This window comes from Aotus nancymaae, unplaced genomic scaffold, assembly GCF_030222135.1.
Source record: "Aotus nancymaae isolate 86718 unplaced genomic scaffold, 86718_ANA_hifiasm-v0.15.2.pri h1tg000002l, whole genome shotgun sequence".
In the NCBI taxonomy this organism is placed as follows: domain Eukaryota; kingdom Metazoa; phylum Chordata; class Mammalia; order Primates; family Aotidae; genus Aotus; species Aotus nancymaae.
The window spans coordinates 1807506-1940356 of record NW_026988413.1 but is presented as its reverse complement, the minus strand read 5'-3'; the positions used below and the strand labels follow the sequence as shown (position 1 = coordinate 1940356).

The 132851-nt window shown below is 51.7% G+C and overlaps 1 protein-coding gene across 3 annotated transcripts; it reads left to right on the top strand.

Moving 5' to 3' along the window:
- Positions 1 to 44213: 44213 nt before the first annotated feature.
- On the top strand, positions 44214 to 117255 carry DNAJB6 (DnaJ heat shock protein family (Hsp40) member B6). Of its 3 annotated transcripts, XM_021666253.2 has the most exons (10): positions 50382 to 50530; positions 67946 to 68036; positions 71214 to 71323; positions 74422 to 74481; positions 75338 to 75448; positions 84642 to 84773; positions 86628 to 86769; positions 87320 to 87390; positions 111705 to 111911; positions 115776 to 117255. In XM_021666253.2, the coding sequence occupies exons 2-10, from the start codon at positions 67972 to 67974 to the stop codon at positions 115856 to 115858; spliced, it is 981 nt and encodes a 326-aa protein (XP_021521928.1). In that variant the 5' UTR covers positions 50382 to 50530; positions 67946 to 67971; the 3' UTR covers positions 115859 to 117255. The 3 variants fall into 3 exon arrangements, with proteins under 3 accessions (XP_064223391.1, XP_021521928.1, XP_021521927.1); XM_064367321.1 differs by lacking the exons at positions 50382 to 50530; positions 115776 to 117255 and adding an exon at positions 44214 to 44356 and having other exon boundaries at positions 111705 to 112018; XM_021666252.2 differs by lacking the exon at positions 115776 to 117255 and having other exon boundaries at positions 111705 to 112018.
- Positions 117256 to 132851: the final 15596 nt, after the last annotated feature.

Genomic DNA, 132851 nt, shown 5'->3' with positions numbered 1-132851 from the left:
TTCCAGGAACTTCCTGAGGAGGTGAGTGGTGAACCTGGAGTAACAATATGTGAACTTTTTCTCATACTATAGCGAAAAATAAACAGCCAGAGGCATGTGATAACTCGAATCGCAATTCAGGGCACGCTCAGCGCTTTCAGATTCACTGCTCCGGGTCAGCAAGCGGCACAGCCAGCGGAGTAGGACAGGAAGTGATGCTGCCTCCCTGTGCGTCCCTCAGAACAGCAGGTTCACCTGGAGTTTTTTCTAGCGAGAAATGACCTAGACTTCCCAGACACAGCCTGAATGCTGCAGTGCTGCGCTTTGGCATGCCGGGATCAACCCAGGGGCTTTTCCTGGTGCTTGGATGGTGCCAAAGTTGGTGACCTGAAGGGACTGCTGACCAGCATGTCCAGGTGGGAAAATGCACTGACCGCACGAAGGTCTCTGCTTCCAGAAAATTCTGAGGGTAAGTGCTTTGCGCCTGAGCTGATTTATCTGAAACAGGGACAGTCTAGATGCTTAGGTTTCACAGGAACATTCTGGAGATGCGATGAGAATTATAGACAGGCTTTTGACTTGAACGTACTGTAAACACAATAGAACCATATTTTAATCTGTCTACTTAGGTGGTTGGTATCATAGGTTGCAAACCTCACATTCTCAAGAGTCTACGCTAACAACCTGCAAAGTTACAGTAGTTTTGGCCAAGGTCTTAATCATCAAAATGCTGTTGTATAGAGACAACGTTACTACTGCTTTTTCTTCTGCAGAGGTAGGCAGAAAACAGTAATATCTTTACAGTACCATTCGCTTTTTATGTGCTTTTTTTTTTTTTTTTTTTTTTTTTTTGAGACAGAGTCTTGTTCTGTCTCCCAGGCTGGAGTCCAGTAGTGCCATCTGGGCTGTCTGCAACCTCTGCCTCCTGAGTTGAAGCCATTCTCCAAACAAGTAGGCTGTCCCTAGGCACCTGTTCTCCCAGATAGCTGGGATTACAGGTGCACACCACCACACCGAACTAATTTTCCGTGGGTTTCACCACGTTGGCCAAGCCAGTCTCCAACTCCTGACCTCAAGTGATCTGCCTGCCTCAGCCTCCCAAAGTGTTAGGATCACAGGTGTGACCTGCCACACCCGGCCCCACCTTTGTTTTAAGACGATGGTTCACGTTACGGTTACCAAGATGGACTGCTGCAGTTGGGATTCATCGATTGCCCTCTTCTAAATCTTGACAGGAGGCAGTGTCTGTCATTAGCTTATAACTGTAATAAGCAGAGGGTCTTCACGTTCAAAATAGTGAGCTGAAGATCTCTTGACTTCACACCAATTTTGGGGTTCAGATAGGAGCTGCCACCACCAGCTTTGTCTTTCCTGACCCCCGAATGGACAGAAGCAAAGTAGAGCCTCCAAGGTGTTCCAGCAGGAACCACAGCCAGCAGCTCGTGCTGCCTCAGCATTCATCGGGCCTTTCTTTCTGCACAATCCAGAATAAAGACAAAAGACTTACTGTTGGCCAGGCGCAGTGGCTCACGCCTGTAATCCCAGCACTTTGGAAGGCCGAGGCGGGTGGATCACAAGGTCAAGAGATCGAGACCATCCTGGTCAACATGGTGAAACCCCGTCTCTACTAAAAATACAAAAAATTAGCTGGGCGTGGTGGCGCGTGCCTGTAATCCCAGTTACTCAGGAGGCTGAGGCAGGAGAATTGCCTGAACCCAGGAGGCGGAGGTTGCGGTGAGCCGAGATCGCGCCATTGCACTCCAGCCTGGGTAAGAAGAGCGAAACTCCGTCTCCAAAAAAAAAAAAAAGACTTACCTGTTATGCTCATTAAGGCAATTTTATGTCAAGGGAAACAGCCTATTTGCAGTCTTGAATTTGTCATGGAGGGCGTTCACATACTGAGTCACCCAAAGAATTCACTTGCTGGGAATGTTTCTTAGGTTTGTGGATAGCACAGGGTCCAGTCATCTGGAACTGCCAGGATTTCAGACAGAAGTCCACCTCCATCACGGGAGCTCCACGCCTTCACAGCTCAGGACCCGTGTGTGAACTGGCCGGCGCCACTCCACGTGTGCACCGTGCTAGGTAGTTTGGCGCTGATGGCTGATGAGTGTGAGGCGATGACTGAATGGCTGTCGGTGCTCAAACCCACAGCACCAGGGCTGGTGGAGCTCGTTCAGGTGTTGCGGGGGGCTTTCTTCAGTGGTCTTGTGTTCTTGGTCAGCAGCTCCCTGTGTTGGCCTAAAGCAGCAGCGTTTATCTTCCAGCGGGACCTGGAGGCCTCGCAGCCTCAGGGAGGGCCTTGTCTCCTCCAGCTTCTGGCATCTGGTGTCTTTCCCGTCTCCAGTGTCTCGCCTTTTTCCTATAAGGACACTCCAGTAATCCAGGATGACCTCATCTCAGGGTCCTCAATTACATCTGCAAATACTTTTTCCAAATAGGGCCACGTACATGTGTTCTGGGGGTCGGGACGTGGGCCTGTTCTGGGCAGCAGCATTCAGCTGGTTATGTTTATTATTTGAGTGGGGCAGGTAGACCCTTGGGGACTTGGAAATGTGCTTCCAGTTGGACTTGGCTGCTGCCCACGCAGACTTGAACAGGCTTTTCCTTTGACTCAGTAAATGAGGGATGTTCCAGATGAGTGTTCCCAAACCTTCCTGAAGGTGGGTGTGTCTCTGGGGGTGGGGCTTAGCAGTCTATTTCGTAAAGCGCCCTAGATAATCCTTCCCACGTGATTGCTGGAAAACAGACCTTCTCAAAAAATCCTTTTCAGTGTTAAGAACTGGGTGGGGGTTGCAAGGCATTCCAGCTGATTTGCGTGGAGTTTGTTTCTGGTACCTCAGGGAATCCTGATGCCGGCAGTGCCTGGACCAGCCACCTCCGGTTATACGTGACATCCAGGCTCCATGGAGGATGGGCCGTGGCACAACTGCCGACCGCACGGCTGTGGCCTGGCCCGGGCGTCTAGGTGTGGGTTCTAGAGGCTAATGGCAGCCCAGAGCCAGACCTGAGACTCTGGCCTGGACTGCGCGTCCTGCGTTCCAGACAAGTGGGCTGTCCCTAGGCACCTGGCCCTCCTCGGGTTAGACTGGCCCCTGCTACTGCATCACAGACCCTCCTAGCAACACCTGAGGCCGTCAAGCCGCGTTCTCTGCCCCGCCCTGTCCCACTGCCAAAGTGACACTGATCTCAAGTCTATGGCACTCCTCTGGGAAGACCTTCCAGTGTCCCCACCTTAGGGAGAGCTGAGACCCTGTGATTCACCCCTGGTGCCGTCGGAACACGCTCCTCCCAGCTTGGGGCCCTGGGGTGTGTGTGCTGCCGTGGGGCATGGCTGATCTCGTGTTCTGTGGCAGTTCATTGCCCAGTGCCACCTCCCCCACCACCCTGTTTAAAACAGCAGCCCCCGCCCGACCCCAGCACATCCATCCTCCCTTGCCCGTGTCCTTGACTAGAGTGCTGATTTCGGTCTAAAATCACATACTTCACTCGTCTGTTACTTCCTTTTTCCCCCACCATGTAAGTTTCATGGAGGGTGGGAGTTTAGTAAATTGAGCACCTTGCACACAGTAGGCGCTCAGTAAATACTTGTTGAATGCATGGATGTGCTGCATCTATGGAGAACGGTCTTGCTAACCAAGGTAAATTTTAAGTTAGACCTGGACAGTTCCCGCCCTGTCCTTGGGCCCCGATTTTTCTCACAAGAGCTTCCCTACGGCTGCCAGCTGGCCCCAGCTCAGGGCAGAGGTCGCCCGGGCACCGCCCCTCTGGTGGTCCCTCTGTGGTCCGCTGCCCTCATATCCGGCAGGTGCCTGCCTTGCCTGCTCCTGACCCGGGGGTGGGGGGCTGCGTGGTCCTGGGCAGCGCACGGGCTCCGTCTGGTGGTCAGGAGCGGGCACTGCATGTGCAAGGGCCCCCAGCTATCTGGAAGGTGGTCTTCCCCCGGTCCCCGCACCCGCAGCCAGGGTCAGCAGGCTTGCACTACTTGTATCTCCTCATCAGGAGGTGGCTGTTAAAACAGCAATATAAAGCTAACCTTTTCAGTGAGATGTTAAAGTTTTTGAAATGGAGTTTTGCTCATCGCCCAGGCTGGAGTGCAGTGGCGTGATCTCAGCTCACTGCAACCTCTACCTCCTGGGTTCAAGCGATCTCCTGCCTCAGTCTCCCACGTAGCTGGGACTACTGGCACGTGCTCCCACACCACACTCGGCTAATTTTTGTATTTTTAGTAGAGACAGAGTTTTGCCATGTTGGCCACGCTGGTCTCGAACTCCTAACCTCAGGTGATCCGCCCTCCTTGGCCTCCCAAAATGCTGTGATTACAGGTGTGAGCCACTACACCCAGCAGAAATGTTAAAGTTTAAATCCCATTGTCTTAATTCCTCAAATGTTAGAGTTAGCAGCAAGCCAGCGGTTTCTCTCCTAGGTTTATACCAAAGAGAAGGGAAACCCGGCCAGGCACCAGGGTGAGCCCTGCACTTTGGGAGGCCAAGGCAGGTGGATCGCTTGAGGCCAGGAGTTTGAGACCAGCTTGGGCAACATGGCAAAATCCCCGTCTCTACAAAAAATAAAAAGATTAGCAGGGCATGGTGGTGCATGCCTGTGGTCCCAGCTACTCTGGAGGCAGAGGGAGGAGGATTGCTTCAACCCAGGAGGTCGAGGCTGCAGTGAGGTATGAATGGCACCACTGCACTCCAGCTGGCAACAGTGTGAAACCCTGTCTCAAAAGTGAAAGCCTGTGCCCACACAGACGTGTGCACAAATGTTCAGCTGGTGAGGAGTAAACATGCGGCCCTCCGTGCAGTGGAATAGGACTTGGTTGTAAAAGGAGGCGTGACAGCACACTGCAGCATGGGTGCGCCTGGGGGCGCTACACCACAAACAGGCACATCCGTGGGCGGGACGCAGACTGGTGGTGGTTAGGGCTTAGGGGGAAAGAGGGACTGGCAGCTGATGGGTACGGGGCTTCTTTGGGAACTGATGAAAATGTTCTGGAATTCGTGGTTGGCTGCACAATCTTGTGAATATGCTAAGAAATGGGACGCTGTATACAGTTGACCCTTGAGTGACACGGGTTTGAGCTGTGCAGGTCCGCTGAAGTGTGGGGTGTTTTCCAGAAAAGTTGCCTTCTGGGCCAGGTGCAGACACACGCCTGTAATCCCAACACTGGAAGGCCGAGGCGGGCGGATCACCTGAGGTCAGGAGTTCGAGACCAGCCTGACCAACATGGAGAAACCCCGTCTCTACTACAAATACAAAATTAGCCAGGCATGGTGGTGCATGCCTGTAATCCCAGCTACTGGAGAGGCTGAGGCAGGAGAATCACTTGAACCCGGGAGGCGGAGGTTGCAGTGAGCCGAGATCACAACATTGCACTCCAGCCTGGGCAACAAGAGTGAAACTCTGTCAAAAACAAAAAAAAAGTTGCCTTCTGTTGAGAGTGCAGCCTCTCACCGCCCCTTCCGCCTGCTCCTCTGGCCCACTTTTCTGTAAGAATACAGCATATGACACACAACATAGAAACCACGTGCTGACCACTGTCGATGCCACCAGTTAGCTAGGCTTCTGGCCACCGCAGGCTTACTTACAGTTTTGGGCAACACTGCCTAGTTCAGAGGAAAGACAAGTTGGAAATTCCGTCAAACCCATTTGAAGAAGCTTGGAATTTTCTAATTTGGGGGCATATTTATCTTACATGCTTCTTATCTTTGCTGAGGCTTCCAGTTGAGAAGGAATGGGCCTGGAGCGGCCTTTGTCCCCCGGACCCCCTCGTTGAAGGATCCCTCCTTCATTGCAGCACCCTCTCCCCCTCCCCTACTCAGGGGCCCTAGGGACACCCTGGTGGGCCTGTGCTGGCACCAGTGCCCCTCTCCTCTCTGCTCCTGTCCTCGGGGGTGACTGCTGTGGTGGGAACGGCCTTGCCAGGGTCTGCAGATGTGGGGGGCAGTTTCCTGTCCTGCAGCAGAAGTCGCCCTGGCACAGACTCGTGCCGCACTGGCGCGCGTGTGAGCACCGGCCCTGTTCCACTGCGGGGCAGGCACGGGGAGCCGGCTCTCCACCCGCCAGCCAGGTGTTTGCTGACCCCCCGCATCTGGGCTGTCCCCTGCAGCTCAGACTGTGGTGGCTGCGGCCAGGCAAGGTTCACACAGTGTGTTCACATCCAGACCCCACAGATGTCCCGTGCCATATAAGGGATGAGCAACAGGCTCAGGTCCAGGGCCTCCTGCCCCTCTCTACTGCCCCAGCCTGGCCTCACTGAGGCTCCCAAACGGGGTGACGAGGGCAAGGCCAGGACTCCCAGCGGCCCTAACCACCCTGTGCCCTGAAGCCCAGCCTGCCCCTCAGAACTAAGACCCACCCAACGCCTCGGACTGTCATTCAAGGAGGAAAGGCACCTTGGTCCATCCTCAGCGCCCTGATGTTAAAGCCACGGAAGGAAGGCTGGAGATGACAGGGACTGATGAGGCAGGAAGTGCCTGAGAAACTCACAGAATGTGGTCATTGCTTCCCGGATACGATGAAGTCAACACTGAACCCTCAAGGAGAAAAGTCCCCTGGAGAATGCCTCCGCTGTCTGCCGGTGGGTCCCCCTGTCTACTGGGGGGACTATTTCAGTGAGTGTGGGCCCATCCACTCCCTACTGCGGGGCTCATCCCCTGACTACTGGGGGATCACCACCAACTGCATCTGGGGGACTCCTAGCCTCTGGGCCAAGCAGGGGAGAACCGGGCAGAGTCTGTTGACTTTGGATGGTCCTAATGGCCTCCATTTCTGATCGACTCCTTTCTGCGTCTCCCCCACTGGCGCCCGTGGTCCTCCAGTAGGTCACCGGTGTGTCCCCAGAGTGCCTGTCCTTCCCCTGGGGTGGGCTCCTTCACGGGTGCCGCTGGCTCTGGGCTCTGGATCCCCAGGAGGCACATAGGTTGAGGAAGCGGCTGTGTGTTCGTCCTCTCCCCTCCCCTGCCGCGATGCTGGGGCAGTCCTCAGCCTGGTGCCCTTGCGTGCCATCGTCTGCGCAGAATGGAAAGTGAGCATCTGTCGTGCTCCGTAATTCCACGTCTGTCAAATTCAGTATCAGGATCTGGTATCAGGATCACGAGGTCAGGAGTTCAAGACCAGCCTGGCCAATATGGTGAAACCCCATCTCTACTAAAAATATAAAAAATTAGCTGGCTGTGGTGCTGTGCACCTGTAGTCCCAGCAACTCTGGAGGCTATGGCAGGAGAATCGCTTGAACCCAGGAGGCAGAGGTTGCAGTGAGCCCAGGTGCCACTGTACACCAGCCTGGGCGACAGAGCGAGACTCGAAAAACAAAAACAAAAATTAGCCTAGGAACTCGAGACCAGCATGACCAACATGGGGAAACCCCTTCTCTACTAAAAATACAAAAAATTAGCCAGGTGTGGTGGCGCATGCCTGTAATCCCAGCTTCTCGGGAGGCTGATGCAGGAGAATTGCTCAAACCCCCGGGAGGCGGAGGTTGCGGTGAGCCCACGAGCCATTGCACTCAAGCCTGGGCAACAAGAGCCAAACTCCGTCGCAAAAAAAAAAAAAAATTAGCCGCTGTGGCGGTGGGTCGTGCAGCCTCACCCGGCCTCTGTGGAACTGCAGAGACGGAGGGCAGGCGGGAGACGTGCGGGCCGGGGTCGGCTCACCTGCCAGCGGCTCCAGGCCCAGCCTCCCTGGCAGCCTCTGCCTCGCCTGCTCATGCAGCCCTCAGGGGCCCGGGCTGTGGGCACCAATGGGTCCTCCCTGCTTCTCGGGCGGCAGAGGCCTCCGGGTCCTGAGTGTGACAGGGCTGAGATCCTCTGTGCGCCGGGGAATCTGCGGGAGGCAGAGGACAGGAAGGGATGGAAACCGCTCCCTGCACCTACTCCCGCCTAATGGCACTGTCTCTAGTATTTTCTGCAGCTTCTGCAGAAAATGGTACTGCATAGACTCGGCCCACAGGGAGGCAGCCTGGCTACGCAGAGGCTGTTTGTGGAACTATGCCAGGCGCACCCTACCCCAGGCGCACCCTGCCCCAGGCGCACCTTCCCCCAGGCGCACCCTGCCCCAGGCGCACCTTCCCCCAGGCGCACCCTGCCCCAGGCGCACCTTCCCCCAGGCGCACCCTCCCCCAGGCGCACCCTCCCCCAGGCGCACCCTGCCCCAGGCGCACCTTCCCCCAGGCGCACCCTGCCCCAGGCGCACCCTGCCCCAGGCGCACCCTCCCCCAGGCGCACCCTGCCCCAGGCGCACCCTGCCCCAGGCGCACCCTGCCCCAGGCTAGAGTCTCCGCTCTGGCCTCATCCCTGCCCCACCCCTTGCTCAGGGAACACCCTCCCCATCTTTAAGGCTGGTTTTCTCGGTGCGTCCCCAGGCTACCCAGGCCACACTGGATAACCCACCTGACCCTGTCCACACAGCTATCAGTATCCACCTGTCACATCGACCTGTCCACCTGTGACCCCCCACCTGCGTGTCCTTTTGGAAGGCAGGGCCGGAGTCTCGCTCACTCTGCAAGCCAGGGCCTCACCCAGCAGCAGAGTTCGTTGAGTAATAAACCTTTGCTGAGTGAAAAAGAAGCCTGATAAAGCTGGGATGGGCCGGGCGGGTGATCAGCAGGAAACAATGACCAGCCTCGGAAGGAGCTGGGGTTGCTCACGGCAGGCGGGAGGGGGCGCTGCAGTCACCTCGGACCCTCCCGGCTCCACCCTCAGGACTGCAGAAGGAGAAATCAGAATTCCAGGGACTTGTCAGAAATTCCCAAAATCGTAAGTTAGTCCATATTCTTCCTATAACATGTTCTTTTCGTGTTTAAGTAATATTGACTGACCAGAATAAGAGCAAATCATTTTTTGAAAGCAGATCTGGAGGCTGGGCATGGTGGCTCAGAGTTCGAGACCAGCCTGGCCAACATGGTGAAACCCCGTCTCTACTGAAAATACAGAAGTTAGCCGGGCGTAGTGGCATGCGTCTGTAGTCCCAGTTACTCGGGAGGCTGAGTCAGGAGACTCTCTTGAACCCAGGAGGTGGAGGTTGCAGTGAGCCAAGATCATGCCGCTGCACTCCAGCCTGGGCAACAGAGTGAGACTCCGTCTCAAAAAAACAAACAAACAAAAAACAATACCAAAAACGGCCGGGCACGGCAGCTCATGCTCGTAATCCCGGCACTTGGGGAGGCCAAGGCTGGTGGATCACTTTAAGCCAGGAGATTGAGACCAGCATGGCCAATATGGCAAAACCCCGTCTGTACTAAAAATACAAAAAAAAAAAAGCCAGGCTTGGTGGCGGGCACCTGTAGTCCCAGCTACTCGGGAGGCTGAGGCAGGAGAATCACTTGAACCCGGGAGGCAGCGATTGCAATGAGCAGAGATTGAGCCATTGCACTCCAGCTGGGTGACAAGAGCGAAACTCTGCTCAAAAAAAGAGAAAACCATCAAAACAAAAGCAGATCTGTACATGTGCAGGGTTCTTCTAGGTAATAAAAGTGAAATAAAAATCATAACGTAGATCTGGCCGGGAGCCGCTGGATCGCCCTTATCTTTCTTAAAATACTCCCAACGTTTATCAAGCTCTTTATTCATCACTAAGGAGATCTAAGACGTTTTGCTTAATAAGGACGTTCAGTTCTATCAGCATTTCCAAGGATAGGTAGCTTGTAGCAAACACTCGAGCGTTAGAACGGGCTCGGGGTAAGGTGCGCTACCGTGGCACTCACCCCTGCAGGCAAGGCTGGCATCAGGGGCTGGAAGCGCCCCCCCCCCCGAGGGCTCCGAGCTGGCGTGCGGGCTCCCTGGTGGCAATGGCAGTTGGTCTCATCGTTAGCACCAGACACAGGACAGCCCGACACCAGCCTGCAGCCGGGCTGACCAACTGCCGCAGCGTCTCTTCCCATCCCCAAAATGTTGACTGACTTGCCTCATTGCCTGCTCCAGCTTTTGACTGGACACCCTGGGGTACCCCAGGAGCAATGTATTTTGTGCTGGTTGTTATAGGGATTTTTTTCCTTTGAGTCAGGGTCTCACTCTGTCACCCAGGCTGGACTGCAGTGGTGCATTCACAGATCCTTGCAGCCTCGACCTCGGCGGCTCAAGGCATCCTCCCACCTCAGCCTCCTGAGCCGCTGGCACTACAGGCAGGCTGCAGCCACCCTGCCATGCCTGGCTAATCTCTAAAATCTTTGTAGAGACGGGTCTTGCTGTGTTGCCAGGGCTGGTCTTGAACCCCGGGGCTGAAATGGTCCTCCCACCTCAGCCTCTCCCAGTGCTGGGATTACAGGTGTGAGCCACTGGCCGGCAGCTGTTAGGTTCTAATTCTTGCACAATTATACTCCATTTTCCTGTTTTACCAATTTCTCAACTGATTTTTCTCGGCTCAGAAAATTATATCTACTTCCTGGGAAAGGCTGGGAAGGAAGTTCTGCCAGAAAGCATCTTGGAGAGCAGCTGGGCTGGTGAGGTGGGCAGGCCTGGGTAATGAGCAGACTGTGGGGTCACCCACGTGTGCCTGCATTCACACAAACAGCAGAGACCAGACACGCTGAGTGCCCGGTTCCTCCTAGCCCAGAGACCTCTTTAATCAATATTTACTGTATGGCCTGACCGCAGTATAGATTTGTATATAAATTTGGGTTTTTATTAGCACATTAATTCCCAATTTGGGGACAATACTTTCTTTTTTTTTTTTTTTGAGACGGAGTTTCGCTCTTGTTACCCAGGCTGGAGTGCAATGGCGCGATCTCGGCTCACCGCAACCTCCGCCTCCTGGGTTCAGGCAATTCTCCTGCCTCAGCCTCCTGAGTAGCTGGGATTACAGGCACGCGCCACCGTGCCCAGCAAATTTTTTGTATATTTAGTAGAGACGGAGTTTCACCATGTTGACCAGGATGGTCTCGATCTCTTGACCTCGTGATCCACCCGCCTCAGCCTCCCAAAGTGCTGGGATTACAGGCTTGAGCCACCGCGCCCGGCCTGGGGGCAATACTTTCTGCTGACATTTTGGAGTCACTGTGCTTAGTAAGCGCCTTGCCATGGCCGAGATTTTGCACACATGGTGTGTAAGCAAGCATTGTTATTAAGTTGCTATTAAAAGGGGTGTCTGGGCCGGGTGCAGTGGCTCATACCTTTAATCACAGCACTTTTGAAGGCTGAGGTGGGCAGATCACCTGCGGTCAGGAGTCCAAGACCAGCCTGGCCCACATGGCAAAACCTCATCTCCACTAAAAATACAAAAATTAGCCAAGCGTGGTGGCGGGCACCTGTAGTCCCAGCTACTTGGGAGGCTGAGGCAGAAGAGTCGCTTGAACCCAGAGGGTGGAGGTTGCAGTGAGCTGAGATCGAGCCATTGCACTCTAGCCTGGGTGAAAGAGCAAAACTCCATCTCAAAAAATAATAATAATAAAGAAATCAGCCTGGCCAACATGGTGAAACCTCATCTCTATTAAAAACACACAACACCGGCCGGGCGCGGTGGCTCACGGCTGTAATCCCAACACTTTGGGAGACTGAGGCAGGCAGATCACGAGGTCAAGAGATCAAGACCATCCTGGCCAATATGGTGAAACCTTGTCTCTAATAAAAACAAAAATTAGCCGGGTGTGGTGGCGGGTGCCTATAATCCCAGCCACTCAGGAGGTTGAGGCAGGAGAATCACTTGAACCCAGGAGGTGGAAGTTGCAGTGAGCCAAGATTATGCCACTGCACTCCAGCCCGGGCAACAAGTGGAAACTCCGTCTCAAATAAGTAAATAAATAAATAAATAAATGGGGGTGTCTGCTGCAAAACGCCTGGAGACTGCCGGTCTGCAGCTCTGCAGCTGGTGTCTCTGGGTTCTCTGTAGGTCCCACCAAGGCAGGGCTGGAGGGCTGGGCTGATGAGAGGGAAGAACATTTCTTCTCCAAAGAGGCAGCTGTGGGCCCAGTGCAGCGGCTCATGCCTGTGATCCCAGCACTTTCGGAGGCTGAGGTGGGAGGATTGCTTGAGGCCAGGAGTTTGAGAACAGCCAGGGCAACATAGTGAGACCCTCGTCTCTACTAAAAATTATAAAAGTTAGCTTGGCTTGGGGAGCCGCGGTGGCTCCGGCCAGTTGTCCTGGCGCTTGAGGAGGCGAGGCTATACATTCAAGGCCAACCTGGGCAATATGAGAACCTCTCATTCATTAAAAAAATAATAATAATAAATAAATAAAATTAAATTAAAAAATAAAAAGTTAGCTTGGCTTGGTGGCATGTGCCCGTGGTCCCAGCTAACTCGGAAGCTGAGGTGGGAGGATTGCTTGAGGCCAGGAGTTTGAGACCAGCCTGGGCAACATAGTGAGACCCCCATTGCTACTAAAAATTATAAAAGTTAGCTTGGCTTAGTGGCATGTGCCCGTGGTCCCAGCTAACTCGGAAGCTGAGGTGGGAAGATTGCTTGAGCGCAGGAGTTCGAGGCTGCAGTGTGCTCTGATCGCACCACTGCATTCCAGCCTGGGCCACACAGCAAGACCCTGTCTCAAAACCAGTCAACCGGCCAGACAAAGGAAGCAAAGACGTATCTGTCCACACAGGAAGCTATATGAGGTGGCTTTATGTTTTACTGAGACGCTTTGCTTGCCAGGTGTTGCAGGAACAGCTCACCTGCCCAGCAGGCCGGGCAGAGCTCTTTCCAGGCCTGCTGGGAAGACAAAGAGTTCCCTGAACACGCTGGGTGTTCCCTTTCGGGTGATCAGCAGGAAACAGTGCCGACCAGCCTCGGAAGGAGCTGGGGTTGCTCACGGCAGGCGGGAGGGGGTGCTGCAGTCAGCTCGGATCCTCTGGGCTCCACCCTCGGGACTGCGGAAGGAGGTCAGAACTCCAGGGAATTGTCAGAACTCCCAAAATCCTAAATTAGTTCGTATTCTTCCTATAACATGCTCTTTTCATGTTTTAAGTAATATTGACTGACCAGAAGTGATAGGAGCAAGTCACTTTCTGTGATAGAATCATACTAAACATTTCGGGACTTTTCTGTTTAAAAACAATTTAATAATAAATGTGTGGTTCAATTTATTTAAAACAAATCTGTACATGTACCAGTTTCTTCTCGGTAATAAAAATAAAATAATAGAAATGCAGAATTTCAAACCTTATCCTAAAAATAAATAAAATAAAATAAGGCCGGGCGCCGGTGGCTCACGCCTGTAATCCCAGCACTTTGGGAAGCCAAGGAGGGCGGACCACGAGGTCAAGTGATCGAGACCATCCTGGCTGAAATGGTGAAACCCTGTCTCTACTAAAAATGCAAAAAATTAGCTGGGTGTGGTGGCACATGCCTGTAATCCCAGCTACTCAGGAGGCTGAGGCAGGAGAATCGCTTCAACAAGGGAGTTGGAGATTGCAGTGAGCTGAGATCACGCCACTGCACTCCAGCCTGGGTGACAGAGTGAGACTCCGTCTCAAAATAAATATAAACAATGAAATAAAATAATAAAAAATAATAAACCATGTGTAAAACAGATCAGGCCATGAGCCGGTAGATTGCCTTTATCTTTCTTAAAATACTTCTCTTTATTCATCATTATGGAGATCTAAGAAGTTTTGCTTGCCGGGCGCGGTGGCTCACGCCTGTAATCCCAACACTTTGGGAGGCCGAGGCGGGTGGATCACGAGGTCAAGAGATCGAGACCATCCTGGTCTCTACTAAAAATACAAAAAATCAGCTGGGCATGGTGGCGCGTGCCTGTAATCCCAGCTACTCGGGAGGCTGAGGCAGGAGAATTGCCTGAACCCAGGAGGCGGAGATTGCGGTGAGCCGAGATCGCGCCATTGCGCTCCAGCCTGGGTATCAAGAGCGAAACTCCGTCTCAAAAAAAAAAAAAGAGTTTTGTTTAATAACGACATTCAGTTTTAGCAGCATTTCCAAGGACAGGTAGCTTGTAGCAAACACTTGAGCATCAGAAAGTGGCGGTGTAGGGGCTCCGGGGTAATGTCCAGTACTACGGTGCTCATCCCTGCGGGCAAGGCTGGCACCAGGGGCTGCACCCACCTCAGGGCTCCGAACCACAGCGCCCTCCTTACTGGGGCCCAGGAGGCTTGTCCAGCAGGAGCCGTTATCCTGTATTTTTATATGTGTTTGTTTTGAGAAGTCTCCCTCCTGTCACCCAGGCTGGAGTGCAATCGCACCATCTTGGTTCACTGCAACCTCCGCCTCCTGGGTTCAAGCGATTCTCCTGCCTCCACCTCCGGAGTAGCTAGGATTACAGTCGCCTGCCACCATGCCTGGCTAATTTTTGTATTTTAAGCAAAGACGGGGTTTCACCATGTTGGCCAGGACGGTCTTGGCCTCCTGACCTCGAGATCTGCCCGCCTTGGCCTCCCAAAGTGCTGGGATTACAGGCGTGAGCCCCTGTGCCCTGGCCGTTCTTTTTGTCTTCTTGAAGGGTCGTGGCGAGGAGTCCCCTGACCGTCAATGAGACTGTGAAGCGGCAGTTGTCTCCCTGGCGCCCTGGACTCCACGTCCTCTTCTGGTGCCCCGACCCTTTCCCCACGCAGACACCCAGCACTCAGCTGTTGGCCAGCGGCTGAGGAGGCGATCCCTCGCTCGCACCTTGGAATGAAGGGCGCGTGGGACATTCCTGTACATGCCCACGTGCTAAAGAGAAGTCCCACGTGAGAACAAGGCTCACCCCATGGGTGTCGAGTCTTGGGAAAGGCTTGAGTTTCTGCAGTCCATGAACCCAAAAGTATCTGAGCTAAGTCTCAAATAATTTAGAAAGCGTATTTTGCCAGGGTGAAGGATGTGCCTGTGACCCGGCCTCAGGAGGTCCTGACGTCACATGCCCAAAGTAGGCAGGGCACAGTTTCTCTTCCTGTGTTTCAGAGACAAGACACACCAGCAACATATGTAAGCCGGCCGGGCGGTGGCTCACGCCTGCAACCCCAGCACTTTGGGAGGCTGAGATGGGTGGACCACCTGAGGTCAGGAGTTTGAGACCAGCCTGGCCAACATGGCAAAACCCTGTCTCTACTAAAAATGCAAAAACTAGCTGGGCATGGTGGCAGGTGCCTGTAGTCCCAGCTACTCCAGAGGCTGAGGCAGGAGAATCACTTGAACCCGGGAGGCAGAGGTTGCAGTGAGCCAAGACCGAACCACAGCACTCCAGCCTGGGCGACAGGGCGAGACCCCATGTGCCTATGTAAGATGTACACTGGTTTGGTCTAGAAAGGCAGGACAACGTGGGACAATTCGAAGTGGGGGCTTCCAGTCGACAGGTAGATAAGCAACAAACGGCTCCATTCTATGAGTCTCTGATCAGCCTTTCACGGAATACACCGTCTACACGTGACGGGGAGGGGAAGGGTCACGGGTGCCTCGGTCTGGCTTGGTGAAACAGTAGGGCAGAGGAAGTCATCAGGTCCGCGTTCGTCTCAGGGGAGCAGAGGGATGACTTTGAGTTCTGTCTTTTGTCCTCCACCTGTGAAGATAAGCTGTCAACTTACATTGCCAGGGTGAAATTCCACACACTGCTTTTGGGTAAGGATCTTGAGCCCCACGAGGAACTTCCTTGTGGGCAACTTGTGAGGGAGGCGTGTGGCACTGACATGTAGATGACAGCGAGAGCCTCCTGGGGCAGAGGAGGGATCAGAGGCTGCGTCTGTCAAGAGGGTTTGTTCCAGGGAACTTGGAGACGTTTCTCAGGGGATGGGGTTGGTGGAGGCACCCACCCAGGGGATGGCTGAGGAAGGGGCTGCGGGTGGGAAGGAGGGAGCCAGATGAGGCCCAAAGGGAAGGGAATGAGTCAGGCGGGGCAGTCAGGCTGGCCTGGAGCATCAGGAGGCGGGCCCAGGACGGGGTGTGTGTGTGTGTGCGCGCGCGTGCATGTGTGCACATGTGGATGTGGATGTGTGCGCACGTGTGTGCGTCTGTGCACGTGGGTGTGCGTGTGTGTGGGTGTGCACGCGTGCACACGTGTATGTGGGGTGTGTGCGCGCGTGTGCGCACGTGTGTGCATGTATGTAGGTGTGGGTGTGGGCGTGTGCGCGCGCACGTGTATGTGGGTGTGTGGGTGTGTGCACACTCTGCAGCTCAGCCTTTCAAGCCAGGGCTGCCTCTGTCCCCGATGTTGCCTCATCTGGAGCCACATCTGACCCTTCTGTGCATGGAAACGGCGCCGCCAGCCACCCCAGGAGGGAGCCATTGCCTTCCCCAGGGCCTTGGTGTCCGGGGCACCCTGCAAATGTGCTCCGGGAAGGAACAGCACAGGCTGTCCTCACGTGGGTGGGGAGGGCAGGGCCTCAAGGCAGGATGGCTGCAGGGAGTCTCAGGGGAGGGAGAGGGCTGGGAGGATTGGGGGGCCTGGGGGGCTGGTGCCCACCCCCAGGTGTTGGAGCTGAGCACAGTGGCCCAAACCCCTCCCGGTGAAGGAAGAGGGAAGGAGTCTGGGGACCGTCCATGCACCTGCGAGAGGGGCCAAGGCCTGCCTCCCAGGACGCGGTGATCTCTGCACCGCCCAGCACAGCACGCCAGTGACCCCCACAGCTCCGGTCGCTTCCCAGTCGCTTCCCCGTCACTCTGTGCCATGCACGCAGCCTGGGAGCGGGAGCTCTGCGCTGGCTTCACAGCCCTGGAGACCGGGGGAGGAACCAGCCCCCTGCATGGGGACAGGGAGCCGCAGGGGCGCCAGGGGGCCCGGCTTGAGGTGTTTGCCATCGCTCCACACTGTGCAGTCGTGGCTCCAACAGCAAGTCAAGGGTGTTCCCAGCTGGGCTACTGGTCTCCCACCCCCAGGGGCAGGACAAGCGGAGGGAGCGTGGTCTCCATGCAAGAGGCTTGAGCCTGTGGACAGGGCTGGGCGCCGGGCAGGGCGTCACACGGCACAGCAACGCCAGCAGCAGCGCGGCCTCAGGCTCTCCCTGCCCCAACACAAGGGTCACGTGCCCTTGAGGGACTTTGGCCCAGCTGCAAGGGACCATCTCAGGGAGACCCCTCCTTGGCTCTGTTTGGGTCAAGAAGAAGGAAAGGATGGATTCCTCGTGTCCATGCAGAGACAGAGAGCGCTTCCGAGAAGACAGATGAGTGACGGCGGCCTCGGCTGCCTGCGCCCTGGAGGGCTCCTCCGTCCCGCTGCAGGTTCTGTCCTCAAGGACCTCGGGGAAATCCTCTCCTTCCCCAGAGCCTCAGTGAACAACAGCGCCCGAGAGCCCACTGAGGTGTGCACCGGGGCACCTGTGAGCGCTGCTTGTGCGCCTGTGTGTGTGTGTGTAGATGTGTATGTAGGGATGCGTGTATCTGTGTGAATGTGTGTGGGTGTGTGAGTGGATGTGTTACACGTGTGTGTATGTGTGTACACACCTGTTTGTAGATGTGTATGTGTATGTAGGGATGTATCTGTGTGAATGTGTGTGTTACACGTGTGTGTGGTCTGTGTGTGTAGATGTGTATGTAAGGATATCTGTGAATGTGTGTTACACGTGTATGTGTGTACGTGTCTGTAGAAGTGTATGTGCATGTAGGGATGCGTGTATCTGTGTGAATGTGTGTGGGTGTGTGAGTGGGTGTGTTACACGTGTATGTGTGTACACGTCTGTGTGTAGATGTGTATGTGTATGTAGGGATGTATCTGTGTGAATGTGTTACACGTGTGTGTGTATGGTATGTGTGTGTGTAGATGTGTATGTAAGGATATCTGTGAATGTTACACGTGTATGTGTGTACGTGTCTGTGTGTGTAGAAGTGTATGTGTATGTAGGGAGGTATCTGTGTGAATGTGTGTGGGTGTGTTACACGTGTGTGTGTACATGTCTGTGTGTAGATGTGTATGTGTATGTAGGGAGGTGTGTATCTGTGTGTTACATGTGTTGTGTGTATGTGTGAACATGTCTGTGTGTGTATGTAGGGATGTGTGTATCTGTGTGTATTGTGTGTGGGTGTATATGTGTGGGAGGGTGTATGTGTGTTAATGTATGAGTGTGTTACACTTGTGTTGTGTGTGTGTGCTAGTGCGTGTACACGCAGCTCTGCAGTGGGCCTGGCCTTGTCTGGTCCTGGGGGAAGCCAGGACTGTGGAATCCTAGGGGTGCACCAAGGGCCGTATGTCCACGTGGAGGGGACACGCTTTTGGGGGCCACGCCCCGACCCTGACCCTCTCCAGTGAAGAGGCAGGGGGCAGGTGAAACTGGACCAGGCTCGGGGACAGAGCCCTCACCCTGTCAGGTGGGGTGGGGCGGGCAGGGGAGCCCTAGGCAGCCCGGTCCTGGAGCCCTTCCCGGACCTGACTCAGCGTGAAGGGGCAGACGGGGCGCGGCCGCCCGCAGGGATTCCCATTTCCAGCCCGAACCCCGCCTTGTGCTGGCTGCAGGCCCAGGGCCCCTGAGATAGGGCCCAGCCCCTCCCAGCACTGGGTGAGGCTCCCGGTGAGACCTAAAGACCCGTGGCAGGGACAGAGGATGCAGGTGCCTTCCAAGGCAGGGGTGCTGCTGGTGGCCGGAGGGGCTCCGCCCTCCTTTCCCTCCCAGGTGCTGGACCAGGCAGTGCTGGGCATGGCTCTCAACCTGCCTCGCCTGAGAAAAGACATGAAAAGTGCACACAGGGCTCTGGGGCCTGCGGGTTCCTGGCCCCCCGAGGGCAGGGCCTCTGCTCCCACGCCTCAGGCTCCCCCCACCACCCTGATGGGCCCCGTGGTCTGGAGGGACCTTCGGCCCAGCTGCCAGGGACCATCTCACAGAGACTCCTCCTTGGAGGACGAGTTATCTGCATCTCCCGAGGTTTAGGCTGGAAGTGCGGAGATTGAGGAGTCAGACGGAGGAGTCTGCGGGCAGCGCCAGGCACGCTCCGCTCACCAGAACCGCATCGCCTGAGTCGCGTTTGATAAAATTCACAGGAGGCCACTGGTGCGGCCTGAGCTCCTGCACTTGGCCCGGCAGACCAGCCCAAAACGCAGCCACTCGTGCTAGAGTTCCACGTCACCAGGCCAAAACAGCTGTTCATCTCACCTTCCAGGAAACCAGGAGACAGGGAAGAGCCCCAGACAGGCCAGGGCGAGCGGCGTGACGAGGAGGTCCCCTCTGCTGAACCTTCCGAGGAAAGCCACTTGGAAACGACCAATCTGCTCTTTGTTCTGAGTCTGCTTCCTCAGCCGCTTTGTCTACACAGCCAGCCTCCTCCGCCCAGCACACCGGAGCCCTCGTTCTGTTTTACAGAATGATCCGTGCCTGGTTCTAACATTGCAAAAGGAGACTTTACGATCTTTCCTTTGGGGCCAGGCACGGTGGCTCACACCCGGAATCCCAACACCCCGGGAGGCCAAGGCGGGCCGCCAAGACTGAGAGGAGAGAAATGCTGTTCGATCTTACACCTGCCCTGGGAAACGCAGAGGTGGCCGTGTGGTCTCTGCCTTTTCCTGAACGAATCCGCGCGGCGGTGAGAAAGCCACAGAGCCCTCTGCCCAGGCCCCTTGTGTTTCCTTCCTGGGCAGAACAGCGGATCTTTTTTTTTTTTTGAAATGGAGTCTCACTCTGTCATCTACCTCCCGTGCTCCGGTGATGATCCTCCTGCCTCAGCCTCCTGGGCAGCTGGGACTACAGGCGCCCACCGCTACGCCAGCTAATTGCTTGTATTTTTAGTAGAGATGATGTTTCAACTTTTTGGCCAGGCTGGTCTTGGACTCCTGACCTCAAGTGATCCACTGCCTCTGCCTCCCAAAGTGCAGGGGTTACAGGCGTGAGCCAGCACGCCCAGCGGGAACAGCGGACTTTAATTTCCATTCAGTTCTTTCTTTATTTTATATATTTATTTTTTATGAGACGTAGTCTAGCTGTGTCACCCAGGCTGGAGTGCAGTGCCGCAATCTCGGCTCACTGCAACCTCTGCCTCCAGGTTCAAGCTATTTCCCTGCCTCAGCCTCCTGAGTAGCCCGCCACCAAGCCTGGCTAAATTTTGTATTTTTTTTTTTTTTTTTTTTTGGAGACGGAGTTTCGCTCTTGTTACCCAGGCTGGAGTGCAATGGCACGATCTCGGCTCACCGCAACCTCCGCCTCCTGGGTTCAGGCAATTCTCCTGCCTCAGCCTCCTGAGTAGCTGGGATTACAGGCACGCGCCACTGTGTCCAACTGATTTTTTGTATTTTTAGTAGAGATGGGGTTTCACCATGTTGACCAGGATGGTATCGATCTCTTGACCTCATGATCCACCTGCCTCGGCCTCCCACAGTGCTGGGATTACAGGTTTTAGCCACCATGCCCGGCCCCTAAATTTTGTATTTTTAGGTAAAGATGGGGTTTCACCATGTTGGCCAGGATGGTCTCCATCTCCTGACGGTGATCCGCCCGCCTCGGCCTCCCAAAGTGCCGGGATTACAGGCATGAGCCACCGCGCCCGGCCTGTCTCTTGATGTTAAACATGGTTCTTGTAGTCAAAATATGGAAGAACCATGTTGACTGTGTCTAACAACCTTAAAGGTGAAATATTATTTATGCTCTTAATGCCTTAGCAGGATGATGGGCATTTGGAGGTGGGGTCTGAGGGCCTGGAGCCCATGACCATGACCGATGACCCTCCATCCCGCCGTCACGGCCTTCGCGTGCCAGGCAGTGACCTCGGACCGGCGGTACCTCTTCAGCTGAGCACCTGGACGACAAACCCTGATGGGTCAGATGACTCGGGGAGTTTCTTCCTTAATCAGATACCCAGCCAGGAAGAAGTGTGTGTGTCCAAATCGCCCGGATACTCTTGCCAGTCAGAGCTGTTGGGGACTTTCCATCAGATCACATGGCCTAGATTTTGGCTTGTCAGAAACTTCTGAATCTCTGGGGAATTCAGAGCCCAGGCAAAGAGACGAGACAGTGCTCGCTGAGGGAACTCCCTCAGACTGGGTTATCCCCTCCCGAGAGCAGCACGGTGATGAGTAACCTGAATCAGTGAAAGAACTAAATGGGGCCAGGCACCGTGGCTCACGCCTGTAATCCTAGCACCTTGGGAGGCCGAGGCGGGCGGATCACCAGGTCAGGAGATGGAGACCATCCTGGCCAACATGGTGAAACCCCATCTTTACCTAAAAATACCAAATTTAGGGGCCGGGCGCGGTGGCTCACGCCTGTAATCCCAGCACTGTGGGAGGCCGAGGCAGGTGGATCATGAGGTCAAGAGATCGAGACCATCTTGGTCAACATGGTGAAACCCTGTCTCTACTAAAAATACAAAAAATCAGTTGGACACAGTGGCGCGTGCCTGTAATCCCAGCTACTCGGGAGGCTGAGGCAGGAGAATTGCCTGAACCCAGGAGGCGGAGGTTGCGGTGAGCCGAGATCGCGCCATTGCACTCCAGCCTGGGTAACAAGAGCGAGACTCCGTCTCAAAAAAAAAAAAAAAAAAGAGAGATTATCATGTCCTCTCGAGTGGTCGTGAGTATAATTTCGTTATTTTTTGAACAAGAAAATTCTGAGGGACTCCAAAATCACCGTAAATTTAGAACATTCACACGAGCTTGTGTCTCATTCATTCAAACAGCCCGTACATTTCATTTCTTACCTTTGCAGGACACATGTGATTCATGCACAAGGCCTGCTGCGTTCTGGAATTTCCAAATCTTAGAGTGAGGCGGCTGTGTCCGGGGGCTGAGGTCCGCTGTGAGGACCCCCACGGCTGCAGCAGCGCAGGGGCGTCAAAAAGAAGGAAAGGATGGATTCCTCGTGTCCATGCAGAGACAGAGAGCGCTTCCGAGAAGACAGATGAGTGACCGCGGCCTCGGCTACCTGCGCCCTGGAGGGCTCCTCCGTCCCGCTGCAGGTCCTGTCCTCAAGGACCTCGGGGAAATCCTCTCTTTCCCCAGAGCCTCAGTGAACAACAGCGCCCGAGAGCCCACTGAGGTGTGCACCGGGGCACCTGTGAGCGCTGCTTGTGTGCCTGTGTGTGTGTGTGTGTGTGTAGATGTGTATGTAGGGATGCGTGTATCTGTGTGAATGTGTGTGGGTGTGTGAGTGGATGTGTTACACGTGTGTGTATGTGTGTACACGTGTGTAGATGTGTATGTAGGGATGTATCTGTGTGAATGTGTGTGTTGTGTGTGGGTGTATATGTGTGGGAGGGTGTATTTGTGTGAATGTGTGTGTGTACTACAAGTGTTGCATGTGTGTACATCTGTGTGTAGATATGTATGTGTATGTAGGGAGGTGTATATCTGTGTGAATGTGTGTGTTGCCTTAGGCTTCACGTGTGTGAGGGCCCTCACACATCCCCTGGGTGGGGCCACGGGTCTCAGCTTCACACGGGTTGTTGTGTGTTAATTGTCCCCGAAAGGTGCACCGACGCCCCAGTGCCTGTGGGTTTTGGGAAGCAGGGTCGGCATCTGTGTGATTTGCTAAGAAGACGTCGAATTGGATCAGGGTGGACCTGAAATCCAGCGACTGCTGCTCTTACAAGAAGAGGGAAATGGACACAGGGAGGAGGCCGTGTGACAACAGGCAGAGACGGGAGGGGCGCGTCCAGCAGCCGGGCAGCGCCAAGGGTGTCTGGCACCCCCGAGGCCAGAGGCGCGCACAGAACAGGCCTCCTCTGGGAGGAGTCACTTCTGCTGACACTGTTTCCACTCCCGGCCTCCAAGACTGTGAGGGGAGAAACCTCTGTTGTTTCAAGCCACATGTAGTGATTTTACAGCCGCCCTGGGAAACGCATACCGTGGTCATGTGTGCTTTGCCTTTTATTGAAATAATCCACGTGCGGTTGCAAGAAAGCACACAGAGCCCTTTGCCCAGGTCCCTCCTCGGTGGCTCAGTGCCGAGTCCCCACGTGGCATTCCCCCCAGCACTGCCACAGAGACACAGCCACGCCTCTCGTCAGGCCTCCTGGCGTTTCTTTTACTTGTGTGTGCTGCATTGTGTGTCTCTATATGTGTGTGTGTATGTGGTGTGTATGCTATGTGTGGTATGCTGTGGTGTGTGCATGTGATGTGTGTGTGATGTGGTGTGCATGTTATGTGCAGTGTGTGGTGTAGTGTGTAGTATGTGATGTGTGTGTGGTGTTTGTGGTGTGTGGTGTGGGTTTTGTGTGTTGTGCATGTGTTGTGTGGTATGCGGTGTGTGTTGCATGGTGTGTGCTGCATGGTGTGTGGTGTGTGGTGTGTGTGGCTGTGTGTGTGGTGTGTGGTATGAGGTGTATATGTGTTGTGTGTGTTTTGTGTGTGGTGTGTGGTATGAGGTGTGTGTTGTGTAGTGTGTGTGTGTTGCATGGTGTGTGTGGTATGCTCTGTGTGTGTTATGTGGTGTGTATGTTGTGTGGTATGTATGGTGTTTGTGTTGTGTGTTGTGTGTGTAGTGTGGTGTTTGTGGTGTGTGTACTGTGTATCATGTGTTGTGTGGGTGTGTGTTGTGTGTGGTGCGGGTGTGTGTTGTGTGTGTTGCGTGATGTGTATGTTGTGTGCATTGTGTGTGTGGTGTGGGTGTGTGTTGCGTGGTGTGTGGTGTGTAGCTGTGTGTTGTGTAGTATGTGTGTGGTGCATGGTGTGTCTGTTGTATTGCGTGTGGGTTGTGTGTGTGTTGTGTTTTGTGTGGGTGTTTTGTGTTATGTGTGGTGTGTGTGGTGTGTGTGGTGGGTGTGTGGTGTGCAGTGTGTGTTGTATAGCATGTGTTGTGTTGTGTGTGGTGTGTGTGGTGTGTGTTGTGCAGTGTGTGTGTTGTATAGCATGTGTTGTGGGTGTGTTGTGTGTTGTGTGGGTGTGTGTTGCGTGTGTGTTGTGTGGGTGTGTGTTGTGTGTGGTGTATGCTGTGTGTTTTATAGCGTGTGTGTTGTGTGTGTGTTGTGTGGGTGTGTGTTGTGTGTGGTGTATGCTGTGTTTTATAGTGTGTGTGTTGTGTGTGTGGTGTGTGTTGTATGGTGTGTGGTGTGTGTTGTATGGTGTGTGGTGTGTGTGTTATGCGTGTGTTGCGTGGGTGTGTGTTGTGTGTGGTGTATGCTGTGTGTGTTTTATAGCGTGTGTGTGTGTGTGTGGTGTGCGGTGTGTGTTGTATAGCATGTGGTGTGTGTGTGGTGTGTGTGGTGTGCGGTGTGTGGTATGGTGTGTGTTGTGTGCGTGTTGTGCGTGTGTTGCATGTGGTATGTGTGTGTTGTGTTGTGTGTGTGGTGTGCAGTGTGTGTTGCATGGTGTGTGTTGTATGTGTGGTGTGCGTGTGTTGCGTGTGGTATGTGTGTGTTGTGTGTTGTGTTGTGTGTGTGTGCAAAGGCTTCTAGTTCTCTACAATTGCACTGCCCATGGGTGCTCACAGGCACCTGCTCCAGGAGCGGCTCGGCCGCCCTGTGCCCAGCACCCGTGCTGCCCTAGTGAGCCCCTCCCGCAGCTCTAATCTGCAAGCAGCGCCGTTCTCCGTGTCTAGGATCTGTCGTTCCCGTAGCATCCGGTGAGTGCCTTCAGGCCGCAGGTCACCTTTGGGGTGCCTTCCCACGCCGTGGAGGCCACTCTGAGCATGGTGGGAGCCAATAGTCTGGGGTGGGCGAGCCAGGGGTTTGCGCCTCGGGACAGAGGACGATGCCAGGCTCGGCCGCTTCCAGTCTGCAGCCGCGGGGACCCGCTGCCTCGCTGGTCCCTAAACCGGCCTCGGCGGGGCGAGGTGTGCAGGCTCTGGAACCTGCCGGGGCGCTGTGGTGGCCCAGCTCGCTCAGCGCAGCAGCGTTCCACGGGCAAGCATCCCGTAGAGAGGTAAGTAAGGAATGGCTCAGCCGATCGGCGTGGCACGTCTCTGCTGTCATCCCGTAGAGAGCTAAGGAATGGCTCAGGCGATCCGCATTGCACGTCTCTGCTGTGACTTTTTCTTTGCTGCTGCCTTTTTAGGGGCCCCTGGAAGGTTCCAGCTGTTTTTGTTTTGCTTTGTTTGCCGTTTGGTTGACCGACAACGTGAGGAGGACTCCCTGTCCCAGAGAGAGGATGCGTCCAGCTCGCCCTCCACGTGTCCCGCCTGCTCCCCAGAGCTGCACGAGAGCCTGTGTGGAAAGGAAAAGACGCAGCTCTCGCTGGGAGAGGTCTCAGCACAGCCATGCGAACCCCCCTTACACGCATGCGTTCGCCCACGCGTGCCAGGGGGCCCGGGTCCACCTCCCAGGATGGCTGCCTCCAGAGCATCTGGCACGTGGCCTGCCTCGCAGGGGAGCTGGAGGCCAGGGGTCTCCCACACAGCCACTTTCCGTCCATCAACAAGGAGTCTGCACACAGACGGGGGTGAGAACACACCTGCGGTGGGAGGAGGGCCCTCACACATGTGAAGCCTAATTGTGTTCACTCACCATCATCCCGCTCCACCATTCGGAAATAAAGATGCCATTAGTCCTGCCTCTGTCAGGCTGAAACCGTTACAGCCAGTTTCTGTACGACCCTGGAGCCAAGAATGGCTTTCACATCTACAGAGGACAGAAGACAAAGGCAGGAGGATCACTTGAGGCCATGAGTTCAAGGCCAGCCTGGGCAAAAAAGCAAGCTCTCATCTCTACACAAAATTTGAAAAAATACAAAGTCCAGGCACAGTGGCTCGTGCCTGTAATCCCAGCACTTCGGGAGGCCAAGGCGGGCGGATCACCTGAGGTCAGGAGTTCGAGACCAGCCTGGGCAACATTGTGAAACCCCATCTCTACTAAAAATACAAAACAGTAGCTGCTCAGGAGGCTGAGGTGGGAGGATCGCCTGAGTCCTGGAAGTCAAGAGTTCAGTGAGCCATGTTCACACCACTGCACTCCGGCCTGTGTTAACAGTGGTCCTGTCTCAAAACACATAAATATATCCAGCAAGTAATTCTGATCAGGTTAATTTAAAGACAACACAGCTGAACATACAATGGCAAACACAAAATGTACAACTCTAATGTATAATATGAAACCTTACAGCATTTACTCCCCTTGGCCGATAGGGTCTGTAATGGTTTTGCAGGACTGCCAGAACAGCATCCCACAGTCTGGGCGACTTAAACAAGACACTGATTGTCGGGCTGGGCGCAGTGGCTCGCGCCTGTTATCCCAACTCGTTGGGAGGCCAAGGCGGGTGGATCACCTGAGGTCGGGAGTTCAAGACCAGCCTGACCAACGTGGAGAAACCCTGTCTCTACTAAAAATACAAAATTAGCCTGCCATGGTGGCGGGCACCTGTAGTCCCAGCTACTTGGGAGGCTGAGGCAGGAGAATCGCTTGAACCCAGGAAGCAGAGGTTGCAGTGAGCCGAGATTGCGCCACTGCACTCCGGCCTGGGCAACAAGAGTGAAACTCTGACTAAAAAATGCAAAAATACAAAAATTAGTGTGGTGGCACAAGCCTGTAATCCCAGCTACTCGGGAGGCTGAGACAGGAGAATCACTTGAACCCAGAAGGCAGAGGCTGCAGTGAGCCAAGATCGTGCCACTGCACTCCAGCCTGGGTGACAGAGCAAGACTCCGTCTCAAAAAAAAAAAAAGAAGAAGACAGACTGAAAGAGAGTGGTTGGGTCAGGGTTGACGTGACCTCCTCTGAGGAAGAGATGCTGAATCTTCCATGAGGAGGGAGCTGGGCTCCATCAGTAGCCTGCAGAGAAAACGACACAGTTCTGGAAACAAACTCCAGAAGACAGCTGAGAAAACCACGTGCAGTTTGCCCGGGGCTGTGCTCGCCAAGCCACGCTGATGACAAAGGCGTGGTTTCTGGGCCGCCCCACACCAGGAACTGGGCGCCCTTTGACAGGGAGGTTCCTGTGTTCTGGCTTCTGCAAACTAGCACGTTGCTGGCACGGTTTACACATCCTGAGTGGTTTTCTTTACTCATCTGTTTGGGGGTTTTTATTTCCGGTTTTTAAAACGCGTGCCTATAATAGATGAAACGCATGTTATCCGGGAAAGGTAAAGCATGCCCTGCCTGTGATGTGGACAGGCCCCCACAATTCCACTCCAGCTACAGGTCTGTAGCCTGAACATACACATGGAACATACAGTTTAGACTCCCCCAAAACAGGCCCCGCCTCCTGGGTTCAAGCGATGTGATTCTCCTGTCTCAGCCTCCCAAGTAGCTGGGACTAAAGGCAGTTGCCATCAGGCCCAGCTAATTTTTTTTTTTTTAAGGCGAAGTCTCACTCTTGCCCAGGCTGGAGTGTAATCGTGCAATCTTGGCTCACCGCAACCTCAGCCTCCCAGGTTCAAGCAATTCTCCCACCTCAGCCTCCTGAGTAGCTAGGACTACAGACGTGTGTCCGGCTAATTTTTGCATATTTAGTGGAGACGGGGTTTTACCATGTTGGCCAGGCTGGTCTTGAACTCTTGACTTTAAGTGATCTGCCTCACAAAGAGCTGGGATTACAGGCGTGAGCCACCACGCCCGGCCTGTTTGCTTTGACCTTGCCCAGGCTTATCTCTAACTGCTGAGCTCAGGTCATCTGCCTCCCTCAGCCTCCCAAAATGCCAGAATTATAGGCGTAAGCCACTGCGCCCGGCCGACCTGCCCTTCTTTTCAGTCACTGCCTACCGTGTTCATTTCACCAATTCCTTGGCAATCAGCGCTTAGGGTAGCTGCGGTCTCCGCCGCTCCCACCGAGGCTGCCGTGCGTGCCCCAGCTTACATTTCACGTGTTTCATTGCATCTGCTCACACAACCGGACCTGCAGAAGCTCCTGTCCGTGGAACTGTCAGGTCAAAGATGACACGTCTTGCTCTGAGTGTTGTCACGTGTCTCACACTGACACATGCAACTGACTGCAAATATATGTGGATGCTGCTGTATCTAATAACATTCAAATTAGTTGCAAGGGGAAAGAAAGACGGATTCCCTTCTATGAGTGGCAGGTGCACAGGGACCAGGTGGAAGAAGGGGGAGAGCCTGGGATGGAGCGGAGGGGTTTCTGTTTGTCTTACCGCTACTGCGGAGTAGGACTTCCCTGTAGACAGTGTGCCCAGAGTCATCAGAGGTTTCTTTTTCTTTTTGAGACGGAGTCTCGCTTTGTTACCCAGGCTGGAGTGCAATGGCGCGATCTCGGCTCACCGCAACCTCCACCTCCCAGGTTCAAGTGATTCTCCTGCCTCAGCCTCCTGAGTAGCTGGGATTACAGCTCCGCGCCAACACGACCGGCTAATTTTAATTTTTGTATTTTTACTATAGGCGGGGTTTCACCATGTTGGTCAGGCAGGTCTCAAACTCCTGACCTTGTGATCTGCCTGCCTCAGCTGAAGTGCTGGGATTACAGGCATGAGCCACTGCACCCGCCCCTACCATCGTTTTTCTTTTTCTTTTTTTTTTTTTTGAGACGGAGTTTCGCTCTTGTTACCCAGGCTGGAGTGCAATGGCGTGATCTCGGCTCACTGCAACCTCCACCTCCTGGGTTCAGGCAATTCTCCTGCCTCAGCCTCCCGAGTAGCTGGGATTACAGGCACGCGCCACCGTGCCCAGCTAATTTTTTGTATTTTTAGTAGAGACGGGGTTTCACCATGTTGACCAGGATGGTCTCGATCTCTTGACCTCGTGATCCACCCTCCTCGGCCTCCCAAAGTGCTGGGATTACAGGCATGAGCCATGGCGCTCCCAAGATCAGACAATCCGCTTGCCTCGGCCTCCCAAAGTGACTCCTTGGCTCTTTTCAGGCTACCGTTTGGGTCTGGTTTAGGAGCAGGTAAAATGTGACTTTCACCCAGGAATTCACTCTGATCTCTAGTGAGATCTCAAGTCACTTAGCACTCACCTCCTGAGATGCTGTCTCGGATGAGTCAGCGATCCGCAGGACCCTAGGGCACTGCTTCTCCAAGTGTAGTTGGGGAACCCACCAGAAGGGCAAGTTCTCAGCCCCTCCCCAGGCCAGCTCATCAGAAGCTCTGGGGTTGGGGCCGTGACTCCTGATTTTCCCTCCAGGGGATTTCCACTCACACTGAAGTCTGGGAACCTCAGAGGCAGGATGGGAGACATGCCTGTCACGCGGAGTCAGGAAAATACTCCCTCGTTTTCTTTTCATGTTTTAGAGGCGGGTCTGGCGACGTTGCCCAGGCTAGAGAGCAGCGGTCATGGTCAGCACGGAAGCTCTTACCTGCTCCTGTTCCCCGCTGACCTGGGCCGGTTCTCCCCAGCTTCCAGAGGTCACTATATTGATGCTGAATTTAGTGTGGACGCTCAGTCAACTTTGCACACTACACCATAGCCCAGAGTTCCCGGGCTCACACCACCATCCCTTCCTCCTGGCAGTTCTGTTTTACGAATTTATCTTTAGGAGATAATAAAAAATAACTTTTATTTTTTTTAAAGTTCAGACAGGGCAGCGGGGGCCGGGCAGGGGGGAAGAAAAATAAATAAATAAAGTTCAGACAGGGTCTTGCCCCGTCCCCAGGCTGGAGTGCAGTGGCGCACTCTGAGTAGCCCACTGCAACTCCAATCACGGCCCACTGCAACCTCAGCCACCCAAGCCTCCTGAGTAGCTGGGACTACAGGCACATGTCACCATGCTCAGCTCATTCTCCTGCCTCAGCCTCCTGAGTAGCTGGGACTACAGGCACACGTCACCATGCTCAGCTCATTCTCCTGCCTCAGCCTCCTGAGTAGCTGGGACTACAGGCACACGTCACCATGCTCAGCTCATTCTCCTACCTCAGCCTCCTGAGTAGCTGGGACTACGGGCACACGTCACCATGCTCAGCAATTTTTTTTTTTGAGACAGAGTCTTGCTTTGTGGCCAGGCTGGAGTGCAGTGGCGCAATCTCGGCTCACTGAAACCTCCACCTCCTGGGTTCAAGCAATTCTTCTGCCTCAGCCTCCCGAGTAGCTGGGACCACAGGCGTGTGCCACCACGCCCGGCTAATTTTTTTGTATTTTTTTAGTAGAGATGGGGTTTCACCATGTTGGCCAGGATGGTCTCGATCTCTTGACCTCGTGATCTGCCCGCCTCGTCTCCCAAAGTTCTGGGATTACAGGCATGAGCCACCGCGCCCGGGCCACTCAGCAAATTTTTTTTTAAATTTTTTTGTAGAGACAGGGTCTCACTATATTGCCCAGGCTGGTCTGGAAATCCTGGCCTCAAGTAATCCTCCCACCTCAGCCTCCTAAAGTGCTGGGATTACGGGGAGGAGCCGCCACACCTGACCCTAGTAAAAGACAACTTTTAAAAAGAATATAGTCATGATTCATGCAGATATAAAATGAGCATGTGTTAAAAGACTTAATGTAACTCATTAACTAAGATGTTACACCTGGCTTAAAAGGCATTCCAAGAACCACACACACAGAGGAAATGTACGGGAAAGAGTCGAACTGTGTTAAATATTTGAAGAAATTTATTTTGAGCCAAACGGCCATGGCCCCTGACACAGCCCTCAGGAGGTCCTGAGAACACAGACCCAAGGTGGTCAGGGCGCAGCTGGGTTTACACATTTTAGGGAGGCATGAGACGTCAATCAGATACGTGTAAGAAATCCTTGGCCGGGCGCGGTGGCTCACGCCTGTAATCCCAGCACTGTGGGAGGCCGAAGCAGGCGGATCACCTGAGATCAGGAGTTTGAGACCAGTCTGGCCAACATGGTGAAACCCCATCTGTACTAAAAATGAGGGAGGCATGGTGTCAGGTGCCTGTAGTCCCAGCTACTCTAGAGGCTGAGGCAGGAGAATCGCTTGAACCTGGGAGGCAGAGGTTGCAGCGAGCTGAGATCGTGCCACTGTACTCCAGCCTGGGCGACAGGAGCAAAACTCCATCTCAAAAATAAATAAATAAATATTTAAAAAAAAAAAAAAAAGGAAATACTTTGGTTTGGTTTAGAAAGGCGGGACAACTCAAAGCGGAGGCTCCCAGGCTGTAGGTAAGTTTAAATATTTTCTGGTTGACAATTGGTTGAGTTTGTCTAAAGACCTGGGATTGATAGACAGGAAATGTTCAGGTTAAGATGAAAGATTGCTGGGTGAGGTGGCTCATGCCTGTAAACCCAGCACTTTGGGAGGCCGAGGCAGGTGGATCACCTAAGATCATGAGTTCAAGACCAGCCTAACCGACATGGTGAAATCTCCTCTCTACTAGAAATACAAAATTAGCTGGGTGTGGTGGCACATGCCTGTAATTCCAGCTACCCCGGAGGCTGAGGCAGGAGAATTGTTTGAACCCGGGAGGTGGAGGTTGGAGTGAGCCCCTATAGCACCACTCCAGCCTGGGCCCCAGAGTGTGACCCAGCCTCAAAAACTAAATAAATAAGTAAATAAATAAAATTAGCTGGGCATGGGGGCTCCTGCCTGTAATCTCTTCTACTTGGGAAGCTGAGGCAGGAGAATCGCTTGAACCCAGGAGGCAGAGGTTGCAGTGAGTTGAGATTGTGCCACTGCACTCCAGCCTGGGCAACAAGAGCGAAACTCTGTCTCAAAAAAAACAAAAAAGATAAAAGATTGTTGGGCCGGGCGCGGTGGCTCATGCCTGTAATCCCAACACTTTGGGAGGCCGAGGCGGGTGGATCACGAGGTCGTGAGATCGAGACCATCCTGGTCAACATGGTGAAACCCCGTCTCTACTAAAAATACAAAAAATTAGCTGGGCACGGTGGCGCATGCCTGTAATCCCAGCTACTCAGGAGGCTGAGGCAGGAGAATTGCCTGAACCCAGGAGGCGGAGGTTGCGGTGAGCTGAGATCGCGCCATTGCACTCCAGCCTGGGTAACAAGAGCGAAACTCCATCTCAAAAAAAAAAAAAAGAAAAAAAAGAAAAAAAGATTGTTGGCTGAGTGCGGTGGCTCAAGCCAGTAATCCTAGCACTTTGGGAGGCCAAGGCAGGCAGAACACCCAAGGTTAGGAGTTCAAGACCAGTCTGGCCAACATGGTGAAACCTCAGCTCTACCAAAAATACAAAAATTAGCTGGGCGTGGTGGCTGACACCTGTAACCCCAGCTACTCCAGAGGCTGAGGTAGGAGAATTGCTTGAACCTGGGACGCGGAGGCTGCAGAGAGCTGAGATTGCACACTGCATTCCATCCATCCTGAGTGACAGAGCGAGACTCCGTCTCAAAAAAAAAAAAAAATTGTGGAGACCAAGGTTTTTTTGAATGTTACAGATATTTCCTATTCAGACCTTTAAAACAGAACGAGGGCTGGCTGGGCGTGGTGGCTCACACCTGTAATCCAAGCACTTTGGAGGCCCAGGCGGGCGGATCACCTGAGGTCGGGAGTTCAAGACCAGCCTGACCAACATGGTGAAACCCCGTCTTAAAAAAAAAAAAAAAACAGAACAAGGGCTGAGGGCTCTGGCGTGCTGGGCAGAGGAGGCTGGCTGTGTAGACAGAAAGCGGCTGGGGAAGCAGACACAGAATTAATAGCAGATTGGTCATTTCCAAGTGGTTTCCCTCGGAAGGTTCCAGCAGAGGGGAAGCTCCTCGTTAGTTAACCTCTTCAGGATTGGGAGGGCCTGGAAGGAAAGGTCTAGCTGTGTTACATACCCCACAGATGCACATTTTCCCCACAAAGACGCTTGCAGGATGATTTCAAAATACGTCAAAGAAACATGTTTTGGTGTAAAATATTTTTATTTTATTTTATTTATTTATTTTTTGAGACTGAGTCTCGCTCTGTCTCCCAGGCTGGCGTGCAATGAATGGCTCAATCTCAGCTCACTGCAACCTCCGCCTTCCAGATTCAAGCGATTCTCCTGCCTCAGCCTCCTGAGTAGCTGGGATTACAGGCGCCTGCCAGCGCATCCAGCTAATTTTTGTATTTTTAGTAGAGACAGAGTTTTGTCATGTTGGCCAGGCTGCTCTCGAATTCCTGACCTCAGGTGATGCACCCGCCTCGGCCTCCCAAAGTGCTGGCATTACAGGTGTGAGTCACCGCGCCCCGCCAAAATATTTTTATTTTCTTCTTAGTCATGCAATGTTATGCCGGAGTCAGATCGGACAGTAAGTCACGATATATAGAGTTAAATAAAACCCATCTGTCTCTGAGGAGGGTCCCTCTGCGCCCTGGGTGGATGTGAGTCCGGGCACTCTCAACCCAGCTCATCTCTCTACAGCAGGGTCCAGGAAATGCACGTGGCGAGGGGGCGTGGCCAGGGCCACACTGCAGCTGTGCGCAGCCACAGGCCCTTCCATGAAACTCCTGGGACTCGATGCGCTTTGCAACTTGGAATTTTCCTGAGCTTTGAAAACTCGATTCTGCACATGTACCCTGGTCCTATTCCATCCCATCTCTGGGGAGCAGGCACACAGGCCACCAGTAGCCTCGGGCCAATTACATCACATTTTACAACCAAGGAGTTACTTTAAAATGTACTTTCGCCTGGGCGAGGTGTTTGCCTGTATTTCCAGCACTTCGGGAGGCTCAGCCACTCTAACTAGGCGACCTGTCCCCGGCCCGAGGCTCCAGCCAGCCTCCGCCTCCGTCCATTCCTGGTTTGTCCCATCTGCTCCACGCCACACCTCTGACTGTTCTCTGACAGCTGCGCCAGCTGTGTGAGCATCTCAAGTCGCTTGCCCGACAGACCTGGGTTTCCCAGCCTCCTGCCTCCGAATTCTCTGCTCCTATCACCTTCAGGCTTTCGTCCGCATAGCAAGGCAAGCTTTGTCCACCAGGCCCATTCTTCCTAGGCTGTCCCAAACCTGGTCTCCACCACCCTCAGAAACCCCAAGCCCCTCTTCCTTTCTGTAGCTCAGAGTGCTGGCCAGGAGCCGTCCTCCGGCCCTCCTCGGAGTCTCTGAGCTCTGTGGTCCTCTTACCAGAAAGGGGTCCTGATCCAGACCCAAGAGAGGGCTCTTGGATCTCGCGCAAGAAAGAACTTGAGGAGAATCTGTAAAGTGAGAGCAAGTGTATTAAGAAAGCACAGGGACGGCCACTTCGCAGGCAGAGCAGCACCTGAGGCTGCCGGGCAAGGATACTTACAGTGGATTATTCATGAGTTTCCTGCAAAAGAGGAGGGCAACTCCTGGAACTGAGGTTCGTCCCCTTTGTAGACCATATACGGTAACTTCCTGACATTGCCCGTGACCTTTGTAAACTGTCAAGGCACTGATGGGAGTGTTTTTCAGCAGCTGAAGTGTTATAATTAGCGTATAATAAGCAGTGAGGATGACCAGAAATCGCTTTCATCTTGGCATTCGTGGGTTTCAGGAGGCTGCTTTATCGCATCCTGTCTGTCAGCAAGGTCTTTGTGACCTGTGTCTTGTGCCACTTCCTATCTCACCTGTGACCTGGAATGCAGCCCAGCAGGTCCCAGCCTCATCACCCAGCTCCCTGCTCAAGATGGAGTCGCTCTGGTTTAAATGCCTCTGACGGTCCTCCCAGGCATGTGCGTGGAATTAGAATGATTTTCACCTGTTAAATCCGTTCTGTCAATTTAATTCCTAGCCCAGCCAAAGCACCAGCGAGGCTGGAAGGAAGCGCGGACTTTTCCTCCCTCCGGCTAGAGGGCTAGAGAGCTGCTGGTAAATTCTCTTTGCCCAGCACTCATCAGGGTGCAGGCTCATTCCGAGCTTACCTTGTCATTTCCACAGTCGATCCTGACTTTCCTTCATCACGGTGGCCACTGAGGGACTCACGGGGCCACCGGTGAGTAGTGGAGACCCACAGCACCGGGAACCCACCTAACACCTCGGTTCTGCCTCTCACGCGGGTGGCCGTGGCAGGGGGTCAGGCTCGGGCAGCAGCTCTGCTCCCACAGCTGGGCCAGGGCTTCGGGACCCACGTCTACATTTCAGGCGGCCGGAGGGAAGAATCGGGGAACAGGGGCCTCTGCTGCTTCACACTAAACCCGGGCCTGACCTTGTCCTGTGGCCACACCCAGCCGCAATGATGCCGGCCAAGAACCCAGAACCCACGGCTGAGTTCTGAAGAGCAAAGGGAAGGGGCTCCATGGGGGACGCGGGTGGTTTCCACTTGGAAAAGTTACGGTTTCCAGCTGAAACGGGCTGAGGTTTCCATGCCAGTTCCCTGGGTTCTCCAGTGACCAGAAAGACCCCTGGCGGAGACCAGGGAGCACCCACCCCCTGATTAGGGACACCAAGGCAGCACTCAGGTCGTCCAGCCATTCCAGGGAGGCCGGCCCCACCATCCCCAAGGATCGTGGTTAAATTCCTGCGCAGCTTCTGATGCATTTGCACTTCTTTGGAACTTCAGGTATTTAAATATTCTCCAGCTGCATTCAGGGCTCTGACTGACTCCAGTCGTGACTCATACATCATGGTAATAACATAAATATTTGGCAAATGAATGAGGCTGGGACCTAGGAAGTGAGGGTGTCACAGCTGCTGGGAGAGAAGGCCGAGCCCCATGCCGAAGTTATGGCTCTAAAGGAAAGGAATGCCGAGTTAGTCCGGAGCCACGACCAGCAGCTGGGTGGAGTGAGAGCCACACCGGGCACTGGGTTTTCTTCCAGTCAGGTTAGGTCACCTGCCTGAATCACCGGAGGCCGGGCAGAATGGGAGCCATTGTTCCATCTAACTAACAGCACAAAGGAAACAGTTGTCACCCCGGCAGGATGACAATGAGAGCACTGTGATCGCTCTTCCTATGAATGGGCAGCATCCGCGCCACCGTTCTCCATTTGCAACGATGTTTACTCTGAAGTGAGGAAACGTACCAGATTAGAAAGAATGAAACTTTTCCTTATTTTCAGTTTGACAGAGACAAAATTAGCACAAACTTGGTTTAAAGATCTGAATTGGCTTTATTCGAAATTCTAGAACTGGGAAACAAAGCATTCTATGAAATAGAACGAGGGCTCCGGCGTGCTGGGCGGAGGAGGCTGGCTGTGTAGACAAAGCGGCTGAGGAAGCAGACACAGAAAAAGCAGATTGGTCATTTCCAAGTGGCTTTCCTCGGAAGGTTCAGCAGAGCGGACCTCCTCGTCACGCCGCTCGCCCTGGCCTGTCTGGGGCTCTTCCCTGTCTCCTGGTTTCCTGGAAGGTGAGATGAACAACTGTTTTGGCCTGGTGACGTGGAACTCTAGCACGAGTGGCTGCGTTTTGGGCTGGTCTGCCGGGCCAAGTGCCGGAGCTCAGGCCGCACCAGTGGCCTCCTGTATAGTGCAGCCTTGACATAACTAACTCCATCTTGAGGCCGCGCACAGTGGCTCACGCCTGTAATCTCAGCACTTTGGGAGGCTGAGGCAGGTGGGTCACCTGAGGTCAGGAGATCGAGACCAGCCTGACCAATATGATGAAACTCCGTCTCTATTAAAAATACAAAAATTAGCCAGGCCTGATGGCGGGCACCTGTAGTCCCAGCTACTTGGGAGACAGAGGCAGGAGAATCACTTGAACCCCGGAGGCAGAGTTTGAGTGAGCCCAGATCACGACACTGCACTCCAGCTTGGGTGACAGAGCGAGACTGTCTCAAAAACACAAACAAAAAAACCCCCAAAATACAAAACTTGGCCGGGCATAGTGGCACATACCTGTAATCCCATCTACTCGAGAGGCTGAGGTGGGAGGATTGCTTGAACCTGGGAAGCAGAGGCTGCAGTGAGCCAAGATCATGCCACTGCACTCCAGCCTGGGTGACAGAGTTAGATCCTGTCTCAAAAAGAAAAGAAAAGAAAAAACTCAAAAACCTAACTCCATCTTGGAAAAATACTCCATTTTCTATTTCACAGGGCACTCTAACAACACGGATGAGGTGTTTTGCTGAATAAGGGCCAGGCACGGTGGCTCACGCCTGTAACCCAGCACTTTGGGAGACTGAGGTGGGCAGATCGTGAGGTCAAGAGATCCAGACCATCCTGGCCAACATGGTGAAACCCCTATCCAACATGGCCACAGAGTGAGACTCTGTCAAATGAATGAATGAATGAATGAATGAGAGAGAAGAAAAGGTTAATGAACCGTCCAGGGGGTGAGAAGAAGACTGAGGACTCCTAGTCTCTGCTGGGAGTGTAGGGGCAGGATCTTGGCTCACTGCAGCTTCCGACTCCCAGGTTCAGGTGATTCTCCTGCCTCAGCCTCCCGAGTAGCTGGGATTACAGGCGCGTGCCACCACACCTAGCTCGAGCCACCACGCCTGGTCCTCTTTTTCCTCTTGATGTCTAGTGTTACTTAAATGTGGAGGTCGGGCACGGTGGCTCACTCCTGTAGTCCCAGCACTTTAGGAAGCCGAGGCAGGTGGATCATTTGAAGTCAGGAGTTGGAGACCAGCCTGGCCAATATGGTGAAACCCCATCTGGACTAAACATGAGAAGGTTGCAGGGAGCCGAGATTGTGCCGCTGCACTTCGGCTTGGGCAACAGAGTGAGTCTCCATCTCAAAAAACAAACGTTGTGGAATGTTTAACCGATAACATTTCTGTATTGATTAAGTATACTATTATGAGCCAGGTGCGTGGGTCACGCCTATAACCCCAGCACTTTAGGAGGTTGAGGTGGGAGGATTGCTTGATTCCAGGAGTTTGAGACAAGCCTGAGCAATGTAGTGAGACCCCCGTCTCTATTCTAAAAATAACGATGAAACAGAAAGCAATGTATACTATTGTGTCGGTTTGCAATATCGACTGACCTGTGGAGAGGCTTGAGCCTGTGTGCCCACGTCTCCGACCACAGACTGCCAGGAGGTAACAGGACACACTGCCTCCTTAGGAGCACCACAGAGCTCATGGTTTTGTGACTCAGACAGCACCAGTGCCAGCCCAGCACCGTGGAAAGGTGAAAACGTGCGTGGACCTGGTCATCTCTGACCTTGCATGGCCTGTGACCCCCCCTATAGACTTTATTCAACAAATCTTATTTCAAGTATGGCCTGACTGGGCGCAGTGGCTACTGCCTGTAATCCCAGCACTTTCGGAAGCCGAGGCGGGAGGACTGCTTGAGACCAGCCGGGGCAACCTAGCTACCAAAAAAATACAGAAAATTCGCCAGGTGTGGTGGCACACACCTGTACTCCCAGCTACTCAGGAAGCTGAGGTGGGAGACCCACCCGAGCCTGGGGAGGCTGAGGCTGCAGTGAGCCGTGATTGCACCATTGCACTCCAGCCTGGGTGATAGTCCAGCCCTGCTTCCAAAAAATAAAGTGCGGCCTTCCTAAATTGGAATTCGTTCAACAATGTGCATTTTTTCTGATATAAGTTCCGTTAAGTCATCGGTAAAATTTATCTATTATGCCTGGATTTACTTAAAAGAGCCTCTTGTGACCTGCCCTCCCCTTCCAGTCGTGCATGCTGGGAGCGAGACAGGCATCTTGCCCAGCAATGCGGAGCGGCAGGCTCTGTCCCTGTGTCCACGGCCTCCTGCCTCCAGCAAGCACACAGTGTGTCCATCAAGCTAACAGCCAGACAGCGACCCACTGCTGCATAGCGTCCCCAGCTTGGGCGTCACAGCGTGACCTTTAAACCTCTTCTAACAATCCGAAGCCCACTGTGTGCCAGCGCCCACAGTCAGCATCTCTGGGGGTGGAGAGTGAGGCCGCAGAGCTGCGTAGGATGACACAGGTGCACGTCGTCAAATCTCTGAATCAGAAAGTGAACTGGAGGTGAGTGTGATGAGGGAAGAGAATAAAGCCCCACCCAGCCCTGGGAGTCGGCTCTGCGGGCCTCTGTGTGCCCGCCCTCGGCTGCCGCCTCTCACCTTTCTGCCCGCAGTGCTGGGCGAGGATGTGAGACCCCTGCCCTGCCTTCCCGGGGGCCAGAGGCCTGCAGAGCACCCTCCACGTGGGCAGAATGCTGGGACCTTCACAGCACCTCTCAGGTAGGCTGCCCTTTCAATAGTAAAGACTTGTCACCTACACCCACTATTTCCAGGCTTCCTCCCCGTCGGGGACCCACATCCTCCCGCTGCTCTCAGGGGACCTGAGCAGGCGGTTTTCTCGGGACTGAATTGAAACCGCCTTAGCCAAAATTATAACTGAGGAAATTAGGACAGTGAAAGAGATCAGACCTAACTGACTCCATCTTGCTTCTGACCTTTAAGCTGTCCTTGTTCATTCCTGGGGGTAGGAACTAACTTTGGGAAGGAATTCAGTTTGAGGACTAAACTCTGATTTCTTTTCTTTTTTTTGATACGGAGTTTCGCTCTTGTTACCCAGGCTGGAGTGCAATGGCGTGATCTCGGCTCACCGCAACCTCCGCCTCCTGGGTTCAGGCAATTCTCCTGCCTCAGCCTCCTGAGTAGCTGGGATTACAGGCACGTGCCACCATGCCCAGCTAATTTTTTTTATTTTTAGTAGAGATGGGGTTTCACCATGTTGACCAGGATGGTCTCGATCTCTTGACCTTGGGATCTACCTGCCTCGGCTTCCCAAAGTGCTGGGATTACAGGCGTGAGCCACCGCGCCCGGCTCTGATTTCTTTTCTTTCTTAACTTTCTTTTTTTTTTTTTTGAGATGGAGTCTTGCTCTGTCGCCCAGGCTGGAGTGCAGTGGCATGATCTCAGCTCACTGCAACCTCTGCCTCCTGGGTTCACACAATTCTCCTCCCTCAGCCCCTGGGGTTACAGCCCCCAACCACACCTGGCTAATTTTTGTATTTTTGGTAGCGATGAGGTTTCACCATGGTGGCCGTGCTGGTCTGGAACTCCTGACCTGCGGTCTTCTGCCCGCTTCTGCCTCCTAAAGTGCTGGGATTACAGGTGTGAGCCACCACGCCCAGCCTGGAGAGTCTGGCACTTTTTTTTTTTAATGAGACAGAGTTTTGCTCTTGTGGCCCAGGCTGCCGTGCAATGGCTCGATCTCCACTCACTGCAACCTCTGCCCCCGGGCTTAAGTGATTCTCCCACCTCTGCCTCCCCAGTAGCTGGAATTACAGGTGTGCACCCCACACCTGGCTAATTTTTTTTTTCCCCGAGACAGAGTCTTGCTCTGTAGCCCAGGCTGGAGTGCAGTGGCGAGATCTCTGCTCACTGCAACTTCTGACTCCCAGGTTCAAGCAATTCTGCCTCAGCCTCCCAAGTAGCTGGGATTACAGGTATGTGCCACCATGTCTGGCTAATTTTTGTATTCTCTCTTTTTTTTTTTTTGGAGATGGAGTCTTGCCCTGTCACCCAGGCTGGAGTACAGTGGCGTGGCCTTGACTCACTGCAACCTCCACCTCCTGGGTTCCAGCGATTCTCCTACTTCAGCTTCCTGAGTAGCTGAGATTACAGGCCCCTATCACCATGCTCGGCTAATTTTTGTATTTTTACTAGAGGTGGGGTTTCACCATCTTGGCCAGACTGGTCTTGAACTCCTGACCTCATAATCCACCCGCCTCTGCCTCCCAAAGTGCTGGGATTACAGAGGTGAGCCACTGCGCTTGGCCTCATTTTTGTATTCTTAGTAGAGGTGGGGTTTCACCATGTTGTCCAGGCTGGTCTCGAACTCGACCTTGTGATCTGCCCGCCTCGGCCTCCCAAAGTGCTGGGATTACAGGCATGAACCACTGCGCCTGGCCCAATTTTTGTAGTTTTAGTAGACACAGGGTTTCACTGTGTTAGCCAGGCTGGTCTCGAACTCCTGACTTCAAACTTGTAATCCCAGCACTTTGGGAGGCCAAGGTGATCTGCCCACCTTGGCCTCCCAAAGTGCTGGGATTACAGGTTTGAGACACCATGCCCAGCCTGGAGAGTCTAGCACCTTTTGAAGTCTGAATGTTTGTCATGTATTGTCTCTAAGGGCAGCCACTGTAACACTTCAAAATAACCTTGGTCTCCAGTCTTTTATCTTTTTTTTTTTTTTTTTTTTTTGGAGACAGAATCTTGCTTTGTCACCCAGGCTGGAGGGCAGTGGCTTGATCTCAGCTCACTGAAACCTCTGCCTCCTGGGTTCAAGCGAGTCTCCTGCCTCAGCCTCCCAAGTAGCTGGGACTACAGGCACCCGCCACCATGCCCAGCTAATTTTTGTAAATTTTTTTTTTCTTGAGACAGAGTCTCGATCTGTCGCCCAGGCCAGAGTGCAGTGATGCGATCTCAGCTCACTGCAACCTCCACCTCCCAGGTTCAAGGGATTCTCCTGCCTCAGTCTCCTGAGTAGTGGGTGTCAGGCCTCCATGTGCAAGCCTGGATCCAGAAAGTCTAAAGTCCTGCCTGCCTGGGCTGATCATCCTCCCCACCCCACCGCCACCCTCCTCCCCCACCCCCACCTGTGGAGCCTCCCCTGGACATTAAGCTTCTAACCCACCCTGCCTCTTAACTGTTATTAGGTTAATGTGAATACTCCTCACCCCACCCTGCCATCTTAACTGTTCTTATAATAATGTGAATACTCCTCACCCCGCCCTGCCATCTTAACTACTCTTAAGCCTTACCCCACCCTCCATTGTGACTGAACTGATGGTAATGTATACTCCTTGCCCCCACCCCCACCATTGTAACTGATCTTACTCCAAAACACCCCTGCCCCCTCCTGATTTGCCCCAGCCTATAAACCAACTCCTATCCCACTACCCTTCGCTGTTGCCCTTTTCAGCCTCAGCCCACCTGCACCCAGGTGAATAAACAGCCATGTTGCTCACACAAAGTGTGTTTGAGGGTGTCTACTCATTCAAAGCCTACGTTTTAACACTGGGACTATAGGCGCATGCCACCACACCAGGCTAATTTTTTTGTATTTTTTTTTTTTAGTAGAGATGGGGTTTCACTATCTTGGCCAGGCTGGTCTCAAACCCCTGACCTTGTGATCCGCCCATCTCTCCCTCCCAAAGTGCTGGGATTACAGGCATGAGCCACCATGCCCAGCCTAATTTTTGTATTTTTAGTAAACTTTAACCATTTTGGCCAGGCTGGTTTCAAACTCCTGACCTCGAGATCCGCCCGCTGCGATCTCCCAAGGTGTTGGGATTACAGGCATGAGCCACCGCACCTGGCCTCAATCTTTTATTTATTTATTTATTTTTATTCATTTTTTTTTTTTTGAGATGAGGTTTCACCATATTGGCCAGGCTGGTCTTGAACTCCTGACCTCAGGTGATCCACCCACCTCAGCCTCCCAAAGTGCTGGGATTACACGTGTGAGCCACCACATATGGCCTCAATCTTTTTTCTTAACCTGAACATTTCCTTTCCTTTCAGACAAACTCAACCAATTGTTAACAAGAAAATGTTTAAATATATCAGGGCGGATCCCTTGAAGTCAGGAGTTAGAAACCAGCCTGGCCAACACAGTCGCAAATGGTGACAATATCACAGCAACACAGTAGTTGTGATCCCAGCTATGAGGGAGGCTGAGGCAGGAGAATCGCTTGAGCCCGGGAGGTGGAGATTGCAGTGAGCCAAGAAGCCAAGATAGCATCACTGCATTCCAACCTGGGCAACAGAGTGAGACTCTGTACCCAAAAAAAAAAAAAAAAAAAAAAAAATAGCTGGCTGCGGTGGCTCACGCCTATAATCCCAGCACTTTGGGAGGCCGAGGCAGGTGGATCACGAGGTCAAGAGATCGAGACCATCCTGGTCAACATGGTGAAACCCCGTCTCTACTAAAAATACAAAAAATTAGCTGGGCACGGTGGCGAGTGCCTGTAATCCCAGCTACTCGGGAGGCTGAGGCAGGAGAATTGCCTGAACCCAGGAGGCGGAGGTTGCGGTGAGCCGAGATCGCACCATTGCACTCCAGCCTGGGCAACAACAGCGAGACTCCGTCTCAAAAAAAACTCAATATAGAAAAAGGATTCAATGAACAACATCATTTTACCCTTGGCCCCCTCTTCTCTGTATTTTCTGCCCCAAACCCCAATGTATTAAATGTAATTGCAGAGTTTCTTTTTTTCTTTTTTTTTTTTTTGAGACGGAGTTTCGCTCTTGTCACCCAGGCTGGAGTGCAATGGCGTGATCTCGGCTCACCGCAACCTCCGCCTCCTGGGTTCAGGCAATTCTCCTGCCTCAGCCTCCCGAGTAGCTGGGATTACAGGTATGGGAAACTTCCTGTTTAGTGTGTTTGAATTATCAGGATTAAGGTAATATTTCTCCTTTTTAAGCTAATATTTCGATTTTTTTTGTCTTTTTTTTTTTCCTTTTTGTGGAGAATGGGATCTCACTAAATTACCCTGGCAGGTCTCGAACTGCTTGGCTCAAGCTATCCTCTGGCTTCTGCTCCCCTAAGAGCTGGGATTACAGGTGTGAGTCACCGCACCCGGCTTAAGCTAACATTTCTACAGTGAGCAGTGGGCAATTTATTTTGATGGCAGGAAACCTAACAAGTAAAGCACTTACATGTAGGATTCTTCAAAGGTAATCAAAGCTTAGATGTTTTCTGACAGTTTCCACTTACATGCTTTCCTCGGAGGGTTTGAGCACAGGGATTTCATTAGAGAAACATTAAATAAATATGTGTGTGAAATACCACAGTTCCCATACACTGCCCTGTTATTTCTGACACCAGTATAGTACCCATCAGTTGGTAGCCTTCTTCCTGTTTTACAGACAGGGAAACTGAGGCTTGTTGATGTGGGTAAAGTCACCGAGTCATCAGCCCTAAAGTTTTATTGGGCATCGGGGGATGCGGGCACCACACGGAACCATGCCTCTCGTCCCTGTGGTCACTCCTCAGCCTCCAGTCTGGCCCCAGTCAGCACTGGGCCTTCCTCCCTCCGCCCGGGAGCAGTGCAGCTCTGCAGCCTCTGCGGCCTCTGCGCTTGCTGGCCCAGGAAGCTCCTCACTCCACTTTGGCCTTGAACGTTTCAGCTGACCTCAACACCAGACGCTCCCTGCCAACCATCATCCCAAATCCATCTATCCATGTTCGCCTCCCTACCCTTCCCTCCCTCCCTCCCTCTCTCTCTCTTTCTCTCTTTCTTTCTTTCTGATGGAATTTCACTCTTGTTGCCCAGGCTGGGAGTGCAATGGCGTGATCTCAGCTCACTGCAACCTCCACCTCCTGGGTTCAAGCAGTTCTCCTGCCTCAGCCTCCCCAGTAGCTGGGATTACAGGCCCGTACCACCACACCCAGCTAATTTTGTATTTTTAGTAGAGACAGGGTTTCACCATGTTGGCCAGGCTGGTCTCGAACTCTTGACCTCATGATCCACCCACCTCAGCCTCCTAAAGTGGTGGGATTATAGGCGTGACCCACTGCACCCTGCCTCCATTCTCCTTCTTTCTTGAGGCTGGTCCCACTTCTGCCCGGCTGTCTCCGCCTCCCCAGTCTCCAGGCTGTGCTGAGGGAAGGGGTGTGAACCCCTCTTCAAGGTGAGCCCCGCCCGTGCGCCTCGCCCCTGGAACACTCCCTTTCTCTCCAGCCCTGCAGTTCCTGGCTCTTCCCAGCAGGCTCTCTGATTAGAAAAGTGTGTGAGCGTCTCTGAGGTAACGGCCAAACAGAAGCGAACAACAAAAGCAAACCAGATAAACCCACACCTTCCCCTGCCGTTCCCTCCCTGGCTGCCCGGCTTCCCCCGCCTGTTCTGACAGATCTCTCCAGCTGCGACTCGGGCTCCCCACAAAGCACTGAACAGCCGTCTCCTGCAGTCGTTACTCTTTCAGAGGTCACAACACTTTTTTTTTTTGAGACGGAGTCTTGCTCTGTCTCCTAGGCTGGAGTGCAACGATGTGATCTCTGCTCACTGCAACCTCCGTGGTTCAAGCAATTCTCCTGCCTCAGCCTCCTGAGTATCTGGGATTACAGGTATGCACCACCATGCCCAGCTAATTTTTGTATCTTTAGTAGAGACGGGGTTTCACCAGTTGGCCAGGATGGTCTTGATCTCCTGACCTCATGATCCACTCGCCTCGGCCTCCCAAAGTGGTGGGATTACAGGCGTGAGCCACCGCGCCCGTCCCTGAGGTTACCAAACTTTACTCATGAACCTTTCCCAGCTCTCACTCTCCAGTTTTTTTTTTTTTTGAGATGGAGTCTCATTCAGTTGCCCAGGCTGGAGTGCAGTGGCATAATCTTGGCTCACTGCAACCTGTCTCCCAGGTTGAAGCAATTCTCCTGCCTCAGCCTCCAGAGTAGCTGGAGTTACAGGTGTGTGTCACCACACCTGGCTAATTTTTGTATTTTTTTTTCTTTTTCTTTCTAAGACAGAGTCTCACTCTTGTCACCCAGACTGGAGTGCAATGGCATGATCTCGACTTATTGCAACCTCTACCTCCTGGGTTCAAGCAATTCTCCTGCCTCAGCCTCCCAAGTAGCTGGGATTACAGGCACCTGCCACCACACTTGGCTATGTTTTGTACTTTTAGTAGAGACGGGGTTTCACCATGTTGGCCAGGCTGGTCTCAAACTCCTGACCTCAGGTGATCCACCTGCCTTGGCCTCCCAAAGTGCTGGGATTACAGGTGGGAGCCACTGCACCCAGCCTAATTTTTGTATTTTTAGTAGAGATGGTGTTTCACCATATTGGTCAGGTCGGACTTGAACTCCTGACCTGGCGATATGTCTGCCTCAGCCTCCCAAAGTGCTGGGATTATAGGTGTGAGCCACCACACCCGGCTCCTTTTATTTTTATTTTATTATTATTATTTTTTTAGACTTATATTGACCTACAAGCTTCAATTATTTATTTATCTCATTTTATTTTTTGATACAGGGTTTCACTCTGTTGTCCAGGCTGGAGTGCAGTGGCTTGATCATGGCTCACTGCAGCCTCAATCTCCCCAAGCTCAAATGGTCCTCCTGCCTCAGCCTTCTAAGTAGCTGGGACTACAGTTTATTTTTTATAGAGATGGGGTATTACCATGTTGCCCAGGCTGGTCTCAAATTCCTGAGCTCAAGTGATCTGCCTTCCAAAGTGCAGGGATTACAGGCATGTGCCACCGAACCTGGTCCTCTCACTGCCTTTTTATTTTTTATTTTTGTTTTTAGTTTTTCTTTTTTTTTTTCTTGAGACGGAGTCTTGCTCCCTGGCCAGGCTGGAGTCCATGGCACGATACTAGCTCACTGCAATCTCCGCCTCCCGGGTTCAGGTGGTTCTCCTGCCTCAGCCTCCGGAGTAGCTGGGACCATAGGCGGACGCTACCAGGCCCAGCTAATTTTTGTATTTTTAGTACAGACAGGGTTTCACCATGTTGGCCAGGATAGTCTCCATCTCCTAACTTTGCCATCTGCCCGCCTCAGTCTCCCTAAGTGCTGGGACTAGAGGTGTGAGCCCCCACGCCCAGCCCCGACCTTTGCCTCTCAGAGTGCTGGGATTACAGGCATGAGCCCCCACACCCAGCCCCCACCTCTGCCTCTCAGAGTGCTGGGATTACAGGCATGGGCCCCCACGCCCAGACCCCACCTCTGCCTCTCAGAGTGCTGGGATTACAGGCATGGGCCCCCACGCCCAGACCCCACCTCTGCCTCTCAGAGTGCTGGGATTACAGGCATGGGCCACCGGGTCTGGCCTCTTGCTGCTTTTTTAAACTGTTGATGTTGACCCAGCCTTTTTGGAAGCTCCCTTTTTTTTTTTTGAGACAGAGTTTCGCTTTGTGGCTCAGGCTGGAGTGCAGTGCTGCGTGCGATCTCAGCTCACTGCAACCTCCATCTCCCTGGTTCAAGCAGTTCTCCTGCCTCAGCCTCCCCAGTAGCTGGGACTACAGGCATGCACCACCACGCCTGGCTAATTTTGTAGTTTTAGTAGAGATGGGGTTTCACCATGTTGGTCAGGCTGCTCTCGAACTCCTGATCTTATGATCAGCCCCCCTCGTTCTCCCAAAGTGTTGGGATTACAAGCGTGAGCGATAGTGCCTGGCCAGAAGTTTTTTTTTTTTGTAGAGATGGGGTCTTATGGTGTTACCCAGGCTGAGGAATTCCTAGGTCAAGGAATCCTCCTGCCTCAGCCTCCTGAAGTGCTGGGATTACAGGTGTGCACCACTGTAATCAGCCTGATACATATTTTAATAAAAAGAAATACATATATTCCTTTTTTGAAGGGGGAAGAAAAAGCTATTTGTGGCTAGCCTGCCACTTAAACAATGTAAAATTCATGTCTGTGCTGTCTGCATTTCAAGATTAGCTCACAACTGCTGTAGGGACTTATTAAATGTAAAACGTCCCATGACTACTGTCTGTCAACACTGAGATGGAAATAAACCTCCATCAACCTGCTAGCAGATAGGTTACACGTGACAGTGCCAGACTGTGCACGTATCTGAAGTGCCAGTCTCTGCTGAGACTACTTTACGTCTTATTGTGAGATGCCCATACTAACACAAAATATTGTGCTATTTCTTCCTTTTGACCATTTGTATAACCAGTAAAAAAAAAAAAGAGAATAGGCCGGGCGTGGTGGCTTACACCTGTAATCCAAGCACTTTGGAGGCCAAGGCGGGCGAATCACCTGAGGTCGGGAATTCAAGAACAGTCTGACCAACATCGGTGAAACCCCGTCTTTATAATAATAATAAAAAAAAGAAGGCCGGGCGCGGTGGCTCACGCCTGTAATCCCAGCACTTTGGGAGGCCGAGGCGGGTGGATCACGAGGTCAAGAGATCGAGACCATCCTGGTCAACATGGTGAAACCCCGTCTCTACTAAAAAAAAAAAAAAAATTAGCTGGGCATGGTGGCACGTGCCTGTAATCCCAGCTACTCGGGAGGCTGAGGCAGGAGAATTGCCTGAACCCAGGAGGCGGAGGTTGCGGTGAGCCGAGATCGCGCCATTGCACTCCAGCCTGGGTAACAAGAGCGAAACTCCGTCTCAAAAAAAATTAGAGCCATTAACCAAATGTTCCAGTTGTCTAAAATGGAGGAACTGTAGAGGGGAAATTTTCCCTCTAGTCTCTGAGGGTTTTGATAACTGAGTCTCTGAACTCAGCTGACAGTAGACAGACTGATAAGACAAAAAGTATACAAATGTACAGCGTATACTAGGGCGACCGAGAATCCAGCGAGAGCTGCAGCTCATGATTCTTCCCTTCGGAAGAATCGGTGGTGGCCTGTGGCAAAGTCTGTCTGGGTGTGGAGCTGAGGTCCCTTGGTGCTCTTGTCTGGTGATACCAGTTCTTTCTTCCCTGTGGATGAGATTTCCGGGAAGGGGGTCAAGGCAATTGAGTTCCGTTGGGATGATCTATCTTTATGTGGATAAGGGGAATTCAGAGAATGCCCCTCCCTGCCTTGGCAGGTCCCCGAGACTTCTGGGAAGGGGGTCAAGACAATTGAGTTCCCTTGGGATGATCTATCTCTATGTGGATAAGGGGAATTCAGAGAATGCCCCTCCCTGCCTTGGCAGGTCCCCACATGCCCTCGGATTGACGGCATACTAACGTGGTAATCAGTGTACTAGTTATTAATCAGTATCCTAACGTGGCATAATTCGGGGTGGCATTTCTTGAACTCTTTCATTACTAAGCAGCTCTTATTTTATTTATTTATTTATTTTGGGACGGAGTTACGCTCTTGTTACCCGGGCTGGAGTGCAATGGTGCGATCTCGGCTCACGGCAACCTCCGCCTCCTGGGTTCAGGCAATTCTCCTGCCACAGCCTCCTGAGTAGCTGGGATTACAGGCACGCGCCACCATGCCCAGCTAATTTTTTTTTTTTTTTTAGTAGAGACGGGGTTTCACCATGTTGACCATGATGGTCTCGATCTCTTGACCTCGTGATCCACCCGCCTCGGCCTCCCAAAGTGTTGGGATTACAGGCGTGAGCCACCGCGCCCGGCCTCCTAACCAGCTATTATAAACTAAAAGTGGCCGGGCGCGGTGGCTCACGCCTGTAATCCCAACACTTTGGGAGGCCGAGGCGGGTGGATCACGAGGTCAAGAGATCGAGACCATCCTGGTCAACATGGTGAAACCCCGTCTCTACTAATACAAAAAATTAGCTGGGCATGGTGGCGCGTGCCTGTAATCCCAGCTACTCAGGAGGCTGAGGCAAGAGAATTGCCTGAACCCAGGAGGCGGAGGTTGCGGTGAGCCGAGATCGCGCCATTGCACTCCAGCCTGGGTAACAAGAGCGAAACTCCGTCTCAAAAAAAAAAAAAAAAAAAAACTAAAAGTGATTCAACTGTTAAAGGACCTTTTACTTGAATATCCCCCAGACTTTAAATGACAAGAATTCATCACCGTTATCACCGTTGTTAGTTGAGAAGGTGGCCGAGCAGGTCCCTGGAATTCAGTGTCAGCACATCAGAGGATCAGGAAAGGCGTGACAAAAAGGGATTTTTATGTCTTAAAGGAAAGTACAAGGTGGGCGGGGACTAAGCAGTAGCATCTGGCTCAACGCTGGAGAGGAGGACAGTGGGAGATCTGGGCCAGGCTCCAAGTGCTTGTTTGCCTCCTTCGGCTGTGGGTCTGCTGGACCCGTTCGCTACTGGAAATGAGTCTGTCTGACCGCACGGGGTCGTCTCCACGCGTGCTGTGTTGATCTCCAGGGTTAGAACCAGAACCCATGAGGACGCGGAAAGACTAGAGGGCCTGGGGCTGACCTACAGTCCAGCGATCAAAATGCTCTGCGTTTCCAGGAAACTACTGTCACGATTTAATCTAAAAAACCTCATCTGTATTTTTGGCCAGTTTCCTTCCGTCATCATTACTTGGCGGTCTCCACGCGCTCCCGTTCGCCGGGACACTCACGGTGACTGGGCTTCCTTAAATTGGGGAGCGGGGACTGGCGTCGCTTGTCTTCCCTGGCCTCTGCTTGGTTTCTTTTTCCTCCTCAAGCATCTGCCTTCCAAAGTGCGGGGATTATAGGCATGCGCCACCTCGCCTGGCGCTCTCACTGCCTTTTTATTTTTTTAGTTTTGAGACAGTTTTACTTTTTTTTTTTTTTTAAAGAGACGAGGTTTCACCATGTTGGCCAGGCTGGTCTCAAACTCCTGGCCTCAAGTGATCCGCCCGCCTCGGCCTCCCAAAGTGCTGGGATTACAGGCGTGAGCCACCGCGCCCGGCCTGACAGTTTTGTTCTTGTCGCCCAGGCAGGAGTGTAATAGCGCGATACTGGCTCACAGCAACCTCAGCCTCCCGGGTTCAAGCGATTCTCCTGCTTCAGCCTCCCGAGCAGCTGCGATTACAGGTGTGCGCCACCAAGTCCCGGCTAATCTTTGTATTTTTAGTAGAGACGGGGGTTTCATTATGTTGGCCAGGCTAGTCTCGAACTCTCGACCTTAGGTGATCTGCCAGCCTCGGCCTTTCAAAGTGCTGTGATTTCAGGCCTGAGCCACCGCGCCTGCCTCTTGCTGCCATTTTTAAACCGGTGATGTTGACCCAGACTTTTCGGAAACTCTTTTTTTTTTTTCTTTTGAGACAGAATCTCGCTCTGTCGCCCAGGCTGGAGTTCAGCGGCGCGGTCTCGGCTTTTCTCCGCCGGCGCCCCAGCTTTCGTCCCGCTGTGGGGAGAGGCCACGCAGCTCCAGGGGAGGGCCGCGGGGCGAGAGGCGGGGCCAAGAGGACGGTGAAGGGCGCGACGAGTTCGCGGTTTCCAGAACGGATTCCTTCTCGCCCAGAACGATCAATCCCTTTTGGAATCTTCTCGGCCTCCCTGGAGTAGGCCGCCCAGCGGCTACGGCGCCCTCGGGACGTCTGGATTCTCGGGTACCGTAGACCCGGTCCCGAGCTCCGCCCCTCACCCCCAGCTTCCTGGCCTCCAAGTGCCGGCGGAAGGGCCTAGAACCTTCGCGAAGGTGGGGCGGGTGCCCCGCCGCCGGGCCCGCGGTATGGGCAGTGGGAACTGCGCACGCGCGGCGTCAGGACCGGGCGGAAGTTGACGTCGCTGTGCCGCCGCCGCGTGACGCATTTCCTGTTTGTTGTTGGAGAAAGGAGAGAAAGGAAAGCGCGAGGAGCCGCCGCCACCAGCGCAGTAGTGCTGGACCCGTGAAGAGATTCGGGCCGTCACCCCCACCTCCCCTGCCTCCCACCACCGCCCGCCCTCGTCCTCGGTGAGAGTCTACTCCGAGGGTCAGGGAAGGTCGGCCGAGGGCCCCGCGCGCGGCCAGCAGACGGCAGACCTGACCCGGCGCCTGCCTACAGCGTGCGGGGGGTGACTGGGGTCGTCGGCCGGACAAGGGCTAGGCGGGGCGGGGGCCGTGGCCCGGGTCGCGGGGCGAAGGGTGCGTGGGGTCCTCTGGGGCTGGGGTCGGGGCTGGGCTCCGGTGCCGCCCGGCCGCGTCCTCCCCGCCCGGCGTCCTTGCGGGAGCGCGGCCCGGCCTCCGCGGCGGCGGTTGGGGGTGGGGCCTGGGCCTGGGCCTGGGAGCGGCCGTCTGGGGCCCGCGGGCCGGGGGCGGGCACCGTGGGAGGCGTGGAGCGCTTGTTAAAACTCAGCCTCCCGCACTTGAGTCTGAAACCAGAAACGCGAGTGGCTGGCGGAGCAGGAATGCGTGGCCGCGCCGCCAGGTTCGGAGGGAGACGAGGAAGCAGGTGGTGGACCCCAGAGCGCTGTTTCTGGAACTCGCGAAGGATCGTTAGAAGTTTGTGGATGAGCAGGCGGTGTTTCTTACTCAGAACGCGCTCTGCTCTGCGTTAAAAGCAGCTGTACCGTGGTTGATGCAACTGAAGTTCATACAGCAAGTTTACACTAAAACTTGCCCAACTAAGGAAGGAGGGCAGTGATACGCGAGGTGTAAACTGCAAACCATGTATTGGCTCGAAAAAGGTTTTGGCTCCAGCGCATTTTTTAAAGGATAGATTTGCTACTCAGATGTAAACTTCGTTACTAACTGCCTTACATAAACGAGGCAGGAAACAGCCGGAGTAGAAGGAGCCTGTGAGCCCGGAGGCTTTAGCCTGTTTGGGAAGAGTAGGCTGAGCTGCGCTCTTTGTAGTTTTCATCGTTTTTATTTTTTTTTGAGACGGAGTTTTGCTCTTTTTGTCCAGGCTGGAGTGCTGTGGATCTCGACTCACTGCAACCTTTGCCTCCCAGATTCAAGCAATTCTCCCGCCTCAGCCTCTCGAGTAGCTGGGATTACAGGCATGCCCTACCTCGCGCAAGCTATTTTTTTCTTTTTAGTAGAGACAGAGGTTCTCCGTGTTGGTCAGACTGGTCTCGAACTCCCAGCCTCAGGTGGTCCACCCGCCTCAGCCTCCCAAAGTGCTGGGATTACAGGCATGAGCCACCTCGCCTAGCTGAACGTTTTTATTAATATGAGTTGGGAATTTTAAAGTTAGGGTTTATGACTACAATTTTTTTTGTTGTTGTTGTTAAGACGGGGTTTCACCATGTTGGTCAGGCTGGTTTTGAACTCCTGACCACAGGTGATCCGTCCGCCTTGGCCTCCAAAGTGCTTGGATAACAGGCGTGAGCTACCACTCCCGGCCTATGACTACAATTTAAATCTAATTACTGATTTAGTAGAAAAGTTAGACTGACCCAAAAAAAAAAGCTTGGTTGCTCTGCTGCTTCATGTTTAACTGCACTTTTCCAAATAATTTTGCATATCGGAACGAATCATGGCTTCCGAAAGGAATTACACGCATCCACCTTATTCCTCCTCCAGTCCACCCTCCCACGTCCCCTCCCAGTTTACTCCAGACTTACTTTTTTTTTTCCTTTCAGATGGGTTCTGCTCTGTTGCCCATGCTGGAATAAAGTAGTGTGATCTCTGCTCACTGCAACCTCCACCTCCCGGGTTGAAGCGATTCTCCTGCATAAGCCTCCCGAGTAGCTGGGATTACGGGTGCCCGCCACCATGCCCGACTAATTTTTGTATTTTTAGAAGAGACGGGGTTTCACCATGTTGGCCAGGCTGGTCTCGAACTCCTGGTCTCAAGTGATCTGCCTGCCTCAGCCTCCCAAAGTGCTGGGATTGCATGTGTGAGCCACCGCGTCCCGCCGACTCCAGACTTCATTGTTTCCACTCTTGAGAGCCTTAAGCTTCCTTGGAGTTGGTGCTTTCACATTTCTTTCTGCCTTTTGTGATAAAAGGATGAGTACTTTTTATGCACAGTTTAATGAGCTGTGCGTTTTTATGGATTATGTCGAATGTGAAATTTGGGAATTAAGTTGCCTTCAATTGCTACGTATGGAGACTTGACAGGAAGTGGGAGAATAAAAGGTTGAGAAGCTTTTGAAAAATGCCCAACTAGGCTTAGTCTGTGCTGTGGAAGATGAGAAAGTTGGGAATTTCAGAGGGCAAAGCTTCTAAAGTATTTGAAGGTCGGGCACGGAGGTTCACGCCTGTAATCCCAGCACTTTGGGAGGCCGAGGCGGGCAGATAACCTGAGGTCTGGAGTTTGAGATCAGCCTGACCAACATGGGGAAACCCCATCTCTACCCAAAATACAAATAATTAGCCGGGCATGGTGGCGTATACCTGAAATCCCAGCTTCACGGGAGGCTGTGCGCTTGAACCTGGGCGGTGGAGGTTGCCGTCAGCTGAGATCGTGCCATTGCGCTCCAGCCTGGGCAACAAGAGCAAAACTCCGTCTCAAAAAAGGAAAACAAACCAAAAAAATTGAGATGAGTTCAGAACCCTCTTCAAAATATCAGTGTTTAAAAATTTATTCTGGATATGAAAGTGTTAGGTTTGGGAAGTCATTCTGGCTGTAGGGCAGTTTTCTTGGAACACCGGGGAGTATTGTTGAATATTGTAAAGACTAAGATACGGTTATGGTATTACAGTGTGATGCCTGTAACTTGAGTGGCATACGTTAGCTTTTGTTTTTCAGCAAGCCCATAGTCCCTTGTATTAACTCTGTTTTGGACAGTTTCAAATGACAGTGGTACCCATCAGCCCCATCAGTTTTCAAGGAAGCTAACGCAAATCCAGGTTTGGGGTTTGGGTGGAATGGTCTGTTTGCACTTTTTTTATTTTCGAGATGGAGTTTCACTCTTGCTGCCCAGGCTGGAGTACAGTGGCGCCATCTTGGCTCACTGCACCCTCCCCCTCCTGGGCTCACGGTATTCTCCCACCTCAGCCTCCGGAGTAGCTGGGATTTACAGGCACCCGCCATCACACCCGGCTAATTTCTGTATATGTAGTAGAGATGGGGTTTTACCATGTTAGCCAGGCTGGTATCAAACTCCTGACCTAAGGTGATGCACCCCCTTGGCCTCCCGAAGTGCTGGGATTACAGGCGTGAGCCCCTGCTTCCAGCTGTCATTTATTTTTTATTTTTTTATTGTTTTTGTTTGTCATTTTAAAGATGATTTAACAAGAGGGCACTTTAAAACTTGGGCAGGTATTTTTAGTCATCCTGAACATGTCGCTGTGGACTGTAACCCGCGTGAGCGCACAGACAACACCTTACTGTGGTCAGCAGTAAAGGTCAGCTTCTATATTGGCTATTGCTTAGGCTTATCTGTTGATGAGGAATGAGAGAATATAATCAGTCTTTGTGAGTTGACGTTTTGACAGGATTTTTACTTCCTAATATTTATTTGCATCCAGGTTAGACACTGGATTAACAGGATTTTTTAAAAACATTTTTAGAACTTCTATTTTCTGGGAAATTATTCTGTTCAAAATCGCATTTGTTTAAGTTTGTCCAGGACACCACCTTGTGGTGAGAGGCGAGTCACTGCAGGCTTATTAGTGAGTGAGAAGAGCGGCAGGATTTGGCAAATGCTGTAGTTCCTTGATGAATAGAACTTGAGAATATCACACTTAAAAAAAGAGGTTAATGAGACTAAAAGCAAAGTTGGTGAAAACAAGAATATGTTAGAAACGATGATGTAGGAATAGAAAAATGACACCCACCTGGAGAAAGTGATTTCCTGGATAAGTCAACTAGGAAAAATGTGATGCTTTTCTTGTATTGATATTAATGAGGTGTTTTGTCAAACAAAATCCTTTATGTTTTTGTATGGACATAAATCACTTGATCTGTTTCACGTTCCTGGAGACGTCCTAGTTGAGAAGTAAGTTTTACTTATTTTTTTGAAATGGAGTCCTTGCTCTGTTGCTCAGGCTGAAGTGCAGTGGTTCGGTCTTGGCTCATTGCAAATTCCACCTCCCAGGTTCAAGCCAGTCTCCTGCCTCAGGCTCCCAAATAGCTGAGATTACAGGCGTGAGCCACCGTGCCTGGCCCTTTTTTTTTTTTTTTTTTTTTTTCTTTTTGTACAGATGGAGTCTTCCTGTGCGCTCAGGTTGGTCTCGAACCCCTGGCCTGCCAAAGTGCTAGAATTACAAGTGCGAGCGAGGTGCCTGGCCAGATTTTAGGATTCTTAAGCTCTGTTGCAAAATCACTTGTCTTTGGAAGGGTAATTTACTAACACAGCGTATGATTTTGCCCCCTTTGATATTTTTCTCCCTTTTGCCACCAAAGGCATTAAAAGAGTGTGTTTTATATTTGTGTTGTGCATATACACGTGTGTGCTCTAGTTGATATGCTTGTGAACTGTACCAATAAATCCTTATTCCTCTTTGCCACCTTGAGATGGCATATTCCGCTTGGTTGGGCTTTGAATCTGAGGTTATTTGTGCTTATAGGAATGTCCAAAAGATGCAGAGTGACGTCCTCAGGTGATCCACCCACTTCGGTCTCCCGAAGCCCTGGGATTACAGGTGTGAGCCACCCAGCCTGGCCCTATTTTATTATTATTAATTATTTTTATAATATAATTTTTTGAGTTAGGGTTTTACTCTGTCACCCAGACTAGGTGATCTTAGCTCACCCCATCCTCTGCCTCCTAGGCTCAAGCGATTCTCCTGCCTTATCCTCCTGGGTAGCTGGGATTACAGGTGTGCTCCACGACCACCCAGCTAATTTTTTTTTTTATTTTGGGGTTTTGCTCTTCTTGCCCAGGCTGGAGTGCAATGGTGCGATCTTGGCTCACTGCAGCCTCCGCCTCCTGGATTCAAGCAATTCTCCTGCCTCAGTCTCCCGAATAGCTGGGATTACAGGCATGCCACCATGTCCGGCTAATTGTGCAGTTTTTACTAGAGACGGGGTTTCACCATGTTGGCCAGGCTGGTCTTGAACTCCTGAACTCAAATGATCCACCCACCTCGACTTCGCAAAGTGCTGGGATTACAGATATGAGCCATGGAGCCCAGCCAATTCCTATGATTTTTTAATGAAAGGGAGTTAGTTAAGCCTGAAAGTATCTAGTAGGTGATGACTGCCAGTTGAAGAAATGGTTTTTGATCTTGAGTAATGAGGAAATAACTTCTCGTGTTTGTTTCAGAAATATTTTAGGACATACTAAAGAATGAAATAAGTGAGTGATGTGTGATAAGGAATGAGAATTCACTGCTGTGGGTTTTAATTTTTATTTTTCCTACCTGACTATGTTTTTTGTTTTTGTTTTTTTGGTGTTTGAAACTGAGTCTCTGTCACCTAGGCTGGAGTGCAGTGGTGTAATTGATTTTGGCTCACTGCAACCTCTGCCTCCCAGGCTAAAGCAATTCTTGTGCCTCAGCCTTCTGAGTAGCTGGAATTACAGACATGCACCATCACGCCCAGCTGATTTTTTTTTTTGAGACAGAGTCTCCCTCTGTTTCTCTGCAAGAGTGCAGTCATACTATCTTGGCTCAGTGCAACCTCCGCCTTCCAGGTTCAAGTGATTCTCTTGCCTCAGCCTCCAGAGTAGCTGGGACCACAGGCGCCTGCCACTACGCCTGGCTAATTCTTGTATTTTAGTAGAGCTGGAGTTTCGCTATGTTGGCTAGGCTGGTCTTGGACTCCTGACTTCAGGTGATCCCGCTGTCTTGGCCTCCCAAAGTGCTGGGATTACAGGTGTGAGCCACCTCACCTGGCCTCAGATGAGCTTAGAAACCACTGATTTTTTTTTTTTTTTTTGAGATGGAGTCATGCTCTATTGCCCAGGCTTGAGTGCAGTTGTGCAATCTTGACTCACTGCAAACTCTGCCTCCCAGGTTCAAGCAATTCTCCTGCCTCAGCTGGGACTATAGGCATGTGCCATCACTCCCGACTAGTTTTTGTATTTTTAGTAGAGATGGGATTTCACTATGTTGGCCATACTGTTCTCTAACTCCTGACCTCAGGTGATCCACCCCTCTTTGGCCTCCCAAAGTGCTGGGATTGCACGCATGAGCTACCCACGCCTGTCCAGAAACCGATGATCTTTATGTGGCATGTTTTCTAAAAGTCCTGAACTTAGAGGTCATTATATTTATTGGAGAAGGTTATTTTTGATTAATGGCAATTAGACTAATTCTTTTTGTGGTTCTACTGAAGAGGTTTTTCTGTTTCTCTTTTTCTGTTTTTTTTTTTTTTTTGAGACGGAGTTTCGCTCTTGTTACCCAGGCTGGGGTGCAATGGTGCGATCTCGGCTCACCGCAACCTCCACCTCCTGGGTTCAGGCAATTCTCTTGCCTCAGCCTCCTGAGTAGCTGAGAGTACAGGCACGCGCCACCGTGCCCAGCTAATTTTTTGTAATTTTAGTAGAGACGGGGTTTCACCATGTTGACCAGGATGGTCTCCATCTCTTGACCTCGTGATCCACCCGCCTCGGCCTCCCAAAGTGCTGGGATTACAGGCGTGAGCCACCGCGCCCGGCTGTTTCTCTTTTTCTTTTTTGTTTTTTTATCATTTGCATTTCCGTTTTCTGCAAACAATACTCATTTAGGTCTTTTGCCTTTTTTTTTGGGAGACAGATTTTTTCTTGTTGCCCAGGCTGGAGTGCAGTGGCGCGATCTCAGCTAACTGCAATATCTGCCTCCCGGGTTCAAGCGATTCTCCTGCCTCAGCCTCCCAAGTAGCTGGGACTACAGGCCTGTGCTACCACGCCTGGCTGATTTTGTATTTTCAGTAGAGGTGGGGCTTCTGCATGTTCGTCAGGCTAGTCTCAAACTCGACCTCAGTTGATCCGCCTGCCTCGGCCTCCCTAAGTGCTGGGGTTACAGGCATAAGCCACAGTGCCTGGCCGAGCAGCACGGTTTTATAAAGGATTTTTGCTAAGTGGGGTGCTGGTGGACACCTGTGCTTCTGGAGCTCTGTTGTGAGTGATCTGTAGAAATTATTTCCTTTGATTTAGTATATTATTTTAAAATGCAGATGATGCGCTGGTTTTTCCTGGCGGAGCTTCTGTAGGGCAGGGAAGGCGGCTTGAGTGCCTTCAGTCCTCCTGAGGGCTCATGTTTTTCTGGTATCTGGAGTTTTATTATTTTTAAACATGTGGTGTCTTTGTTACGTGCCCAGTTTGAACTCAAGACTCCTGGGCTGAAATCATCCTCCCACCTCAGCCTTCTCAGTTGCTGGGACTTCAGGGGCATGTTTTGTGCTTGGCTCCAACTTGGATTTTGAACTTGCTGGAACGTAGGCATTGACTTAATTCTTTTGAGCCCCCGTTTCCTCGCCTACAAGCAGTAACTCACAGAATGACTGTGATAGTATATGCACCTGCCATAATGCGTGACGTGACACGAGTCAGTAAGACATTGCTGCCCAGCTTCTTTCTCCCTTAATTGGCTAATAACGAAGCCTTAGTTATTAGTAAACTAATTGAGCATCATGTGACTTGATGATTAGTATGTCATGCCGTTTGGGTTATAAGAAGTGTATTTATTTTTTTAGGATGGAATCTAGCTCTGTCGGCCGCACTGGAGTGCAGTGGCGCAATCTTGGCTCACTGCAACCTCCGCCTTTTGGCTTCCCATGATTCTCCTGCCTTAGCCTCCCAAGTAGCTAAGATTACAGGTGTGCACCACTGTGCCCGGCTAATTTTTGTATTTTTAGTAGAGATGGGGTTTCGGTGGTCTTGAACTCCTGACCTCAGGTGATGCACCCACCTCAGCCTCCCAAAGTGCTGGGATTGCAGGCGTGAGCCACTGTGTCCAGCTTTATTTTTTATTTTAGAAATGGAAGATTTCTGACATCACTTGTAGCATTTGTGGATGTGCTTGGAACCCTACTGGTAAAGTCTCCTTGTCTTAGAGAAAGGCCCTAAACAGCCGCTTTGAATAGCTCTGCTTGTCTGCTGCTCGGCTTCATTCCTGCTGTCGTTTCTGATTCAGGCACATCTCATCTGGAGCATCTTAGTAATGATCTCCCTGCTGTTCAATCATCACTGTCGTCCTTAAGTCCACCTCCTTTGTAGTTAGAAGTTGTCTTCCAAATACTGTTGACTTCACGCCACTGCTTTACTCTTCTACTGAACAGTGGAAAAGTCCTAATTCCTTAGGTCTAAAATTCTTGAGTTGTGGCTTGTTCTTTCTTTTCCTGACTCCCTCACCTTCCTCTCCCTCCCAGCACCTTCACACTAACGTTCTACCAAACTAACTTGTGTCACACGTGGGCTGTGTGCCTTCGTGATTGTGCCTGAGCATACGCTCTTACTTGCGTGTGGAATACTTTCGCCTCTGTTCTCTGCCTGGGGAGCTTGCTCTTCTTTTTCATTTCGTCAGTAAAATGTCAGTGTTCTCTTAATCTTCCCTTTCCTCATGGTTTCTATACTATCTCTCCAGCACTCTGTGCATATTTGTCTTTTTGAACATTTACAGAAATTTTTTGTGACGCTGAGGTCTTGCTGTGTTGCTCAGGCTGCTGTGGAATTCCTGGGCTGAAGTGGTCTTCCAGCTCCTGCTTGCCAGTAGTGCTGGCATTACAGGTGTGAGCCCCTGCACCTGGCCTTGTACATATTTGTCTTAACTGTGAACGACTGGCCTGTTTACATGTCTGTTTTCTACTAAACTTGGTGACTTTTATTATTTCCAGAGCTAGCATAGTGCATGTTATAAATAGTAAGGTTGTGTGATTAAATTCAGTCAGAATGACAGTGTTCTTTTAGTATCAGGAAGACTGATTGGTTGACTAATGGGGCCAGCCTCACTAAAATGAAACAGTGGGCAAACTGACCCTCCCTTCCCTTGAGAGTCTTACCTGCCCAAAGGTAACGGGAAGGCAGGACAGTGACGCCAGTTTTAAAAAGACCAAGGGGACTAGCAGAGTCTTATTACTCTTGTGTGTGTGTGTGTGTGTGTGTGTGTGTGTGTGTGTGTGTGTGTCTGTGTGTCTTGCCCTGTCACCCAAGTTGGAGTGCAGTGGTACAATCACGGCTCACTGCAGCCTAGACCTCCTGGGCTGAAGCCATCCTCCCACCTCACCCTCATGAGTAGCTGGGATTATGTGCATGTGCCATCATACCTGGCTAATTACTTTTTTTTTGAGACGGAGTCTTGCTCTGTCACCTAGGCTGGAGTGCATTGGTGTGATCTAAGCTCACTGCAACTGTCACCTCCCAAGTTCAAGAAATTCTCATACCTCAGCCTCCTGAGAAGTTGGGATTACAGGCGCATGCCACCACACCCGGCTAATTTTTGTATTTTTAGTAGAGACGGGGTTTCGCCATGTTGGCCAGGCTGGTATCAAACTTCTGGCCTCAGGTAGTCTGCCTGCTTCGGCCTCCCACCAAAGTTCTGGGATTTACAAGCATGGGTCACCACACCCGACCAATGCCTAGCTAATCATTGTAATTTTTGTAGATTCAGAGTCTTCCTTTGTTGTCCAGGCTGCTCTCGAGCTTCTTAGCTCAAGCTTTCCCCCTTCCTCTGTCCCCAGAACACTGGGATTACAGGCATGAACCACTGCACCTGCCGAATTGTATTATTCATTGCAGCATTCTGGTCCATATTCCCTTCCTGATGCACTGGTGATTGAGTTCAGAAAGAGCTGTGGGCCTTGTTACCTTTTGTGGGTGACAGTTGGACTGTCCCTGGAGTGTCTGTGTTGGATTGGGGCAACTAAGACATGGCAACATTGGAGCTTGCTCAGAGGGGAGAGACCAGGTAGGTCAGGGTTTCTCAGGAGGAACTGTAAATAATTGTAAGTGTATGTTTGCCTAGAGACAGAAAAACTTGGCAAGGTAAAGCCCCCAGATATCCAAAGGCAAGTATGTGGAAGAAAAATTGAACCTGTATCGAATAATCTGAGCAAAGACTAAAGGGTAAAAATTCCCTGGAGACCCCCACTCCCCAGCATAAGGAAGAATTTCTATGGTTAACCAAAATTCAGGGCTTGACTTTAGGGATAGAGTTCCAGTCACTGGCGATTGTTCAGCGAACAGTTGCACTCATTAGTGGTTATTGAAGTGTGAATGTTTTGTGAGTCAGAGCTTGAACTTAGTGTTATAAAGATCCTTTAATTTTATTTTTTTATTTTTTTTTAAGATGGGGTTTCACCATGATGGCCAGGCTGGTCTTGAACTCCTGACCTCAGGTGATCCACCTACCTCAGCCTACCAAAGTGCTAGGATTTCAGGTGTGAGCCACTGCGCCCGACTAAGATCCTTTTATTTAATAATTTGTGGAAGACACCCAATATGGCACTTTTCTCAAAGGAAGTACTTGGAGACAACTTTTTTTTTTTTTCCTGACGGAGTCTTGCTTTGTCTCCCAGGCTGAGTGCAGTTGTGTGATCTTGGCTCACTGCACCCTCCACCTCCCAGGTTCAAAGCGAGTCTCCTGCTTCAGCCTCCCCGAGTCTCATGCTGTTATTTACAGGCGTGAGCCACCAGGCCTGCCCAGAGACAGCAACTTTTTAATTCTGAGATACTGTAGTAGCATAGTCAGACATTAGCTGCTTAACTTTTGTCCAGCCTTTGTTCAGTCCTTTTTTTTTGAAACGGAGTTTCGCTCTTGTTGCCCAGGCTGGAGTGCAGTGGTGTGATCTTGGCTCACCGCAACGTCTGCCTCCTGGATTCAAGCAATTCTCGTGCCTTAACCTCTTGAGTAGCTGGGATTACAGGAATGCGCCACCATGCCTGGCTAATTCTGTATTTTTAGTAGAGACGGGGGTTTGTCTGTGTTGGTCAGGCTGGTCTCAGAATTCTTTACCTCAGGTGACCTGGCTGCCTCCCAAAGTGCTGGAATTACAGGGGCGAGCCACCACGCCCTGCCTGTCCTGTCTTTGAATACTGCCTTATTTTTGTTCTGAGTCTTCGATAAGAATGTTAAAAGTCAACAGTAGTTGGAAGAATTAACCCTGATAGTCTCCCAACTCACAGTTTTATCTTTGTTAAAAAACTGTTGTTTGGCTGGGTATGGCAGCTTACACCCGTAATCCCAGCAGGTGAAACCAGCAGGTGAAACCGTGTCTCTCCTAAAACAAAACAAAACAAAAAATTAGCTGGTGTGGGCTGGGCGCGGTGGCTCAAGCTTGTAATCCCAGCACTTTGGGAGGCCGAGGCGGACAAATCACAAGGTCAAGAGATCGAGACCATCCTGGCCAACATGGTGAAATCCCGTCTCTACTAAAAATACAAAAATTAGCTGGACGTGGTGGTGTGCGCCTGTAGTCCCAGCTACTCGGGAGGCTGAGGCAGGAGAATTGCTTGAACCCGGGGGCAGAGGTTTCAGTGAGCCTAGATCACACCACTGCACTCCAGCCTGGGCGACGGAGAGCGAGACACTGTCTCAAAACACAAAACTGTTGTCAATTTAAAATATTCACTCCAAATTAAGCTAGGAGTATTTTCAGTATTGTTGAAGGCTTTACTTAGTCATGCAGTGTATTTTATCGTGGATTACTGAGTGTCAAGCTTCTCAGTGTTTAGCTGAATGTCAAATGAGGTGGTGTGATGGGGTGGGGGTGATGTGGAGCCGAGGTCTTTTGACTGTTCCTGCTGGCTCCCCAGTGAGGATGTGGCATCTCTGCAGATGAGTTCTAACTGTGCTCAGGCAGCTCTCTCTGTGCATATCTCTCTGCCTGCTTTTCTCTTTCCTCCCCACTTCCTCATTGTGTGAGCCCATCCACTCCATGTATTACCAGTTCCTTTCTACTTCATCTCAGGCAGGTAGCACTTAGGATGTTCTAGATGGAGCCCAGGGCTTTCTTGCCATGGCCAGCATCATCTATAACCATAGGAAGTGGATGTCACCCATTTCACAGGGTAGGGAACGAACCACAATGAAGGTAGGTAGTTTTCCCAGGAACCACGGCTTATCTACGATAAACGCTGTTTCACTTCCATAGTTCCCATGCGATGAACATTACTAAATCCTTTAGGTACGACATTGGTCCTCCCCTGTCCTCTGGGGTTGTGTTCCAGTGGAAGCCTGAAACCTCTGGTAGTCTGGAACCCCATATAATGCTGTATTTTCTCCTGTGCATACATACCGAGGCTGCAGTGTGATTTATAAATGAGGCACACTGCGAGATGCACAGTAACTGATGAGACGGTAAACCATGACGGCAGTATGCCACTCATTCCATGGGCGCACGCTTTGTTCTTGCTGTCGATCTTAGCGATCTCAACATAGGGTTTTTTCCTTAAGTTGAGAATGTTCGCCTTTTTCACTTAAAGGAAGCCTTTCTTTGGCATATTCAGATTGTATGTTCAGATCAGTGTTCTGGCGCTTTGGGCCATATGAAGTGAAGTGAGGGCTGTTTGAACACAGGCACTATTGGTGGCACAGTCAGTCTGATAAACCCAGATGACTGAGTGTTGCGGGGTACGTCCACAGCATGGGTCCACTGGACAAAGGGATGGTAAATGTCCTGGGCTGGGGCTGGAGGGAGCAGGATGGCGTGAGATTTTATCACACCACTCTGAACGGTGAGTAATTTAAAATTTATGACTTATTTCCGGAAATGTTTATTGTTTTTGGACTGTGGTTGGCTGTGTGTAAGACCATGGATAACTTCGAAGCCTCAGGTAAGGGAGGACTCATGCTTTGGGAGCTGCAGCGCATCCCAAAGCACAGTGTCTCCCATAGCTTGGGTGACCCTGACAGCCCCATCTCATGGGCTCACTTCTGTTCACAGTTCCTGCTGGAGTCCCTGGGTCCTTCAGGCTGCCATTCTCAGCCTGCACTATAGCACCTGAGGGCCGGGCCCCATCCCACAGTTCCTGGTTCAGGTGTGGGCCTGAGATAAGCTTTCCAAGTGATGTTACAGAGTCCGGGCTTTGAGAATCACCGCATGTTGTTGCAAAATAATAATTTTCTAATTCTAGAGTTCCTTCTGCATTTGTTACCTGGAATTCTTCTATTAAAAAGAGTATTGGCTTGTCAAGTATATAGTTAAAGATACGGTAATAGTGCGTACAGGAAAGGCAGGGTGGTAAGTCTTTGATTCTTAGAGTGACATGAATTCAAAAATTTTAAGTGTAGGTTTTAAATTCACTTTAGTCAATTCATTTTGAAGCCTCCATTCTCTTTTAGGTCAGTGATTGCCCTATCCTTTCTTTCTTTTTTTTTTTTTTTTGAGATGGAGTCTTGCTCTGTTACCAGACCGGAGTACAGTGGCATGATCTTGGCTCACTGCAACCTCTTGACCCCCTGGTTCAAGCCATTCTCCTGCCTCAGCCTCCCAAGTAGCTGGGATTACAGACATTTGCCACCAAGCCCAGCTGTTTTTTGTATTTTTAGTCGAGACAGGGTTTTACCATGTTTCCAGGGTGGTCTTGATCTCCTGACCTCGTGATCCACTTGCCTCGGCCTCCCAAAGTGCTGGGATTACAGGAGTGAGCCACTGCGCCTGGCTGTTTTTTTTTTTTTTTTTTTAATTAAAAAAATTTTTTTTTGAAACAGCGTTTCACCATGTTACCAAGGCTGGTCTCGAACTGCTGGGCTCACACAGTCTATCCACCTTGGCCTCCCAAAGTGCTGGGATTACAGGTGTGAGCCACCATGCCTGGTCCCATTTGGTTTCTATGTCCTTTCACATGCACTTTGTCTTTTTGAACTTTCTTTTTCCTTTTTTTGAGACAGAGTTTCGCTCTTGTTTCCCAGGCTGGGGTCCAATGGTGTGATCTCAGCTCACTGCAACCTCCACCTTCTGGGTTCAGGCAACTGTCCTGCCTCAGCCTCCCAAGTAGCTGGGACTACCGGCATGTGCCACCATGCCCGGCTAGTTTTGTATGTTTAGTAGAGATGGGGTTTTTCCCTGTTGGTCAGGCTGGTCTCAAACTCCTGACCTCAGGTGATCTGCCTGCCTCAGCCTCCCAAAGTGCTGGGATTACAGGCGTGAGCCACTACGCCCAGCTATTCATCTTTAATCTTAATTTATTTTTAAATTTTATGTCTATTTTTTGGAGACAGGGTCTCACTCTCACCCAGGCTGGAGTGCTGTGGCACAGCTGGGAACTGGTCTCTAGCTCCTGGGCTCAAGCAGTCCTCCGAAGTACTTTGGTCTCACAGTGCTGGGATTACAGGTGTGTGCCACCATACCCAGTCAGTATCTGCACATTTATAAGCTGACATCTGTGAAAGCAGAGGGCAGGATAAAATTAGAGGCTGCTGTTGATCAGGGTAAGGGATACTGATGCTGTTGAAGATAGATAACAGTGAATGAATTTGAGGTATTTGAGAGGTAGACTCGGCAGGACTTTGTGATTAATTTGTGTGTCTGTGCTGAGTGTAGTTGGAGAAGGTAAACATTTCAGAGTCAGCCACCTTGGACTTCAAGGTAGAATTTACTAAAAAAAGACCAGGTGTGTATGGAGTGGGGAGGATTAAGAGTTAAATTTTGGTCATGTTCTATTTGTGGTTTCTGCTGGACGTCCAGGTGGCTGTGTCAAGTAGTCATCTGTCTATTTGTGTCTGAAGTGCCCAGGAGAGGCCTCAGTTTGGAGCTAACATTTGGGACGCATTGCTAAATCAATGCTTTTTACGTAATGGGAAAGGGTGAAAACCCCCATGTAGGATGAGAGTTGGCGTTAAGCCTTTAACGTTTCCGCTGTTTCTTCAGTGGGCTAGTAGAGGGGCAAAAGCTGGTGATGGGAGGCAGAGGGAAGTCGGGCAAGGGGAGCTGGGAAATGTCTGTGGGGTGGTGCCCTGGGTTTTTTACTGACTTACAGAAGAGTGAGTTTCAAGTGGCAGGCAGTGAGGGGGCTGCTGCCGGACTGGGGGAGGAGTCCAGGCAGGAAGTGGAGCAGGTAAGGGTAAGCAGGTGCAGGAGGAGCGCAGAGGTGAGCGCATCTACTCGGGGGGGCTCAGTACTGCCTTACGCTTTCCTTGTAGGGTAGCCTACGTTTAGTAAGAAAACTAGCCATTTGATGCAGCGCTGCTTGAATACCAGGTGCTGTTAGTGCGTGCTGCACATCACATGACAGCAGGCTTTCAGCGAGTGTTTTTGTTGAAGTAAATCACAGCATTCACCAGCTGGCCGTGCGACCCTGGCCCACACCCACATTCTCACCTCTGTCCTCGCTGCCTCAGGGGTGTCTTCCTCCTGTTACCGCCACCACATGCACAAACCCGGGCATGCAGGTGGGGATAGGAGATGAGCTGTTTGGACTTGCGAGGGCCTGTGTGCTTGGTGTGTGGCACATTGAATGGCCTCTTGCTGTATGTGCTCAGAGGGGATGATCCAGATGTCTGGCATTGGAAGGTTGGTACTGAGATTTCTGCTCTGGTTCTGTTAGCGTGGATTAACAGCTTCTCCCTCTGTTGTTGCTGCTAGGTACTGCCGCTGGCGTCACTGCCAAAATGCCACCTCAGATCTTTGGCAGCAAACCGGAGCTCGAGTGAAAATAACCTTGCCTAGTCGCTCAGCCAAGGGAGTGAGGGAGTGGGGGAGACTTGAAGAAATGCTGGCTTTCCTGCTGCTTGTTGACTGCCCCGCTTTGTGTGCTGTGGCTGATGGGCAGGGTTTTAGTTCCTGAAAGATAGAAGATTGCAGTGTTCCCTACTTACGGGAATTGACTCCTGTCTTTTCTCTGTAGACTGGTAGGACTGGTGTGGTTTGAATCCTTTATGCTGCTGTGTCATTCTAACTACCAGGGAGGAAGCCTTTCATAATTGGGTGTTCCTTACCGTGTAACTTACTATGTGAAAGAGTCTCTAATGTTTTATACTGAGTATTTCCAAATGGAGTGGGAAGAGCTGTACAGCGGTGTACCCTAGGCACATGCTCCAGTTACCATTTCATCTTTGCTTAATTATGCATCCAGTAACGCTCAGAATGTTAACGTTGGAATAATTGCAAGAAAACAAGAACCATACAGTTTATTTCTAAGTTGTAAATGGTTGTTTTTTTTTTTTTTTGAGACAGAGTCTCACTTTGTAGCCCAGGCTGGCTGGAGTGCAATAGCATGATCTCGGCTCATTGCAACCTCTGCCTCCCGGGTTCAAACGATTCTCCTGCCTCAGCCTCCTGAGTAGCTGGGATTACAGGCGCGGGTCACCATGCCTGGCTAATTTTTGTATTTTTAGTAGAGACGGGGTTTCACCATGTTGATCAGGCCGGTCTTGAACTCCTGACCTTGTGATCCACCCGCCTCGGCCTCCCTAAGTGCTGAGATTACAGGCATGAGCCACCGCACCTGGCCCTAAATTCTGTATCTTGTAGTTGACATATTAAACTTGTAACACCTAGAATCTTGGCTCTCATGTATTTGAAGATGTACATTCTTTTCTAAATTTGATGTTCCATTGAATTGATAATGTAGTTTATATACATCTAAGTATATCCTGATTTCATTATTTTTTTTGTTTTTTGATTGAAAGACTCATAAAATCAAGAGTTGTAGGTTTGGGCCGGGTGTGGTGGCGCGTGCCTGTAGCCCCAGCCAATCGGGAGGCTGAGGTGGGAGGATCGCTTGAGCCCAGGAGTTCTGGGCTATAGTGCGCTATGCCGATCGGGTGTCTGCACTAAGTTCGGCATCAATATGGTGACCTCCCGGGAGTGGGTGACCACCAGATTGCCTAAGGAGGGGTAAACCGGCCCAGGTCGGAAATGGAGCAGGTCAGAGCTCCCGTGCTGATCAGTAGTGGGATCGTGCCTGTGAATAGCCACTGCACTTCAGCCTGGGCGACGTAGCGAGACGCTGTCTCTTTAAAAAAAAGAAAAAAAAGAGAGTTTTAGGTTTGGGCCTTTTCTTTTTCCCCAGTCTCACTCTGTTGCCCAGGCTGTAGTGCAGTGGCGCTGTATCGGCTCATTGCAGCCTTCACCTCCCGGGTTTAAGCGATTCTCCTGTCTCAGCCTCCTGAGTAGCTGTGATTACGGACCTGTGCCACCACGACTGGCTAATTTTTATATTTTCATTAGTAGAGAGGGGATTTCACCATGTTGATTGGACTGGTCTCGAACTTCTGACCTCGTGATGTGCCCACCTCAGCCTCCTAAAGTGTTGGGATTAACAGGCGTGAGCCACTGCACCTGACCTGTTTTATTTTTGAGACAGAGTCTCACTTTGTCGCCCAGGCAGTTGGTGTGATCTCCATTTACTGTCTCAACTTCCACTCACTCTGTTTTGCCTGGAGTGCAGTTGGTGTGATTTCTGTTTACTGCAGCTTCCACCTTCTGGGTTAGAAGGGTCTGAGATGAATCTGGGAAACAGTTCCCAGACAAGGTCTATCAGCATGCTAGTGGTTAGCTAGTGGAGGTTCCCTCTGTAGGGCCAGTAGGTGCTGAGGTGATACCACTCCCTCGTCCCTCTCCACACCCATCCCACTGCCGTGACCTGCCCATCCGCAGCAGCCTCATCACTGACCACCTGTTTTTACTTGCAGGACCTATTCCAACAATCTCTTGAAACATGGTGGATTACTATGAAGTTCTAGGCGTGCAGAGACATGCCTCACCCGAGGATATTAAAAAGGCGTAAGTAATTTTATTTCTGAGCTAATACATCTGCACAGTGTTACGTTGGTAATTGAGTAGTGTAACTTCTTCTATTGCCTATGAAAATGGCTTTTAATGTAGTATATAACAGTCTTTGAATGCCACACAGTTTAATTTGACAGCACTTAACAAGGAACATTTGCAGTCTAGGTCTGGGCTTTGCCCTTAATTAGTCATTCACTTGGTTTGTATCTGAAGTCGATTAAAAAGTTACTGAGGATGTGACATCATCACAAACATCTTTTACATTGGACTTTGAGATGGAGCTGACTTGGTACCCTTGAGTACCCTTTTCCAGGTACCCAGAGTAGAGCACTTGAACTTTTTTGGTGTGATTGTTGCTCTCCAGCCTGTGCTGTTGGAGTCCCTTCTGACTCACATGAAAGTTTGAGAGCTGCACCTGCTGCCTGTTAGACCAGCATCTGTATGACCAGGGCCTGGCTAACGTGAGGAGGGCAGTTCCAGCCACAGAAGGCTCTCATGGTAACCTCAGTCTGTTTAATTTAATGAGGTGTCAATTCTGAATGTAAAGTGTGAAGCAAAGAAGTCATGAAATAGATTATGTTAGATTTTAACATAGCTAGAGAGCAGTTAGCTGGAATAGTTGGAACCAGCTTTAAAAAAATAGATAAATAATGAAGTCTATGCTACTAGACTGAGTGGGTCTGAAGATAGAATTAACTTTTTTGGGGGCCAAATAGTTCATTTTGCTTAATTTTTAATTTTAATTAAAAAAAAAAAAAAAGACTGAGTCTCACTATGTTTGTTGCCTAGGCTGGTCTCAAACTCCTGGTCTCAAGTGATCCTCTCGCCTTGGCCTCCCAGATTGCTGCAATTATAGACATGAGCTACTGTGCCTTAGCTGAGATAGTTCATTTTAAAATGCTAAATTGCTGAGTGCGATGGCCCACGCCTGTAATCCCAACACTTTGGGAGGCTGAGATGGGAGGATCATGAGATCAGGAGATCAAGACCATCCTGGCTAATATGGTGAAACCCCATTTCTACTGAAAATACAAAAAATTAGCTGGGCATGGTGGCATGCACCTGGGTTGCAGTGAGTCAAGATCATGCCACTGCACTCCAGCCTGGGCGACAGAGCGAGACTCCATCTCAAAAAATAAATAAATAAATAAAATAAAATGCAAATTATGGCCAGGTAAATGGCTCACGCTTCTAATCCCAACACTTTGGGAGGCCTAGGTGGGAGGGTCACTCAAGCCCAGGGGTTTGAGACCAGCCTGGACAACAAAATAAGTTACTGTCTTTACAATAAAAATAAAATAGTTGGGCATGGTGGTATATGCCTGTAATTCCAGCTACTCCAGAGGCTGAGGCAGGAGAATTGCTTGAGCCCAGGAGGTTGAGGCTGCAGTGAGCCATGTTCATGTCATTGCACTCTGGCTTGGGTGACCGAGCCAAGACTCTTTCTCAAAGCCAAGTCAGGATGACTGCTGTTGGGCAGAACTGATGTCGCTTGCAGAGTGTTTGAAACCTCTGCCAAGGAACCTAGTAGAAGCAGCCCACTGAGGAGAGGCCAAGCAGGCCCTGCTGCTGTCAGCAGTGGAGTGAGGAAGCCTGTGCTGCATACCATAGGCCCACGCTGTTCTTATCAGTAGTGTCAACAGCCAGTGATACTTGACAGATCATAGAATGAAGACAGCTGGAAATACTTTTCTCGTCTTGAGTAAGTTAATGCATGTATTAGTCCGTTTTTATGCTGCTGATAAAGACATACCTGAGACTGGGAAGAAAAGGATGTTTAATTTGATTTACAGTTCCACAGGACTGGGAAGGTCTTATAATCATGGCGGAGAGCGAAAGGCACTTTTTACATGGTGGCAGCAAGAGAGAATGAGGCAGAATCAAAAGCGGAAACCCCTGATAAACCCATTAGATCTTGGGAGACTTACTCCACGAGAATAGCACGGGAAAGACCAGCCCCCATAATTCAGTTACCTCCCCTGGGTCCCTCCCACAACATGTGGGAGTTCTGGGAGATACAACTCAAGTTGAGATTTCGGTGAGGACACAGCTAAACCTCATCAGTGAATAGACGTAATACTTGCTCAGTACTTTCAGTCACAGATGGAAATTATATACCATTATGATGGTTTGCAGTGGCACAATCTTGGCTCACTGCAACCTTGGCCTCCCGGATTCAAGCAATTCTCCTACCTCAGCCTCCTGAGTAGCTGGGATTACAGGCATGTGCTTCCACACCCAGCTTTTTGCATTTTTAGTAGAAATGGGGTTTCGCCATGTTAGCCAGGCTGGTCTCAACTCCTGACCTAAGGTGATCTGCCTGCCTCGGCCTCCCAAAGTGCTGAGATTATAGGTGTGAGCCACTGCACCTGGCCTTTTTTTTTTGTATTTAAATAACATGCAATTATTTAGCCAGTTGGAACTCTGCAGCTGACTATGAATTTAGTCATAGAATCTTTGTAGAAGTCCATGTTTTAATTCTGTTTAGATCTTGAATCTGGCATAGAGGGCTGTTTGAAAGATCCTGCTGTCCTGGCCTGTTTGGTGGCAGGTGACTCACCTTGGGCACACAGATCAGCTGAATAGTGGGCTGGCTGACAAAGTAGGGTCCTTGGAATCCGAACATAGAAGGATAGGGATGGCGATGTTGGATCCTACTGCTCAGTGACCCAGGCCTTTCACTCCCTTTCCTTCACATGCTTGCTCAGTCTCCTCACTGTCAGACCATCTTGTGGACACTGTGATCTTTGTTTTTCTCTCTCTAGGGTTTTGTATTATGCTATCAGAATTTTGTTTTTTAAACTTATTTAATGAGTAATTTTACAATTTTAATTTTGAGACAGGGTTTTGTTCTGTTGCCCAGGCTGGACTGCAGTGGTATGATCATAGCTTACTGTAGCCTTGAACTGCTGGCCTCAAGCAGTCATCACACCTGAATTTCTGGAGTAGCTGGGTCAGTCTGTGGCTGCACGCCATCACGCCTGGCTATCTGGATTTTAGAACTTCTGTGTATTTCATTCTAAAGGAAAGGGAGGTTTTACCACTAAAACCCGTTATTTGTCTTACCAGTTGGCAGCTCTGAAGCCATTCTCCTGGTTCATTATGTTAGTTTCAATAGCATAGTTCATTTCTGGATTTAGAATGTGATAAGTATCCTTTATTCTTTTCAAGATATCGGAAACTGGCACTGAAGTGGCACCCAGATAAAAATCCTGAGAATAAAGAAGAAGCAGAGAGAAAATTCAAACAAGTAGCAGAGGCGTATGAGGTGCTGTCAGATGGTGAGTGACACTGGGCCGCTTAAGGACTCTGAGCGGACACGCCGGGATGCAGAGCGGGTGTTGGGATCCTGCTCAGGGCTAGCACAGTATGGATCAAGTGACTTGTTAATGCCAGCTGGATTTTAGGTCCCCTGAGTGTCTTTACTTTTCTTGTGAAGATTTGACTTGATTTCGGTCACCGCAAGGGCTAAGGAGCACCAGGGCTTCTAGCTGTTTTCTTTTTTTTTTTTCATCTTTTGCTCACCTTTAACTGTCTTGATTGAGTTATAAGGATGGCTGTTTTCAAACAGGACTAGCTACCCCGGGTCTGATGAACCCAGGAGAGAGGAGGTTGCAGGACTCAGGCCACTATGTATGTGGCATGCTTGCCCCGTTGTTGGGTGTGATCCTTCTGACCTTGCTCACCGCACAGGCTTAAACAGTCCTGTGCCAGTGGAGTCAGCTTTACTACTTGGGAGGACGTTCTTGGTTCACAAAAGAGAGGATGGAACATACAGTTAAAATTTAGATTTCAGATTTCAGGCCTGTCTTCCCCACCTTCGTCTGGAGCAAAGGTGTATGTTACTGGAAGTTCGATCCATTGGCCTGGTTCTCATGTGGGTGAGGGGTCAGAGGTCACCTGTCACCTAGTCGGGTTTGCATGGGGCCTGGGGTGGGGGGAACAATGACAGAACTGAAAAGCCACACGATGCCCGGTCAGTTGCAGAGGTATTTACAAAGTTAGAGATGGACTAACTGGACCCTGGAAGTGTGGGCACTTGATTAAGTGTATCTGAATATAGTCAGGTGATCAGCCCTTATTTACAACTAATTTTTTCTTTTTTTAGAAGAAGGAACCCAATGTAAGTTTGCCACCTTCAACAGTTACTAGCCTGGCTTTCTCTGGTGACACTATCGCCCACCCCTTTGTTTTAGAGGAAATCCCAGATATTTTACTTCAAAAATGTGAAAAGGCATAAAACCACTGATATTTGGAATCTTCATGAAATGTGGCATTTAAGGTCATGAGCTGTTGAGCTTAAACTGTTGATTGGAAAGTTTTATTTATTTTATTTTTAAAGAGAGAGGGTCTTGCTCTGTTGCCCAGGGAGGCCTTGAATTCCTGGGCTGAGGTGATCGTCCTCCCTCCTCAAACTCCTGAGCAGCTGGGCACCATTGCACCAGGCTCGTCACCTTGGGTTGTGTGCTGGATTGACAGAGGAGAGCACAGGCTTCAGGGTTGCCATCTTGTTCTTTGGTCCTTGGCGTTTGTGTGTGCTAATTCAGTACTGCCAGATGCAGGATTTCAGGGACCAGTAACATTAAGAAAAGTGAGGACTAAACTGAAGCTTCGTATTTGATAGAGCACTTTTAAACTACCATACTAGAAAGTCTCTCGGTTTTTTTTTTTTGGAGGGGAGGGGGCATGGGGTGTATTTTTCATGTCATTTTAGACAGCCATGGGTCCCAGCTGGAGTTACCTTCAAAGCATAGTCATTTTTCTTGCCATGACACTGGCTACCTGAACCTGCTTGTAAGTGGTTTGCTTCTAAGCATGTATTCCCATTTTGTGGAATATGAGATTTACTTTTTTTTTTTTTTTTTTTTTTTTGAGACAGAGTTACCCAGGCTGGAGTGCAATGACTCGATAGCGGCTCACTGCAACCTCCGCCTCCTGGGTTCAAGCAATTCTCCTGCCTCAGCCTCCTGAGTAGCTGGAACTACAGGCGTGCGCCACCATGCCCAGCTAATTTTTGTATTTTTAGTAGAGACGGGGTTTCACCATGTTGACCAGGATGGTCTCGATCTCTTGACCTCGTGATCCACCCGCCTCGGCCTTCCAAAGTGCTGGGATTAAAGGCGTGAGCCACCGCACCCGGCCTGAGATTTACTTTTTAAAAATTGAGAAGGGGTTGCCCAGGCTGGAATGCAGTGGCATGATTGATCACAGCTCACTGCAGTGTTGACCTCCCAGGCTCAAGCAATTGTCCCATGGCTTCCTGAGTAGTTGGGACCCACAGGTAGATGTCCCTGTGGCCGGCTAATTTTTTTTGTATTTTGATTAGAGATGGAATTTTGCTGCCCGAGCTGGTCTTGAACTCCTGGACTTAAGCAATCCACCTGTCTTGGCCACTCAGTGTGTTGGGATTACAGGTGTTAGCCGCTGTGTCCAGCCTGTGAGATTTTTGAGGGACTCAGATGGTGTCATGTCAGAGTACCAGTGCTTCTAATGTCATTCTTTTTGTTGTGGAGTTTCAGTAGCGTTTGTAATGTAAGTGTGAAGACTGTCAGTGGAGGGTGGCACACTAGCCCCAGGCCTTGCAGTGGGGTGGTCCCTTGGAGGGTCAGTGAGCCTGTAGGGCATTGGATGGCTCCTTTCTGGCACGTCTACTTCCTGCCACTTGACTAGGCCCCGGCACGTTTCTTTGTGTGCCGCAGATATGATCCTCTAATTGGGTTTCTGTAGTAAGACGGTGCACTTGTATGGTTGGAATAATGTTGTACTTGGTTGTGTGATATTAATGTATCATGCCTGGGCTCTGTGGGCAGTAGAGTGAAAAGTTATGTAATGGAATAATTTTTTTTTTTTGAGACAGAATCTCACTCTGTCACCCAGGCTAGAGTACAGTGGGGTGATCTCGGCTCATTGCAACTTCTGTTTCCTGGGTTCAAGCAATTCTCCTGCCTCAGTCTCCTGAGTAGCTGGGATTACGGACACACACCACCATGCCTGGCTGATTTTTGTATTTTTAGAAGAGACGGGGTTTCACCATGTTGGCCAGGCTGGTCTCGAACTCCTGGTCTCAAGTGATCTGCCCGCCTTGGTCTCCCAGATTGCTGCGGTTACAGGCGTGAGCTACTGCTCCTGGCTGTAAATATTTAAATAACTTGTAAAAAAAAAAACTCAACAAACTTAATTTTTTTTTTGAATTGTTTTTCCGGAGATGGGTACAGAAAGTTTTCCCTCTTGTTTCCTTTTGTTTTAAAGAAAGAGGGGGGCCATACTCCTTACATTTAATTGTAAAACCTTGAAAACTGATTTACAACTTGGGAAATACTTTATTGAATCAGAGGTTTAAAAGGAACTTGGCCTTACTGACTTTTCTTTAAATTTTTAGCTAAGAAACGGGACATCTATGACAAATACGGCAAAGAAGGATTAAATGGTGGAGGAGGAGGTATGTATGTACGTGACTTTTTTCTTTGAAGACAAAAGGTTATCGAGTTTGTCTGTAAATCATGAGTCTTTTGGTAAGAGTCTGTTTTATATCAGTAAACAGAGATGCAACCTAGAAAGTGGGCTGAATTGGAGAGAGGACAGAGAAATTGATAGCATTTTAAAATGTTTGTGAGACTAGAAGTATACGTTGATGTACTTCCTGTAGATAGGAAATAATTTGTTACCATACTGCAATATATTGGATAGGAAATATAGGATAGGAAATAATTTGTTTACCATACTGCAATATATTGTGGACAGACACCCTTAGATCAGTACTTGACATGATGTCAAAATATCCTGAGGGTTTAAAGAGCAGATTTTCCTGAAAAGCTAAAATAATGACCTTGTGGGGCCTGGAGTTTGTGTTTGTTTCTAAAAGTCTGCATGGTCTCTGGACTGTGACCAGCCTCCCCAGGGGTCTTTGGGAAATTACTGTTCCACACCTGGCCACACGGCAACTTCTGCGGCTCTGGGAGGTCAGTTGTCAAAGTGGATGCAGATACTCGTGGTCTTCATAAACCTTCATAACAAATCATAGAAATGGTGTGTAACGTTATGTGCCCATCACGGATCTGGAGATGGAGAAGAGTAGTGTCGAAGGGGCCACCGCTGCACTCACGTGTCATCACCTCTGGGCACATTCACTTTGTTAGTATAGGGCTCATGTTTTGAAATTTAGAGAACCCCAAGTTTATGAAATATTTTTGTTTTTTATTAGGTCGTGATTTGTAGGATGTTCTGTGTCAACAAAGAATTTTTTGCCTGCAAAACACCAAGATTCATAAACTAAAAGCTGTGTTGTATTCGTGCAGGTGGAATTCATTTTGACAGTCCATTTGAATTTGGCTTCACATTCCGAAACCCAGATGATGTCTTCAGGGAATTTTTTGGTGGAAGGGACCCATTTTCATTTGACTTCTTTGGTAAGTTAATTGCGTGCGTTGACTTGGTATGTGTCCGCGACCCAAGTGAGGGTTTAGTAATGGCCTTTCTGTTGAATTAACATGGTATCTGTATTTAAAGCAGCATTGGACTAGCCTGGGCAACATGGCAAAACCTTGTCTCTACAAAAAGAGCACAAAACATTAGCTGAGCGTGGTGGCGTGTGCCTGTGGTCCCAGCTCCTTGGGAGGCTGAGGTGGGAGGATATCATGAGCCTGGGAGGTCGAGATTGGGCCACTGTACTTGAGCCTAGGTGACAGAACAAGACCCTTTCCGAAGAAAATAAAGCAGCACAGGAGCTTTAAAATCTTTCTCTTCTTCCTCTTTGAATTTGTTTTGAATTTACAACTTGAAAAATTAGAATAATACAGGGTTTAAGGTATTTTTTTGTTTGTTATATATGGCCCTGCTTAACTTGCTTTTGCCCTCAGATGAGACAGTGGTAAGGGCATCGGTGCTGGTGTCTTGGAAATGTTGTTTCCCATTGAATGCCAATTTGTGTATGAATTTGTTACCTCATATTCCTATTAAAATCCTTAAGCATCGTAGTACTGTCTGCAATACCTTTCATCTGTAAATGTTGTGGTGTGTGAGGAGCGTTGAGTTCACAGTCTGCGGAAAGAAAGGCACCTCTGGAGCAAGACTGCGGAAGCGTTCGCTGAGGAGAGTAGTTAAAGGAGACAGTGCCGCTCAGCTGCTGTTTGATTGTAGGGAAATGGATTTCTCATCAGCGGCATCTCAGTCCTGATGCCTGGTCCTGTGCTCTGGTGGGTGTCTTGGGCACAGTTTGGGTCAGGCACTTTCGTTAGCTATCTGCTGTTAGGGCCTTCCCAACCACTGGGATGGGACTTTGGTGCACTTCTGCAGCCGTTGTTGTCTTTTGACTCATTGAGAAGGTAACACATTGTGTGTTTATCTCCTTCATTGTCTGGAGCATGGGTGAAGAAACTGAACACCACCTGCAGCCCCCAGGAGGGAAAGAGAAAAGCCTCTGTGTCTACAGATAATATTTGGGAGACACAAGGGGCCCCGCCTGCCGCAGGCATGCAGAGGAATAATCACTCCCATATCTGGTAGGTCTTGGGCCTTTTACATGGTGCAGTTCTTCAGTTTATCTCAAATGGGGATTCAAAGAGGTTGTCCTTACACCTTATTATGTATGGGCTGGCGGCTTGAAGTGAGCCCCTTTGTGAGGGAGGAAAGACAGTCAGTGCCCTCCAGGATTTTCAGGGAAAATGGAACAAATGAAGCTAAGCAGGGGATTTCAGATTAGGGGACCGGGAGACTGGTCTGCTCATCGTTGAAGCACATTTGCTGTGATCACTGCTGCCATCAGCAGAGACAGCACAAGAAAGAGCCATGTTTACTTCCTTCATCTACCCTCACAGGCGAGAAATCTCTAAGAAAAGTAACTTACAGATCGATCTGTCTTAAAAATGACCTTTGCATCTTGTTAGTCTTCAGCAAACTGCATTTGTTGCTCTGCAGGTCAGGGCACTGTTGAAGTCCTGTGTTCTGATCATGATTCTCATGGTGACCAAGCAAGGAAGAAGGCCTGCTCTTCCGACTTCATGGTTTCTGTTCTAGGGCACACGGGGTGAAACAGGCTGTCCTCTCGACGGCTGAGACCAGGCGCCTTCAGCAGGCCTTTTCTTAATGTTACTATTTTTTACTTCAAAGGGGAAGGGTCTCTTAGTGACTGAATTGTAGCCAATTTTTGTTTTCCGTGGGGAAAATAATCTGATAACACCAAGCGATATAGCAATTCTTTGTAAAGTAGGTATAGAGATTTAGTTAGATGTGAGTGAATATGTGAGTTTTTACTCTTGGTCCAAGGAGAGAGGTGCTAGTCTTACCGAAACGCTGCACTGTTAAATAATGCACACAGACCTGTTTTAAGACTAGGTGCCCCGTGTTTCCCATGATGGGTGTGGCAGTGATACTTGTTTCATCCGTTCTTGTAGGTGTTCTGGATAACTTCCATTTTCAGGCTCTTAGGATTTACACACAGGAGAAGCTGCTGTTCCCTGGCTACTGTATGTATGAAGTCACTGTGCAGTCTGCTGATGGTATGTTTAGTGTAGATGGGCGTGGATGCCCAGCCAGAGGGATTTCTGCCTAGTAATGATGTAGGTCGGGGGTCAACACCCTGGTCTGCGGCCTGTGAGGAGCAGGAGGGGAGCGGCGGGCAGGCGGGTAGGCCTTACTGCCTGAGCCCCACCTCCTGTCAGATCAGTGGCAGCACTGGAGTCTCATAAAGGCACGAACCGTATTATAGATGCGAGGGGTCTAGGGTTGCGTGTTCCTTATCAGAAACCAATGCCAGAAACCAACTGTCCTACCACTGCCACCCCACCCCACCCCACGCCCCTTGTCTGTGGAAAAAAAATTGTCTTCCATGAAACCAGTCCCTTATGCCAAAAAGATTGGGGACTGCTGTTGAAGAATCATATCTGCTAGACCTAGTTGTATCCACTTTGTGTAGCAGATTTTTCAGGTGACACAAAAGTAGTTCAAAATCTGCTGTGCAGTAATTTCCGAGCCGCACTTGACGTTTATCAGAATACAGAACCCCGGCCTTACTGCAGCCCTCCCTAGTGATAGGTGTGGAAGTGGGAAGGAGCCCCCGGGTGTTGGGCATGTGGTATCGGGTCTGCCCGTGAGCACCAGGCAGTGCGCACAGTCACACTGTGACCAAGGGGACTTGGCCCGGGGCCTTCAGGTGTGGAGCCCGTTCTTTCTAGCAGAAGCCCTCCCAGGAGAGGTGTGGAAGTGGATTCTAACACCAACCTGTAAGGAATGCTGCCTCTGAATTGGAGGGATAGAGTCAGAAGTGTTGAGGCTAGGTGACTGTTTATATTTCTCCAGAATATGGAGAACATGAAAATGAGCTCTTATTAAAATGTTAGTTGGAAAATTTAATAGGCGGTAGGCCAATTTGAATTAGGGTAATTTATTTTATTTATTTATTTTGATGAACATATTCCTCCCAATTTAGGGTAATTTATTACAGGACCCCGTTGCTCAGTTAAATGATGTCCTAAGATAGAAAAGAAAAGGTACCTGCTAATAGTGTGTTTGATCCCATTAGTCATAGCAGGCGCTACCATCTGGGAAGAGCCTGTGGGTTTAACGTCGTATTTTTATTTTTATTCTTATCTTGGAAAGCCAAAGCCAACCTTTAAGGTTTCCAGAGAGGCCTTTCATTTGAGCAGTGCAGCGAGTTTTCCTTTGTAAAGCATCACTCTGCTACAGTTGATGCTCTGTGGCAATAGTGGAGGAATCCTGCAGGACGTAGAACCAAGGGAAGTAGACGTTTCGGAGGAAGGATGAGTTCATTGAGGATAGTAACTTGGTCTTCCAAGCTGTGATTTCATGATGGTAGTGAGTCAGTCATTTTACTGTCTCCCAGTGGCCTGTGAGGACGTGGAGCCTAGTGAAGAGTTAGTAGAGCTGCCCGAGATGGAGGAGGCTGCAGAGGACAGCCCCAGTGAGGAGAGCATGAGGCCTTGGCTGGATCCAGCCGAGGACCTGGCAGTCTCTAGTGAGGATGAGTCCAGCACAGGATGTAGCCGGGGCCTGGGCGAGTCCCTCAGTGAGGAGCTGGAGCTCATATGCAGCGAGGACGGGGCCAGCCCTGGGGACACACAGGAGCTCAGCGAGGAGTGTGAGGAGCTGCCGAGTAAGGAGGAGCACAGCGGGCCAGAGCTGGGGGCAGTGCCAGCACCACGATAAAGTGTCAAGGAGCTCCCCGGGCTGGACCGACTTTGTGTATATCTAGAATAAAATGGTTTTCTAGTGCCTTGATACTGTCCTTGGCCAGACGACCTTAGCTGCCTTGGAGATAGAACTGAAGAAGCAAGGGGGGGGTGGCAGCCCTGAAGCACAGGACTGCGGTCTCTTAGGCTCTTTCCCTGAAAGCCAGAGCACAGACCTTGAAGGCAGCCTTTGGTCTCAGAGTTTGATCCGTGTCATAGACCGGGGGCTTAAACAACCAAAATGTATCATCTCCTAGTCCTGGAGGCTGGCCATGTGAGATCCAGGTGTCACAGTGCTGGTTGCTTCTGAGGCTGAGGGGTGTCCTGCTCCAGGCCCCTCCCCAGCTCCTCTCTCCCTGCATTTGCAGGTGGGTGGCCCATCCGGTCTTCATATCATCTCTGTGGCTGGCTCTCTGTCCATTAGTTCAGTGTTTCAGAGACGGGGTGTCACTGGGTTGCCAGGCTGGCCTCGAACCCCTGGGCTGAAGCAATCTTCTTTTCTCAGCTTCCCAAGGAACTGACTACAGGCATAAGCCACCATGCCCAGCCACAAATTCCCCCCTTTTTTCATAAGGACATCATTTATATTGGATTAGTGCCCACTTCAGTGATTTCATCTTAACTTGATAATCTACAAAGACTCTATTTCCAAGTAAGGTCACAGTCACAGGTGCTAGGGATTAGGACTCTAATGTGTATTTTGGGGGGGCCATGATTCAACCTTTTATTTTTAGGGATCCGTGATTCAACCTTTTATTTTTGGGGAGACCATGATTCAACCTTTAAACATATTTCTTTTTTTAAAACTATTTATTTAAGTTCAGGGGTACATGTGCAGATTGTGCAGGTTTGTTACATAGGTATACATGTGCCATGGTGGTGGTTTGCTGCATCCATTGCCCCATCATCTACATTAGGTATTTCTCCTAATGCTATCTCTCCCCTGTCCTCCCACCACCCTCTGCTATTCCTCCCCTTGCCCCCTACCCCCCAGGCCCCAGTATGTGATAAACATCGTATTTCTAACAGTTAGATAGATTTTTGTGTTAGTCTGTGCAATTTACAACCAAACAGCAAATTTTGAAAGGTGAAAGGAGGAGGAAATTTTAAAGTTAGACTTTTTTTTTTTTTTCTTCCTCCCTGAGATGGGAGTTTCATGTCACCCAGGCTGGAGTGTTAAGGGGTGATCTCAGCTCACTGCAGCCTGTGCCTCCCAGGTTCAAGCAATTCTCTTGCTTCAGCCTCCCGAGTAGCTGGGATTGCAGGTGCACACCACCACGCCCAGCTAATTTTTGTATTTTTGGCAGAGATGGTGTTTCCCCATGTTTGCCAGGCTGGTCTCAAACTCCTGACCTCAGGTGATCCCTTCGCTCCAGCCTCCCAAAGTGCTGGGATTACAGGCTTGAGCCACTGTGCCTGGCCAAAGTTAGGCATGTTAATGAGAACTAGAAGTTAGGCACGTGTCAAGTGCGGATATGGGAGTGGCACAGCAGATTGGATCGATGTGTACTGGTGACCTGCACCCACTGTCATATGGCGCCACAGAGGTTTGTTTGTCGTGAGTGTTTTTTGATTACTTAAGGACAGAGTTCATATGCGTACACACCTATGCATTGGTCACTTAGAAGAAGTTAAGGAGTCTTTTAAAATACACATAAAAACATCACATATTAAGCTGGGTATGGTGGTGCACCTCTGTAATGCCAGCTACTGGGGAGGCTGAGGTAGGGGATTCTTTGAGCCCAGGAGTTTGAGTCCAGCCTGGGAAAAATGGTGAGACTCCATTTCTGAGACTGGTTTCCGGCTGAAGTTGTTGGAACCATCCTTGTGTGTAACGAAGATTCACGTCCTGGCTGTGAAGCAGCCGGCAGTCCTGCACGGGGCGTCCTCACACGCTCTTCCTCTCATCTGTTGAGAGTTTCTTGGAGAACATGCCAAACTCATGTATGGTTGTGTGCATATTTTAGAACTCCATGTTGAGATGGAGCTGTGTTTTGGAAGTATTTCATTTATTTGAGTTGGAGTCTGTCGCCCAGGCTGGAGTACAGTGGCATCATCTTGACACACTGCAGTTCAAGTGATTCTCCTGCCTCAGCCTCCCAAGTGGCTGGGATTATAGGTGTGCAGCATCACACCTGGCTAATTTTTGTATTTTTAGTAGAGATGGGATTTCACCATGTCGGTGGCCAGGCTGGTCTCAAACTCTCAACCTCAGGCGATCCACCCACTTTGGCCTTCCAAAATGCTGGGATTACAGGTGTGAACCACCATGCCAGACCTTCACTAATACTTAAAATCTTGGCAGTTGAGGATGGGTGCCATGTTAGTGATTTGCAGCTTCTTTTGAGCTGTTCTTCAGTACATACTTAGTAATTTCAGGAACTTTGTTTTCTCTGACCCCCTCCCTTAAATAGGGAGAGGAAATGGTTCCTTGAAATGGTCATTTTGAGAATTTCTCTGGTGTGAGAACTGAGGCTCTGGCTACTTAACTCCTTTTGGAAGCTCAAACCATGCCATAAGATTTTGTGTGCAGTGTTCAGATCATCCGTCAACTGTGCTGTGATTTCTGTTGTATTTACTCCACTGTATTTTGTGGTGTTGGCCCCCTTGCAGCACTTTGTATAGTGTTTGATTCACATTGTTGGCATGACAGTTGAGCAGGACATGGCCCAAGTCCTTTGTAGGTTCGTGGGTTTTTGCATCATCTGTTTGCTGTGGGATTGTGATCCCTGGTGGATTTGTGGACAACTCCAGAGGTTGAGGTAATCGCTGCGTCCTTAGTGCTCTCAGGAGGAGATGTTCTGGGTCTGTAGGTGCCAGATGTAGGGAGAGTGGTTTAAGCTTGAGGCTGCAGCCAGAGCTGATACAGTGTTGAGCTTTGACAGGTCTGGGGAATACCAGCGTCTATAGGAAGTATGATAGTGTAGGGGATAGTGAGGTGGAAGGTGTGGTGGTGGCGGAAATTGGCCATTTGCGAGTAGGGGTCGAAAAAGAGCCCGGAGCCTGCTGCTGTTCTGGTGGTTTCTTCCCTGAGGAATGAGGACTGTGGTGGGGAAGAGACCCATTCCTCCTGACGCCAGGGTTCCTCATCTCATGGCAGGCCTTTTGTATTCGAAATAGAATAGTTTAAATCCAGTGTATTTTGGATTCTTTGACTTGGATAGATTTTTGAAACTTTTGGGAAACAGATTGCTCTAACCAGTCCTAGGATGTAACTAGAAATTATACTTGTGATAAAAAACAATTGTATGGGAATCTGAAAATGTTGGTGTTCATTTAACAAATACCCCGTGCCTGCTGTTCAGTGCAGGCACTATTCTAGGTGCGGGTTTGGTAGTGGAGAGAAGCACTGAAGCCCTGTTCCCCAGGGCGTGCAGCTCAGGGCGGAGCTCCAGCGGTGTCATTTGCTTCCATTGCTGTATTCCAGATTCCTGACAGTTAGGTTATTGGCTACTTCTGAAAATGTGAGTGACACAATTCAGAACACATGAGTTGTAACAAATGAGTGCCTGGTTTTGAGGAGTTGGGAGATTAGAGAAAGTCTGTGTCTTTCATGCTTGGCCTTTGACTCTTCAGTGCTCCTTTCTGAGGGCTGCTCTCTAGGTTAGCTTTGGAGCTCCAGGAGAGAGTGACATATTTTCCTTGATTTAAAATAGCCATGATGCTTTTCAATTTTGTTTTGCTGTCATTTTTTTGTTCTAACTTTTCTATGCACTTGGGGAATTGATAATGTGAGGCCTGAAGTCATTGCAGCTGGCCTCTCCTGGGCTGTGTTTGTGGTTTCTGAAATGTTTTGGAATGTGCTGAGGAGGGGCGAGCTGAGTTCTGCCTTGCACTGCCGCTGCTGTGAGATTAAAGCGGCTGGTGGGAGTCCCCTTCTCTTCCTTGTTATACGCTGTTCCTCTTCTGTCAGGTTCTCACGCTCCTTAAAGCTCTAAGAAAATGTGTGGGTTTAAAGCATGTTCTGCACTTAGTGTTCTTTTAAGTCTGGATGTGTGTAAATGTTTGTTAATGTGTTTTGTGGTCAGTTTTCTTAGCACTGTTCAGTTCATTGCATATATTCTTTTTGGTCATAAATTTGACTATTCTTGGATTGTCAGTTAGTCCTTGTTAATGTCATGGCCCCCCCCTTTTTAATTGCATTTTAGGTTTTGGGGTACATGTGAAGGACATGCAAGATTGTTGCATAGGTACACACATGGCTGTGTGATTTGCTGCCTTCCTCCCCTTCACCTATATCTGGCATTTCTCCCCACGCTATCTCTCCCCAACTCCACACCCCCTGCTGTCCCTTCCCTATTTCCCCTCCTACAGACCCCAGTGTCTGATGCTCCCCTCCCTGTGTCCATGTGTTCTCATTGTTCAACACCCACCTGTGAGAACATGTGGTGTTTCTGTTCTTGTGTCAGTTTGCTGAGAATGATGGTGTCCAGGATCATCCATATCCCTACAAAGGACACTAACTCATCGTTTTTGATGGCTTCATAGTATTCCATGGTGTATATGTGCCACATTTTCCCTGTCCAGTCCATCATTGATGGGCATTTGGGTTGGTTCCAGGTCTTTCTATTGTAAAAAGTGCTGCAGTGAACATTCACGTGCATGTGTCCTTAGAGTAGAACGATTTATAATCCTTTGGATATATACCCAGTAATGGGATTGCTGGGCCAAATGGAATTTCTTTGTCTAGGTCCTTGAGGAATTGCCACACTGTCTTCCACAATGGTTGAACTAGTTTACACTCCCACCAACAGTGTAAAAGTGTTCCTATTTCTCCACACCCTCTCCACCTTCAAATGTAATCTTAAGTCTGCTGGTTAACATTTGTTCAGATTTGATTGTAGTTAATCCTTCAGAGTTTTTTGAGACATCAAAGTTACAGTAAAAGGAATTCCTTTGCCTGGGCTCATGGCTTATGTGGCCATACCATTCCGTGTGTGTGTGTGCGTGTGCGCGGGCCTGCCAGGGTCATCCACGTTTCTGTTTGTTTCTGAATTGCTTTGGAGAAGGTAATTCAGACTCCAAGGAATACGACAGCCTCACTGTGAAGCTTTTCGCACTTTTGCAGTGGTTATAGCAGGGGCAGCGTCTAACAGGACCTCAGATAAGTGATGTGAAATGAGCTGAGTTTGAAGTACATATTGATGCTCTGTGAAGTGTTTGTATATGTGCTGTTTTTAATTTAATTCATTTGGTATAATGTGTTGTAGTTTCAGTTGAATTGAACTAGTAAAACTGTTGGTGAGATGGTATTTCAGTTACTCTGTAGATAAGCTCTTTGGTTACCACCCATTTTCTAAGTTTTTGTTCCTGAATATGTTAAAAAACATTCATCTATTTTCTCTTATTGTAGCTATCCCATGAGGAAAAAACTTGGAAAAAAGACTTCATCCTGTGTGTTTGTGTTTGATTTTAGAAGACCCTTTTGATGACTTCTTTGGGAATCGAAGGGGTCCCCGAGGAAGCAGAAGCCGAGGGACGGGGTCGTTCTTCTCTGCGTTCAGTGGATTTCCATCTTTTGGAAGTGCATTTCCTTCTTTTGATACAGGTATTAAATCCCTAGATTTAATCTTTATTGCCTTAACAAAACAGTTAGTACTTATAAGCATAATATTCTTTTAGTTAGAGCGCTTTAAAATACGTGTATTCCCTTTTTTGTTTTTTTTTTTGAGACGGAGTTTCCCTCTTGTTGTCCAGGCTGGAGTGTAGTGCACGATCTTGGCTCACTCCGCCTCCCAGGTTCAAGCGATTCTCCTGCCTCAGCCTCCCAAGTAGTTGCGATTACAGGCATGCACCACCATGCCCTGCTAATTTTTGACTTACAAGTCTTAAGAAATATATTTTATAATGCGTTAGTTGCCACAGATAGTGATTCCTCTGATGGATCTGGGCAAAGTCAATTGAAAAATTTCTGGACAAAAATCATTTTAGATGGTATTAACAGCAGTGTGCTTCATGGAAGGAAGGAGGTGAGAATATCGCCCTGAGCAGGAGTTCGGAAGAAGTTGGTTCCATTCCTCACGGACGACATTGAGGAGTTCAGAACTTCAGTGGAGGAAATCATGCAGATGTGGTAGGAATAGAAAGACAACTAGAATTTTTTTTTTTTACTATGAAATAAATAATATATATATATATATATATATATATATATTTTTTAAAGATGGGGTTTCTCCATGATGGCCAGGCTGGTCTTGAACTCCTGACCTCAGGTGATCCACCCACCTCGGCCTCCCAAAGTGCTGGGATTACAGACGTGAGCCACCGCGCCTGGCATGAAATATTTTTAATCCTAGAAAGGATGCGATTGCTAGTAACTAAAGAGGGGGAAGTCAACAATAATGAAATTCAGGGTTTTTTAAATTCAGTGAACACATATCAAAATGCTCAATGTTGTTAAATGACATAATTTATCCACAGAAGACACGTTCTCATCTTTTTAGTAGAGACAGGGTTTCGCCATGTTGGACAGGCTGGTTTCGAACTCCTGACCTCAAGTGATCCACCCGCCTCGGCCTCCCAAAGTGCTGGGATTACAGGCGTGAGCTACCGCGCCCGGCCCGTATATTCCTTTTGTAGCATAGCACTGTAGAATTTGCCAGGTTTTTTTGGTATACAGATCTGCACTTAATAACCTCCATTTTCTCCTAATCTTCCTAAGATTGTTGTACTTGGAAATCTTTTACTCTTAATATGATGTGCAGGATGAGAATGCAATGAAAATTCTTAGTTTAAAAGGGGTAATGTATATTCTGGGTCAGATGGAAAGTAACGTACCTGGAAAATCTCACTAACCTTCATGCTATCTAACCTCCTTTGCAGTTACAATGAAAGCACACAAATGGGTAGCATCCTAGGAGTGTCCCACTGATGGAAACACTGCTTATAGACTGGAGTAATATGAAAATGCGTATGTCATGATATACCGGTGTGTTTAAGCCTGAAGAGTTAGAATTCCACTTTTCTCTCAAACTCATCCAGTGTCTCTTCACAGAGGAGTTTTTTTTTTTTTTTTTTTAATTTTTATTTATTTATTTATTTTGAGACAGAGTTTCGCTCTTGTTACCCAGGCTGGAGTGCAATGGCGCGATCTCGGCTCGCCGCAACCTCCGCCTCCTGGGTTCAGGCAATTCTCCTGCCTCAGCCTCCTGAGTAGCTGGGATTACAGGCACGCGCCACCATGCCCAGCTAATTTTTTGTATTTTTAGTAGACATGGGGTTTCACCATGTTGACCAGGATGGTCTCGATCTCTTGACCTCGTGATCCACCTGCCTCGGCCTCCCAAAGTGCTAGGATTACAGGTGTGAACCACCGCGCCCGGCCTGAATTTTCAAACTCTTAATCTTTGCAGTAGTAATTGACCTATTTCTCTAAGCATTTTTCGTTTCTGTTTTCCTGTAGGATTTACTTCATTTGGGTCACTGGGTCACGGAGGCCTCACCTCATTTTCTTCTGCGTCATTTGGCGGTAGTGGGATGGGCAACTTCAAATCGATATCAACTTCAACTAAAATAGTTAATGGCAGAAAAATCACTACAAAGAGGTACTGTAGCGTTCTGTCTTTCGTATTTTTAGTAAGCAGGCATGACGTTTCACTGGTGCCCTGTTGCACATCTCCCAGAGTGTGAAGTTACACAGGTGGCTGTATGCCAAATCTGGCACTGTGAAAAATCTTTTACTCTTCAGATTCATTCATTAAGGCTTTTTCTCTTAAGTTAATGTTGATTTATTAGAAGGACTCTTTAGAGCCATATTTTATGTCTAATAATATGTTTAATAAGTTTCCACAGCAGTGTTAAAATGGTAAAATGGAAAATAATTAATAATGAAGCCTTTACTGTTTGATCTGTGCCTTTATTTAAAATTCACCTGAACAACTGAATGAGTGAATATCTGAGACACAATTTATTTTTGTCAGGATAATTCTGTTTTAGGAAAGGAAGATGTATTGTTCACAGGTTGGCTTCAGCCATGTTTTTTCAGCCTAGAAATTAACTTATATTCATGGTGTACTGCAGTAATGTCCTGAAAAAATACCCTCACGCATGTATTTATGTTACCAAAAAGGTTTTTAAATGAATTTTTTCCTACAGAATTGTCGAGGATGGTCAAGAAAGAGTAGAGGTTGAAGAAGACGGCCAGTTAAAGTCCTTAACGATAAATGGTAAGGAGCAGCTGCTGCGCTTGGATAACAAGTAATTCAACGCACGCGCTTAACAGAAATGTTAAACTATAACAAGCACCATTTGAGGATTAACAGGAACATTTTTTTGAAGATTTCAAACGAACTCGACTTTCAGTATAATTGTACCTAAAGTATTTATAAACAGCTCATCGGAGCCTCTATTTGTCATAGACTTTTGAGTTTATTGTTGGGACCACATAATAGGACCATTTTTTTTTTTTTGTCTTTAAAATTGTTGTAAATCTCTGTATGCACTTTGCTTTTTTATTAAACGTACTCCAAGGTGAGTCTTGACTCTTTAGTGTAGGACAAGATTGTACACTAACACCAGCATGGACCTGCTTTTCATTGTGTCTGAAATGTGAGCCACGTAGTGTCGGCCTGCTGTGAAGTTAACATTGCCAGGACGAATCTTCTTCAGAAATAATTTCCATTTTTTTCAGTATTTAGTAGTGAAAGATATTAATGCATTAATGGTAATACATTTCTGGTTTAATATAAATTACGGATGTTTCCTAGTTGTGCATGAATGCTGGCAACTTAGTAAGTTTTGACAATTGTTTAAATATGTAATGTTAAGCTTAGGTTTAAAAAAGTAAAGCTGGTAAACCGGGTCTTTGTCATTTGCTTAAAAAAAAAAAAAAAAAGAAAATAAATGCGAATGTGTTGGTGCATTCTTCCTGAGTGGGATCTGGAGCTTTCTTGTGTCTGTGTATGATTTGTGCCTGGGCTTACCTAGTGTCACTTCCATGGCGTTTCATGATGTTCATTCAGGTGGACGCCGCACCTCAGTTACATGTAGACATTTTCTTCAGTGTATTTGGAGTATATGAAGATTTTCATATTGTAAGTTGCGATTTAGCAATGGATCAAACATTTAATTATAGTACCATTTCTACAGGGGTGGGAAGAAACCATTTTATAACTTTTCACTCTTAAAGTGCGTTCTAGTGTTTAGGATTTGATGTAAGATCCCTTATGGAGCAAGGTGCGATGGCTTACTCCTGTAATCTCAGCATTTTAGGAGGCCGAGGTGGGTAGATCACCTGAGGTCGGGAGTTCGAGACCAGCCTGACCAAGATGGTGACCCATCTCTACTAAAAATACAAACATTAGCCGGGTGTGGTCGTGGGCACCTGTAATGTCAGCTACTCAGGAGGCTGAAGCAGGAGAACTGCTTGAACCCGGCAGGCGGAGGTTGCAGTGAGTCGAGATCACGCCACTGCACTCCAGCCTGGTGACAGAGGGAGACTCTTGTCTCTCAAAACATAAAAAACACTGGACAGTATGTATGGTACAGTCATGGAATGATTTAGGAGTGAGCAAAAATAAAGATATTTCTTTTGTTTCTCAGTTTGTAGTATCTTTTATGATTACCATTAGTAACTAGAATTCTAGCCATAGTGAATATTGAACTAGACTTTGAATTTAAAAAACTGTTTTGTTTTGGAACTAAACAGTGTGAAAGCTGCTAGAAGGATGGGCACTGCCCTGACAACAGCACGTCCATGCTGGCTTAGCAGGAGGGCATAGAGATTGCTCAGGATATGCCAGAGCCTTTAAGGAACCTGACATGCTGTCACCCAAAATAAGTAAGAAATGTAAGGAATTTCATAGGCGCCCAAAACAGTATAGCAGCAGTTAAGTATTTGGGGACAGTTGGACTACAAGGACAACAACGAATGATGTGCTTGTCTGCGTTGTATCGGAAATAACCGAGCACGCGGCACTTCGCATCTCTGGATGAGGTAGGTATGCAGCCGTGGCACATGCAGGAAAACGGGAAGCGCCCTCTAGTGTGGTAAATCTCACCTCAACTAGAATCGGAGGGTTATAGAGCGTCCTTTTGTTTATGCTACCTGGACAGGTGGCTGCTTTGTTACTAAGTGAGAAATTCAAGTAGATAGTTTGGACTTCAGGGTTTTATATTTTTCATCAGTGGGTGGCGTAAGTCAGTGCAGCAGCCTCGAGACGTCAGGGATGTCCAGAAAGTGTATGTAAAATGAAAACTCTTGTCTATCCGGTAATTGTTGAAGTAAACTAGGAAGAAGTTTGCCATAGCTTTGGGACCACAAAAATTTCAAACACGTTTGGATGTTCTAGACTTTGTGGAGTGTTTTATGCAACTCTGTGAACAGTTTTCTCAACGTGATGTTACTGGTAAAATACATTTGACTCCTAAGGAATCTTTTTGGTGAAAATTTTGAGGGGGGAGGGAGCATTCATTTGCATTTGAAAAAAATCACCCTTTTTTTTTTTTAAATTTTGTGACAGAGTCTTGCTCTGTCACTCAGGCTGGAGTGCAGTGGTGTGATCTTGACTCACTGTAACCTCTGCTATAACCTCTGCCTCGCGGGTTCAGCCTCTGCCTCAGCCTTCCGAGTAGCTGGGATTATAGGTGTGCGCTCCCACACCCGGCTAATTTTTGTATTTTTATTACAAACAAGGTTTTACCATGTTGTCCAGGCTGGTCAAGTGATCCGCCCACCTCTGCCTCCCAGTGCTGGGATTACAGGCGTGAGCCACCGTGCCTGGCTGAGGAAGTTTTATTCTGTTCTTCCATTCATAGAAGTGTAATTTTATTAAGTTACTAATAGAATAGGAAACATTTGTTGCTTTCATATCTTACACCTTTGATTTTTAAACCCTATTAAGTTTATTCCTAGAGAATTGAGTCTAAGTGTGCATGAGAGCAGCTTTGAAAAGTTAGGAAACTGCTTTGAGCATTGATAGCATCACTCAAGTAAGTGATGATTCGGAAGAATAATAGCGTTTAATGTAAATTACAGTGTTTGGTAAATTTGACAGTCTCTGTAGTGTTGAGTGCCTTTGAAAATAGGAAGCTGAACGAACGCTCCTTTGTTAACGGCGGTGGGTATCGGTGTGCGCAGCCCCATGTGGTCCCATCCAGACCAGTGTGCTGTCTGCTGTGTTTGGTTGTGTGCAACTTTCCTGTTTCAGATTATCTCAAGTTTTATTTTGAAATTCTTTATTTAAAAAAATGTTTTAGTAGCTTTTATGTAAGTGGTCTTTGGTGTCACGCTTTAGATCGTGGTGAATTCTGAGATGCTAGTGCTCCTGTCACCCGAGCAGTGTGCCTTGCACCCACAGTGTAGTTTTTTAGTCCCTCTGTGGCATCTTTTTGTCTGGAGGGCTCAGTAATCTGTACTTTTGTCATCTCTGCCGTATTTTCGTATTTCTTGTAGTTGGAAACTCAGGAAGAGTTTGAAATAGTCTGGAAGCTGTGAATAGGGGCGTCATGGGCAATTCGTCCTTCCTCTTGGAAGTTCTTCAGTGAGATTTTAGAAGTGGGTAGAGTTAGCGTCAACATTTGCTAAACTTAGCTGTACACCTAGTGTGCCGAAGGAAGTGTCCCTTACAATGTGGTAATGCTTGAGGAGCATTGTGGGCGGGTGTCTTTCCAGTCCATGTTAATTAAAAATGCCTGCTTATCCTGTTTTGATTACCTTCCAGCTATCGTTTCTCTCTCCAGGGAATACTGATCTTGTTTTTCTTTTAAGCACCATAGAATTAATTAGAAACGTTTTTATTTGCAGAGGATTCAACAGTAATAAGTAATTGTCATGTTATCTGCTGTTGATTGGCAGCAGTTTTGAAATTTAGCCATTAGCATGTTGAGTAACAGAAGGGAGGCAGACGTTTTTATTTCTGGAGGTTTTCAAGCACAAAGTTTCGTTGAGTTGATATCGTAGGGTCTAGAGGGGGTTGAACTACATAACCTGCTGCCGTTTGTTATTTTAAAAAGTGAAGGCACAAGATCATCTTACCGTTGGGGTCTTGGTCTCCAGGCCTTTGCATATGGTGTTCCTAGCTGTTCCAGGATGGTGGGGTAAGTAGAGGTAGGCCTTGGTACTAAAGTAGGACCAATGGTTGAAATGGGATAGACTGAAGGCTGTCATTCGGCCAAGTTATTTCGTCTTCCTGTTTAGGAAGGTGAAGAGGGAATGTCACTGCAGCTCTTCCTCTGTTAGAAATCTAGATGTCCTTGATTTCCAGACGGTAGAGTTTATGATTGGGTATCAGAAGACCTGGCTTCTGTGCGTGGTCCATATTTGCTGCCTCTGTGCAGGGTGTCAGTCGGTCTTACCTAACTGTTGACTAAGGACTCGCTTCTGAGCTTTGTGACCGGGGTAAGTTGCAGGCTCGGGAGACCCCTGACTCTGCTTTTCCCTGGACCCTGATTTGGACAAGATTCTTGCCCTGGAGTGCAACCCTACAGGAAGGCAGGTCCTGGGAAGGCAGTAGTTCTTGTCTGATTGCTGCTGCTGTGTCCTGGCAGTGGTGCCCTGGAAGCATCCGTTTCTGCTTGCTGCGGAAACCCAGATGCCAGTTGCCATCCCACAGCCCTTGATTCATATGCCCTGGACCGTGGCTGCCTGGAGTGCAGGGGCTCCCTCCCCACATCCCTCCTGCTGTGCGACCTGAGGCCCAGCCTGCTGCTGGCGGCTTGCCATGTGGATCACAAGGAGCTACGTCTTGGCTCACAAGATTCTCCCCTCCGGGAGCCCTAACTAGTAGATGTCTCTGTAGTGCTGATTCCACGGTCTGGTCAGTGCACGCTGCAGCTGGAAACGGCATCCTTTTCTCCCCTATTTGGTTTCTGTCAAACGGCAGCACTGTCATCCCATTCCTCCACCTTGCCCTTACTCTTCCGCCATCTGGTTCCTGAACTGACTGCCACTCAGGCACTGGTGGAAAATCACTTCAGAAGCAGAGAGACCCGGAGGTCTTCGGAGGGAGGTCGGGTGCTGAAACATTGCTGCAGAAGTGTGGGATGGAGCCTCCTTCCTGCCGGTCTCACCCAGGGGATGTGGTTTGCTTTCCCTGTGGTCAGCGTTGTGCTGGGATCTCTGAGAGGTGATCTTTTTCTGTTTTCCCAGAGCTGCCCTGAGTTGGCAAGAAGTGCTGAGCCTGAGGGCAGGGTTGAATTTCTAACGGCGTGTGGGCAGAGGCGGCTTCTGAGGTCTGGAGCATTCATTCATTTATTCCTTTATTTTATATTTTACTTATTTTTTGGACCAGGTTTCGCTCTGTATCCCAGACTGGAGAGCAGTGGTGCAATCATGGCTCACTGTAGCCTTGAACTCCTGGGCACAAGCATTCCTGCCACCTCAGCCCCCAAGTTACTACAGGCGTGTGACAACACCTGGCTAATATTTTTATATTTTTAGTAGAGACAAGGTTTTGCCACGTTGCCCAGGCTGGCTTGAACTCCTGGGTTCGAGTGCTTGCCACTTTCAGGTATGAGCCCCCGGTCCTAGCCCAGAGCATTTTACGTTAGATGTCAGGACATTGCTGGTAGGGACGGTAGTCAGAGCAGACGCTCGAGGTGTGGTCGTCAGGGATCGTGTGGAGTTTGCAGCCTGCGTGAGACACATTTCTTACGTGCATTCACCCACATTGAGAACCTTGCTGACCATCAGTTTTAAGCCAGATTACCTCTTACCTAAAAAACTCCTAGGGCTGCTTTACATAATGCCAGGCCTCTGAGAAAGTCAGATCCTGAAGTGGAACGACAAACTGCTCTTTTCCAGGAGTCTTTTCAGCCGTATGTTTCAATGTCCATGGGTCAAGCGTTCCTGCATTGGCATTGGACACAGCCTCCCGTGGTGGGCGCTGGGGGCTGAGCCTTCCCTACCAGTCCCTGCCAAGCAGGGAAGACAAGTTTCTCTCAGTTGTGGTCTGTGCATGACATGAGTGGTTCCTCTAGTGAGAGACTAGGCAGTTGTCCTCATCCATGGCTGGTGCCTGCTGGCAGTTAGCACCCACTGGGTCTCAGCACAAGTTTCACGTGAACCCTGGCAAAATACTGGTGTCCTTTTCCATGCAATATTTAAGGTATTTGTGTACAATCTTATGTACTTGTAGGAGTAGTTTGTTAAATTAGGTGCCTAGAAATTGAATAATTGGCTTGAGAAACGTGCACTGAAAATCGGTTAAGTCGCCAGGTGCAGTGGCTCATACCTGAAATCCCAGTGCTCTGGGAGGCTGAGGTGGGCTGATTGCTTGAGCCTAGGAGTTCAAGACCAGCCTGGGCAACATGGCAAAATCACATCTGTATTAAAAAAACATTAGTTGGGCTTGCTGGCGTGCACTTGTGGTCCCAGTTACTCAGGAGCCTGAGGTGGGAGGATCAGTTGAGCCAGGCATGTGAGGTTGCAGTGAGCTGTGATCGTGCCACTGCACTCCAGCCTGGGCAACACGGAGACCCTGTCTCCAATAAAATTGATAGTCATAAATGATTTCTTAGAAGGAGTGTTCGCCTATCAACGGTGTTCCCCTGCTGGGGTCTGTGTCCTCACACTTGCCAATACCCTAATCCTGTGTTGTTTGTCAACAGTTTCTGAAGTGTGCATCTTGGCTATCTAGGCATCTTGTGTCACCTGTGTGTGCATCCTTTTTTGTGGCCTTACTGTCTTGATTTTACAGGAGTCCTTTACCTGCTGGTTGATTAGTCCTTGGCCTGCCGTGTTGAAAGTGGGTTATTTTTCTATTTTTCTTTTGTTCGTACGATGTGCCGTGTGGCAGTCTTACTTACGCGGACGCGTGTGTCTGTTATGGAACTGCCCCATATTTTTGTTTTGTGCTCCTGTGTGCGTTTACTTTTATTTACTTGGAATGGTGGTTTGCGTGGAGAGCAGCCAGCTTTGTCCCAGCCTTGCCTGCGTTGTCCCCCGCACTTCTGCGGGCCTCTGGTCAGCGTCGGGTCTCTTGCACGCTGCATGGATGGCAGTGCATCTGGAAGCGCAGCTCATCTCAGCTCGACTCGGCCAGTCTTCGTCATGCTTTCAAATGAAAGGTGCAGTCAACGCGAGGAACACCTCATGCAGATTTGGGAGAGCCTTTGACACCCGAGAGCCACGTGGCCTAACGGACTGTTGTTGTTTTATATACAGCTGTAAAGTGTGCTGTCTTAATACATAGGTGTGCACATTTCTTAAACGTATCACTACGTGAAGCCGGAAATGCCCTGCGTGTGCTTTCTTTTCTAACTGGTTATGGAAAACCAGGAAGTTGGTATGCCTTACATCGCTTTTTATCTCATCACTTTAGTCTTGCATTATTCTGATTTGATTTTATTATTATTTGTTTTGAGACAGCGTCTCGCTGTGTTGCCCAGGCTGGAGTGCAGTCGTGCGATCTTGGCTCACTGCAGCCTCTGTCTCCTGGGTTCAGCGATTTTCCTGCTTTAGCCTCCTGAGTAGCTGGGATTACACGCACCTGCCACCACATCCAGCTAATTTTTTGTATTTTTTAGTAGAGACGGGGTTTCACTATGTTGGCCAAGCTGGTCTCAATTCCCGACGTCAAGTGATCTGCCCGCCTTGGCCTCTCTAAGTGCTGGAATTACAGGTGTGAGTCACTGCATCCGGCCCATTCTGATTTTAATAAGAATTGGAATATCATATTTTTTATAACTGGAAAATTCTATTAACTTTTCTCATTTTTATTTTTATTTTTTTTTGAGACGGAGTGTAGCTCTGTTGCCAGGCTGGAGTGCAGTGGCACGATCTCGGCTCACTGCAACCTCCACCTTCCCTGTTAAAGCGATTCTGCCCCAGCCTCCAGAGAAGCTGGGATTACAGGCATGTGCTGCCATGCCCAGCTCAGTGGTTTTTTGTTTGTTTTTTTATTTTTAGTAGAGATGGATTTTCACTATATTGGCAAGATTGTCTCAATCTCCAGACCTCAGGTGATCTGCCCACCTCAGCCTCCCAAAGTACTGGGATTATAGGCGTGAGCCACAGTGCCCGGCCTACCCTTACTTTTCTTATTACTGATACAGGTATTTTTGTCTTGTTTTCCACCAGGCTGATTTTAGTATTTTACTGTGTGATTTTGCTCTTGCTTTCTGAGAAAAATTAGTCACTGTGTTTATGACTGAAAATTCCTCTACATGGCAATGCTGGGTTCTCTTGTACCTTGATTTGGCTTTGGGTTTTAGATTGTCTGGACGGAGGGCGAGGCTCCCGGCCCTGTGATCTTGCTGGTGCGTTGGGAGCCTCAGTGCCCTGCCTACCCCAGCACCAGGTTCAGCTGCCTGTGAAGCCTTTTGTTCCTGGCACGTTTCCTAGTTACTGGTACTTTTTAGTCATTAAAAATGTTTTTAAATTCTTGATAGTAATTATATACATTTGTGGGGTGCATGTGTGCAGTGAGTGATGGTCTGAACAGGGTGAATGGGAGAGCCACCTCAAACAGTTACCATTGCTTTGTGTTGGGAACATTCGGAGCCTCTCAGAAAACTTTAATTATTTCCTAAGCTGGTTTGTTGAGGGTTTTTCTTTTGTATCAGTTTGACCATTTGTATTTTCACTGGAAGTCTCCTTGCTGTTTCGAGGTCAGTGATCATGCCTTTTTCTCAGTCTGCATTTGTCCTTTTTGTGTAAGGCTTTCAAGTGTTTTTCTGTTGGTTTAATTTCTCAAAAGAAGTTTTCTAATATAATATTTAAGTCTTACGCTAAGTTTTTCTTCCTATTCTCAGTTAGTTGTGCTTCTGCAGAATGTTTATTGCAGCACTTGTTTGACTTGTAAAACATTTTTGTTGATTTTTAAATCGTTTGTTCTTTTAAATTTCTATTTTCATTCAAAACATGACCCATATGATGTCTATTTTTTGGAAGGAAGGGTTAAGAAACAGTAAATGTTGCCTTGTCAATTCTGTGAACTTTTATTCTACTGGATTTTTTTCCTATCTTGGTTAAGAAATGCTGCCCTTCTTAAAATATCTACCTTCAAGTCCAGGCGTGGTGGCTGATGCCTGTAACTCCAGCACTTTGAGTGGCCAAGTGGGCGGATCGCTTGAGCCCTGGAGATCGAGGCTATAGTGAGCCATGATTGCACTACTGCACTCCAGCATGGGCGATGGAGTGAGACCCTGTTTCAAAAAAAAAAAAAATGGATTCTGGAACCTCTGTTTGAGGTGGCCTCACTTTTTCTTCCTATATGGATAATTTGTCCTCCACTAAGTAGTGTGATTTAATTTTTAATGATTTGCTTGCCTGCGGCATTTTTGGGGAGGAAGTTTATTGGAATTTACCCTGTTAAGGACTGATGCGATTTCCCTCCCTTAAAGGAGAAGCCACGCATCACAAGAGCAAATTCTCTCTCCGCCTCTCAAGTGTGAGCTTAGAACCATACAGAAAGTGGGCCAGGTGTGGTGGCTTATCCTGTAATTCCAGCACTTTGGGAGGCTGAGCCACTCGGCCAGCAGATTGCTTGAGCTCAGCCAGAGACTCTTCTCTCCACAAAGAATAGAAAAAATTAGCCAGGTGTGGGGGTGCGTGCCTCTAGTCCCAGCTACTTAGGAGGCTGAGGTGCAAGGATTGCTTGAGCTGGGGGAGGTCGAGGCTGCAGTAAGCCAAGATTGCACCACTCTGCACTGCAGCCTGGGCAACAGAGCAAGACCCTGTGGGGGCAGGGAAAGCAGAGAGTTAGCTGTTTGTTTTCCCCGTCTGGTATTACCAGGGCTGAACGTATACGTCAGAGCACTGTTTTATGGGCCGCGTTTTGGGGAGAAGGGAGTTGGTGATGGGCATATCTGGCCACTTAATGTAGTTAAAGCAATAGCAAGTGAACGAAAAAGTCTTATTTTATTTTGTTTTACTTTTTGAGACAGTCTCGCTCTGTCATCCAGGCAGAAGTGCAATGGTGCAATCTTGGCTCACTGCAACCTCTGCCTCCCTAGTTCAAGTGATTCTCCTGCCTCAGCCTCCCAAATAGCTGGGATTACAGCTGTGCGCCACCATGCCCAGCTAATTTTTGTATTTTTAGTAGTGATGGGGTTTCACCACGTTAGCCATTCTGGTCTCGAACTCCTGACCTCAAGATCTTGCCTGCCTGGGGCTTCCAAATTGCTGGGATTACACATGTGAGCCACTGTGCCCTGCCGTGCTTTTGTCTTTCTATTAAAGAGAATTGCATGGGACACTTCTGTTTTCGATGCAGGTGCAGGAGCAGGAGCTTAGCTCTGGGCTCCTGAGCTCAGGTCTTCTCAGCTGTGATGAGCTTCAGGAGAGGCAGTTGGAGGTGGAGTTCTAGAGTGGTTTATGCCTTCTTACGGAAGTCCCTGATGGGAAGACTGAGGAACTCTGAGAAGAAACTAGAATGACGTCATTACATTTTTATGTGGAATAAGCTTTAGATGGCTTTAGGAAAATAAAATATGAATATGTGAGTCTACAAAAGCCACAACATTCTATTCTTATTTTTCTTTTTCGAGATGGAGATGCTTTCTGTCACTCAGGCTGGAGTGCAGTGGCGCCATGTAAGCTCACTGCAACCTCTGCCTCCCCTGTAGCTGGGATCACAGGTCTGTACCACCAGGCCTGGCCAGTTTTTTTTTTTTTTTCCTTTTTTTTTTTTTTTGTATTTCTAGTAAACACGGGGTTTCACCATGTTGGCCAGGCTGGTCTCGAACTCCTGACCTCAAGTGATCCACCTGCCTTGGCCTCCCAAATTGCTGGGATTACAGGCATGAGCTGCTGCACCCGGCCTACTGGGTTTTTTTGTTTTGTTTTGTTTTGTTTTTTGCAGTGAAGTGAACTCGTCTCACTGCAACCTCGCCATCTCCCGGGTTCAGGCGATTCTCATGCCTCAGCCTCCTGAAGAGCTGGGACTACTGGTATGCGCCACCATACCCGGCTAATACTTTGTATTTTTAGTAGAGATGGAATTTTACCATGTTGCCCAGGCTGATCTTGAACTCCTGACCTCAGGCAATCCACCTGCTTCAGCCTCCCAAAGTGCTGGGATTATAGGCTGAGCCCTGGCGCCCAGCCCCATGCTCCTTTTCAATATTTATTTTAATGATTGATTATGGTGCCTTTTGTCCATCTTGATAAAAGTGAGCAACAGTTAAATCCCTGCGGCGCCTCCCCCAAGACCGAGGAATGGGGCGGTCTCAGGGTATTTCTTGAGGACGCTTAGGTGCTTAGGGTTCCATTTATAAACAGTTCCTTGAATAAAAATCACACTTGGACTTAACGGGCAGCTGGAAAGAGGGAAGTAAAGACTTTTGCTCTCTCTGCCTCCAACAAAGCCCAGGCACCCCAGCCAGCACCATGCTCTCAACTGTGGACACCTGCAGCCCGAGGCTGCAGGGAGAGGGGTCCCAGGAGGCCCGACCTTGTGGGGTGAGGCCACGGTATACCCCGAGTCCCGTTCTCTGCTGCCCTCTGGGTTACACCGTGGACCACAGCTCTGTCCATTCTAAAACATGACCAAAGGCTATGGTTTCGGGCTTTGTTTCAAAACTGACCTGGAGCCTCTTTGTCTGGGTATTGAATATTTTGAGTTCCTGAGAAATGAACGCAAATCAAAGGGAAGCAGCTCCCGAGGCCGAGGAACTTCCGACCGTGCAAGTCTCAGGCCCTTTCAGGCACGAGCACTGCCCGCCTCCTTTGCTGGAAGGGAAGGCCCGTGCCACGGTGTGCTTTCGGTCTCCCGAACCTGCCACGGGACTTGATGCCGGTGGTAGCTGGATGTGCCTCACTCTAGGCCCTTCTGGGATGATCCTCACCACTCGGTGAGCAGGTGCCGTCCACGTCCCCTCACCGATGTGAACGTGTACACTTGGTGTGTGCGTGGAATCCAGGCCATCCGGGATGCTGTGCTGTGGCTGTCCCCATGAAGCCCGTGTGAAACCCGCCCCATGCATCCATTGCTACCCCTCAAGGGGTGACTGGAGCTGCGTGCTTCCTGGGACGTTGCTCAGCTGCACTGTGCTGTAACTAACGACACGTGGCCGCCGCCACCTCACACGGCATTTGGCGTCTCCTTCAATGTCTGTCGTGCCCCAGCCCCTACGAGCCACTGAAGAGCCAGACCCAGTCAAGGCCGTCCAGCCAAGGAGAGGGTGGTGCGAGTGGACGGCGTCCTGCAGGTGCCGGGGCACCTCTGTGTCGCCAGGGCCTGTGGCGCCTCTGTGTCGCCGGGGCACCTCTGTGTTGCTGGGGCGGTGTTTTCAGCTCTGGCACTAGTGGGCATGCCAACCCCACCGGGGCTTCTGGGACTCTTGTGGCCTTTGGCTGGCAGTCCTTCACGAGCCTCTTATGTTGGGGGGATCCGGCAGGATACTCCTCGTCCTCAGCCTTCGTCCGTGCTCCCATTTCCTCCCGTGTACCTGTGTGTGGCCGGCGCCAGCATCCCTCTCCCAGCTGGCCCCTGGGCGCGTCCCCGCGCACTTGGCCGACGCACTCTCACTTCCCAAACCGACCTTCACATCTTCATTCCCTGACGCCACCTGTTCGTAAGTAGCAATGCAGGGTTCACTGTGGCACCTGTAGCTACTGTCCCTCCCGACCTCTGCCCTTCCTCCGCCATTCAGCTGCCATATCACGAGCCCATAACATGGCTGGCAAAAACCGTCTCCTGTTTAAAACTGTTCAGGAGGCTCGGCGTGGTGGCCCACGCCTGCAATCCCAGCTACTCGGGAGGCTGAGGCAGAATTACTTGAACCTGCGAGGAGGCGGAGGTTGCTGTGAGCTGAGATGGCACCACTGCACTCCAGTCTAGGTGGCAGAGCCAGACTGCGTCTCAAAACAAAACAAAACTGTTCGGCCTTGGCACCTGCCCCGCCCTGTTTTGAAGAGGTGCGTTGCGTTTCCCCAGCAGATAGGGGGCTGCCGTTCCCGGGGCCGTTCCACGGGCCTTCGTACTGGCACAGTGCCGGCAGACCCCACCGGCCTTGCCGTGTTGATTGGCGTCTGTCCACCCCTGAGCTCCCTAGGAGCGAGAGCACGGCCTTGCTGGGTGTTCACAGTACCTGCCACACGTTACGTGTTGGAATGAGCCGATCTTCTGATGGGCCAGGCGTGCATTTTTGGGAGTTGAATAATCTGCAGAGTGTGAGTGGTATTCCTAATTTGTGTGAGTAGGAACTGACCCCCCTTTCTCTTAAAAAAGCCGAAGAAAGCGGCAGTCTCCCCAGGGGCCTCGTGGATTGTGCGTATTTGGGAAAAGTGTGTTTTATCTGCAGGAGTTTGCTTTCCTCTGTGTGTTGCCAGCCAGGCTCCTGCTCTGTGTTCAGACTACTGGAGCTTTGCTACAGTGGTCATGCCGGCAGCAGCTGCGGACATTCCTCTAATGGCTTCTCCATGATTTCAGCGTGGTTTTCGCTGGAAGGGTGAGGGGGCGGGCAGAGGGGAGCAGGGACGCTGGCACATCTTGTTTTTGTTTTTGAATTTTATGTAACTTGCGGTTACAAAGCAGGATGTTTTCTGGTATATTTAGTTTCCCTAATAAAAAGAAACTTGAACTGTTGTGACCAGCCTATATTTTAGTAATTTATAAGGTTTAATATTTAATTTGCACACAAGAAGAAGCAGAAATTCTACCCAAACAGTAAATTATCTATGGGCTGTAGAATTAGAAGTGACTTGGTTTTTTCTCCAGCTAATGTGTATTGCTGAACTACAATTGTTTAAACAATTAGTGGTAAATTTCCAAAGAAGAGTAATTACTGGTATTATGTGGAAAGTTTTAAAAGGCTATGTAGAAAGACTTTAGGAAATGTTTGGCTTTCAGAAAGTGGGGTTGCTGTAGGAGGATCCGGCTGAATGGCCGTGAGTGCCCTTTCTGGTTTCAATTTGGGGAATGTTAGGTTAATTTGTGAGAAAGTTGAGTTGATTTTTCTCTTAAGGATGTTTGTGTAAGTCCCACTGACAGGTTTGTTGGAGGTTCTTTGTGTGAGATCTTGCACAAGTTAGGTTGCTTGACCGGAACATTCTGAGAGGGCAGCTTTTGCGGCACGGATCCATGTGGCGCCCCCCACCCCCACCCCCAGCCGTCTGGTGACACTCAGGCCTGGGAGGGAGGTCTTTCCCCTCCTGATGAGTAGGTGCCAGGAAAGTGGCCCTGCCTCCGCTTGGTGCTAAAGCACAGCCCTGACCTCAGGAGGACATTCCGGCCAGTGGTGGTCCACAGCCACCGCAGGGTTGCGTGAGGTTAGGATGTGGTGTTTTCACTGTGTGATCCAGGTTTGTTTCCTTGCCACTGAGCTACAGCTGCCTGCAACGCTCAGGGCTGGATGACGGCACAGGTCAGCCTGGTGTGGAGCGGGCCGTGTGCTCTAGGCTCGAGTGCCATCGCGTATCCCTCTTGCTAAGCTGTGTGTGACTCTGTGTGTGTGTGTGTGTGTGTTTGGAGATGGAGTCTTGCTCTGTTGCCCAGGCTGGAGTACAGACGTGATCTCAGCTCACTGCAACCTCCACCTCCGGGTTCAAGCGATTCTCCTGCCTCAGCCTCCCGAGTAGCTGGGACTACATGTGCCCGCCACCATGCCCGGCTAATTTTTGTATTTTTAGTAGAGATGAGGTTTCACCACGTTGGCCAGGCTGGTCTCAAAATCCTGACTTCAGGTGATCCGCCTGCCTTGGCCTCCCAAAGTGCTGGGATTGCAGGTGTGAGCCACCAAGCCCGGCCTGTATTTTGTCAGGAGAACATCAGCATGTGTTAAATCCGAAACATGAAGTAGATAATGATCGTTCAGAAGGTTTTAATCCAGTTGGTTTTGCCTGTTTTTTGGTTTCTTTGTGCTCTTCAGTAAAGGGAAGGCAAGTTCTCGGGAAGCCTGAGCATGAGGTGCTGGGATGCCCGTGTCCCACGCCCTCACGGGCAGTCTCGGCGGCAGGCCTGCTGGTGGAGAGCTCTCGCTGGCACTGGGCTCTTCTCCTCGGTGTGCCCGTCGGCTCCGTTGTGGTCATCCTCCCCTGTTAGGGGTCACTGGAAAGGTGGGCCCTAAACTTGGCAGGAACATCTGATGAGAAGGGGCACTTAAGCCTCGGGTGGGCTGAGTCTAAGTTCTTGGCTCGGAAGTACCTTTGTCTTGTGGCCTTTGTTGCCGGCGGTCTGTGTCCCCTCACCAGGCTCACCCCCGGGGCTCTTGCGGCCACCTGGCGTGTGTCAGCTGTGGCTCTGGGATGAAGTGCGGGTGGAAGTCGAGCGTGTTGATGAGTCAGGTCATGAGGCAGCTGGCGGCCTCCACTCGGCAGGAATGTGGGTAGGTGAGATGTGAGTGGGGCCATAGAAGGATCTCCGGAAGTTAGTTGGTCACTGTGAACCCCACAGAGGGGCCTAGGCACCAACTTTAGGCCACAGAGGCACGGAGGGCAGATGGGGCCGGAGCCCCCGCCCTGGCCAGCCCTTGGCGGTTTCGGTGTGTGGCTGTGACCCCTGACTGGATTTCCAGGAAGCTGAAAAGGTTTGATGACCTCTTTCTGTCTTAAGGGGGGAGGTGAGGTAAAACCGCTCCTGAGAGGGACCCACCCACTGTGGTCCCCTGTGCGGAAGCCCTGGGCTCCCATGGTGCCGGCAGCTGTTGGCCTCCTTGCCTCCTGTCACTCAGGCCCACCATGAGCCCCTCCCCTCCTGCAGGGCTTACAGCGACCTGGGCCCCTCCTCCTGGGTCAAAGGATTGCCGGCAGTCAGAGCCCTTCAGTTGCATAAATGAGTTTTTTATATATATATATATATATATATATATATATATATATATATTTTTTTTTTTTTTTTTTTTTGAGATGGAGTCTCACTCTATTACCCAGAGTGGGGTGCAATGGCATGATCTCAGCTCACTGCAACCTCTGCCTCCCAGGTTCAAATGATTCTCCTGCCTCAGCCTCCCGAGTAGCTGGGACCACAGGTGTGTGCCACCATGCCCGGCTAATTTTTGTAGTTTTAGTAGACACAAGGCTTCATTGTATTGGCCAGGCTGGTCTCGACTCCTGACCGCAGGTGATCCAAAGTGCTGGGATTATAGGCGTGAGCCACCGCGCCTGGCCTAATTTCTACTTCTTAAGGGATGGAAAGCGCACAGAGACCTGTTCATATGGTGTATGTAGCAGGTTTTAAAAGTGAATGTAGATTTGACGTCACGAGTGAGTTTTGGGGGACACAGTTCAGCCTGTATCGAGGAAGTAAATCAGGTGTGAAAATGTGTGGAGCGCCGGGCGCGGTGGCGCGTGCCTGTAGTCACAGCTACTCTGGAGGCTGAGGTGGGAGGATCTTGAGCCCAGGAGTTCTGGGCAGTAGTGCGCTGTGCCGATCGGGTGTCTGCACTAAGTTTGGCATCAATATGGTGACCTCCTGGGAACGGGGGACCACCAGGTTGCCTAGGAGGGGTGAACCGGCCCGGAATGGAAACAGAGCAGGTCAAAACTCCTGTGCTGATCAGTAGTGGGATCGCGCCTGTGAATAGCCACTGCACTCCAGCCTGGGCAACATAGCGAGACCCCGTCTCTTATTAAAAGAAAAAAAACGTATCGAGCGAGGGGAGTGGAACTGAGGGGAGAGCTGTGACGTGAAGCGTTGCGCGTCAAGAAAATCCCTGCCTATTAGCAACAAAGGCGGGAAACGGACCAAGAAGGCATGAGCGTGCCCCAGCTCTGCAGCCCAGCCCTCCCGCCGCAGTCTCCACGTGCCCTTCTCAGACCGGGCCGGCGCCCCGCCTGCCCTCTCTCTGTTCCAGAGGCAGATCTTCCTGGGTGTGGGCTCCCATAGGCTCCTTATCTTAGCCGAAGGCCCTGGGGACTCCTGCTTCCTCGGTTGCTGTGACAGAGAGAGCGTGTCCGCCTTTTGTGGCTTCGGTTCTTCAGGCTGCTGTTGTGTGCTCTGCCATACCCTGCCTTGATAGCTGGGTTTCATTCTCGTTGCATTTTCTTATTTTTTTGAGATGGAGTTTTGCTCTTGTTGCCCAGGCTGGAGTGGTGCGATCTCGGCTCTCTGCAACCTCCACCTCCCTGGTTCAAGCAGTTCTCCTGCCCAGCCTCCTGAGTAGCTGGGATTACAGGCAAGCACCACCACGCCCAGCTAAGTTTTGCCCAGCTAATTTTTGTGTTTTTAGTAGAGACAGGGTTTCTCTGGGTTGGTCAGGCTGGTCTCGAACTCGCGACCTGCGATCTGTCCACCTCGGCCTCCCAGAGTGCTGGGATTACAGGCATGAGCTACTGCACCCGCCTGTATTTTCTTATTTTTTATAGTGATGGGGTCTCCCTATGATTCCCAGGCTGGTCTTGAACTCCTGGGCCCAAGCGATCCTCCCCACTTGGCCTCCCAAAGTGCTGGGATCCCAGACGGGTCCTAATTATAAAGATGAGGACGGTGGAAGCACAGGGAAGGTGCCTCTTCTTCCCCGACCCGCACCCTGCCAAGGGGACCCATGCTGCTCGTGCAGTGGCAGGTGCAGCACAGCCCCACTGCTGAACGGCTTGGCCCATGGTGAGTCCCCACCACCTGCCACGCTCTCCTGCTGACTGTGGGGCGGGCGTGGGTTTGAAGGGGTTGCCTGTGGTGGCCACAGGGCCGTGTGTGATTTGAGTTAGGAAGCATGCCGGCCACGGCACTTTGAGCTTGGCGCTGTCATGCTGCGCAGGCCATCCATCTCCATTCAGAGACAAGCACACCGCAGGCTGGCCAGACCGCTCACATCACCTCCACCTCTGCAGGCATGAGGGAGCCGGGTCCTGGGAGGGTCGTGGGAAGTAGCTTGAGTGTTGCAGAGTAACCGTTTCTTCCATCCTGGGAGCCTCCAGGTGCACGGGTGGCCCCAGTGTGAGATAAGGAATATGGAGCCTGTGGTTGCTCATGTAAAGGAAGTTACTCTGGCCCCTGCACTTTTCCCGGGCCGGGTAAACCGGAGCGCTGTCTGAATCTGCAGCAGCCGTCACCGTGGGCCACGGAGTTACTCCAGGGACCTGCTTTCTGCGTCAGCCTCTGGTCTGCCTTCGTACTGTGAACGAGAAGTATCCGAGACAGCCTCAGGCAGTGTAGAAAGCTGATTTTTCTGAGGCTGAGCACGCGCCATGACACAGCCTCAGGAGGCACTGACGGCAGGCGCGGAGGTGGTTGGGGCACAGCTTGGTTTTTTGCATCTCAGGGCGACATGAGGCATCCCTACATGCAAGATGTGTGTTCTGGAAAGGTGGGACAGCTGAGAGCGGGGTCGGGGGCTGCCGGGTCATAGGTCAGCAAGACAGATGGTTGCGTTCTAGTGAGTCTCTGGTCAGCCTTCCGCTGAGTACACAGCCTACATGTGAGAGAGGCTAGGGGAAGGGTCACGGGTGCCTTAGAAACAGTGGGGCAGAGGAAGTCCGCAGATCCGCGTTTGTCTCTGGGGAGCAGAGGGATGACTTTGAGTTCTGTCCCTTGTCCTGCACCTGTGAAGATAAGCTGTTGACACAACTGCTTTAGGGTAAAGACCTTGAGCCCCACAAGGAATTCCTTTGTGCACAAATTGTGCGGGAGGTGTGTGGCTTTTTGTTTTTTTTTGAGACATTGTCACACTCCTGTTGCCCAGGCTGGAGTGCAGTGCTGCAGTCTCAGCTCGCAGCAACCTCCACCTCCTGAGCTCACGTCAGGCAATCTTCCCAGCTTAGCCTTGCGAGTAGCTGGGACTACAGCATTTGCCCCCGTGCCTGGCTGTATGTAGCCACCATCTTTAGGAATAAAATGGGAGGCAAGTGTGCCCCGCGCGGTTCCCAGCTTGCCTTTTCCCTCTGGCTGATTTTGGGGTCCCGAGATTCATTCTCCTTTCTGAATACCTTGTTTTCCAATTTAGCAACCAAGGAGAGTGGTTATTTTTGTCCTGGGGCTTTAGGAGGAAGCGCATCGCACCCTGTTTGGGCTCCCAGCGGAACCAGCTGCTCCAGACACGGCGGTGCCTTCCTGTCCACCCTGACCCGGGAGCCCCCATGTTGAGCGAGGGGCACTGGCTGTTTCTTGAGAGTGGGAAGGGAGGAACACCTTTTCAGCCTACTGTGCAGGAGTTTTTGTTTTTTTGAGACAGTCTTACTCTGTCACCCAGGCTGGGGTGCAATGGTGTGGTCTCGGCTCACTGCAACCTCTGCCTCCCAGGCTCAGGCAATTCTCATGCCTCAGCCTTCCAAGTAGCTAGGATTACAGGCGCCTGCCACCACGCTTGGCTAATTTTTTGTATTTTTAATAGAGATGGGGTTTCACCATGTTGGCCAGGCTGGTCTCGAACTCCTGACCTCAAGTGATCTGCCCACCTTGGCCTACCAAAGTGCTGGGATTACTGGCCTGAGCCACCGTGCCCGGCTGAGATGGGGTCTTTCTGTGTTACCCAAGCTGATCTTGAACCTAAACTGGTCTCAAACTCCTGGACTCAAGTGACCCTCCTGCCTCAGCCTCCCACAGTGCTGGGATTCCGGGTGCGAGCCACCGTGCCAAGCCTGTGCAGTGTTTTTTAAAGGAGTGGTTAGAACAGTTACTTGTGTGAACACATTGATGTGGTCTGGGCCCTTCCCGGCACGAGAGGACAGAATCCTCAGAACTGAAGGGTGGGCGTGTTGAGTGCTGGAAGCAGGGTCCTTTGGTGCACACGCCCCGCAGAGCGCTGTCTCCAGGCCTCCCGCACGTGGGAAGCAGCGAGGGTAGAATGAGAAGGTGGTGTGGGGAAATTCTGACTCCGACGAGGAGGTGTTGGGTAACTGCAGGGGCTGCGGAGGTTCTAACCGGATGCTTGAGAGAGTGTCCTGGGAGTTGTGGTGGGAGAGGGCGTTGCTGTGGGAAGTGTGCTGAGTTTGTGTGTCAGCCCTGCGCATGCCACCTGCTTCCAGGCTATGCATGAGACTGGCTCATCCCATCCTGGGACTCAGGCAGGAGTGTGGTCTGGGCACTCCCATATCCCGTGAGGCGCGTTTCTCAGCATCAGCAGCCTCATCTCCTTCCTCCTCGTGGTGAGTGGGAGGCAGGTGGGTTGGGCTGCAAGGTTTTTAGGAACACCCGCCTTGGTCTCTGGGGACCCCAGGGTTCCCGCCGTGGCCCTGTCAGCCTGTGAGGCCCTGGGGCGTTGGAGAGCGTGTCACGGCGTGAAGCTCGCTGTGCAGTCTCCTGGGACCTTGACAGACTGCACCAGGCTGCATCCTGTGCCAGTTAAACCCGAACCTCAGGGCTGATCCCCGTGCGGCCAGGAGGGAGATGGGATAACCCTGGCCTGGGAGGGACCGGGAGGCTGAGGCCGAGGCAAGGGCCGTGGGGCGGCGCTGGTTCCGGCTGTCCCGCAGCCCATCTGTCCGTCCGTGACTGCTCGCCAGCCACTTGCTCTTTCTCTTTCAGTTTCTTGCTGGAAAGCTGTGGGAGGCAGTGGGGTGGGACCGCTCCGTCCACAGTGCAGGTTAGAACCTCGGAGGCGACAGCTTCGCCCGCCAGTGAGGTGGTGAACAGAGCCTCTGGCAGTGCCGGGCGCAGGGCTGGGGCGGGCACAGCGGCAGGACGCCTGGAGCCTTGGCTTTGAACAGTTAGAACCATCAGGGCCGAGTGGGGCAGTCCTCCTGTTCAGACCAACTGTGTCTCTCTCTTGTCAGACGGCAGATGACACCTGCTTGCGCCTCTGCGTCCCAGCCGTGAGGTGGCTTCTTCCTGCCCACGCTGGCACCCCACCGTGCCTACGGGAGGCTGGGCATGGGGGTCTGGAGCAGCAGCTCGCCACGTGGCTCCACAGGTGATGCAGGGAGATGTGGATAAGGAGGCCCTCATCTCCACCTTCATCTCCCCAAGTCACTTTTCCTGGCACCTCAGTACCCCAGAGGTTTCAGGGGAGCCTTGGGGAGTCCCTTGTGCGCTCCGCCTGGGGACACAGGCCCTGTGGGTGGCTGGGGTGGGGACTGTGTCCTGTCGCTGGGGCCAGAAGGGTTTGCTCAGAGACCAGATCTGAGTAGCCGCTATCCACCTGCCATGCATGCCAGCCCCAGCCCTCCTCACAGAGGGAGGGAGGGAGGGAGGGGAGGAGGCTTCTGGGCATTGCCTGGACCTGTGGCTGGTGGTGGGGGCTGAGCTGCTGAGCTGTGCTGGAGGGTACAGGGACACAGGTGTCTGCAGGAGCCAGGCTGCCCTGTGGACATGGCCACGGAGCCTGCACCTTCCTCCCCCGTCACTCCAGGGCCACTGTGAGCCTGCAGCTGCCAGTGCAGCGGCCCGGGGTTGGAAGGAGCGCCGACGCCTGCCCAGTGGCCTCAGCGTCTGAGGAGGTGACACAGGGAGCTTTGGACGCTGCAGGTGTCTTCAGTACTCATTTTCCAAATATCAGGCTTAGGTCTCAGCAGGGCCTTTTTCTAAACAGGCAGTAAAGCAGAGCCTCCCCGAGCAGCTCTGAAGGCGGTGTGTTTCTCTGCCGTCGTGGTGGGAGGAGGCCGGGACGCCCTGGTTGAGACTGGACCCGCAGCCTGGCCCTCCCCAGGCGATGGCAGCCCCAGCTGATCCACAGTGCTCTGCAGATGGGACCTTGGACACCCACCCAAGGGCGTGTTTTCACCTGTGGACCAGGGGTGCAGGGGCAGCTGAGGCGGCAAGTCCCAACTGTGGCCGAGCTGGAGGTGCAGAATTGCAACTGTCAGCGAGACGGCTTCCCAGAGCCGGGATGAGCCGGGATGTGCGGGTTACGCTGCCCCCGTTTCCCCCGGAGTGGAGTTGGGCAGGCGAGCGGCTCTCGCTTGGCTCTGAAGCTCCCGGGCACCGGGACATGTGGCTGGGCAGGCAGCGGTGGCTCTTCTGGCGGTCTCAGAGCTCGGTTGTGTCGCCCTGCCCAGGAGGACTTCACAGCTATGGATGTTCAGGGTCCAGTTCAGTGTGTCACACGCCAGAAACTTTAAATTTCTTCCCCAAATGTTCCACGTTAGCTGGCAGATTATAATTCTTTTTTTTTTTGAGACGGAGTTTCGCTCTTGTTACCCAGGCTGGAGTGCAATGGCGTGACCTTGGCTCACCGCAACCTCTGCCTCCTGGGTTCAGGCAATTCTCCTGCCTCAGCCTCCTGAGTAGCTGGGATTACAGGCACGCACCACCATGCCCAGCTAATTTTTGTATTTTTAGTAGAGACGGGGGTTTCACCATGTTGACCAGGATGGTCTCGATCTCTTGACCTGGTGATCCACCCGCCTCGACCTCCCAAAGTGCTGGGATTACAGGCGTGAGCCACCGCGCCCGGCCCTTAGATTATAATTCTTCAAAGTCATATCAGAGTTCTTTGGTGCAGTCCTCCTGAGGCGGCCGGGCTTGGCCGGTTCCGGTTGGCCCTTTGCTGCCGCGTGCGTGGGGCCCTCCACTCCTCTCTCCCTCCACGGTGGGATGCGGCACCCTGGGAGCACCTGTGCTGAGTCCCTCCTTGGTGTCCTGGGGACCGGGGCGGCCCAGGGTCCACAGGTGCGGCCGGAGGAGCTTCAGCTGCGTCTCGGCCACACGGCCCCTGTGGGTTTCCACGTCAGGTCTGGAGCTACATGGCCACCCAACAGTGAGTTCGCAGCGCTGTCCCCACATGTCCCACTCTCCCGCAAGGGTCCAGGCAGCTGGGAATCAGTTTGGTTTGCTGAGAAGCTGCGTCCTGGGTGTGTCCCGGGTGTCCGTCACAGAGCCCTCGCTCCCAGCCTGCTACTGGGGCCTGGTCCGGGGGCCCTGGCACGTTTCCTCCGGCCGCAGACGCATTGAGGAAGCGCTGTGTGCACGTGATGCCTGGCTGCATGGCTTGTGTGCCGGGTGCTCTTCCTTCACTTAAGTCATAGAATCGCAGACAGCATCTGGGCCACCTTCATTCTGCAGGCGAGCAGGTCCAGAAGGAGGAGCCGGCCTCGGGCAGGTGACTCCTCTCAGCTCAGCAGTTCCGTCCCGAGTGATGCTGGGAAACCTGCATGCGCCCTCTTGGTGCGGCCGTCTCAGCAGAGGTCCCGCAGTCCCCTGGCAGGGCATGCAGGACGGCTGTTGGCAATGGGGCGTTGCTTGTGAAACCTTGCACCCTGGGTTTGCCGTCCTTGGTTAAATGGTCCCAAAAATCACGGTTCTGTGTTCAAAGTGTGGGGAAATAGGATTGGGGTAGGAGGCAACGTCTGAGGTCTGCGCCTCTTCCTGTGTCTGCTGAGTTCCAGAAGCGATTGAGCCCTATGGGCACCGTGCTGCGGCTTCAGGGTTGTGTGCGGCTCGCCCTCCCCTCTGGGGACACACAGGTGGCAGGTTGCAGATTGCCCAGGTCTTGGTATTTCTTGGAGATGAATTTCCACACTCTGTGAGGGCCCTCCTTCGGTGAGCACTGTGGTCCTTAAGGACTGGAGCCCTGGCCCGAGGAGACAGCCTGAGAGCAGGGTCCTTCCTGACCTCGCAGCCGGTTCTCCGTTCTGGGTGAGCCACATTTCAGCTCCTGGGGGCAGGGTCCACTCTGACCCCGGGCCTGGCACTCGGCACTCGAAGTGGCTTACAGGCCAGTTTCTCTGCTGTGCAGGTCGAGCTCTCGGTCCGTCGCGTTTCAGGCACGTTTCAGTGGCTGAGTGCTCCCCGGCTTGCGGGAAGCCGGGAGGACGGGCCGCCTCTGGGGTAGACTGTGTTGTACCACGGGAGGGCCTGCCTTGCTTTACATCTGTGCAGGGCTCGGGTCCAAAGCACTGGGTGCGACACGTTTTAGACACATTTTAGACTCTGCAGAGGGACAAGGAATCCCACCACCCGCGGCCTCGCGTGCCTGCTCCTGGAGCTCTGACCCAGCCGCCTCCCTCACGTCCATGTGGCAACTGCCACGCAGACATTCGGAGAGTCGTGGTGGAGATTATCGAATTATTGAATGTTCAATATTGAATATTGTTTGCTTATTTTATTCCTCGTATCCATCAGTGGGCAAAACATTTTTTTCTATATTTCTTTTTTTTTAATGCATGGCCTTCTGATGACTTTTTCTGTATTTCAAAAGACGATACAAGCACAACTTTCAGAGCACTGAGGAGCCGGCCTGTCTTGGGTGTGTGTGTGGTGCGGGGCTGGAGCTGGGGCTGCGCCTGCACGGGAGTGGCCGGGTGGCCCTGCGTTGGGCGGGGGCGTGGCTCCTGTGGGCGCCGCTGCCGCCACCACGGATTATTCCAGCACGAGGAGGAAAGGGGATGTCTTCTGCGTGTGGACTCTGAGGAGGAAATCGCCAGTTGGACCCAGCGCCTTTCTTCCTCAGGGTGGCCCAGCTGGCTGATTTTGACAATGAATTTCTTAGTCCGGGACCGCGATTTCGGTGGGACACACTCTTGGAAGGGGCGTGTTGATTGTGCTAAAGTGGGTGGGGTGGGGAGCCACCTCCTTCAGGAGAGAGAAGTGTGATGTTCAGATGACTCTTTCTCTTCCCCCTCTTAAGGATTCAGTTCTGGCCCCAGTGGAGCCCGTGAAGAAATGAAATAACCTTTCTCCTCCACAGAGATGACACGGCTGGATTCATGGAGACGGTGCGGCCAGCCTCCCCCCGCCCTCCCTGCCTCCCTCGCTCACTCGTGGCTCTCCCGCTGTGCTTGCAGGTGTGGCCGATGAGGACGCCCTCGCTGCTGAGTGCGTGCGGAGAGGCCAGAACGCCCTGCCAGCCCAGCCCGCCAGCCTCCGTCCGCCGAAGCCAACCCGGCCTGCCTCGCTGTTCAGACACGCGCCCCACGGTCTCTATGAGGAGGAGGGCGAGCAGGACCGACCTCGGGTGTCCGGGCCCTGGGACTCCCTTGCGTCCGCAGCAGGTGTGCAAAGGGAGGAGGCCGTGGAGCGGGCCCAGAGTGAGACTTCCCCGGGTGCCAGAGGACAGCGAGGACAGAAACGGCGCCTGTGCTGCTGCGTTCTGACCTGAGCGGGTGGGGCGGCTGTGCGGGGCGGGAGGAGGCGGCTTCGCTCTGCTCCCCTCCCGCCCGCAGGCCCCACGCCCCATGGCTCCGGGCCCCCACCATTAAATGGGGTCCCCGTGCCCTGCACACAGCGTGTGGCTCTGCAGAGGATGTGAGCTGCTGCGCAGGGCCAGGTGCTGCTTTTACCATAGATGTGCCTTTTTGTAGCTTTGAGCACAGAGCTTGAGGCCCGTGGCTTAGGCCAAGTGGTCTCGCGCTGGCAGGGGCTGTGTCTGCTCCTGCCCTCCATCAGCTTCACCTTCTCGTGCCTTCTTCAGCTCAGGGTGCAGAACCAAAGACCCCCTCGAGTCAGGCCTCCTTGTGAAGCGGAGTCTGCCCACCTACATGCTGTGGGGCTCCTGGCCACCCTGCCCCCCTCCCACCTCTTAGGGAGCTGATAGTCTGTAAGTGAGTGTCCCAGAGAAGTTTTGGGGTGCCTGAGGATGTGCTGTGCATGCAGGCTCAGCCTGGCCGCATCCAGAAGCCCAGGGCCAGCGTAGTGTGACTCTCACCTCGGTTGGAGGGATTTGTGCTGCTTCTGGTTCTTATCACTGCAGCCGTGAGGTGACCCAGCCACTCCTGTCTGCAGGAGGACATGGTGGCTGATCTCCGTGTGTGGGGGAGCTAGGCAATGTCGTGAGGTCACGTCTGTGGACGTGGGCCAAACAGCACTGTCTAAGCAGGACATGAAAAGAAGGGGGCTGGTTTCCCTCCTCTGCCCTTCGTAGAAGTTTCTCTTGAAAAATTAGCCCCTTTCAGCCCTTCTCGGGTGAAGCAGTTGCCGGCTCTGAGGAGGACGGAGGGTGCACTCTGCCTCGAGAGCCTTGGAAGGCGCTTCCCGTGGCTGGGCACAGCCCCTCCGGCCCGCTGCCTGCCCGCCTGCTGTGCCAGCCTTTGCCACGCTAGTCTGTGCTATGTCACTGAGTGGCAAACAGAGGCAGTTGCAGGCTGCATGCACCTAGAAAGAACTCCCTGTGTGCTGAGCGGGCTGGTGGAAAGCCCCCGGGGTCTGTTGTGCTCTCCTGGTGCTGAGGGTCTGAAGGCGGGAGGGAGTGGGGCAGTGTTTGTCGATGGGTCTTTGCAAGGTGCAGGGTAGAGCAGGGTCATAGCTGTAGCATCCCTGCACCACCGGAAGCCTGGCCTGCGAGGGTCCTTGTGACTTCCCGGTCCCCGGTAATGTGGTGTGCGGGTGCGGTCCCCTGGAGCAGTCATGGGGAAAGCACAGTGAGCACCCGGCAGAGGCCCCAGGCCACACACTCATTTCAGAACTGGGCTGATCTCCTCCTCCCGGGCCTGTGGCCGTGGGCAGGACTGATGGCACGGGCAGGAGCCGCCGTCCCCATGCCTCATGGCTTTGCCAGTTTGCATCCTCCGGCAGGACACCATTTCTGAGGGGTACCTGGTTGACTGCTGAATCCCACACGAATCCTTACCCCAAAGTGGCAAGTGAAGGCTTTGGTTTTCGCCCGGGTCCTCTTTGTGGCGCTTCCGTCCCTCGCTTTTCCTCTTTTGCTTTCTTTTTCCCATCGTTTCATGAGATCTCGAGGATACCAGAGTAACCCTCAAAGATCCACAGACGTGATTTTCATACAAATCTATGATGAACACATGCCAGAGACTTTTACTTAAGTTCTTACTGAGAGATAACAAAGCTGACTCAAAGGAAGATTTGAGAAACCCCCGCAGAGTTGGGGACGGAGCCGGAGTGAATCGCACAGCAGATGGTTTGGGTCTCTGCAGAGGCTGTTTGTGACCCTCTCACCCACCCCGTGGCGTCCGGGTGCCGGTGAGTGACAAGGAGACTGAGCAAGGGTCCGCCCTGCAGGCTCGGGGAAGACAGGGCTGAGCGTTGAAGGGCTTGTTTTCCCTGGAGCCCCTTGTCACAGAAAACTTGTGACTCTTGGCCAGGCCTCTGGGTGCCTGGAAGACCCCCCTCTCGTCTTTTTGCGGGATTTGCAAGTCCTGGGCAAGGTTCTTGAAAAAGGCCCGGCCGCCCCGGCAGTGCTGACGGCTCCTGCTTCTGCCTCCAGCCATCTGACTGGTCCCTGCGTGGAGCAGGTCCTGTCCGAGCTCCCGGGAGTGAGTGAGCTTCCACTCAGGACTCACAGCCAGCTGTGCTGCCCCCAGGCCTGGGCGGGTCTAGGGCATGATTTTTTTTAGGCTGGAAATGAGCTCTCACTTGAGATACACTCCTCAAAATGCCAAACTTACTCGCCCCGCGGCTCCCCGCGCTCCTCAGGTCGGGCATCTCCTGGCTTCTCCTGCTTCCTTTCCTCTGCCTTTTCCAAAGAGCCGCCTCCTGACTTTGGAAGCAGGTCCTTGGCGGCCTCTGCACAGCGGCCAGTGGCACGCAGCCCCCTCTGTTCCTTTCTCTCCGTAACTGAGGCCTGCTTCCTAAACACGCAGCATGGAAGGCCTGGTGTTTCACAGCATGTGGATCTCATGCTGCTCCTGTAGGGCGGCCAGGATGCACCCGCTTGCATGGAAAGCACCCTGAGGTGGCAGCCTCTGCCACGCACAGGCCGTGGGCGAGTGTGGCATGTTGCGTGGCCGCAGGTGTGGACTGGACCTGCAGACTCGTCCCCGTCTGCATGCACGTCCCGTTCCGTGGAGAGCTGTTGGGTCCGGGCAGTGCTCTGTGGTGAGAGCCACAGAACATTTGAAAGTCCGCGTGTGTCTGCCCCACTGTGGGGCAGGACGTGGGCGAGCCACATTCAGTGGACCTGCGCCCTGTGACGTGTTGGTCAGTGTGGCGGCCATCCCCTGGGTGGGATGTGTCTGGTTGGAACCTGGTACCTGGCCCACCTATGACTGTGATTCTCTGGGGTGAGTCCTGAGTGTGGGTGGGGCCTTGGGTCCCCAAGAGGGTTGTGAGCAGACTCCTCCGTGTGGGGCACGCCGCCACCATGTGAGGTTGTGCAGGTCTTCAGGGGGTCTTCCTGGCAGGTCGGGGGCCTATGCATGTGGGACCCAGTTCCACCTGCCTGCTGCCGGTCATGAGCCCTGTGCTCAGTCACGTTGGTCATGTTGACAGTTGTTGCCCGACTCAACATCAGGCCTGTCTCCTGCACCCACGTGGACACACGCTGAGTCTGAGACTATTTCTGCAGGACTGCAGCCAGGCCTGTATTTGTGGCACATTGCATCGACTGTTCAGAGGGTGGGCGTCTTTCTCCCTGCGCTTCATCTGGGTCAGTGGCCGCCATTGACGTCGGCATCAGGGAGACGCAAGGTTACTTTCCTCAAGTAAGAAAAGGGACTTTCAGGCAGGATGCCACAGAGCCCACAAGCATGAGGCCGGTCCACAGCAAGGCTTTGCCTGCAGAAAGGCCTCACTGTGGCCAGCGCTGGGGGAGCGTAGGAGATGCCGTGAGCACCTTACCCTGCGCAGGGCCCTGTGTGTTCTGAAGGAGGGCCCAGGGCGGGGTTCTGGCCCTGAGGTGTAGACGTTCCCAGGGTGGGCTTCCAGCTCTGCCACTGAGCTCGGTAGGGGAGTCGTCCACTTCTCTGCAGGGTGGTGAAGTTCTCTGAATAATGGGAGCAGTTCTCGACATGCACCTTGGAAAGTCAGCTCAGGCTTTGAGGTTTAGGCGCGGCTGAGGCAGATGACCCACTTTGCTGCTTTTTGTTCTTAACATGGGGAGATACTTAGAAAACACATTTGGCTCTTACTGGGGAAGCAGCGCTGTTCCGCACCGTGTTTTACAAGCCGTGTTTCCTTAGGATTCAAAGAAGGTGGCAAGAGGAAGAAGCAGAAGCAGAGAGAGGAGTCGAAGAAGAAGAAGTCGCCCAAAGGCAATCACTAGACCGGACTCGCGGGCGCTGCCCCAGAGCTGCGCTCCACGTGCTCCGCGTGCGGCCGTGCGCACGCGCTAGGTGGCGGCGTGGGGTCAGGACTGTCTGGCGGCCACACTCGCTCGGCAGGATTATGCAATCACGGATCAGTCAGAGCAGGGGTCAGGAGGTGGGGCTGAGGGCACGGGTGGCGGGCACGGACACTGGGGACGGGGGCGCGGCCGCGGCTCTCCCTCTGCTTCTCCCAGCACTCGATCTGCTAGCGTTTTCCTCTGGAGCTTCCGGATCCTCTTCATTCTTTTCGGCCACGCAACCGCCTCGCATGCTGCTGGGGTATTTGTAGCGTTAGGAGGACAGCGGGGCAGACAGCTGAGTGGCTTTCACTAAACGACGCGCTTTCCTGTGGCGGTGTTGTGTTTGGAATTAGAGGGTAATTCAGTAGAGTGTGACTTAGAGAACGCCCTAAGTGACGCATTGAATCCTGGCGGCCAGGGCGCCTTTTCCTCAGGGCAATATGGCCACACGAACAGAATCATGAATCACACCACATGTACAATCATTCCTCTATTTCATCTTTTAATTTTCATGTGCAGTAACCCAAATTCAACTTCAAAAATCGTGTAGGTTTTGCTAGATTCCATATTTTTTTCCTGGGATCCATAATTCTTTTTAGCAAAAGGTTTTTGCTCAGCAGCACCCTCCCTAGCGTTCCTGGGTCAGGGCTGTGCTGGGGAAAACGGCGGGTCGTTACCCATGCCCGAAACACCCAGAGACGGCACCAGGAGGTTGAGCCAGTGTTCAGTTCGCGAGCACTGAGGCCTCGCAAAGTCACCGCACTCTGGCTAGATGCTGCCCGCTGCCGGCGGCCCTCTCCCTTGCACTGGGTACTGCTTGTTGCTCTTCTTACTGTTACTGAGCATGGAGCGGAATTCGGGGTTGCCTCGCCTCCTTCCCTGCACGCCCCCTCACTGTCCTTCCCTTTCCCACGAGGACCTGCTGTTCCCGTTGCTTTTCCTTTGTCCTCTGGGACGTGAGGCGCTGTGAGAGGCTTGGGTGTGATGTAAAGACGCCGCGGTTTTAATCTAGCGATGTTGAAGCCGGGAATTCTTTGGCGATATCCGTGTAGCAGTGACCCAGGCTTGGGAGCCAGAAACAAGCGTGACCTGTGATTTTATTTAACACAACTGTTGCCCAAGAGTTGGCTTTGTTTATTTGGTTTCGGTGGGGAGTGCAGTGGTATTTGATGCTTTCTGCGGACAATGTAACTCTCAACGCATCCTGTATCTTAAGCGCCACCTACGTAAATAAAACATGAGCATACTGAATACAGCTCGCCTGCCGTCCTCTGTAAGCACTAGTAAGTTGCACTGTTAAGATGAATTAAAAATAAAAGCATTCTTCAACATCAGCATTGTGAAGGATAAAGTGGCATTTTGCAGGCAAAAGTCTTGTTTCTGAAATGCATCACTGTAAGGGGAAGGCGTGACAATCCCAGCACTTTGGGAGGCCAAGGTGGGCAGATCACCGGAGGTCAGGAGTTCAAGACTGTCCTGGCCAACGTGGTGGAACCCCATCTTTACTAAAAATACAAAAAATTAGCCGGGTGTGGTGGTGGGCACCTACAATCCTAGCTATTTAGGAGGTCGAGGCAGGAAAATTGCTTGAACCTGAGAGGCAGAGGTTGCAGTGAACTGAGATTGGGCCATTGCACCCCAGCCTGGGTGACAGAGCAAGGCTTCCAAAATAAATAAATAAATAAATAAAAAGCTACCACGCACACGACAAGCTCTCGGCAAAGTGGCCAGAGCCCCTCTTCACACAGCCTGGCCGCCGGGTCAGCTCGTGTTACAGGCTGGTCCTCTTGTCACTGCGTTACCCCATGAGAGGGAGAGACCCCGATGCCAGGAGGAGGAGGGAGCTGGTGTCCACGGAGCCAGCAGCTGCCTGGTCAGCAGGCAGGTATCTGCTTCTCAGGTGACGAGGGGTGCTGGGGTCTACCCGGCCCCTGTGCCCAGCGCCCCGCACCCCTAGAGCGTGCTTCCGGAGTCCCACTGTGCAGACAGAGCCCACGGCTGCTTATGCCAACATCTGCTGGGAGGGTGGGGGAGGGGAGCCTACCCCCTGGGTGCGCTTGGCAGCTGCTGAGATGATGGTACAGGGGAGCGTGTGGCACCTGTCATCAACACCTTTGTGCTGTTCTGAGCACTGGCGGGCCCTGTCGGGGGTGGGGAAGGCAGCGAGGTGCTGCAGGGTGGGAGGCAGGTGGGCTGCGGAGGGTGCGGCAGGGCCGGGGTGGGAGAGTCAGGACCACGGTGGGGCCCCCTGGCCACCCCACTGCCAACCGTGGGGCCACCCTGTATGACACCCTGTATGTCAGGAAGGGCTGCAGAACCACTTTCCGTAAGTAAACACATGGGAACGTTCTGAAAGGTGCACACGCTAACCCTGACCGGGGGCCCATCAGCCTTTCCCTGTGTGGGTTGCACAGCTGGGGACAGAAGCAGAACCAGGACATGGCGCTGTCCCCAGGGAGAGCTCTCTGCTCTTTTGTTCAGAGCTCTGGAAAAGTGGGACCAGACGCGAATGACCGCACCTGTGTTAAACACATTGCCTTTTTTTTTTGTGGTTTGTGTTTTTGAGATGGAATCTTGCTCTGTCACCCAGGCTGGAGTGCAATGGTGCGATCTCAGTTCACTGCAACCTCCACCTCCCAGGTTCAAGTGACTGTCCCGCCTCAGCCTCCCGCGTAGCTGGGATTACAGGTGCCCACCACCACACCTGGCTAATGTTTTTGTATTTTTAGTAGAGACGGGGTTTCATCATGTTGGCCAGGCTGGCCTCTAACACCTGGCCTCGATTGATCCACCTGCTTCAGCCTTCCAAAGTGCCGGGATTACAGGCGTGAGCCACTGCGCCTGTCTCTTGTTTTGCCTTTGCTAAAATTAAGTTTTGTTTTGAGAACTGTCTGGAAGGAAGCCTGGGATTCATTTACATGGACCCCACGCACTGCCCACGTGTCCTCCTTAGTCCTGGCACTGCTTGGCAGGTACCACCATGAGCGCATGCCTTGGTCACACCCCTTCCCAGGTGGACCAGCCGCTCTGCCCAGTGCCCGAAGCTCCTTGGTGCCTGCGGTGGCAGCCTGGGGCTGTGGTGCCAGAGCAGCCTGTGCAGGGCCACCCTGAGCTCTTCCAGGTGGGGGGTGGGTAGTGGCTGACCACCCACCTCTGCCAGCCACCTGTGCCCTCCAAGGGGATCGCACCTCTGTCACGGCACTTTCTTCCAGACCTAACAGCGTTGAGCAAATGGACAGACCAGCGGCGAGCTAGGCTGACAGCCAGGCGGGACTGTTTGGATCCCAGACCTGGGAATCGCTGAGCCTCTCCTGTCCAAGTCCCACTGAAGGTGAAATGACACCAGCACATTTCTGCTCCCCTGTATGTCTCTGTGGATGTGACAGTGGCTGGGAGGGGTGTGTCCCGAGGACATGGCGAGGCTGAACACTTGGGCAGCGGGGACCTGGGTGTCAGGAGGGCGGTGGCCTAGAGTACCCCGTACCCAGTGTAGGGAGAGAGGTTGAGCTGCAGCTGTGCCTGGGCAACGCGTGGGGGGACTGGGGCCCGGAAGGCTCTGTGTGGCCACTTCTTTGGAGAGGAGGCTGGGGCTGGGTGCCTGGGCCCCGCCGTCTCAGTGGTAGGCAGGGATCTGGGTGGGACTGGAGCTGGAGCTGGAGGTGATCCTGGCTCATCTCTGCTCCTTGCCTAGTGCCAGTGGGGACAGCATTGGGATTTCTAGAGAATTTCATGTTTTCTTTTGTAGTTTTTATGAACCGAAGAAGAGGCTGAGAGGAGATGCCCTTTGGCACGGGTCTGGCACCTTCTGGGAGTTGGTCTTGTAGGCAGATGCCAGCCTCGGCAGGTGTGGACTAGGGTGCCAACCCACCCCTCGGCCTGTGGAGTCCGTGGCTCAGCCCCGCACAGCTCCTCCGCCCTTGTCCACCCCCAGCAAAGCCCCTTTGGTCTCGGCCTGCTTTTCCCAGAGCCTGCTTCTGGGTGGGCCCTTGCCACGTGGGCGCCATGGGCAGCCTGTGGTTGCTGTCCTGGGGAAGGCGGCCCTGGAGCCCCTCGCTCCTCTCTCTCCTCTTCCAGTGCCTCTTCCAGGCTGATTCAAGCAAGGTCACTGACGGTGGAGGTTGGAGGCCTCAGCACAAGGTGTAGCCTCCCCGCAGCCCCCGAGGTTCAGAGACCCCCTGCTCCCACCCCTGGGGCTTCCTGAGAAGGAGTGTTTGGGAATCTGGGCCCCATCACTCCATCCCCCACCTCCCTCACCCCCACTGAAGCCTGGCTGAAAACATGTGTCGTCTGGGCCGGTGTGAACCACCCATGGGTGTCAGCGGCAATGGAGTGGGGCCTGGGCCTCACCCTGCAGCGGCCATGGGCCTGTCGACTGCTGTGCCCAGCACGGCCTCACCCCGCATGATGGAGCCATTCACATCCAGAACTCAGCTCTGCCTGGAGGCCTGGGCTCTGCGTGGAGGCTGCCAAGGACTTAGACTTTGGAGAAGGGGCGACAAGGAATGAATGAAGGGATGGCTTGTGTGGGAGAAGAGGCTTCTGGCCGGGCAGCCCTGGGCTTCGAGGCTTTGGAGGTGACCCCGTGTCATCTATGCCAAAACTTGGCTGCTTAAAATGTTTTTAAAAATCCCGGTAAACAGCACATAAGTTTATCATCCACACTGCGGAGCAGCCCCATCACCACCGCCAAAGCTCCCTCCCGATTCCGACACCTCACTCCCCCTCCCAGCCCCCAGGGCCCCTTCCACTTCCTGTCTCTATGAGCTTGAGACTCCGGGGACCTCCTGGGAGTGGAATCAGGCAGGACTCGTTCCCTTCTGTGTGGTCAGTTTCACTCGGGCTCCTCTGGGTGGGGGCCACGTTGGGATTCCCTTCCTTTTCAAGGCTGGGTCGCGCTCTGCTGGGTGGAGGGTGACAGAGCAGGAGCCTTGTAATCTTGGACAAACACCACCATTTGAAGTTCTCTTTAATTAAAAATCGCCTAAAATCCAGCCCCAAAACATCAACCTAATGGCTAACGTCAGCATGACTAGAAATACTCCAACCCTAAGTTAAACCCCGACTCCAACCAGAAACATGCCAATCTTGAGATAACCTCCCCTCCCACCAGAGACATTCCAACCCCACAATGAAACATTCCAGCCTGTGATAAGCTCCCCTGCCCTAAAACCCTTAAATACCCTTAGTCTGTAAGAAGAAACACTCCTGAAATCAATCAGAAGCCCCTCTCAGGTTTATTCTCTGGAATAAACCTGTGTTTGACTGTTGAGCCGCTTTTCGTGTTTCTTTCTTCAGCTTACAGAGGGACCTCGGTGTTACCACTGTTTGTCCTCTGTGGACTCCCGGGGGGCCCTGCCTGAGCCGATTTTGAGCAGCACCCTCATATTCGGCCACGAACATCCATTTTTTTCTCTCCTGCAGAGGCGTGTGCTATGTGCTTCTGTTCTGTCTCCATTTGGTGGCTCTGGGGAGCAGGAGTGAATGCCAGGGTGTCACTTGCAGGCCTTGGAGGGCCTTGGGTACCAGGCAACTTACCCTAAAGGTGCCTGACTTGGGCAGGCTGAGCGGCTGCCCTTGCCAGGCACACAGCTCCTGCCCAAGGCCACCCGCCCTTAGCACCCAGCCCTGGAGGCAAGTGGTGCCTGCTGTCCGCGTGGACCCTCAGCTGACTTCTGCTACCAGGTTGCAGGAGGCACTGCTGCGTGTGTATGGTCAAAGTGGCCGATGACCTCAGGTACCTGATTTCTCCGTCCCTGCCTCTGGAGCTGCTGGGGTGGTCAGGGTGGATGGAGTGGGTGTCTTGTGCCCCTGATGGTGGCTTCGCTTGACCTGCAACATCGAGTGGGCCCTGGGGCCCCTTCCAGGCCTCAGCAGTCAGGGCTGCTTCCTCCCTGCCCCTCTCACTCTCGGTCACTCACAAGCGATCACGCAGGTGTTAGGGTCTCCAGCCTGCGTAGCAGCTGGTGCACCCCAGTTTCCTGTCCTTCTGGCCAGCCCTTGCTCATCCTGAGAATGCTGCTGTTCTCAGCGGGGAACCCACCGGGGGTGCTGGCTTGTGAAGGCCGCTGCAGCAACGGAATGTGGGGCCAGAGGGCTCTGGGACAAATCCACGCAATGGCGGGGCCCCAGGCAATGCCTCATCCTCTGTGTGTCTGTGTCCTGAGCTCCTCTCCTCATGAGGAGACCAGTGAGGACACCAGACAGACTGGACAGGGGCCACCCTAAGACCTCACTTTAACTCAGTTATCCTTGAAAGATCCCACCTCCAAATACAGGGATGTTCTGAGACCCTGGGGTCAGGACCAGCACATGTGGGCTTTCCCAGGACAGTCGGCCCTTGTCACAGTGTTGCTGCTGGGATGCCCCACACATGTGCCCCCATAGTGAGGCCACCTCACCTTGTGTGCCAGGATGGGAAGGGGGCATGGGGTGAGCAGCTGGGACCACCCCTACCCTGCAGGACCTCCAGTCAGAGGCTTGAGTGCCCAGCTCCTCACCCATGTGTCCGGGCTTCACCAGTCTCCGGGGATCAGCACCCAGTCTTGGTGGACACAGAGAATTGGGTTTTTATGGCATAAAAATGACTGTTCTTCTGACCGACCAGCCATTATGTGGTTACAGGGGTAGCACTGTGTGACACAGGGAGGTGACTGTTACCATGACTGAGAAAGTGAACTTGGGAATCAGCCTGGGTGTGGATGGATGAAGCCAGTGTGTGGTCAAAGCCAGGGCCCGGCCCGGTGCAGTGCAAGAAGCAGGGACCCAGAGAAGGCGGAGGTCCCTGCAGCCCACTGGCCAGGCCCCGGGACGCTGGCTGTGCCTGGAACTGGGGGATATGCTGGGTCCTTTGGCTTCTGACTAGCTGTTTCCTTACTCTCCCCCACTGCAAGGGCCTGTGGGCTTCTAGAAGCGCCCGGGACCCGGGATGGCCCATGGCTTAGGGAGGTATGGGACTGCTGGCGCGGGACTGTGTGAGCTTGGCAGTCCCAGGATGTTGAGGTCGACAGCGTTCATATCCAGCATCTGCAGATGAAGGGCGGGTGGTGTTTGAGCTGGTCTGCTTGCTCCCCCACCTCCTGGCATGGGGTTCCTCTCAGCCCAGACCCTGGTTACTTGGCAAAAGCCTGGGGAACCTCCTTCAGTGAAGGGTGGTGTGGGGAGGCAGAGCTGCCTCAGGGCTTACCTCGGGGCTTGCCGGGTCCCTCAGCCCTGGGGGCTGGGCCTGTCCTGTCCCAGCTGGGCCCCCACCCCACACCAGCGTCACAGCAGTGCCCTCCGTGCCCTGCTGGGGACTGGGGACCCAGGCCCGGCTGCCCTTCTGCAGGGGAGCTTGGATGGCTGAGCTGCTCCCTTGCTAGGGAGGAGCCCAGATGGCTCTGAGGAGGTGACTTGCCCTGGCTGTGGGAACGTTTATGAGCCCTGGAGGGAGAGGGGCCGCTCTACTGAGTTTGACAGGAGCCCATCAAGAAAGCGGCCAGCACGCGGTCCGGCTATGCGGTGGGCACAGGGAACTCGGGGTTTCAGCATTGGCCATGCTGGAAGAAGCAGTTCCGGAAGACGGACTGGCTCCCCCGCCAGCAGGAGCAGCCAGAGGCCTTCCCCCAGAGGGGCTGCTGGGGCGCGTGGACGGTGTCCCCCAGGTGGAGGGAGGGGCCACGGTTTGCAGCCACACGGGGTGCCACGCAGAGTGACACGCTCTGGCAGTGGCTGCACCCGGACAAGGGATGCTGGAGGGTGGCGGGCGCCCCAGTTCTGGGGGTGGCACACGTGGGGTTATCAGGCTGAACTCTGGAGTTCCAGCTGGCTTTTGTTTTTTTAACTTTGTAGTACAGAAATGTCCAAATATACAGAAAAGTAGCCAGAGTCAACAACTGTTAATATGTGTGTGTGTGTAATTTGCAGAAGTTTAAAGTAAATCAAATACTTCATTCCTAAAAACCTCAGTATACATCTCCAAAAATATAAAAGACAATTTAATCACAGTACTGGCCAGGCACAGTGGTTCACACCTGTAATCCCAGTGCTTTGGGAGGCCGAGGCCGGTGGATCACCTGAGGTCAGGAGTTCAAGACCAGCTTGCCAATGGGGCGAAACACCATCTCTACTAAAACAAAAATTAGCCAGGTGTGGTGGCGGGTGCCTGTAATCTCAGCTACTTGGGAGGCTGAGGCAGGAGAATCGCTTGAACGCGGGAGGCGGAGGTTGCAACGAGCCGAGATAGAGCCACTCCAGGCTGGGTGACACGGAAATGCTATCTCAAAAAAAAAAAAAAAAAATACATATATATATATATATATATATGCCCAGAACCATTATCACACTGCAGAAAATTAGTAATTCCCCCATGCCAGCTACCGCCCAGTCCATTTTCAGGAACTATTTAGTTTTATTCTTTTCTGTTTTGAGGCAGAGTCTCCCTTTGGCACCCAGGCTGGAGTGCAGTGGCTCAATCGTAGCACACTGTACCCTGACCTCCTGGGCTCAAGCCAGCCTCCCACCTCAGCCTCCCAAGTCACTGGGGCTACGGATGTACCACCATGCCTGGCTAATTTTTAAATTTTTTATAGAGGCAGGATTCCACCATATTGTCCAGGCCGGTCTCAAGCTCCTGGGCTCAAGCAATCTGCCTGCCTTGGCCTCCCAAAGTGCTGGGATGACAGGCGCGAGCCGGGCTCGCAGTTTTTTTCTTGTTTGTTCTTTGCAGGAGACTGGAGTTTTATCGTTACCCGATCAGTCTCCCCGGCCTGTAGTTTCCAGCTAGGCTTCAGTCAAGACTACACATTCCATTTAGTTGTTACGTCTATGAGATCTCTGTACATTTTTACCTTTTGTTATGAAAAAATCTTAAAAGTGTTCAAATTGTGTGTTTGGAACAGGTAACCCCTTCCCCCAGAGGTGTGCAGCGGCCCGATCTCGTGTATCTGGACCTCCTCCCCATCACGCTTTTTTCTGTTTGTTTGTTTTGAGGCAGTCTTGCTCTGGCCCCCAGGCTGGAGTGCAGCGGTGTGATCTCAGCTCACTGCACCTCCACCTCCTGGGTTCAAGCGATTCTCCTGCTTCAGCCTCCAGAGTATTTGGGACTACAGGCGCCCACGGCCACACCCGGGTAATTTTTGTATTGTTAGTACAGACGGGGTTTCACCATGTTGGCCAGGCTGGTCTCAAACTCCGGACGTTAAGTGATCCACCCACCTCAGCCTCCCGAGGTGCTGGGATTGCAGGTGTGAGTTACTTCGCCCGGCCTCCAACATGTTTTGAAGTAAGTCCTGGGCTATGTGTGACTTCATCTGTCAATATCTGACCCGTCCTTCCTCCAAATTTCTTAGCTAGAATTCTTCTGTAAAGATGGATGTTCCCTCATCCACTGCTTGGGTCCCTGGAGTACAGTTTCTGTTTTAAAATGCCCAGCACATTCTTGTTTTTCCCCGGTCTCAGCGTCTAGAGCAGCTGGCTGGCTCCCTGGCTCCTCCGGGGACCCGAGGTGACCGGTGGCTCCGTCTAGTCCCTGGTGAGCCCACAGCTGGGATCGCACTTGTGGTTTTCCACGGTTGAAGCCATTGCCCTTGGGAGCTCGATGGCCCCGTCTGGGTGATCATGGGGAAGCCCAAGGCCGCCTCCATGGACGTGGGGAGAGAGTATTTTTTAAAGAGGAAGTTCATGATGGATATATAAGATAAAGGATTTATATTAATATTTTCAGTTCAAGTTTAGGATTACAGGGTTTTCACTATTTGGATTTTATATTTGATGTTTTTCTTTTACTCTGAGAATTTAAATTCTTTTTTTTTGTTTTGAGATGGTCTCACTCTTGTCACCTAGGCTGCAGTGCAATGGCGTGATCTTGGCTCACTGCAACCTCCAACTCCTGGGTTCAAGCGATTCTCCTGCCTCAGCCTCCAAGTAGCTGGGATTACAGGCACCCACCACGCCTGGCTAATTTTCGTATTTTTAGTACAGATGGGATTTTGTCATGTTTGCTAGCAGGTCTCAAACTCCTGGTCTCAAGTGATCCACCTGCCCTGGCCTCCCAGAGTGCTGGAATGACATGCATAAGTCACCACGCCCAGCCAGAATTTCAGTTCTTAATACATAAACATTGTTGCTTATTTGATATATACAAAATAATATGATTAATTAAGAATTAAAAAAATTCAGAGCTCTTCAATCTTCCTTCTTTCTCTCTTCTTCCTTCCCTCCCTCCCTCCCTCCCGCTCTGTCTCTCTCTCTCTCTCTTTCTTTCTTTCTTGACGTAGTCTCACTCTGTTGCCCAGGCTGGAGTGCAGTGGTATGATCTCAGCTCACTGCGACCTCCACCTCCTGGGTTCAAGTGATTCTCCCACCTCAGCCTCCAGAGTAGCTGGGATTACAGGCACCGACACCACTCCCGGCTAATGTTTTTGTTTTTAGTAGAGACGAGGTTTCACCATATTGGCCAGGCTGGACTCGAACTCCTGACCTCAGGTGATCCACCTGCCTCGGCCTCCCAAAGTGCTGGGATTACAGGCGTGAGCCACCGCGCCCGGCTTTATCCTATTTCTGAGGCTGTGACACCAGGATATGTAAATCTTGAGATAATCCCTCCTGGTGTGGCTGAGCCAACAACTCCGTAGACTCTTAAGCTTCATTTATTTCCTTTTGCTTTCAACTTCCAGGATTTAAAAAATATTTGATGTAAACACGTGCATTGTTCCAAAGCAAATCCGCAGGCACGGTGCGCTCAGGGGAGCCCGGCTTCTGCGCCCGCCCCTCCTCGCTACGGGCTTTCATTTCCTTTCTTTCCCCTTCCATTTCAATACATTAAACATAAAGAAAACTTACTTTTATTTATAATGTAATTACATAATATTTAAATAGACACGAAGCAGTCCTTCACTCCCCTTTGCTTTTCCCTCCTGGGCGTCGGGAGGACCCTCTGCCTTCCAGGCCTAGAGACCAGGGGAGCTGCAGTCAAACATCGGGGCCCAGGGCGACCCATGCGTGGAGCCAGAGACGCGGGCACCTCCCCCTGTGTGGCGGAGCCACGTGCGCACCTGCCGCTCCTGCTGAAGGGGTGCTGGGGCCGCCCTCCTCTGGGTGAGGTGGGTCTCGCCTCTGCACCGGCCCTAACACTCTTGGTGACTCCCACCGCCCTGAGATCCGGTGGCCTCTGGGGTCTGGAGCGCCATTCGAGTGGCTGCAGGATGCCAGGCTCCTCATCCTGTGACCCGTCCTGCCTCTGCCAGCTTGCGCTCTTCCACAAAGAACCTTCCTGAGTGGGGCGCGGTGACTCGTGTCCACCATCCCAGTGCTTCGGGAGGCTGAGACAGGAGGATCACTCGAGCCCGGGGATTCCAGAGCAGCCTGGGCAACTGAGAGAGACTCTGTCTCTGCAAAAAAATATAAAAAAGTTGGCTGGGTGTGGTGGTGCACGCCTGTAGTCCCAGCTACTCAGAGGCTGAGGTGAGAGGACCGCGGAGGCCCAGCTGTGATCATGATGACACCGTGCTCCAGTCTGTGAGACACAGTGAGACCCTATCTAAATAAAAAGCCTTCCTTTATTGACTGGGCATTTGGTTATATTGAATGCACTTTCTTTTTTTTTTTTTTTAAGACGGGGTTTCACCATGTTGGTCAGGCTGGTCTTGAACTCCCGACCTCAGGTGATCCGCCCTCCTTGGCCTCCAAAGTGCTTGGATTACAGGCATGAGCCACCACGCCTGGCCATTGAATGCACTTTCTACTCCATATCAAAAGTATTAATTAACTGGACACATATAGGGTCAACCCCCAAGAGAAAGCCACGCCCCCAGGGAGCAGTGGAAGGAGCAGGTCACCGTCCGCTCGGAGAAGTCGCTCACTTTATTAACTTTAAATAATTTATTTCTAAATTTTGAGAGTAAAATCAATATACAGGCAATACATGATCATTGGTAGAAAAATCAGAAATGCAGATATGAAAACAAAGAAATGATTCCTAGCACCCAGAGACCCTGTCTTGGTGAACACACACCAGTCTGTGCCTTTGCCCAAGTATACACTAGCAGAGACTTCACCTCAGGAAACAGAATTCCTGTGCGTTGAGATGAATTGATCACAACCGAGTGCCGTTCTTACTCCTCTGGGCTGACTTCCTGTGTTCTGTATTTTTTTGCTGCTACAGGCTGTGCTTCTGGGGACATGCTTGTCCCTAACTGTCCCTTGCTGTTGTCTTTGGGGTGGATTCCCAGAAGTGGGATTGCCAGGTCAAAGGTCAGATGAACGCTCATCCCTAGGAGCTCCTCCCTCCCCACTCTCGTCCTCCCCACCAGCTCTCATCCCCATCTGCACCCCCCCACAATCAGTCCCCCACCAGCTCTCATCCCCACCCACACTCCCCTACGATCAGTCTCCCTCACCAGCTCTCATCCCCACCTGCACTCCCCCCACAATCAGTCCCCCCACCAGCTCTCATCCCCACCCACACTCCCCTACGATCAGTCTCCCCCACCAGCTCTCATCCCCACCTGCACTCCCCCCACAATCAGTCCCCCCACCAGCTCTCACCCCCACCCACACTCCCCCCACGATCAGTCCCCCACCAGCTCTCATCCCCACCCTCACTCCCCCCACAATCAGTCCCCCCACCAGCTCTCATCCCCACATTCACTCCCCCCACAATCAGTCCCCCCCACCAGCTCTCATCCCCACCCGCACTCCCCCCACAATCAGTCCCCCCACCAGCTCTCATCCCCACCCACACTCCCCCCATGATCAGTCCCCCACACCAGCTCTCATCCCCACCCGCACTCCCCCCACGATCAGTCCCCCACCAGCTCTCATCCCCACCCACACTCCCCCACGATCAGTCCCCCACCAGCTCTCATCCCCACTCACACTCCCCCACGATCAATCCCCCACCAGCTCTCATCCCCACCCACACTCCCCCACGATCAGTCCCCCACCAGCTCTCATCCCCACTCACACTCCCCCACGATCAATCCCCCACCAGCTCTCATCCCCACCCACACTCCCCCACCATCAGTCCCCCACCAGCTCTCATCCCCACCCACACTCCCCCCACGATCAGTCCCCCACCAGCTCTCATCCCCACCCACACTCCCCCCACGATCTGTCCCCCACACCAGCTCTCATCCCCACCCGCACTCCCCCCACGATCAGTCCCCCACCAGCTCTCATCCCCACCCACACTCCCCCACGATCAGTCCCCCACCAGCTCTCATCCCCACCCACACTCCCCCACGATCAGTCCTCCACCAGCTCTCATCCCCACCCTCACTCCCCCACGATCAGTCCCCCACCAGCTCTCATCCCCACCCACACTCCCCCACGATCAGTCCCCCACCAGCTCTCATCCCCACCCTCACTCCCCCACGATCAGTCCCCCACCAGCTCTCATCCCCACCCGCACTCCCCCCACGATCAGTCCCCCACTAGCTCTCATCCCCCACCAACTCCCCAACATGATCAATCCTCCCCACGATCAGTCCTCCCCAGGCACTCCTCCCACTGACTGCCTGGTCCTTAGGAGGGGCCCTGCCCTCCATCCCTCAGACTCCCACACTCTGCATGGGGTTGATGGTGGCAGCAACACGGCAGCCCACACTGGGTGTGGACGTAGCAGGTGCCTGGAAGGAGTCCCTAGATTTGTATTTTAGAGGTTTTTGGCAGTTTTTTTATTTGGCAAAGCAGCTTTCGGTTGCATCTGGAGCCCTCCCAGGCGAGCCCTTTGGTTGCAGTGAGGAAGGGCCACGACGCCGTGGTCCTTGGCACGCGAGGTGTGGACCTGGCCTGGTGCCGGTGGGAGGCCTCAGCCGTGTGGGTGCTGCATCACTGTGTGGGGGCCTGTGCATGCTGGCAAGGCCACTCAGGCATCTGCAGGGCTGCCCGGGCATCTCAGAGGGCAAGGGCACTGAGGGGCTGGGGAGAGTTGGGCTGGGTGAGCACCTGTGGGACTCCGGGAGGTTATTTGGGGATGGGAGAACCCCGGGAAAGAGGAACTTCCCGAGTTTGGGAGGTGTGGGTCCCTCGTTGCTGGTGTTTGAGTGTCCCGTGAGGTGTGCTGTTCTGTGCCCAGGCCAGGGGGTGGTGCCGCTCCGGAGCAGGCCTTCGAGGTCGCTGGGCAGTCCTGGGTTTCTCCCCGTGCTGACTTAGTTTCTTCTCACGAGAGGACAGAGTGGGGTGCCCTGTGTAAGGCCCTGGCCACTGGATGACACAGGCAGAGCCTTGCTTTGGGGCCGCTGCCACTGCCACTCTCACTGCTGTGCTGTGTAGGCGCCAAACCCAGGGCGGGAACCCCCCAGCCAGGGGAGGTGCAGCCCAGACTGTTCACCTAGGCAGGGAGCAGGCAGGGGCCAGGGTTGCCTCCCAGAGCTGGGCGGGTGGCGCCTGGTTCACAAAACCCAACTTAAGGGAGAAGAGAGACCTGACGTGCAGCTTCAGATCCACGCCTAGGCCGGGAGAGGTGGCTCACGCCTGTCATCCCAGCACTGCGGGAAGGTCCCTTGAGACCAGGAGTTCGAGGCCGCAGTGAATCGCAGCCGTGCCACTGCACTCCAGCGTGGGAGACGCCGCGAGCCTGGTCTTTAAACAAACAGGATCCACACTGACGCCTGTTCTCCACTCTGTCCACAGTGCTGCTCCTAATGAGGAGGGGTTCCAGGGCCTTTCATCCTGGAGGGTGGAGGGAAGTGCCTGGGGTAGGAGGGGCGGGTGCAGTGTGTCCTGAGACCCTGCCCTGAGCCGGGGGAGGGTGCACCTGGGTTCCACCCTTAACTGAGCACCCTGAGCTCAGGCTCCACCTGTACAGGGGCAGCAGTACCCAGATGCCCCAGGAGCCTCTCTGTCCTAGACTGGCCCGAGCGCCTGCTGGCCTGAGGTGGGGGGAGGCTGTGAAGGGCAGTGGGCTTTGCAGAGAAGAGGGGTGAAGCCTGCCGCATGCCTGTGAAGTAGACTCAGGTGTGTGGAGTCCCCTGTAAGCCCAGAGGGCCCTGGCTGACTGGTGCATGGGTACAAGGCAGCCAAGTTAGTATTGTGCACACCTCTGCCTGTGGGGTCCAGCCTGCTTTGCCCCTAGGCCCCCCTCGAGGGTGCTGTAGGGAGAGGCTAGCAGGCAGGCGACTTCTGGACCCCCAGACCTGCAGAGCCCTGGCCCTCCACCCGCCTGCATGGGAGCAATACGTGGTGTCTGCTGCTCCTCCGCCTCTGCCCTCTCCCCGGGAGGTGCCCTCTCCCTGTTCTGAGCCACTGTGCTTCTCCCTGGGCTCACACAGATCAGGCGGGAAGTAGAGGGCAGAGGGCAGAGGACTCAGGGCTCACCCTCTCGGGCCTCACCTGGTGCAGTGTCCTGGGGCCTGTCCACAGATGGGGCGGGGCCAGGGCTCTCCAGGGCTGCTCTTGCCTGGTGGACAGAGGCGTGGGGCATGGGCTGAGTCTGGGTAAGGCTGGGTCGGGCTGGGTGAGTGAGTGCTGGCTCACTTTCCCCCTTTTTTTCATAATAATACTTTTTTCCTTTTTATTTTGTGGAATATATGGGCTATGATGAGGCTCAACTCAGCCAGGTGTTCGTGCCCCTGTGTTCACAGCAGCACTGGCCATAGCAGCTGGGAAGTGAGTGGATCCCATGTGTGGGTGGAGTGGATCCCGTGTGTGGATGGAGTGGATCCAGTGTGTGGGTGGACTGTATCCCATGTTTGGGTGGGGTGGATCCCTGTGTGGGTGGAGTGAATCCCTTGTGTGGGAAGGGATCCCATGCGAGGATGAAAGTGGATCCTGTGTGTGTGGAGTGGATCCCCTGTGAAGGAGTGGATCCATGTGCCAGTGAGGTGGATCACATGTGTGGGGAGGGAGTGGATCCCATGTGTGCAGGTGGAGTGGATCCCGTGTGCAGGGTGGGAGTGGATCCTGTGTATGCAGGTGGAGTGCATTCTGTGTATGGAAGTGGATCCTATGTGTGGGTGGAGTGGATCTCTTGTGGAGGTGGAGAGTGGATCCAGTGTGCAGGAAGGGGGTGGATCCCTTGTGTGCAGGTGTAGTGGATCCTGTGTGCAGGGAGGAAGTGGATCCCATGTGCAGGTGAAGAGTGGATCCCGTGTGCAGGGGAGTGAATCCCTTTTGGGTGGAGTGGATCCTTGTGTGGGTGGAGGGGATCCCATGTGTGGGAAGGGATCCTGTGTGTAGGAAGGGATCCTGTGTGAGGGTAAAGTGGATCCTAGTGCAGGTGGAGTGGATTCTGTGTTTGAGTGGAGTGGATCCTGTGTGTGGGTGGAGTGGATCCCATCTGTGGGAGGGAGTAGATCCATGTGCCAGTGTGGTGGATCCCATGTGTGGGGAGGGAGTGGATCCCGTGTGTGCGGGTGGAGTGGATCCCATGTTCAGGGAGGGAGTGGATCCCCTGTGTGGGTGGAGTGGATCCCATGTGCGGGTGAAGAGTGGATCCTGTGTGCAGGGAGGGAGTGGATCCTGTGTGTGGGGAGGGAGTGGATCCTGTGTATGCAGGTGGAGTGCATTCTGTGTGTGGGAGAAGTGGATCCTGTGTGTGGGTGGAGTGGATCTCGTGTGTGAGTGGAGAGTGGATCCTGTGTGCAGGAAGGGAATGGATCCCATGTGTGCAGGTGTAGTGGATCCCATGTGTCGGGGGGAGAGTGGATCCCGTATGTGAGGGGAGTGGATCTCGTGTTCGGGGAGGGAGTGGGTCCCGTGTGCGGGAGGAGAGACTGCTGTGCTTCGTGGGCAGTGGAGCTGCATTCAGCCCTCCCGAGGATGGGCTCTGACGCGCTGCTCTGACACGCTGCATGAGGACCAGCCCTGAGGACACTATGCCGGTGAGACCGGCCAGTCAGGAAAGGTGAGCACTCTATCACTGCACTCACAGGGGTCCGACAGCCATCAGGTTCTTAGAGGCAGAAAGTCAAATGGCGGTGCCAGGGGCTGGGGAGGAACTGGGGGTTGGTTT

Coding starts and splice junctions, on each gene's coding strand:
- DNAJB6 (XM_064367321.1), top strand. CDS start 67,972: ATGGTGGATTACTATGAAGTTCTAGGCGTGCAGAGACATGCCTCACCC. Junction 68,037..71,213: donor CCCGAGGATATTAAAAAGGC/GTAAGTAATTTT, acceptor ATTCTTTTCAAG/ATATCGGAAACTGGCACTGA. Junction 74,482..75,337: donor ATTAAATGGTGGAGGAGGAG/GTATGTATGTAC, acceptor GTATTCGTGCAG/GTGGAATTCATTTTGACAGT.